The 144,179-nt window shown below is 31.7% G+C and overlaps 13 protein-coding genes and 2 pseudogenes across 15 annotated transcripts in view; 5 read left to right on the forward strand and 10 right to left on the reverse strand.

The window, feature by feature from the left end:
- Positions 1 to 301: 301 nt before the first annotated feature.
- LOC132950977 (medium-chain acyl-CoA ligase ACSF2, mitochondrial-like) lies at positions 302 to 16,407 on the forward strand. 2 transcript variants are annotated; one of them, XM_061022625.1, is made up of 14 exons: positions 329 to 419; positions 487 to 578; positions 3,776 to 3,941; positions 4,045 to 4,173; positions 4,276 to 4,499; positions 4,564 to 4,681; positions 4,834 to 4,929; positions 5,685 to 5,833; positions 6,268 to 6,445; positions 12,443 to 12,550; positions 15,272 to 15,417; positions 15,493 to 15,634; positions 15,699 to 15,809; positions 15,921 to 16,407. In XM_061022625.1, the coding sequence occupies exons 2-14, from the start codon at positions 538 to 540 to the stop codon at positions 16,053 to 16,055; spliced, it is 1,743 nt and encodes a 580-aa protein (XP_060878608.1). In that variant the 5' UTR covers positions 329 to 419; positions 487 to 537; the 3' UTR covers positions 16,056 to 16,407. The 2 variants fall into 2 exon arrangements, with proteins under 2 accessions (XP_060878607.1, XP_060878608.1); XM_061022624.1 differs by having other exon boundaries at positions 302 to 578.
- A 4,262-nt stretch (positions 16,408 to 20,669) lies between these two features.
- On the reverse strand, positions 20,670 to 36,310 carry LOC132950353 (elongation of very long chain fatty acids protein AAEL008004-like). Its single transcript, XM_061021770.1, has 8 exons — positions 35,904 to 36,310; positions 29,608 to 29,687; positions 29,259 to 29,449; positions 24,623 to 24,703; positions 23,215 to 23,271; positions 23,025 to 23,130; positions 22,177 to 22,313; positions 20,670 to 21,931 (listed from the first exon to the last, which is right to left on the reverse strand). The coding sequence occupies exons 2-8, from the start codon at positions 29,669 to 29,671 to the stop codon at positions 21,755 to 21,757; spliced, it is 813 nt and encodes a 270-aa protein (XP_060877753.1). The 5' UTR covers positions 29,672 to 29,687; positions 35,904 to 36,310; the 3' UTR covers positions 20,670 to 21,754.
- Positions 36,311 to 69,498: 33,188 nt separating this feature from the next.
- Positions 69,499 to 77,522, reverse strand: LOC132950032 (uncharacterized). Its single transcript, XM_061021221.1, is given in 3 exon segments — positions 69,499 to 69,696; positions 69,699 to 72,591; positions 77,439 to 77,522. Coding segments are annotated over 3 exon segments (3,135 nt in total). The 3' UTR covers positions 69,499 to 69,538.
- A 5,535-nt stretch (positions 77,523 to 83,057) lies between these two features.
- On the reverse strand, positions 83,058 to 84,089 carry LOC132949948 (uncharacterized). Its single transcript, XM_061021075.1, has 2 exons — positions 84,039 to 84,089; positions 83,058 to 83,963 (listed from the first exon to the last, which is right to left on the reverse strand). Exons 1-2 carry the CDS (start codon positions 84,087 to 84,089, stop codon positions 83,058 to 83,060), a joined length of 957 nt encoding a protein of 318 aa, XP_060877058.1.
- A 1,438-nt stretch (positions 84,090 to 85,527) lies between these two features.
- LOC132950668 (uncharacterized) lies at positions 85,528 to 85,955 on the forward strand. The gene is made up of 2 exons (XM_061022190.1): positions 85,528 to 85,603; positions 85,686 to 85,955. The coding sequence occupies exons 1-2, from the start codon at positions 85,553 to 85,555 to the stop codon at positions 85,953 to 85,955; spliced, it is 321 nt and encodes a 106-aa protein (XP_060878173.1). The 5' UTR covers positions 85,528 to 85,552.
- A 2,978-nt stretch (positions 85,956 to 88,933) lies between these two features.
- Positions 88,934 to 90,131, forward strand: LOC132950185 (uncharacterized). Its single transcript, XM_061021460.1, has 2 exons — positions 88,934 to 89,011; positions 89,238 to 90,131. Exons 1-2 carry the CDS (start codon positions 88,958 to 88,960, stop codon positions 90,129 to 90,131), a joined length of 948 nt encoding a protein of 315 aa, XP_060877443.1. The 5' UTR covers positions 88,934 to 88,957.
- A 2,597-nt stretch (positions 90,132 to 92,728) lies between these two features.
- Positions 92,729 to 98,088, reverse strand: LOC132951493 (uncharacterized; annotated as a pseudogene).
- Positions 97,186 to 98,135, forward strand: LOC132951494 (uncharacterized). Its single transcript, XM_061023324.1, has 2 exons — positions 97,186 to 97,236; positions 97,317 to 98,135. The coding sequence occupies exons 1-2, from the start codon at positions 97,186 to 97,188 to the stop codon at positions 98,133 to 98,135; spliced, it is 870 nt and encodes a 289-aa protein (XP_060879307.1).
- Positions 98,136 to 101,801: 3,666 nt separating this feature from the next.
- Positions 101,802 to 104,783, reverse strand: LOC132949914 (leucine-rich repeat-containing protein 51-like). The gene is made up of 3 exons (XM_061021034.1): positions 104,666 to 104,783; positions 104,130 to 104,341; positions 101,802 to 102,068 (listed from the first exon to the last, which is right to left on the reverse strand). The coding sequence occupies exons 1-3, from the start codon at positions 104,781 to 104,783 to the stop codon at positions 101,802 to 101,804; spliced, it is 597 nt and encodes a 198-aa protein (XP_060877017.1).
- A 1,528-nt stretch (positions 104,784 to 106,311) lies between these two features.
- On the reverse strand, positions 106,312 to 111,372 carry LOC132950000 (radial spoke head 1 homolog). Its single transcript, XM_061021168.1, has 5 exons — positions 111,256 to 111,372; positions 108,301 to 108,520; positions 107,888 to 108,132; positions 107,128 to 107,245; positions 106,312 to 106,598 (listed from the first exon to the last, which is right to left on the reverse strand). Exons 1-5 carry the CDS (start codon positions 111,370 to 111,372, stop codon positions 106,312 to 106,314), a joined length of 987 nt encoding a protein of 328 aa, XP_060877151.1.
- Positions 111,373 to 114,502: 3,130 nt separating this feature from the next.
- On the reverse strand, positions 114,503 to 115,605 carry LOC132950016 (uncharacterized; annotated as a pseudogene).
- Positions 115,606 to 118,355: 2,750 nt separating this feature from the next.
- Positions 118,356 to 119,223, forward strand: LOC132950671 (uncharacterized). Its single transcript, XM_061022199.1, has 2 exons — positions 118,356 to 118,406; positions 118,474 to 119,223. Exons 1-2 carry the CDS (start codon positions 118,356 to 118,358, stop codon positions 119,221 to 119,223), a joined length of 801 nt encoding a protein of 266 aa, XP_060878182.1.
- Positions 119,224 to 121,420: 2,197 nt separating this feature from the next.
- Positions 121,421 to 123,899, reverse strand: LOC132950937 (uncharacterized). 2 transcript variants are annotated; one of them, XM_061022568.1, is made up of 3 exons: positions 123,679 to 123,899; positions 123,449 to 123,603; positions 121,421 to 122,422 (listed from the first exon to the last, which is right to left on the reverse strand). In XM_061022568.1, the coding sequence occupies exons 2-3, from the start codon at positions 123,515 to 123,517 to the stop codon at positions 121,877 to 121,879; spliced, it is 615 nt and encodes a 204-aa protein (XP_060878551.1). In that variant the 5' UTR covers positions 123,518 to 123,603; positions 123,679 to 123,899; the 3' UTR covers positions 121,421 to 121,876. The 2 variants fall into 2 exon arrangements, with proteins under 2 accessions (XP_060878551.1, XP_060878550.1); XM_061022567.1 differs by having other exon boundaries at positions 121,421 to 122,425; positions 123,679 to 123,887.
- A 1,905-nt stretch (positions 123,900 to 125,804) lies between these two features.
- Positions 125,805 to 127,870, reverse strand: LOC132950935 (helicase SRCAP-like). Its single transcript, XM_061022566.1, has 2 exons — positions 127,717 to 127,870; positions 125,805 to 127,574 (listed from the first exon to the last, which is right to left on the reverse strand). The coding sequence occupies exons 1-2, from the start codon at positions 127,771 to 127,773 to the stop codon at positions 126,129 to 126,131; spliced, it is 1,503 nt and encodes a 500-aa protein (XP_060878549.1). The 5' UTR covers positions 127,774 to 127,870; the 3' UTR covers positions 125,805 to 126,128.
- A 15,593-nt stretch (positions 127,871 to 143,463) lies between these two features.
- The window catches only part of LOC132950316 (uncharacterized), a 1,069-nt gene continuing 353 nt past the window's right edge, over positions 143,464 to 144,179 (reverse strand). Inside the window, exons 2-3 of the mRNA XM_061021720.1 lie at positions 143,930 to 144,179; positions 143,464 to 143,704 (exon numbers count right to left, since the gene is read on the reverse strand). The exon at positions 143,930 to 144,179 is cut by the window's right edge and continues 235 nt beyond it. Coding sequence (XP_060877703.1) covers positions 143,464 to 143,704; positions 143,930 to 144,179 — 491 coding nt within the window. The remainder of the gene's footprint in view (positions 143,705 to 143,929) is intronic.

Below are 144,179 nucleotides of genomic sequence, written 5' to 3' on the forward strand. Positions count from 1 at the left end.
ACTTAAAGTGACAATGTTATGTTCAAGGTTTGGCGAAAATATAAACTAGAAAAAATTCATAGATTGACACGTGTGTCAAGTTAATTCTAAAAATCAACCTTTATAATGTTGTATTGACTATTCATAGAACTATTAAAAAAATGTTGAATATAATAGGGGACTGTGGAAAATATCATTATAAAACGAATTATTTGAATCATAAGGAGAAGGAAAAAATTTTAAATTATAATTTCAAATAGGTACTATGCAAATACAATAATTAATGATTTAAATTTCAATGGAGCGTTATTGTTTTGGTTATTCATTTTTTTACGGGTCTTCACTTTGTTGTAACGTGTTTGATGAGTGTTTCATTCGCGTGTAAGTTTAGTCGACGAACGAAATCCGAATAATTGATTTAACTATATTATAGACATTTTGTAAGTCAGGTACAAAATCGTCAGATTTATTAGTTTATACGGTGCGTGTTTTATTTAACTGTTATAGTAGTTTGACAACAGGTGTAAGTACCCAAATAATAATCGTAACTTCTATAAAATGATTGAAGATTATTTCATACAAAACGGCCAAGGAAATAAGTAAGCATATAAATTGCAATTTTATTTATAAGGAGTTATAGTTTTGCCAATAAATGATTAATATCATAACCTCGACAAAAGTGTGTAAACACGTACAATAATATGGGTAGAGAAATATTTTTGAATGTATAATTTATAATGATATTATAATTACTGGTTACAATAATTATTCTATTCAGCCATCAAGTCTTAGTTTTGGTTATAACTTATAATATAACGATAAATTTGTTGTTTAAAGTGAACTTCTTACATTTACATAGTATCAAACGTACCTACCCGATGTATAATGGCGGAGATACAGATTGAAATGTAAATCAGTTATACAATGAAAATGATTACGAATTTATGAGCTTCATAATATTTAAATATCATATCTGTAAACGTATAATGTATCTTATATAAAATAATTTTTATAAAACAGTTTACTTATAATATACATTTGAGTGTTAGAAACGATTAACTGCACGTTTTATTATAACCCACAATTAATGTAAAATCAACAGCAAATTTCGTATTAAATTGGTGAGTTGTGTTTGAACATGTTTGAATATCATTATAATATAATATGTATATATTATTTCCCAAGAAAAACCTTCGATTGATCAATATGTAAAATCATGTAATTAAAATACTGAGGTATAAAACAAATGACATTCCATAATAATATTATTATAGTAGGTATTGGCATATATTGAGCGAGTTTCCTAAATAGTAAAAAACATCATTATCTCTACGTTGTGCGCATGTCTATTACGTTACAGACGACGAATGAATATAAACGGAGAAACCAATACAACAGGTGTCCCAAACTACGATGTTTAGGGAAACAAATATAATATAATATAATAATAATACGGACTTGATGTTAAAATATGTAATAGGTACTTATTATTACTCTTATTCGCGTAATAATAAAGGCAATATCAATATTTTTAAAGTACCTAGGTATGACAATTGAATTGCATTATAATATATCATATTTTTACTGATTACGAACATAATATGCATTATACTATGTATGTATTTCTTATGTATAATTTATATGTTTATACAGTCGAGTCTTGATAACACGGAAATCTCGATGACTCGACATTGTATCTTGCCCCTTAAAGTGTTTTTGAGTTGGGTCTGGGGTTACTATACAACTCGTAAAATACACAAGTCGAAACTATTTTTATTCTCCTGAGGATTCGAGTAATCCAGACTCGACCGTATTTTAATGATAAACAATAATACGACACGTAATGTGCATTGGTCTAGTTTATTTAAAATTTACAGTTATATTTAGTAAAAAAGAGCCAATTTATTAAACGCGTATCGTCTATAATAGTTAAGCATTGGTAATCTTTTAAAACGAATTTCACTATTTGTCTTGACATTTTAGTGAAAGTCTAGAGGCGTATCATAAATTACCTACTAATAAGTAACACTAACAGTAGGTACCCGCTAACGATAAACAAACGGTGTATTTGATTTTATTTATTAAAATATTAATGTTAATTGAGGTAGATAGGTAGACACATGATAGTTGCATCGTTAAATTTAAAATTATCTTATAAAGACTCAAAGAGTACTAGGTATGTAAACATTAAGTAATAGAATAAGATTTTAAAATATATAATTATCTATTGCAAGACTATAAGAATACCCGAACGAATACATAATCAATTTAAAATAATATTAAACTATCCTATTGCTTTTACCGATTCAGAAACAAAATCCTAGATGTATATTCGTGTTTTAGTAATCACGACAATCACGACAATTCTGTCATGTAGGTACCCAAACAAACATGGGGATTTGATTAAGATTTCCGTAAACCATTGTCCATTATATTGTTATGTTTAAACGTTTTACATATTATTATTATAGTGATGTAGTATACCGCTGCAACCACATGTTATATGGGTATATGGGTATACGTATACCTAAGTCAAGCATGATTTATGCTTACCCACAAAACGACTTCCTCATAACCATTCAGCCAAAAACAAGACAAATATGGCTCTATGTAAATCTACTACGGTATGATTTATGCTTAATGGTCTTATGTCACGTATCATTGTTGTATGTGAATACTACGATATTAATTTAGTTTGATAAAACGTTGCAAGTAATTATTTGCGAGTTGTAATGTTATAATTGGTATACAGGAAGGTCTGAAGGAGCCTACTCTAAGGTCTAAACGACATTTTTAGGATTCATTGTGACCGCTAACAAAATATTATTATTATTGTAACATTATTATAATACCTCAGTGTTATTTTAAATCCTTGAAAACACAAACTATGTCATCGATCATATTTATTTTTTAGTTTAATTTAGTTTAAAACGTTTACGAAGGTTATAATATATAGTACGCTTTACTGAGATTGTAATATTATGTGTTATCTCTATAAAATGATCGGATGATACATTAAAATATAATATGTGTTATATCCTAATGTATGATATTTACCGTAGTATGTTGTATAGTTGTATGAACATTTTACAACGTTTCGTACGATTTAATTCATTACGTGCTTAATTTTATTATTATTATTATTTTTTTTTTTTATCTCCAAATAATATTATACAGTCCCAACAGTCCTTGTTTTGAAGGACGATTTTTAAAGTCAATCTTATATAATATTAGGTAGTATAAAGTACAACTATATGTATACTATTCATTAATAAATATTCAAAACAATGAAAAACAAATTTACTTATAATAATATTATACGTAAGTACCTACCTACTTTTATATTTGTTTATACCTATATATAATAATATTATGTTTTCATAGTTCAATATTTTAAATTGTCAATTTTAAAACTATATTGGTCCAAAAAATGTTAGGTTGTATAATTATTTTTGGCCGTCGTATATTTAATAATATAGTTTTTTGGATTATGAATTTATGGCACTTTTATTACTGCACAGTGCACATGTCCTATACCATATTATATAGTATACCTGTCAAACGGGTGGGAGGATGAGGAGGGATAGAGCCCCACATGACCCTTTTTTACAATGTTTAAACTTTAAGATTTGATAACCATAAGACATAAATTATATGTTATTAAATAGTGCAAGTAAAAAAATAAGACCCCTCCCCCCTTTGACAAAACCATTTGACTGCCACTGATAATATTATTGTTAAACGTTCAATAATCTCAGAATATTTTATATTTTAAAAATTGAATGATTATCCTCAGGTCGACTGCCAAACCGAGTTACTATAAAGGGCCTAAACATGAATCGCTGAAATATATGACCGTTGGACATTTGATCGACGAAGCAGCAGAAAAATACCCGAACAGAGAAGCTATAGTTTCTGTACATCAAAACCGAAAAATTACATTCTCGGATCTTAAGCATGAGGTTGTAAAAATGAAAGGACCGTATTTTTTTCGGCAATAAGAGATCAACATAATAATAATCTAATATATAATATGATAAAATGTGTGTTTATATAACAAACAAGGTAGACGAATTAGCTGCCGGCCTTTTGGAAATCGGCATGAAACCTGGTGATCGGTTATGTTTAATGGGTTCGAATTCGGTAGAATGGGAAATCACACTATTAGCGTCGATTAAAGCCGGAATGATTGTGGTGAGTTTGATTTCCAACCTTTGTATATCTATGCTTGAATAGGGTGATAACTTACTTTAGAGCGATGATGAGATTAGTAGGTATTTCATTTTTGACTCGCAGGTAAACATAAATCCATTGTACATGAAAAACGAACTCCACCATTGTCTTAGCAAAGTCGACGCGAAAATGCTGATCGCCCTCGAGTTTCACCCGAACCAAAACTATTACGAGCTGCTGAAAAGTATTGTTCCGGAAATCGCCCAGCAACCTTATGGTAAACCGGTTACCACCAGACACTTGCCGAATTTGGAGTTCATAGTGATGAACACAGAAAAAAACTTACCGTAAGTTGTCGACGAAACGATGTCTGTTAAATTAAATCACCGTACCGCCTATCGTATATTCTAGCGGAGTCATTAAATACTGGGACGTGTGCCAATCGGGCACGATAAAATCAACGTCATACTTGAAAATAATTAACCGCGAACTGAATCCTCATGCGATTTGCAACATACAATTTACTTCGGTGAGAAAATCTTTTTTTCGCGGAATGTTATTTTTTTGTTTTCACAAAATATTATAGCATTAAATTTTTATGCCAACAACGACGACTGCAGCTGTAGTTGTAGCAATCTGCAGACACTGGTTTCCATAATTTAATAGTAATGAATATTACAGGGGACAACTGGTGCGCCGAAGGGAGCGTGTCTGACTCATAACAATATAGTGAACAACTCGTATTTCTTTAGCAAGAGGATGCTGCTGATGGAAAAGGTAACTAATATAATAATTATTGTCGGACAACGCTGATTTCAGAGGGTTATTATCGTGATACTCGTAACATTTCAAATATTGGATTTTTTTTTATGGACTACGATAGTCTCATCACGTACTCAAATCGAAATTCGAACGAATAGTTGCTAAGCCATCAAACTTTGTGAACCAACGATATGATATGACTCCTATTAATAATGGTTAAACATAAAAAATAAAATATAATATGTAATATTTAGGCTAGTGCTTATTCTACTCTAATGATTTTTATACGAATGATAAAATGTTTGTAAGTGAATATTAGTTAACTATAACATTTCAACTCATTAAAGCTCCTCCCCCTTCATATCTTCCAAATCTATGTTATCATTATCCTTATAGGATACAAATTTCAATTACTCAGAAATTACTCGTTCGGATTTCAATTTATACATATTAACATTTTCAAAAAAATCATGTTCTGAACCATTATGGCATTATTACAGTAAAAAAGGGCCGTTCCTGTTCGTTAAAAGATCACCGAGCACTCCTTATATTGTTATATATGGCATATAAAATATGTAACTATTAAAAAAATCGGAAATTGAAAATAAAATAAAAAAAACGGTGGTGAACACGCTTGGTGAATCACCCTGTTTGATAGTGATGAATATTGAATGTTATAATATTATGTACATTGGAATTAGGTACTTTTTAAATAACCACTTGCCTACATATAGTATTGGTAATAATATTATAATGTTAATTTGAAATAGGAACACCGAATATTGTTGCAAGTTCCGTTCTTTCACACTTTTGGAACTGTAATCGGTATTATGGCGAGTTTAAATAGTGGCAGCGCACTGATACTGCCAGCCTTTGGTTACAAACCTATCGAGTCTGCTAAGGCCATCATCGCCGAAAAGTAAGTATTGCTAAACGAACATAATATTATTATTATGAGCTATAGATTTGTTGTTAAAATTATAATTATTTATTATTATTAAAAAAAAAACAAAAAACATATACACATTATAATTACAATGTAAGTATACTTACATGTGCCTAATTAATTATTATTCATGAAAAAAATGAACTTTATAATACGCGTATGTTAATTATCTGTTAGAAGAAATATCATCACGAAGTGTACAACGTACATAGGTACATTAATTCCATTGATTATAAGTATAGGTAACCGATATTTTTTTCAGTCATCTGATAACCATTTAGGTTAGTAAATAATATTTTAATACAAGTGCGAATCCGCTTTATCGTAAACTACTTGTTGTAACAATTATACATAATGTCGGTAAACAAAATATATATTTTATAGTGTATCATAATATGTTGATTTAGGTGTACAATCTTGTACGGGACACCAACAATGTACATTGATTTGATAAACGCTTCCAAGGAACTGTTGGATCAAGGGCATACGTTTACTACTCCTGAAATTGGGTTATGCGCAGGAGCACTGTGTTCACCCAATTTATTCAAACAAATCAAAACCACGTTCAATCTCAAAAGACTCGCGGTAATATATTATTTTATTAGATAAACAAAGATCTGCGCTCGCATTTAAGTGCACTGCGGCGTAGGTACCTAGGTGTATACCATTTGAATGGCGTTTGGTCTGATGTATGATCTTTTGCAACGATTTCGTCACGAATATCCGATTAAATAATAATCGTAGTGTGAAAATCGATAGGCCCCACAGCACTCGTTAAGGAGACTAAAACCATAAATAACAATATTATAGGTCACGCGAAAAATTAAATTTGCAGTTATTATTCAATCTCGCATACCTATACGCTACGAAAACGAAGATGTGAAATATAATACGATAATAATATAATAACCGATCTGCAGAAAGGGAAAATATTGTATCACGTATTCTCTAATAGGCGTATTCTAGCGCCTCACGTGCGGTGTTGTAAAATAATATTATATTATAGTTTAAAGATTTGGAATTTGGAAATATTGAATTTTCGCAACACCGTCTGTCTGGACTCAAATGATCCATCTCACAGCCGCGTCCACTGCAGCAGCATGTCTATGTACGAATATAATATTAGGTACTTATATCATAATAATAATAATATCGCGCATAGCCAATAATTAAATTCACCTGAAATAGACCTGTGTAAACTCGTGGTTGAACTATGCAGCGGTTAGAGGTTACATAATTGCAACTTGGTAGGTACGTTTGTCATAGTTGTTTACTATTATACGCATACGAACACAGATAGTAAACACACGTGTATTATATATATATTATATTATTATCATAACATAATATACCATAATATTGAATTACGCAATAGGTATAATATTATTATAATGTCATAATACAATTTATATATTTTTCAATTGGATAAACTATAAATAGGTAGTTGTAAATAATGTAAATATTTTTCCTTTTGTGTTACCTACTCGTAGGTTAGGTATATACCACCTAAGCAGTGTAATAACCCTTGACGTTGAAGCCTAACCGGCTAATTAGAAAAAAAATGTCGTAATAACATGATTTTATTCACGCAAAATGCGTAGGTAGGTACCTATTATTCCGTCAGATTATAGCCGTGCGCACAGGGGGTGCCCTGGCACTCATGCCATATTGTAATGATTGGGGCCCTAAAGTTTAAGTACCATATAATAGGGCCCGTATTTTAATTGAGGTTAGGTACTAGAATTAAATGTAATTTTTTCTAATACACCTATGTGGTAAAAAATAAATCGCGTTTCGTGATAAAATAAACAATGAAACGTAGAATATTTTAAATTTGAGCGGGATACCTAACTACATAATATGATTATAGCAGCTGTAGATGACTACAAAAGTACAATTAATAATAAATAAACATTGCGATTATCTTAGAAATATAGGTATGTTGGATCCAAGGAAATATATTACTATGATAACCACGTCTTGTTCAGAGAGCGCCCAATAATATATTGTAGGCACCCCCCGAAATTCAGGTCCGAGCACCTCTATGGTCAGATAAATGTACAACATACAGGTATTTTATATCGTACAATTCACAATCGTATATTTTTCTATTGGTGATGTATCATAGATGTATAATATAGGTACAATCTACAACTAGAGATAAAAATCTAAACAATTACACAGATAACGCGTATATCTTTTGTTGTTGACAATATTTTCATTAAGCATCAGTACCTATAAGTAAAAATCAACAACCTGTCACTTTGTTGATAGGCATTGTTTGTTATAATATTGGGTATATAGTTGCATGGACATAGTAATCAACGGACATGTGTACCTAAATAATAATAAACTCTGCCCGGGATCAGTAGTTATGAGGTACTGAAAAGGTCGATTAGAAATTCCGATCCGATAATATTATTTTTACACCGATAAAGTTATTACGTATAATAAGAAAATAGTAAACAAGTTAGGAAAGCTCACCGTGCGGGCGTGCTATAAATTCTCAGTTTCTAAACGTATTTGAATACAACGCAATAAACTGTAGTACTCCGTGTACAATTTAAAAAGAATTTTGTAACATTTATAATATTTTGATACCTACCTTGCCTATGTTTTAATGTTGGCTAATATGAGTCTACATTAAACATATTTTTATGTTTTTTAATACATGGCTGGTATGTATTTTCTTTGAACAGAACCGTTTTATAATTATATAATTATTTTTCATACCGTAGTGTTAAAATTTTTTATATAATATGTGTATCATGGTAACTCAGAACTCTACACCGGTAACCAACGGACGAACATAAAGCGGATATATGATATTTATCTACTCATATTCAGAAACCTAAAACGAACCGATTTAATGCGTAGGCACTAAATATTGTACTTATACTTCTCTTTATCGAGTAAAAACTAAAAAGTCGAAAGTTTCTGACAATAATTACGGTTACAAAGTACAAAAATAGCGAAATTTAAATTATTATAATATTATGATATACATCATGGCTTATAATATTTAAAAATAAATAATTTTATGATTAGATAATATTTACAAATTTGAAATAAAATACAAAATCAATATTACGCACTAAAATTTTTTTTATGGACAATAATTAGAATTACCCTCACGTTGTGGTGTCCTCAGAACGGAATTAAACGATTTTCAAATCCTAATAATCATATCTTAATTACATAATATGTCTACCTACAATTTAAAAATTGGAGACCAACTACTTAAGGCACCGGGTGACGTCCACAAAAATACGCTCTACGGGAATAACGATCCTGTTCTCTAGAATCAACCAAATTTAATACTTTTTTAAACTAATAGTGAGTGATATTCTACAGCCCACATTGAACTCCCTTTTTCAATATTTTAATCTCAAACATTATAATATGTCTTCAAAAATAATATAATTTAAAATTTTTTTTTACAAATTATACAATAGGTATTGTTATTTTAAATTAAATACAAAGTCGGAGTTCAATGCGGCGTTTTTTCCTTAAAAATAATTATCAAAATCCGACAATTCTACAAGGCCTGAGAATTAACTAAGTCATTGTTAACCCCCTAAATAGGTATCGGGCAGTAGATTAGTGAACAAGTATTATGATTAACACTTTCCGGCCAAATTATAACTTTTAGAATTGTTTAAATATTTTGGAGGCAACTAAAATATAAAATATAATTTTAAAATTTTATAGAATTGCTAAAAATTCAAAAACCTGCACCGGACCCCATAAATATCAAAATTTACAGACTGAGTTTACAAAAAATGGCAGCTCATTTTACAACTTCCTATTACTGTCGGGCCGAGTTTAAAATCTTCATTATTAATACTGAGCGTGTATCGAGCAATATCGGAATTGATAATCAAACATAAGCAACGAGCATTTAAATTGTAATTAAACCAATAATTAAAAATATATAATATAATTAGTTTAAAAAAATATTTTATGATGTACTTTGTAAGTACATAAACTACGAAAATTGTTCATTTGTGTTAATTAAACTGTTATCGATAAACGCGCAGCGTGCGTTAATAAATTAACTAGGTTACTTATAAAATATAATTAAATATAAGAAGTTATGTTTAATTAATCAATCATTTCGATAGTAGGTACTTTTATTTTTTCTCTGTTTACAAAATAAAATATTTCTGTCTGGTTCAGCTTTTTTTATTTATATTTTTAATACATGGCGTACTATATGATAGCATAGTGATACACGCGTTAGGCGACTGGTAAAGGTTTTCACAGGATTATTTTTACAGGTTCGATTGTCGTCAAAAGATCGTCCTTAAGCACATTTAAGCACATTTTTTAAACAAAATCTTTTTAAACCACCAGGAAATTCAACGTTAAGAATGGTATGTACAGTTAATACAATATTGCAATAAACCAATTTGTTTATCAGCATGAAATGGTCGGTCAATGACCTGTTGTCAGTCCTTATCCGGAATTTATGTAACAAGCACTAATAGTAGTCATTAGCAGGATTATCGAATTCGATAAAAACTATATTAATTCCCTTAGCTTCGGTAAGATAAGACGATCTTTATTTTGCAGTTGATTAATCAGCTCAACAGCATATTAACCAATACGGGACTTTAAATAGTATTATTAGGTACCTACTACATTTTTTTGAGTATAATTATTAATTAGTTATTACTAGGGAAGAGGACTTGTAGCATTTGCATATTTTTTAGTACACAGTCACAAAAATAGCAGAGTACGAAACAAATACGTTTCATGCTTTCACAAAGCTAGTTTTGAAATTTTATTTTGCATATCAATGCATATTTTGCATTTTTTTTGTTTATAGGGCATATTTCTTCCATTTTATACTTTTAGATACATATTTCAAATAGTTTACCATTTTATCAATAATTTTTGGTCGAAGTTTTTATTTATTTATTTATACAACCAAAATAATGTTGAATTTAAAATTATTTTAAATTTTGATCATAATATTAATATGGCTGTTGACTGTTCCCAGACATTTTCCTAGAAACACGCCTCGTGAGTTAAACATTTGAAACTAAAACATTTTGTCAATTATATTTTAGAAGTTGAAGAAATTGAAACATTAATTTGAAGAAGTATCTGAAAACCTATAAATTATAATAATTCAATACTTATTGTAACTTGTAAGTTGTACTTAAAATTTAAATAAAATATATTCATTCAAATATTAGGTATTTACAGAAAAAATGCTTATTTTGTATCAAAAATATTCATTTTAAAATGAATTTTTTATATATGTAAGTGCACATTTGGTAATTTTTAGAGCTACAAGTCCTAGTTATTACGTATTAAGCAAGATTTCTCCGGGAAGAGAACCTTTGACACACATCGTCAAAAATTCCGAAAATAAAAATAGCCAAGGCTATTAATAGGTTAAACAATACATAGGTACTGAAACAGGTGTGTGCAATTTTGACTTTCATAAATTGTCTTTCGTCAACTGTGAAGAATTAAAAAACATATGGCAATCGATAATAACATTTTAACTATCATAGATAGGTATGTTGTAATATTTGCAATTTTTTTTATTTTTAGTACCTAGGTATAATTTTTTTTTGCTACCACAGTAATACAAATTTATTGCGATTGCTTATATTTATACTATTTGAAATAAATTTTGTATGATAAAAATGTCAAAGAAGAATAGGTACTTAAACGTTCACAATAAAATTAAATATTATGGACAGTTGTGTTGGGAAATTTCTTATATGTAATAAACATTCGATGAATTTTTTTGTTGATACGACTATTTTCCAACATAGGTAGGTATAATGTATATGATTGTTAATCTGATGATTAATATTATGTTATTGCTTAACTAATTTATACAAGAATAAAATAACTGCACGGGATAAATAATTGGACTAATCAATGAGGCCAATGAGGGTAATCTATAATTATACGTATGTAACACGAGTATGTTAAATAAATGCCACAATATTATATTTTATTCCATAGTGTTATGTTTTACGTTTAAATTTAAAAATAAACATTATTTTCATTCACGGCAAATTGTGATAGAACATTATTTTCAAAATTAAAACCACGTGTAATAAAAAAAAATCGCAGCAGTTACAAGATAAATCGCGATGGTTTCGATTTCAGCGTAATATACGCGGATCCGCCCGCAAAAAAATTATAATAACAGTGATTAAAAAACCAAGCACTTTACACGGTGAGCCGTGAAAATATTGCGTTCGCATTAAAATTTCCTTGGAATTAAAATATAATCAGACATATTTTCAATTTTGCAATATCGCGGGTCGCTTTAGGTATACCTATACCTACGCGTGTACCCGTAAAGTGGTTAAAAATATACTTGGAGATTTGTTTCAGCTCGATGGTTTAAGAACAGGTTTACCTACACGGTATGGGCTTGTATACAATAATTAATATAATAATATTATAACAGTATAACGCTATAGGTATATAATTATTTATCGAGGAAGTGGAATTTGTATTTTATTACGACAACAAGGGTAAAACGTTTTCATTTTGGTTTGAATTTTAAAACTCGAATGTCATTAACGGACGGCGTTTTGATTTCAGTCGATCTACGGCATGACAGAAGCTAGTCCCATAGTGTTCCTTTCGAATGCCGACGAGTCTGAGCACAAGTCGTTCACTACAGTTGGTCAAGTGCTCGATCACTCCGAAGTAAGTTGTACACGAAAAATACATTTAGATAATAATATTACGTGATATTTATCAGCGGTCGCGGATTTCCAGATGTTTGTTGTTCACCTTGAGACGGGTGTTCACATAGGGAAAATGTATATTATATTCAACTAATGAACGGTATTTATATATTAATTTGTTTTAATGATTTTCGCAGTTTTTTTCTTCTCATAATAAAATATGTACTTAAAAATCGTCGTTTCACAACTGCAGTAAGAGATCAATAAATGAGTTCGGTTTTACAAAATATAATATGTATAAGCTAATAATAATATGATATTGTAATAAACAGAGCTGTGCATTTAATGACGTAAAAATCCTTAAGATACGGTCAGTGATAATATTATGCTGAACTTTTGATTTTGCCAATATAAATAAATAAGAACCATAATATAATATATAGGCAGATAAAAAAATTATGTAATTCAAACAATATTGTTTTACAGGTAGGTACCTATATTTTAATGGTTGTAGGAACCTATAATTAGTAGTAAATTGTAGGTAATTATAATACCTAAATTATGTCGTGGAATTTTCGTTTGCATATAATATACCCACAAACAATATTATTTGAGTAGATTTTTTATTTTAATGTAGAGTGTAGACATTTAAAAATCGGATAATTTTAGCAAACATTCGATTACTATCCAATACGACGGTACCTAACCTAACCTAACCTAACCGCGGTGGTCTCTATTCACAATCAATATTATGATCTAGTATAAAATTTAAAAAATGTACAGTAGAACCTCCTTACAACGGAATCGCTCGGTACAAACTGATTTTCCGTAACAAAGGAGTTTCCGTTATAAGGAGAATAATTCCGTCTTATAAGGGGTCCGTTATAAGGAGGTTTTACTGTATTCCCAACATGTTTTAATATTACAAGCTTCCGTTATCTTGCGTCGATCGCGGGTCAACATTGACAAGTCACGGGAGACAGGTACGAATGAATTTTTTACATTTAATTTTTTAAACGCGATGCATTTCTGGTCTGATTTTCCGAATTCACCCCTTGCTCAATATATACGATTGTAAGACCCATCATATGAATGGAATGAAGCTGCTGTATTATTCTTTTTATTTATGTTATTAACTAAAAATTGTTATACGACGCGTTTCGTGCTGTTACATCAATTCATCAAGGTTTTACTCGGATTTCTCCAACTTTTATACACCCCGTATACTTACTATAGATTATAGTATAGTAATAAATGCAATGTTTTTGTGTGGGTGTGTGTTATAAGCGATCCACAACCAAGTCTATCGCACTCGTGGTTCTGCAATCTGGTTCACATAGGCAACCCTATATAAGATATAACCGAATATGTCCACCTCGATGCCATTTTTTTTTACAATTTTGCAATTTTTAACGAGAGGCTTGGATTAGGGATTTTACGGCTCGCGAAAAACGATTTTTTCTCATCCGTGTACGATCGCCATCGGCTACATCGGAATTAAAATACCTAGTTTATAGTTATCACAATATCATTTTAGACCTGTATTTTATGTTTGGTCAAAACCGCTCAAATTACTGTGTTAAAAATTCGTGTGTGGTTTACACTTAACGGAACTCAAGACGGGGTAAATCTACTGGCATTATTTCATTTCAATCCTTGCATGATCATATCTATAGACGCATTTGATATTGTTTGATTAAAATTTATATACAAACAGTTCTGTACAAATGTCGTGGCGAAGGGATTGTATAATATCTATGCACTTAACCAATCAAAATCTAGCTGCACACAAGTAACAAAATATTATATTATAATATGCCACTACAAAATAGAAATACAAAACAGCCATGGACATGCGCATTATCGTCTAAAATATTATGCAAACGAAAAGAATATGTGCCAAGTAGATATTAAATGTTGCATAGGTGTCTTGTATGATGGTTTTGCCTGGAATGAGATTTGTATCTCATCACTGCTTATCACAATTTATTTACGAATTTAAATCGATTTTTGTGCAATGTCATTAGATACGCGTACAACCCCGGACCAATGGATGACTATTATTAATAAACCATAATTATTATACAGTGCAGTCGAGTTCGATTTTGGTACATTTTTACATTTTATATTATACTCCTTAAATGTCATGACTGCAGTAGACAAATCACACATAGGTATGGTGGTGGTGAACGATTGACTAATCAAAGCGCCGTCCAATTCATTTTTTCGTTTTATAACCACACGTATACAAAAAAAAAAAACCATATTATTAACAGACATGTTATCGCCGCGAAACCTTAAAAATAATATTAAAACTTAAAAGCGCTAGAATTGTGGAAGTCACAAAACTTTTCGGGAAATATAATATTGATTTTTGAAACGTTTTAATGTATACCTACGATTCATTTGATCTCTATAATATAATATACTTATAATCGAACGTATCCTGGCTAACTGATCGACCAAGTGTCTAGACTTGACATTTAGACAGTACCTTCGTACCACCTTATATTGTAGTGGTGCACTTACAAAGGGATTTTCCAAAATTAGAAATATATACAAAGAGCTATAATATCTGAACTGAGGTAGGTACACTAATATCGAGATACTCCGATATAAAGCCGCATTTTATATTTGTTCAATTTTTCCCGGGCGAAGTCGGGTAGTTATACGTCAGCCTCTATTATAGTCGTAATATAATATTGCAGTGTAGCTATGCATTACCATACTTTACTTTCAGGTTAAAGTCGTGGACAAAAATGGGATCACTGTGCCGATGGGCAGACCAGGGGAGGTTTGGTTTAAGGGCTACAACGTCATGCCCGGCTACTGGAACGACGAGGAAATGACGAAGAAGGCAATAGACGACGGTTGGCTTAGATCTGGGTACCTAAATCCATTATAGACATTTTAAACATTTCGCTGTACGACAGAAAAAAAAGCAATTTTTTCCGTGTCTAGTGATATTTTAATTTTGAACGAAGATGGTTACGGCGTGGTCACTGGCAGGATTAAAGACATCATAATCAGAGGCGGCGAAAACATACAACCGCAGTCCATCGAGTACTTCTTGGAGTCTCATCCGGAAATTATCCAAGCACAGGTTCGTATCGAAAGCCCGAGTAGTTTTATTTTTTAATAATCTTGTTGTACCTACTCGTAAAAAGGTGTTTGGAATACCAGACGAGAGACTCGGCGAAGTGGTATGCGCCGCTATAACGATTACAAAAGGGTCCACTGTTGACGAAGAAACCGTAAAAAATTATTGCAATGGCAACGTGAGTGCGATGTTATTGTTATCTATTATTACGACGTGCAAGCTTATGATTTAACACGTCGGACGAATTAATTATGAAAAGAATTTGTATATTTTTTTGACACCGTTACAGATCGCAAGATTTAAAGTTCCGAACCACGTTTTGATCATGGACGACTTTCCGAAAACTGTCTCTGGCAAAATTCAAAAGTTTATACTTCGGGACATCATGCAGGATTATATAAGAAATATGAAAAATCTCCAATGATATTTTCGTTAGTTATATTTTCGGCTCGGCCGCGCTTATTCGAGTGAACATTATTAATATTAGTCTTATAGCAATTTTTTATCGGAAACACCTATAGCTGCAAATTATGCGTTTTTTTTTTTTGAGTTCATAGAGAGTAGTGGGTACGGTCGTTGATTGACGATGATGGTCATTGTTAAAACATCAAAAAGATAGTTGCATAATATTATGAACACGCGAAGTATAATTATTTAGTTTTACATATATTATTACGTTATATACCTACCACAAATGATGTGTATTTAAATTCAGTTAAATATTGTATTGTAATATAACAATAATATAATAAAATATAATATACGTATGAGATGTATTGTGTGCCTATGTGCGTTTTATAAATTACCGGGATAATGTATGGTGCTTAATTGGACACGACGAGTACGTACGTGACGTTAGCTGAAGCTTGCACGACCGAAACATTATATTTTGTAATTTCTACGACTAAGGTTTGAAGATGAGCCATAACCTTGTGTAAGACGTATTCTTACGATATTTCCATGGGCTTCAAAGCAACAACGCATTTTCGTAGAGACCTTCAACGAATGAGATATAGAAAATAAAGTAAAAAATACGAAACTATATACCTATATACCTATAATATACCTATATAACCTACGCGTGTTCAAAAACGTTGGCTTGTCGTTATTTTGAGAAATGTGTTTACATCCGAGAAAATCGTTCCAAAAATTGTACTTGGTCTATATTATCACGTGGGGCGGGATACACAGTACAATATTGTATAAAAATCTCGTTACGCGGTGTTTGTGGTCGCACTCTTCCGAAACGGTCCGACCGTTTTTGGTGATTTTTTTTTTGTATATTCGGTATAGGTATGACAATAGATCGTAAAGTATTTTTCACCCTCCTAGGTCCAACCCGGGAAGGGGCTCAAACGGTGATTTTGAAAATTTTCGGCGGATAATTTTGTTTATAAATGGTATTGGTTATAGGAGAAATAATATTAGTAGAAATTAGTATTTTGTTATTTGGTTACCATTGGTTAATCGGGCAGAGCATCAGGTGTAAGCATGCATCAAATCAAATTTCCACACATACTTGATGTGCTGTCGCACATTGTCCGCGATTCGCCGTAGTCGGATTGCCTACCAGGCAGGCTGAGTTGCATCCAAAAGGAGTTGAACAATAACAATTTTTTTTTAAAGTTGTAATTTTTTACGGTCAACGAATTGAGCGGGATCAGCTATAGTATGGTATGATATTGAGTTGTTATACCACTTGTATTTTTTTTGTCACAAATTGAATTCTGGAAATATATAATATATTGTTCCCAAACAGTATTGGAACGTAATATATTACGCAACAAATATGAATTAATATAGGTATAAGTAGTCACACAAGTGAAGTGTGAAACTGATTTTGAAATTCTAATACCTGTTATTGTATTATTGATTGTTTGTTTCATGATAAAGTACCTCCACTGAGAGGTCCTTTATCATTATGTCATTTCACGTAACCGATATAGTATTATTATTTTATCGATATTGCGTGGTGTAGTTCTAGACTTAAACGTTCAAGTATCATCTAACGGATGGTGTAAATAATAAAAGTTATATTAAAGAAAATAAGACATGTACAAGCTAGAAATCGTTTTTTTTTCTTTTAAAATTTTTTTATTGATTTTAGACTAATTATTTTGTATTACTATACTGCACGTGCTTAAGTCTTACAGTTTTCGATTAGATTTAATTGGATGGTATAGTTTTTGATTGAACGAAACAGAATTGTAAAGTTTGTTTTTTTTTTTAGAAAATTAATCACGTTGCCGGTTAGTTTACCAGTCAAATTTATTTATTTATTTATATCGTGTTAAGCTGAAGTACATTGGAATACAATAGATTGACATAGAATATAACTTACAGTAAAAATTAAAAAATTAGGTAAAATACAATAAATAAAATTATAATATTATTATAGATAATATATACGGACTATAGTTTAATAAATAGACCGTTTATTGGTAACTTCTTTGGTGGTTTGAGGTTCCACTATCAAAATGTTGTCATGCATCGTTTGACCAGTACTTGGCCATGTCTATTGCCTTCTGGTTTGCCACCGTGAGGTCCTTTTCACTGCAGGTAACTGGGCATTCACAGCCAACAAATTATATAATTTATGAACTATTAAAGTCATCCCTCTGGGAGTCTAGAGGTTCGCATTCCAGGCGGAGTGTGTAACCCAAGAAGATTTTTTCACAACGTCACTTTTTAAGGTTTAACGTACCAATAGGTATTATACATATTAGGCAAGTGCGAATATAGCAAATATAATATAAGTCGACGTAGTATTACAAAATTCTGTAAGTAGTTAGACTATATTTATTATAATAATATAACTTTGGTTAAAATATGTACCTAGGTGGGTATGCGTATTTTCGCAACGTTACTCCGTCGAATTTAGACGCTAAGATAATCATAAACTTGTAATAATTAACCATAATATTATTCATATTTATGTAAATTATTATACAGAATCAACTTAGAGTAGATACACATGCAGCTACTAATGACGCAGGCGTCGTGTATAACATAATATATAAAATTGATAATTATATTAGATTTTCGTTGATAATTACATGTTACTAATTATTATTAATTTCATTTGATAATATTTAGTAATTATACCTACCTAATTTAATGATTTTGTCCACGAACTACATAAAATATTATTATAATGATATATTTTCGATATATATTATGATAAATATACGAATGTGCACTTTCTTTATCGTACCTACGCCCTGAAAAACACTAAAAACATTATCGTGTAAGAGGTAAAAATTACAAAATTACAAAACCACTTCAATCAGAAATTGCATATTGGTATAAAAATTAAAAGCGCAAACCTTTATACACCTTATAATACGTATATGTTTATTTATTTATTTCATCATAAATTATGATTACGCCCGTGAGGCAAACAGTACAGATAAAAAAAAAATATCAATAACACATAGTGTAAAATAGAACACAGTTTACGTCTTAAAATAATTCAACATATTTTTTCGTACCGAAGGAAATAACAACGTTTTGCGTAGGACTCTATAAAAAACAAGTGCCCAAATTGTTGTAACATAAAGGTACCCATATATGTTATAATGTTTTTTTTCTTCACATACAGCACATAATTATAGTATAAAGGTGAGAATAAAGAAGTGAGGATAAAATTATTGAAAATTGTTTTAATTATATTTTGTAATAATAATGAAAGAAACGCAGTCTTCATCACAACCATCTGCGCTAAATAGGTGTCTTCGATTTCATAAATTAAGTTCTTTCCACCTTTTGAAATTAATCATTATAATATTTTTTCAAATTAAATGTAAATGAGAATAATTTATTACAAAAATAATTGATAATTTATATGATTAAAATGGAATGATATAAAATGATATAAGTACCTACCTAATAACTCAGCAAGTAATAATATAGTTCGGATACGTAAATCTGCATACTTTTCGAAATGGATATTAGCAAGGTATTTTAATTATTGTTTTCGTTTTCACTACAATATAATACCTAATAAGAAAAAAATGTTTTTATTTCTATTGATCCGCAGCATTCGATGATTCACAATAACCGGTTAGTTATTTATATAATGTATTATACAATAAAACATTTTTCGTTGTAAGTTTATCAACTTTATTATTAGATTACTTATGCATATTATATATTATATATAAAACATACTTGGTACAAAATTGATTATTATAATTATGAGATAGGGGATGGGTGGGTAAAGCGGCCACTCCCAGGTTAGGTTTGTTAATTGTTGATTTTTTTGCAATTTGTTTGGTTTTAATAATATTATATATGAATATAATAAATGTTCTGTGTAAAAAAAAAAAATACAAAGTGGCCACTTTACCCACAGTGGTCGGGTACTGGCCAGACCCCATAAAGATATTATTAGGCCTATTGCATGACTCAAATTACAATATTTTAATATCCAATTGATTACTAAAAATGATTTGAATAACATTTATACTCTACGTACAGTGAATAAAACATATCTGTCATAAAAAAAACTGTAGTCTAGGATCTACGAGGCTTAGCATATCCAAACAAACATCGTTTGAAAGCTTAGAAGTTTCTGATCAAACGACATTAAATCGAATAAATAAAACCACAATAATTATTTATCTATAATTATAGTCAAAAGTATTCATCAATTCCCCAAAATCGGCGAGTCAAAAAATCGAAAAAAATAATGTTAGAACGTGAACGCACTTAACTTTCTATTCAATAATAATGTGACTGATAACAGTGATAACTTGAGTTGCATCAACAACTACGCCCGCATGATTTCAGAGCTACACAACGAAGAAAACTCAAATGGTAACTTTAACCGCACGGCCATACTGGCCACTTAATCCTCTTAGTTATTTTCCCAAATTATTATAATATTATCGATGGATAATATTTTGAAACGTTCATCTTGTTCATCACAAAAAATGTGTTAAAACATTTCTAAATGTTTCGGAACAGTCAAATTCATATTTAGCAACTAATTGCTATATTTTTATAATCCATTGAAATAAACAACTTTTAAACTTAATTGAATGAGTATTACAATTTTTTTTTAATAATTTACCGTTTTACATTTTCTAAAAATACTATACATTTATTCAACATCATCTTTGGTAACGTCATAATATAGTACGATACTTCGATTTGCTTATATTATATTATGTTTATTAATATACGCCTTAGTATATCGAGCGTTCCATGTACATAGAAGTATTATGTTTTGCATACATTCGTTGAAATAACAGTCATATTTCCATGATCTAAGTAGACGATAGACGTTGATATAAACATTTTGAGATTTTAGAAACGTGCAGTATACAGTCTTAAATGGTTTTGATTACATGTCATTATAATATAGCAGCTATATTAAACAAATTTTTCTCTCTGAAATTGAATGATTTTTCAGAAACATTAATTCGAAATAAAATATTATGATTATTCTTCATTACAGAAACGATATTATGGACATCTAGTAATATAGGTACCTGTTTTAGACGTATCATTTATTTGTTAAAAATAATATTGTCATTGAATATAAACATGAAGTCTCATTTAATCATTTGTAAATGTCAAGCTATAATATTATAACGTCTATTGGCTCGCATTATTATATAATATAGTAAATTTATAATTGCATGATATTATCTATATAATATATAGTATAATATAATTATTATAGTAGTATTATAACTCTTAATTTATAGTTTAATGAGCGTACATCAATTTATAGTTGAAAAAAATTATCACTAGTTTTTGATTATTATAATTATATTTAACTTAACATATTATCAATGCACACGTTTGATTGCCGCAATCGATCGACGAACCAAAGTGTACATTGTTTACTTATATCTTACTTTTTGGGAACAACTTAAATAGGTCAAATAATATTTTACAAGTACAAAAATATATATAATACAAAATATTAGCTGCAGTTGGACACAGCGCATAATAATTAAAATGATCCATCAGTTACAGCTGCAGCCTTGCAGTGCAGTTGATACAAGACGATTATTTTCTTAAAAATTACTTTTGTAATAATTTGATGATATTTTGTATTGCCATTATTGGATTTTAGTCGTTTCATTGTAATGCTCCGATGCGGCTGCACGTTTACTGCGATTTGGCTTGGAGCAGCTTGTTCTTTTTGTACGCTTGTTGATAGAAGTCGAAAAATAGAACGAAGAAAATGGTCGAGTGGACCAAAAGTAGGGCGGCCACTAGTTTTGGATATCCGCAGTCGAAGAACAGCACTTGGGCTGAATGGAAAAACACTAGCGTGAACTGGAGCTGTGGAAATAAATAAAACAATTTCGTCGTTAGTGACTAGAGAAAAAAAGAGTTATTTTATTATTTAGAATTTATTGCTATATTATAACAGACACGGATCCAGAGCAATTATCCAGGGGGGGGGGGGGTAGTATCCAGTAGTAAGCACACATAGGCCCCTAGTCCCTCCCCCCTTCTCCTCCTGGATCCGTCCCTGTTGAATGAATTATTATTATGAAGTGATATATCGTAGTGTCAATACAGACCAATTGGATGGTGGTCAAATGCTTCTTCCACCAGAGGTACTTTTGATATTGAGGTCCCATCGCGGACATCATGTAGTAAAAGTACATGATCACGTGGACCATATTATTCACCAAGTTCGAAAATGTTCCGTGGCCGCCTAAACAATGATATAAAAACCATTATTTATTAAACACATACATAATATTACTGCTGTTAGATTATTAATATAGTGTTACATGAACTATTCGCAACTCAGGTTTTAAATATATATGACCTAGGCATCATTATTATTTGTATATATTACCACGTTGTATTTTGTTCGATAAAAAAATAAGAATAAAATAGGTCGTCGAAATTAAAACGGTATAACAAGTCTTGCCGTTTAAAAAAAAAAAATAAAATACGGTTTTATTACGAAATGGCGTGTAAAACGTTTAAAAAATATAAAAAAATACTTTTTAAGTAGCTTAAATCATGTATTATAAGCGCACGGCGACGCTATAAATTAATTAGAAAAACTAATGACTATCGCGCGCTAATGACGTAGGTACTTTATATGCTGTAACACTAATTCAGATTTTATAATTGAATTAAATTCATCATGTATTCACGTATACGCGTATAGTGAAGCTATATATTATATTATAATTCCGTGACTGGAATATTTGTCGGAGACCGAGATCGTACGAAACCTACACGCGCGCGATTCCTTGGGGTATTTAAAACGAATACGCATTTCGAGATTTCCCACTAGCCCTGCAGGGTTCAAACTGGGTCAGAGTCATTTTCTGGGCGGGTGGTACCCGGCACACGAAATTATATGACTTTCGAACGCGCGAACAAATTCTGAATAACGTTGCGCGTTTACCGGCAATGAATTTAACGCAAATCCACGTCTCGATGGGTGTGAGCGAATGGTGGTACAGATGGAGTAAGCTGATCTGGTTGTCCTTTTTCCTCAATACGAAAAATGCCTGAAACAATACACCACGAGCATTAGAGTAATAAGAGTATATGTTATACAACTACGGCGAACAATGGTCGTTTCGAATATTTACCGTGTCGACGAACTCCGTCAATTTGGATATGTAGTACCACCAACACAAGTTAGCCATCTGAAACACGACCGGGTCGATAAATATATTATTATACTAAGTACACCATCACATAGGCCCACAATGCTTTTTTTTTTGGAGGGGGGGGGGAGAGGGCTCGTGATTTTTTCAAAAGATCATATACGTTTAGTGCTGCAAAGTACTAACATCTCAACTGGTGGGACATGGCAGAAATTTTGAGGGACTAAGTCCCCTATGTACATTATGCTTAGATGAAATTGATTTCATCCAAAATCAGCATTTATGAAAAAATTATGAAATCGGTGTATATTATTATGTATAATTATTATAGTGTGGACTGCATAATAATTTAAAACATCGATGAAATCATTCAAATTTGTCCGATATCGTATAGTGATGTCGTAGTAGACAATAATATTGACTTGATTTGCCATAACAACATTTCGTATTTCGAGTACTCAATGAAAGCTGAATCTATTACCGATTAAATGTATTGTAGCTCGGTCTGCATCATCACTGGTCACTTTGGGGATTATTTCCAGAACTCGTTTCGAATAGTTAAATTAAATTAATTTTCAAAACCAAAAGTATGCGTTATCGGATGAAATTTTAACACCAGAAACCTCCTAGGGTATTGAAATGTAGCCACCTTTGATGAAGCTGGGTATGCCCATGACAACTCAAAAAGAAAATGTCTAATTGTGGAGGTATTAAATTTTGGAAATGAGAATAGAATTTTAGAAATACTCATCATCACACTTAACGACATTGCGTAAATGGATATCAGTGCCACAGATTTACCGGTGTATTATTGGTACGTGCTCGTTATAATTACATAAACAAATATGAATATTCTGCATGGCTATACCTACATCACGAACAAATCCTACTTTACAACTTATATAGAATAATCCTAAAACAATTTACAATATCGGTATCGAATCATTTGCAATGATTTCGTGTTGTTAGCCGCTGTCCATCATCATAATAATATACAATTGAATCGCACGTGTTGACTGTACAAAGTGATTCACTGAGCAAGCTGGAATTTTTAAACATACGTACTAAAAGTCACATATTCAAATTCTTGACATTTTTTTTTTATCTACTAATATTTAAGGAGTGTTGTGTGGCGATACAAACTTCAGTTTTTCAAATGAATACCACTTTTTTAGCAATATTTATGGGATAATTTTTTTGAAAATGTTGATGTACCTAACTAGGTAATTCAAAATTTGAACGATCAGTTTATAATTCGATATTGTGGTCTTTACGTACATTTAAAAATTCCAAAAATCAGATTTTGAGTATCTGCATTTCCGAAGAAAAAAAAGGGGTGACCATACTTGGGGAATCGCACTGTATAATCGTATATATAATATATACATACCCTCAGTGCAGTAGGGTTGTGCGAATAGTCGACCGGTTGACATTTGTAGCTGTAGTCCAACAACCATCCACTCATCAAGTGCTGAAAAAATAATATTAGTTTTTTATTGATTTTTAACATCTCTATTAATTAAATAATCGACGGGTTTGCACGACAGACTACGGCATCTACACGGCTGTCAAATGCAATTGCTCGTATAGTATATTATTATTATATCTTCTGACTGCACACGGAAATAATTATTTTTCTCGAATTCTTATTTCATAATACGTATGTATTTTTCGACGAAAACTCGAAAGCACTATATTATAATATTATATTATACGCATATGTAACTAACAATATTATACATATTACACGATAGCCCCGGGGCGTGTACAAAATATACGTATACGTTCCAGTGGTCGACTGGGTGGCACAATAATTATTTTATTCATTTCATTTCTTTCTTTCTTTTTTTTTATCATTATTATTATAATTAACGGGTTCTCTGCAATTTTTAACGTTTCGTAACACTAAACACTGGCAAAGTAGGCACAGTCACTGCGGTTTGTCATCGGTAGATTAATGAAACGTATCTATACAAAGCCCATCGAATAAACGATGGAAGGGTTATGTTTTCGTTTCCCTATATGCACCTATGGTGCACGGTGTATGGGTCGCAAAGGTTACAAAATTCCTCAAAACTCACCGTAGCGTCAACAATGTTGCGCAAATGTTATAGTGTACAATACGACTGACCTACATTTGGGAATTTTTAAATGAAAAACTAATATTATATACAATTATTATATTATAATCACACAAAATAAATTAATTGGCACATATTATTATATAAAACAAAGATTATTTTAACACAACACAATTATAAACAAATAGCTAGCTTAACTATCTATTATATTTTAATTAATTTTGTTGGACATACTATGTTTTTGAATGTATACGAGTAGGAGGTACTTGTGTATAATTTCCAAGTGATGTATATCTACTTATAGATTTTTGGAAAATGTGCAATTATATTATGTTTTTTTTTGTAAGAAAACTGTTAGTCGTACAATTTGGAGCCAATTAATATGATATTAATGTTTGTAAATTTTAGTCTTGATTGTCCATGGAAGAAGTAAGGAAATAAAATAATAAGTGACCTTTATTAAGACGAGTATTAAAATAATGACAGGTATATCGTCATGAAATTGTTTTTTATCTGTTACTGAGCTAATACATCTCGAATGATTTAGGTGAATAGTACGGGTAATCAAAAATAAAATCATAGTTATTGAATTATATAATTATCGTCTATAGTTAAAAGATTAGCTGATACTTGATAATAGTTATACCAATTTAATGTGGAGATGTTACACGTTTTTTTGACACTGATTTTGTGTGGATCATATCTATTGACAAGGCCATGCAATTATACAGGCTAACGGACGATAACCAACTGCACCAACAAGGACGAACAGAGACAAATTACGGGCTAAGTACTACTATAAACGATCTATATTATAACATTATCCTTAAATTACTAATTAACGAGACAAATAAATTAAATGATACGGTTAGAATTATTTTCTAGTCGCGGTCTCTAAATCTGTCTGGTAAATCTAATAGGTAGGTACATATTAGGAAAATCGAAGGAAAATATAAAAATGTATTGTGTGTAGCACTTGCATTTAATGATAAGATTGACGAACAGCTACCAAAATTAAGGAAAATGGATAGATGTGTACTTTTGCTGTTATACAAAAATAAAATATGTTATTCATTTTCTTATACATGATTTGTATTTTATTTGAACGCCAAACTGTTAAAAATATGTTGACACCATTAGGCCTAAGTATAAACAAATGAAAAATAAATATTGTTTTTGGAATTACAATAGTTTTAACCTCGTATAAGTGAATTCTAACAAAACGTGGATTTTATGTCTATAAATAGAATAGGTCTACTATTTAAATGTCGTAACACCTTTCTGTCTTGATTATGTTATTAAATTTAACGCCAGTGAAGGCGTATCTGACGTGGATTTACTTATGGGTTACTATGTAAAAAAAGAATTAGATAACACATCTTGATTTCACCCATCCTCCGCGATAGTTAAAATACTCAACAATATAACATAATATTATTACGATTTGTATTAAATAAATATACTTAAGACAACAATATTTGCATCATCTGAGATTAATTCGAACCAAATAAGGAGTGTGGTGTGGCCCCAAAACCATCCCCCGCGTGGGTGCCGACGCGACATACCATTAGAAACCTTAGGGTCGTCCCGCCCGGCGGGTAAGTCTGTTGTGATGTTTGTGCGCAGTCTTTGCGGTACCGCTAGTTACACAAACGACAAACGCGGTGCACAAATGAATGTGATAAACGCGATTGGTCCGAAAATTATTTATAGTCCATTCGGCCGACGTCGACGACGGAGGAACAACACGTGGCGAGCGTGTGATCATGACCTCGATGCGAGTGACCCGGTGCCGTCAAGCTGCGGCTCGAGTGAAAGTGTGAGCAACGGCAGCAGCAGAAGAAGAAAAAGAAGACGACGACGAAGAAGGAAAAAGGAACGTGAGCTGGCCGGGCCGGGGTTGGGTCGGCGTGGATATTACATCACAAGGACGGCAGCAGGGCGGGCGGGCTGGAAAAGAGGGGCGTTTGTTGTCGGACCGCGTGTTACATCATACCCCGGCACACTCGCATTGCCTATGTGTTCCTTAAATTATATTATATATTATTACTATTATTATTATTATTATTATTTAATAATATAATATTTGAGTGCGCGTGACGTCACCGAGTCTGCTGTAGATATTATACTAATATTATCATGATAAAATATATTAAATCCGTTTACCTTTTCACATACATTTTTTTTTTTTTTGAGAGTTAATTTGGTTATATAATATTGAATTTTTCTACGCATCTACATTGAAAAAAAAAACATTTTCCGAACGAAATTTGAGTTAAACAAATTCTGAATTCGATATATTTTATAATATTATTAAGAAATGTCACGAATCAACCCACGTTAGGATAATTTAGGCTAGTCTGCGATATTCCTATGCGTGGTCACATAATATTATGTAAAAAATTAATTATGGTCATAGGAGGTGACCAAATTTATATCATGTTAAATGTTATTGAAAAAAAATGTTATCGTTTGACTGAAAAAATATATTATTATTATTAATATTATAAAATATAAAAAGCGAAAAGTCATCACTGTGTAGTGGACGTTCTGATTTTATGAACTGTATATAAATAATAATATTTGGTACCCACTTCGGTTGCCGACAACTTACTATCGATCAACGTCTCATCAATATTCGATGACCAAACTCTACATGGGAACGCTAATGATTGTAGTACATAAATCCTAAGGCAACATCTAGAACGCCACTGAATTTATAATAATACTCCACGCACATAAAACATGTAAGTACGCTCGGAGCGCAACAAGTTTGGCCGCGAGTGCCGAAACCGCACGGGGCTGATGGTTTTCAGGTTTTTTACGTCTTATTATTCCATAACATTGCGTCGCGGCGTGACCAACTTTTGAGCGGCTGAAAAGCCTGCAGGAACAAAGGACGAAGTCGTATAATAATACGCAGCAGCGTATCCTTTTTCGGTATCTCCGACGCGTGGTTGTGTAATGATATTATATATTATTATCGTAACAATTTCGCGGATTTCAATGTCGAAGTTTGGTTTCCGTCGAAACGACGAGAAAAAAAACTATCTGGATAGAAATGGGTCAAGGTCAGATACGTCTACAAACTCCCCGCAAGCGAAGAAATCGCAACGTAGAGCTTCCGCGACAATCCGTGTTCGTCCTTTCGTCACGTCCACTCTTGCGGTTGTCTGCAGCCATATAATATTATTACGTGAAAAGGTGTCTTTGAAAAATAATATAAATTATACCGTACGAACTTAAACGACTGTCTCTGTGATAACTGATAAGACACAACAGTCAGAGTCGAGTCTTGTCCCAGATAACGTTCTTCCTAATTGTCGCTTATATAATGGATTAGTGAATATAATACCCAAATTACACCTATTTTAATATTATAATATATTAATATAGGAACAAATTTCAAAATTCATAAGAACTGAACATTTTTTTTTTATTAAATCGCTAACAAAGTACTTCAGACTATACGTCATTAATTCCGGTTCTCTGTATATTATAACTGTGATGAAACGCAACTCGGTATTTGTGAGTACCTAACCTAACCTAACCTGTTAGATTATTATTATTATTATTGTACATACCTACCTATATATTGTTTATTTTTTTTCAGAAGTTCTGATAGATTTCACCTATACGGAATAGGTTAGCTCGCATTATATAACTGAATAAACTATTATTATTTACTATTTTATACCTATGGAAATATTATTATACATAATATATACCCGTCGTCCGAAGAAGATTCTGACCCACTGACACTCAAAACCATTTATTTCATTCCATCACACACCTCTCTGACTTTCGTTCTTTGGTGTTAAGACGTGTTTTTATTATGCAACGGTTTAATATTATGATTGATAACAGAATTTAGAATCTTGTGAGAAATGACGTTTGAAAGTCGAGGTGATCGTTATTATTTTTAATTTTTGCAATAGGTCCTACCTCCCACAGCATGACGAGACTGAAGATGACTTGGCCAGCATTGTACCACACTAGTATATTGTTCAGTTTGAAGGGTTTTCGGTTGGCCATTACTTTAGGCCCCAGGTATGTGACGATATATAAGTATGTGATGACCATGATAAGTGTTGGGAACGGGCTGTCCATCAATGGCCAGTCGTTCACTCGGGGGTCTGTATTAAAAACGAAAAACATTTTTTTTTTGTAACTAAAAATTATTATTGGGATTGTAAAATGACATGGTTAAGTTATATATTTTGTAAGTTTTGTGTAATATAATTAACTATATTACATATTATATATTATGAAAAAAAAATGAAGGAAAATGTACCGCTTATGGAGTCCACAAGGTTTATATATCTGTCGATGGCCATGTTCACCAGAACCGACGCCATGTTTCATTCGTGTTATCTAAAACAAAACAAAAAAACAGATTATGTCAAAAATATTACATTTATTTTCACGGTGGAGGATCTGATATTTTGTCTGGGTCGTTTCAAGGAAATTATTGCAAGGTCTTGGTCAGTTCTGTGGTGAGAAGTACGTCTTACACAATTAATGTTCTCACTATTATTTTTCAAATTAACGTTTGAAAGTTGTTATACCTACCAGCTTCCCTAAATTCACAATAAATAAAAATATGTTAATTAACGTCTAAACATACTATTTTAACTGTTATACTTCCTACACTGGTAATAATATCGAGAATAAAATATATATTAAACATTGTCAACTACATATTTATAAAAGTATTATTTTTGTTAGCTCGACAATTGAGTGTGAAACAATATTAGGGATATCTACGGATTTAATAATAATATCGTCTAAAATATTTGTATGATTTGAGTTTTAAATAAGTAATAAAACTAAGTGAAAATTAAATTTAAAAGGGTGTCGCAGTTTGGACGGCGAACGAGATTTTAATTCTGTTGTTTAAGAAACATTTACCTGGACGCTGTAAGTAGGCATATTATGATATTATTAAAATATATGGTTTGTTATGATAATATGATTAGATAGGATGAAAAACCCGGTGACGTACGGTTTTGTTTACGACGGATGGCGTTTAATCGCACACATTAAGACACAATGACAACGATTTAGGTAAATTTTTAATTTGTCTGCCGTGAAATTGCAGTAGGACAATAACTCACGGCGTGAATAAAAAAGCGGACAAAACGCGGTCAAAAAAAAAAAAAAAAATGTAAAAAATAAATGATAAAATTGCTGAAGAAAACCCATCGCATTAATAGCTGCACCGTGTGTTGGGCGTTGCTCTAAGGTCATATTGTTATTATTATTATTATTATTATCATTCATCACAGAAACGACAGCAAGTGATATTGCGAGTACATAAGGTCACTTGCCGAAGACGATTTTATTTTGTAGGTAGGTATCCGATGTCCTGCAGTGCACTACGATCGCGTACAAATCACATTATTATCATGGATCCACTAATAATAATGTAACATTTGTAAATCGTAATGATTATTATTTCTCATATACCTACTGCTCGCATGTAGGTCGAGGTATCGCGTATCGATCGCGTAATTACATTATTGATGGTCAATTTATTAATACAACAGCAAGAATAGTGAAACCTGTAGACATATTACAGTAGCGCGTTGATTATACATAGGTACGCACACATGATGTATAGGTACCTAAGTCAGTACCATATAATATAGCGATAATAATAATTATAGTAGGTTATGTAAACCCTCGGGTGGATTTGTACTCTACAGTCTAGAGAATAGATATATTATTATTATGGAGACTAGGTACATAATAGGTATACTATATGGATTAAGGGTTTTACAAAATAGGTACCTTAAAGATGTCAAAATATTATTCTATAGGTATATTATCATTGTTGTGCGGGTGTTGCTGACCAAAATTCAAAATAAACTTCGTGAACTGCCGATAAAAAAAAAATCTTATGATTAGGTCGCACACGAACTACTAAGTAGTCCAGACGAAATAATATTGAAAATATTGTATTATATAATATAGCTAGGTGTAAGTGGTGTAACATGAATGTATTAAACGTCCGCTGAAAAAGATAACGATAATGCGGCAATGAGATTTATTGGCTACAACCACGGTTATCAACTGGTTATAAATTACCTGATAACCGTGGTTACAAATGAGTTAATAACCGTGGTTACAACCGAACGCGAAACTATGGTAAAAGCCAAATTATTATTATGAACGATATCATGCGGAATTCGACCGTAATGTTGTTCGGTACAATCGAGTCCAATGGAAAAGTAATTACATTTTCCTAAAATACTTAACACACACCATCGATACGAGAAAAAACTATACTTATATATTCGTCGTATGCTGTTAACATTACGGTACTTCCTGGAGCCAAAGCAGAAATACGCAAATCCAAGTAAACAAGAATAGGAAATCTGTCTCGGTGGATTGCACGCGGCACCCCGCTTTAAACTATTTAGGTCTTTCACGAATATACAAAATAATTGTGAGTTGCTTTTTGATATTTCTTCGCAATTTGTCAAGTAAACAAATATGATCCACTTTTAAACACTTTCAACGGTTCATCATTAATAACAATATTGTTGTAAACGTTTCAAGTGGGCAGTCCACAAGTTACAACGATAGCCCTAAACGCTATTGCTCGGTTGGTAATACGAAATCATGTAGCTATAATAACATAATATATTATGATGTGATTTGGATTTGATAAAAATAGCTGTACGGACGCTTAATCGTTTTTGCAACTCAATATAAGTACACATAATGACTCTAGCATTATGATTATACTTTCACAATTAGGCAACCGATACCGATTGAGTCAAAGAAATGAAACGATCATAAGTACCTATAAGTATAGTACCCGAAAATAGTTTTAATCGTATTCAAAATTGTAAAAAAGAAAACAGTCAATAGTGTATAAAAATTGTTGACAAAACAAAAAATTCTTCTCGAAAGCCTAAAACTGCAAAGCTATTTTTTATTTAAGTGAACGTCGTACTCGCGTGTATTGCTCCGCCCTACTGATGCATAACATACCAACTTTTACGTTTAGCAGTAAATAGTTTGTGTTGCTAACTTAAATATACTAGTGATTTATCAAACTTAAAGGTAAGAAAATTATTGTCTCTCTCGTTGATTTTGACAATATTTTAATTTTTAGTCGAGTTACGACCATTTTTAAATACTTATATATTTTTATATATTATATTATTCTTAATTGAGAGAGAACACAGATAATGTTTTTACCTTTGTGTTAGATAATAGGTAAATTCACTCTAACAAAGTAATATCTAAGCTAACAACGCAAAATTGGAACTGTTTAATGAAAATTTGCTAAGTCGTCCAGTTGTAAGACGGAGGCAGCACTGTGCGGGTGTGACCTCTTAACATTTTACATAATGAGAAAAATTGAAAAATTACAAAAATTGTTCGCGTTAAATTAATATGCTACGGATAGATTTTCGACGAAAAATGTATTTCATGTTATGTGATCACATATGCCATTTTTAAATAAAATAGTATTTTAGACAATATTTTTTTTTTGATGAAGTTTTATTTCATTCATTCGTACGAAGACAATTTATAATTATTGGCACCCGCTTAATGTTTTAATCAATTCGAATTGATTTTAAAATCATGCAAAATGTGAGGTTACAAAAAACCCTGTAAGATTACCAAGACAAAAATACTGTATTTTTAAAATCATAACGCTCAAATCGGTTAACTAGACGTAAATTAAATCACATATTAATTTTAATTAAATGTCCAATAATTACATGAACAGTTATTATAATACTTATATTCACTGGCTAATTTACAATACGATGTAAGTATTTTGTTTTTAATTATCTACCTACTTTTTATTGAATAGTTGTAAAATTGACTTAATATAGAAATAGAAAGTAAGTTAACTGCAGTATTTACCTTGGGACGTAATAATATTATAAATAAGTTTGAACTATGTAGAACATGTATTTAATTGTATATATTTTTTATCATTAAACCGTTATTTTATGCTAAAACCCGTACAAGAAGTATAGAAAAAAAATATAAGTATATGCTATGCAATATTTTTTAAATTATACTAATAATAATAATAATTATTATTGTTTATCAAAATATTATATTAAACACATATTATTATGTAGTATGTTGAGAACATGAAAATCGTCCTTTGAAGTAATTATTGTTTCCAATCTGACCAACCTCAGTCGAAGAGGAATTTGCCAATAATGCGTACAATAATGTTTGAAGACCTTGTACATTTTATTGGTCATAAAAATCTAATAATTGGACTTTTACCCGGAGAACCTTTGTTTAAGTCTTCGGATATTATTCAAGCCCCCCCCCCCCGTACCTAGCCAGTACATAATATTATATTATTATTCGTATTATTTGGTACTTATAAAATTTAAATTTTTGTTGTACATCGTTGGAAACATCATACGTAATGCGCATACGAAGTAAGCAACCTATTTCCTGCGTGATCCTTTCACTCTCGAGCCTGTCCGACTATCAAATAGGTACGCTTGAATCATAGAGTTTACGTGATATTATTTCATCATTGTAGGGTTCTGCTCGTCAGCTATTCAAAACAAACCTCTAAAATAAACATCGGATGGCAGTAAATTGTGAACAGTTAAAATTGTCTACAAGAGGGACGTCCGCAATTGTAGAGAAATAAATCAAAAATCTTTATAATATGTAGATACCTACATATCATAAGTATTCTGGATTCCCCCAGTAAATAAGATTATAAAAGTATTATTATTGATTTTTTTTTAATATTGTGTCACTTTTACTCAATTTACAAAACAAATATTATGATATACTATTAATATGATTAGATTTTATTTGTCCTAAATATTAATTCAGTTAATTTTTTTTATTAGGTAAATTTAATTGTTTGCGATTGTTGAACACTCCACTGTTGTGTGTCTTATACGTTAAGTGCAACGCTATTTTTTAAACTGAAAATTTCAGCTGTCGAACATAAAAACATTTAAAATAAATAAATTTTTATTAGTTATATGAAGGCATACTTATTTTTAAATCTATATAACATGTAGTTGTTAAATGAATCTTTACTTCCCACTTTTGATAATTTTTAATATTATATTTTAATGTAAATACAAATACTATTATAATATAAATACATATGTGTATATTAATGTCCGACGGAAAGCAAAATATCATCAAGGTGGGACCGGTTTATGGCGTTTAGTGTTCACTGTATCAGACGTTACAACAGCCATTGATTAAATTTGCAGTATTTATAATCAATGTAACAGCAGCTACATAACTTTTTGCCGGGCAATTTCAAATTGCCCGTTATTATGAATGTGCCCACAGCAACCAGTTAATGAAGATTTCACTGTTGATATACTTATTAAAGTCTATAGAACCTTTACGTGTAATTAGTGTAAAAATTATTTAAAAAAATATATTTACATAAGAATTTTTCGCTAAAATCAAACCGATTTTTATAGTATTTAATATTATCAAACGTGTTAGTAATACCTATACATAATATTATATAATTTTATCGATATTTAATTTTGTTTATTTTGACCGAATTATTATGAATTTATTTATTTTCTTCTCTAGTAGGTAATAGGTATCGACAGTTATGCTACCTACACATTATTATACATTTTGGGGCTTAAAACACTTTTATACACACTGCAACTTTGACAACCACTGCAAAAATCCTACAACCATTTATATAATTTGTTACATAAATACACACGTCCAAATAATATGTACCTATATAAATGTATTATGTAAAATAAAATTGTTCGTTTTTCTCTGGCAACGTGTAGTTATATAGTGTGTAAAATACTACAATATACACAAAATAATATATTATATTCGGTGTATTTAACACGGATATGAGCAGTTAAATGATACGCGATTCCTAAACTAGTTTAAAGCATATTGACCTAGTGTGGCGATTTCTATAAAAATACATACACGGGGTTATGTAATTTTTAATAACTTGCTGTGTACTTTTTAACGCAACATTCACTTACACTATAAGAGTATCAACTTGTTATATTATTATTATCATAACTACGTAAATGAAAATAAAAGTAAAATAATAACATTACATTTTACTGACTTTTAGCTTTTCTGATATTTTTAATAATATACGTAAGCATATTCAATATAATAATTAGACTACACTAGTTGCTTAAGTGACAAACTACCACATATTTTTTTGGTTACAAAACTACACAGCAAAATATACCTATATGTAAACCCACACGCCAACTCATAATATATTATAGTTTGTAAAACTCGGTTAAACAAAAAATGAAGTATTCCGTATTTTATATGGTTGTTTAGCAGGTATATACCCAGTAACTTAATGAGGATTACGAGGCTGAACCAGAAAATATTTATACCTACCGCGTAGCAAAAAGTTATTTTAACAATAATTTGACGACATAATAATAACACGAGTTTTCAAAGATTGAATAATCAATAAAACAATATTTTTCTGCCTCGTGCAGGATGGAATAGATAATAGGAAACGACCGTTTTGATTGATTTATATACCTATATATACCTATAACGGTGGACTACAAGCATATTGTTTACAAAAAATGTATAGGTAGGTACCTGAGTTTCGTTTGTGCAGTCACAGTAGTCAAATCGAAGTTCTCCTGACGATTTTTCGCTGCACTCCTGCCCAAAATACTGTGATAAAAATGGATGACGTTCGCATCAGGTGAACCACTGGAATTCGTCACCATTCACAATAATTGCGGTGAAAAAACGTTTTGTCACAAGCATAATATTTGAAGTTAAACACTCGTATGAATTAAAACAATATATTGAGAAAACAACAGTGAATATAATATTTTTGTGAAAAATAATGAGCTAAATGCAGACGAAAATGAAAGAGGTACGACGACGAGCCTGCAGCGCCAGACTGGTTCGGGTTTAGGTTCGAGCTCGCGGACTCTCGACAGAAATGAAAGTGAAAAAAAATGTAAAATAAATATATACGGTTATTACAACATAGGAGGCATATGTCTGCCCGTTCGCTGGTTATATACTCGCGTAATCCGCATTAACTTCCCCACTCAGGCACATGTATATTATATTATGTACCTATATAGGCTTGCTGGCGTAATTATTTGTTTTGAGGGTCAGAACTGGGATGAGTCGAAATCGACTCCTTCTTTCTTTCTCTCTCTCTCTCTCTCACTCCCTCCCTTACCCTTTCCCCGAGTTCATAGCACGCATTTCTATACACCTACCTATCTACGCACAATTCATAATTATTGACCTTTACAGCGCACTTGACTTCTTTTTTGTCTATATAAGCACTTTGTCCGATTGCCTTGACTTGTGGAAATATATATATATATATTATAGCACTGTAGTTTCCCGGACAAAATATAATTATTTCAAAAATTAATATTGTAAAACAACTCTAAAAAACATTAATAATAATAGTCAAATTGTATTATATAAATGTACTTATTACATTTGTAATAGAGTTACGCGTTTGATTATTAATTTTATAACCTACATTTAACTTACATTTGACGTACGTACGTAAGTTTTTTGTTAGGTCAGAGCTGTTAAAATAGGTCATTATTAATGAGTTTATAATATACAGTAAATATTGTAACGCGTATGATCCGTACATTTTTTAGTATGAGAAGGTATTAAAGATATATTTTTTAAACAAATAATAGATGGTTATTTGATTAATAATAATCGTTAAATTAAAGAGGTAATATAAGATAAAAAAAAATATTTTAATATGTATCATATTATGTAATTATTAATATTAGGTAATAAGTTTTGAAATTGTTTACCCAAAATAAAAAATGTGTATATTTATTACATCTTGTTATAGAAAATAAATGGTTTGGAAATAAATATACTTAAAATTGTTGATAATATTAGGTAGGTATTGGTTTTTGTGTTGAATGTAAAACCACAGAATAGAATAATAAAATACTCAAAACATTAAATGAAATAATATGTTTGCACCTAAATGAATTGTAGTCTTGCATTAAAGGTGTCAAACAGACTAATTTTTAATACAAAACTTACTTTCAACTTTAAAGGTACATGAACAATTTTCACACCTCGTGAACTAGTCAAATTTTTAAGTAAGTAAATTTAAAGTTAACCTCTTTCAAAAAAAAAAAAAAAAATGATGAAACATGTCTGTTCTATGAGGTATGATGAATCATATTAAGTAGGTTTTGATCGTTGACATTTTTCCGTAAAGCTTATTGTATGGCCGCCGTACCAAGTAACTAGAAAGTGCCCATATACATTCTTGCAAATTCAACCCCACAGCAAATTCCATTACCAATAGCCTTGATCGTGTTATATTTTTATGTCTGAAATTGAAAGACTCACTTTAAGTGGTTTTAGTTTTATAATTTACAAGCCATATACAGGGGCCTGCATAAATTATAGTGAATTCGCACCCCTAACAATTATTGGCTTAAAGATGCTGTTTAAAGTATGGCTATAATCATTGTTTTTCGTCAATATAATAACGGTTAGGTCGTTGTGCTGTGTTAAAACTTAAAATCGGGGACAATATTACCCTAGATGACAATTTTTGAAAGCCAAGGAAAAAGAAAGTATTGTAGTTTTCTAATTTACATTTGTTTTTTGGATGGCTAGCTAATTATTATTGAAAACTATGCATAATGTTATTTAAATATTGTTTGGCGTTGGGAATACCTCTGTCCAGTATAACCGAGCCCGATTGACCGAAAAACAGAAAATCTCATATGATGTCTAAGCCTTCTTAAAACATTTATGGTATCTTTATATTTTACAACACTGTTTTTTGTTACTATAAGTGAAAAGTGAACCAAATTTTGTGGTGTTGAATTTATATAATTATGTGTGTACAAGTGATTTAGAATATTTTTATCGTTTATTTATAGAATTGCCATTGGTTACATGTAGTATAACTATTATAATTTATAGTAGAAAAATGGCATATAGGTACATTTTTTACAAATATATTTATAAAAAAAAAACCATAAATCTTTGGTTCGGGCTGCGCCTTGTGGGACAGCTAGTATGATATAAAGCTGAAGAGTGTGTATATTTGAACGCGCTAATCTCAGAAATTACTCGACCGATTTCGATTATATTTAACTTGAGTCTCAATGGGGGGAGGTCTTTTTTAACTCCTATAACTTGGTACAGGGTGGCTCACACATGAATTTCATTTTGGCTCACAGAAAGCAAATAGTTTTTTATTTATATATTATACAGTGTTATCATTAGTTACAGAAATAAAATTTAAAAATAAAATGTCTATAGATTAATAACACTTATTGACATATGTGGCCATGGGATTGTTTTTTAAATAAAAGAAAATATTTAATTTGTATTGTTCGTTTCTCAAACGTACAACTAAACGTTATGTCCTTTGATTGTAGCTAAAATAACTCGACCGATTTCTTCGAAAGTTTCAGAGATTGTTCTTTAAAAGTTAACATGAAAATATGGAGAAGATAGTTTCAACCACTTTTGAAGACATACCAAGTACTACATCTAATCCACCACAGAAGTATTGACCATATCAGTCGAATTAGTTCACAAAGCAAGGTACACCGATTCTGATTTGCACTTGAACATCGATATACAGTGTATATTATACACCGATAAAGAACCATATTTTATAATAATTAATTATATAAATATATTTGTTAATAATTATTAATTAGGTATTGTTCATTTTTTCTGAGGTGAAGTCGGTTTATAATATATATTATAGCTTATACACACTATTCAGAATAAAATTGCCTACTTTCGAGCTTTCAACTGAGCCGCTGGAAGGGTCTGACCCCCCTGGCGAAAGTCAGCGACGGGTAACGGCAACGGTTGACCACTGACAACCAATCACAGTGCATCTGACTCTCGTCAGGGGGGGGGGTCAGACCCTTCCAGCGGCTCAGTTGAAAGCACGAAAGTGGGCAAGCTTATTCTGAATAGAGTATAGCATATTATATAAAAATAAATTAATTAAAATATTGTTACAATGTGGTTATAATTATTTATATGTTTTTGATGGAAAGTAAATGGTTACATTTTAAAAATTTGAACCCTGCTCACAGGTTGCAAAATATTTATCAATACGGCATTTTTGTAATATGACGTAAAAACTAAATAACTTCGATAATATAGACACGATTCGTTGTAATATTAATTTATTATATTATATACATTTATCAATTGGAATAAGTTTGTTATGGAACCAAAATACATTATAAATAATTAGAATAAAAATATACAATTAAATAAATAATGAGTATATTATCAGTAGCCCGATTATGGGTAAAACAAATAAAGGTGGTCATAAAAAGATTAAGAAAACAATAACGGATTATAATAAATTGCAGAGCGTTTTTGTTTATCAATCGTTTCAATTTGTCCGGATTGAATACCTTTCTATTATCTGCGAGATCTACCACCTGCTACTCCAGTTGGATTCTATAACACGTTCCTTTAGAAATTCTAAAACAGATTTTATCTTTACACGGATGGTGACTTCTGTTGTTATTATTTCAAGTCTACAGGCGTGCTTGACTCTAGTCTCAGATGCATTATTACTGCCAAATATTTTTAACTACCAGATAAATATTTTTGAAGAGATTGGAAGCGTTGTATTTTTTTCTCTGTCTAACACACACATAACATAAGAATAAATTTAAATATTTATTTTTTCATTCCAACGTACCACGATTTGATCTAGTAAAGTAATAAGAATTAAGAACTCACAAAAGAGGTTACATTATTGGGAGAATTTAAATTTCAAAAATCAAAACTGGACAATTCGTTCATAAAAAATTACCACTTACAATTACCTCAATGGATATTATATTAGGTTATTATATCGATGTATTGGTTACCAAAGCCCGTGAAATGATATAATCGTAATCATATATGTTATGTACTTATATAAAGATAAAATAAAGGATTTTAATTATTATTTAAAATTTAATTTTCGAATTTTGTTTTTCCGACAGCAGAAAACTAATAACATTTTAATCTAAGGAAAACAACTAGTTCGATTTTTTGTCTTCAGATTCCTCTTAACTTTTTATGATTATTATTACTAATGTGTGTAATGGGTGTAAACATTGATATATTAAAAAATAAAAAGTTCCTTTCAATATTATATCCAGGCAATAATACAATATTTAATTGTACAATATTTTTATTTCGCATTCACAATATTTTTGATTCAACTGTAATCCTAATTGAGTTATAAACAATGAGGATCAATTCATTTTATTATAAAAAAATTTTTTTATTTAAGAGTTATTATGACACAAAAATCTTAAATAAATATTTAGCTTTATCATAAATATTTGACAATATAATATGGTATGTATTATGTTATATGCATCTATGTATTAATCATACACAGAATATCTACTTCACGGTGTTAATTTAAATTTTTTAAAGGAACTGTACGCAAAATTACTTTGACCAAAATGTATATAAATAGTTACTGCAATTATGTTGTTCTATTGATAAATATTTTGTCATTGAAGTATAATAAGTTATAACAAATAATTGTTTTTGTATAGGTACTCACACCTATAATGGAATACAGATTCCAATACGATCAATAACCAATTATTTAAAGTAATTTTGATGAATTGGAGAAGATCATCACATCAAGCTGTTTCACTACCAGTAGGTGAGCCGATAGAATCTCAATGTTGTGTTGATTGGCCAACTTCTGTCATGGTCAACTTGTTAACGAAATTTGGTGGTAAAACACAATATTGCCGGTGGAACAATAGAAAGTCTGGGTAAAATAACCCAACCTAATAAATGCTAAAATACAACTTTGAGTTATTTCCTCCAAATTGAGTACTCAAAATAAATGTACAATATACCAAATCAACCCTAATTCTCACCCCCATTTTGCCCTTGAATACTGAATTTATTCAAATTTTGATTTTAGGAGTTTTTAAATATATCGAAAAACCATTTTTTCAAAATATTGAATTTTTTTATAATACTTGTCCTGGGGTGATATAAACTTCTATTCTTCAAATTTTTCAAATGAGAATCCCACTTTTATACTGTAAATTATTTAAAGAATAATTTTTTTTTAACATTTTGCTGTACTTATACCTAATACAGAATTGAAACGAGTAGTTTTGCGTTATTAAAATATTTGTACAAAGAATAATAGTCCATTAAAATGGTTTTACAAAAATGTTATATACTTTAGGTATAGTGTAGCTACACAATTTTATGTAGTTATCTGACGTCCAGTGTTTTCCAATGTATAAACATTAAAAAAGTTGTTTTCCTATAAATGTCTAATAATACCTATTACATTTATTATAAATTTTTTAGTATGCGGTGTTTCTCTGATTTATCCAAGTAAGAACTTATTTGAAAAAATTATATTTATACAGTCAAATAAAAATAATATTCAGATGTTTATCAAATTGCATGAAAACAAAATAAGTTTAAAACAACCATTTAATATTAAACTAACATTTTAACTCAAAATTCTATATAAATATTTATCTATTGTATAAATATGTACATAGTTATTATTATAAATCTACAATTTTCGGATAAGGACGCTGATAGACACAAAATTTGTACCTCTTTTTTGGGGGTTATGGTGAATAAAAATCAATATATTTAAAAAAATATATATTAGTATACCAATATTTTATTACCTAACCTGTAGTAATGGATTAATTTTCATATGGATACGTAATATTAAATTAATATATAAATATATGACTACAAAAACAAAAAAACTGTCGAGTAGGTAACCGCTCTTCTGTACAGTAGGAAGGCGAATCTAGTATAGGTGTCGAATGTATCTCGTCATCGAATAGCCATTGTTGTAATGGATGTGTTAAATTTTTAATTTAATGATAAACCATTGTATACGATGAGCAAAGACGTCTAACTTTTTGGTAACCAAGGTTACCAAACAATTATTTTAATTTTAATATTAACATTTTAATTTTTAATAATTGTTTGTATTTTTTTTTCCTGATTATTTTAAAAAGTACTTAGAACTATCAATTTTTACCTCCAAAAAGTACTACCTAAAACCAATGTAAAAACTTTGCTTGAAATCGATGACCAGAAAAAGTGAAACACAAAAATTAAAAATTTAATAAAAATAACACTCACGATCATCATTGTAAAAAAATCAACACATTTTTCGCTCAGCTCAAACGATTTTGTAAATATGGACTTGTCCCGTATTTCAGTATTTAGCAGACTTACCTACATAATACATATAATTATTATTTATTATGCCCTGTGTAATTTAAAATGTTTAAAATTACAATATAATATAACGGTCAGGGCCGGCACTAGGTTCTAAGGTGCCTAGAGCAAGTCATAATCCTATATTATGTTGAGTCCATATAAATTGTAACTATGAGTTTAAATTATATTATTATTTTCTTAATAATAACAACTAACAAGTGATATAATGATTTGATCAGTTCCAAAATCTTTTTTAAGAGCTCGAAACGGGGGGTGGGGGGGGGGGGGGAATATGAGTATGCGTATAATCAATCTGGGGATTGGGAGTAGAAAATATTTGTAGGACCAGTAGAAATGTTGTGGTTCTTTCCCACTGGTTAGTGGTTACGACATTTATCGTCTATACTTACCTTAATGCAATAATTAATTGAGAGCACAAAAAGAAAATAATAAAAGTGTGGGTATTAAAATCCTTACGCAGTTCGCGTAGTGTGCCAACAGTCAAAATTTATCTGGTATAATAACTATCAACATAAATACCTATTAGACAGCGTACTCGGTATATGGTATACAACCATCGTATAACGATTTGATACTACAACTATGTATTATAGTGTGTCTCGTGCATTATGATTATTAAAAAAAAACAAGTGTTATGGCGTGTAGGTACCTACTACACGAAGGTTTAACTGTATATATGCACTGTGTAGTTGGATTTCAAAATTAATGAACTAGACGTTGTGATTAATTTCATAAGGACCAAGTTCAACTGAAATATTCTACAGTTGTATTGGATAACACGGGTAATATGACTGTATAGTCTGTTTCAAGGCAAGTTTTCCAAAATAATAGCAATATAAAATTATTTACGAAGGTCACGGAAAAATAATAAGACAATAATAATTGAGTCATATAATATTGTAAGTTAACCATTCGAGAATATTGATTAGGTACATTGATATTTAAATACCATTGAGTACTTTTATTTTCATTTTTAAACCTTAGAATTGTTTTGGTTTGTAAATTAATTATATAATAGTTGAAAATCGTAAGATATAAATAATTAATCAATATACTACGAAGTACAAGTTAATACAATAAATATTATAGGTACCTAAACTTATACTGTTTTAGTTACAATATAGGTAGTCAAATATTATAACATTAATAATTAAAGACGTTAAACTACGAGTTACGACACTATTAGTAAATTTTAGTATTATTATTATTTGATCCAATTATACATAATTTATTAGCCCAATCCAAGACAACACCAACAAAATCATAACATTTCTAAAACTTATTGATATGTACAACTTAATCTCAGGAAACTATTGTATATTATGTACTGCAATTGCATGTATTGCAATTTAATAACTTGGTTAGCTATACCATAAATAAAAATAAAATTAATTATATAATGCAAAGAAGCTACATTTGGATTAACTTTTTAAATCGCATATTTTATGAAATTTCAAATTATTGATCGGTCATCTTTCAGTGAGTAGGTGTATATACAATAGTTATAGTTACCTTTATTTTACAAACCACAAACGCGTTTATATATACCTACATTTCATTGTCAATGATTGGATGTTCGTATAATTACATTGTTTTGATTTGATTAATTGAGTATTTGAGTGATTACAATATATTAGTCGTCTACTAGTGTCTAATATTATAAATTATAACAATAACAAAATATGACTGTTAAACATATTATAAACTTCCTTGATATCCTTAAAAAACTGCATATTCAGCGAAAAATTACATAAAAAATAAAATAAGTTGATATTTTAAAAAGAGTATGTTGTGTATAACTTATAAGTACCTATTACAATCGAAAATTCCAAAAATTATAACCTAAATAAATCTAATATTATAGGGGAAAAAATGAAAGGGAGCAACGGATCAGGACTGCGGAATCACCCTATATATTATACACATATTTTATTGGTTGTTAACTATCGACGACATAAATTACATCCACGACGTGTTTATCGAAATAATTAAATTTGTTTACAGCACATTTACCATAAATTGTCGATCCAGAAATCGTTTGTTCCAATCGAGCGAGTCGTGGTCAAACATGACTTTAGATACGACGTCAGTTCAATTCACCGTGAAGATTTATCCTATTTAATTAAAGTAAATTAGGGAAATTGATTTGGATACCAATCAGTCCAGTTACCCACATGTTACATATATATTATGTTCAATGTTGCCGGGTTAGTTGTTTTTTCAACGACCAAACTAAGCTCACATAGCCAAAATATGTTACTGTCGCGCCACTGTCATATACCTATCTCTCGATGGTACACAAAATAATCGATGACAATATTCACACTATTGAAGAACTTTATTAAACATAAACAAACACACACAATACGAGTATCGACGGATCGCTTACAAACATACGGGCCTCGCTCGAGGACCCGCGCTGTCCCTCTACCGTGGCGCATACGTTCTTAAATATTATTTTACAAAGTGCTGCCTCGGCTCATTTGCTTCGTTGGCCTATTATTGCGAATATGAAACATTAAACTATTCAAGCAGAAAGTAATATTGGCACATACAACAGATATCACTTCAGCAGGATCGTATGGAAATTTCATTATAGTTTGAGTATTATGTTTTATTTGTATGACTTGACATGAAGCAGTGGCACATAGAAATCAAAGATTTTTTTGCTATAAAAATAAAAACTACTAATACGAGTGAACTAAACATTAGAGCCTGTAATTACAGGCTCTATAAATGTTTAGTTAATTAGCTCACCCACTATACCAAGTAAATTAATTGTCAAATAATTACTCTTTGGAATTAGTTTGTCTATATTAAAATAAGTTATTGAGCGATAGAAAAATGTCCTAGAGCTCTAGGTAGTCATTTTCGAGAGGCTGTATATTAAACGAAAAATATTTCAGTCTACAGTATGTAATAACAATTTTCTTAAAAACTAAAATGTATCCAAAAATGTTTACGTTTAAAATATAACAAATATCAAATAATATTGAACAAATAATTAATTTTAATGAGCATAATATTTTCCTGGTTGGATAAGCGGAGCAGTGTGGACTATTATTATATAAGTATGGTTGGTTGATTATCCATTGGTAAATCATCTTGTACCTACCTATAACAATAATATTGTTGATAGGTTTGGTGTGGTGGTTAGCCTCAATCACTAATGAGTTCTGAGGTCAAACTTTAGCCAGTATCGCTAGATGCCGGATGGGTAACCACCCGGGTTTTAGTGACAAATCCTCTCCAAACATACACGTGTTCCCCTATACAGTAAAAACAGTCTAATAACTAAGGCTCGGATTTAAATACCCTAAAAAATATCAAAAATGCATTATTTATAATATTAATTCAAATTATTATTAAGAAAATGAGTGAAAAATGAAATTATATTTGCATTGCACTGTAAAATAAGAATTTCGACAGCTGTCTGCCAATAAGTTTTATATACTGAAAATATAAAAATATACTCCGATAAAAGTTGTTTAGTTGTATGCAATGAAATCGGCTAATTAGATGGTGTGACATAGATAAGATGTGTGACAAGATAAATTTCAGCCTTGTCTAATTTAAAACAGGATTACCTGATGATAAATATTTTAAAAATAGTTCAAAATGAAAATAATTTATATTACGTAGTACTATACTACTATGTGGTACTTATATTTCAATGAGGTCAATTTATTTAGTCATAATACGAGAAATAAGTTAAAAATGTCCTAAAATATGCATTAAAAACGTCAAAAAAATGTTTGTGGTTAGAACACGGAGTACTTGAAACATGTTTGTAGCTTGGAAAGCACCGCGTAAGACACCTCAAAAAAAGATGCAAATGCATTGAAATCCAAGCCCTGCTAATAACCATACAATCGATGCCTAAAAAAAAAAAAAAATAATAATATCATACCATTGTGAGATTTTTAATGTGGCCTACCTAGGTAAACATACGCAGTTGTTGTTGTTATCAAATCAAATATTTTGGTTTGAAATTGCGTCTTGAGTTGTGTACGCGGGTGAATGCTTGGTTGATGATATGAAAACGTATAGTAATAATAATAATATAATATTATATATTATTTCCTAATTATAACAATACATTTAAGAACTCATTAGCACACTCACACACATCACATGAAAATCATATTATTATTATAAAGTCCTTGTCAAATCATCACTGGCCGCTGCAGCCGGCACACACGGACGTCATAATAGTATAATATAATATAATTTTATTATAGCGCAAACGCAATGTCCTTACCTGCCGTATTGTCTAATCATCACGTCTGTCACATTGCACAAATTCTAGCTAGGATGTTGTGCCAGGCGACTCTCGTTGTCTCCAAACGAAAACAATATTATTATTATTCGAATGGATTGTTCTACGGACGGCTGCTTGTTACCGGTCGTCAATCAACAGGCGGTCTAATCTCCGGCGATTCTATAAGAGGTAAACAACAATATAAATCGCTGACATGGTACGCCAATTATTATTACAATCTCGCATTATTGTTATTTCAGGATGATACTAATATATTATTCGAATAAAAAACAACAACAACTATTTAAAAACGTAAGCGTGCTTATTAGGTATATTAGCCGCGGTTAATAACACCGACAATACAACAACAACAATAATAATAATTTTGTGTTTAGTTGTTACATTATTAAATATACCTATATAATATTATATTGATGTCCTAATGGTTACCTAAAGTGTAGGCGATGGGGTCGAGCCGCAGTGCCATATTTGAAAGGTGCCATGTTTATCGAAACGTATTTCCAATATTAAGTGAGGTCGAAAATGTGTTTTATTTTGGTATTAGTTTAACGATAATTACAACTTTTATCACACGTTAAATTTGGCAGTCTAATAAAAAGTACAATTTATAAGTAAGTAAGCATAAATAATATAAAATTAATAAATTTAATAGATTATGTTAGATTATATTACTTTGTGCTATTAATAATCAATATCATATTATATTAATAAATGATCATTGATCATATTATGCGCAAATATTGGGGGGGGGGGCTTAGGGGTTACATATCTATAACAACTTTGTAACTTGTTTTATTGATGAGGATTTGCTTTACTGGTTTAAACTTTTAAATAGCTTTATTAATTTGTGAAGACTTGCAACTGCTGCAGGCTTACAAAATCTATGAAATAATTTATACATTTCTAAATAATATATGAATATAAATACTTAGTTGTATAAAATTATACTGATTACCTACTGATATTTTTTCCTTGGGTAGGTAATTTAAAAATAAATAAAAATTCTATCAGCTTATTTCTCTGCAAATTATAAACAATTTTACTTGTTTGGATATAATATTTACAAATTATTTGTTTGTATTAATCTAAATTAGTTTTAAAATAAGCTACCTGCATAATGTAGTTAATTCAAATGAGTGCGGTAAGTAAGTGAGCATAATAAGTAATAACTAATAACAAATAACTAAATGACTAATAAGATATAATAGAAGTTATAGTACAGTTGATCAAGTTGTATAAACTAACCAATAAACATTGTTAATTTAATTATTAGTATAAGAAAAAAACACTAAATTTTTTTTTTGTTTATAGGAAAAGTAATTTGTGATGTATAATAATGATGTTACACTTTTGGGCGTATTTTGTAATTAATTTGTGACAAAATTAAATTAAATACAAAAACCTCGTTCAAAAATATACTAATTAGTGCTGTATTCAATCCGTCACAGGCAGATTGTTCATATCGGTCGAATTTATACACAAAGCGAAGTACAGGACGCTGATTCGCTCGTGAACTGAGCCACAGACCCACATTAAAAACAGAATATACCTACATCTATATTGCACTATTTTGGTGCCATATTTTGTTTTGTGCAATTTTTCCTTGGCAAGTTCTGGTTGTACAAATTACCAAAGTAAAAATAATATTATTTTATAATATACAATATGATTACGAATTAAAAAAAATACTTAGTAATAAAATGTCAGGTATTTATATTGGTAGTTTGGTTATTGGTTATCAAAATATTACATTTTTTTGTAATCACGTCCTGATATTTGCTAGCAATAGTACCATCTGAGAGTTGATAATTGCAAATAATTATATAATATTTTGTCTACGTTTCTTAAAATGCTAGGGCACGGGCTCGGAATACAGTAGATTTCCGGCCTGATATTCAAGTTCATTGTTCATGACTACGACTGCCTCTAAAAAACTCATATTTTTTTTGGTAAATCTTCCTGGCTTGCCTAATCATTTGTTTGGCCTAAAATATTGTCCCAGTCCCCGCCTTGCGTGGCATGGTTGTATGGCTATTTAGTAAGTATACGCTAAAATAAAACCTATACAAGTAACGATATATTAAAAGCATATACATACTGAACATTTCAAAAAAATTTTTTTTTAGTTTTTAGTTAATAATCATTAAGTTATAACATAAAAAAGTCATTAAAAATGTCGATTAATCCAAATCTGGTGCTAAAACTACATGCGGTTATAAAATAAATGCAAATTGTTCTGTTAAAGGTTATACGCGTGATACCTATGGTTAAATCATTTCAAATGTCTCAAACCTATGGTTTTCAATACTCCCTTAGGTCAGTCCCCCCATAATCCCCATTCAATACAAGGTCATCCGACTAAAATATTTAGTAGTACTTTGGAGCGGAACACACGGTTAATTAATTCAACAATAAAACAAGTGTTCCATATAATCCATAATTGCTAGTGTAATTTTACAAAGTTTTAGCAGAATGACATCGACAATAATAAAGGTACGTATAAGTCGCTCTTTAATGAGGACTTTAATTATAGCGTAATTTCGATGCATTACATTTTAATTGTGTAGTTTAAAAAATCGTATCAATAACATTTTTTTTTAGAATATATACGCATTTTGTGACGAGTCATATTAAACCATCACTGCAACTTATAAAATAGTTTATAAAACTCATTTTATCGTTTGCAATTGCCTAGGAAGTCACAAAGCATTTAGCGATGAATCGACTTTGTTTCGTTTGTATGAATGTATGATAATATTAATTCGTCTAATGAACTCAGAAAAATTTGACTGCTGAATTAATGTAACAATATCGTTTGACGTCAATATAGGTGTAGCTCGTTTGTCTCGTGTCGTATGAGTTTTTTTACGTCAAAAAATAAAAAGGCTTATTGGTCTTTTTTTCTGAGCTTTAAGTTTTAAAAATTGTTCAATTTTGTTTAAAATATGAAATATTTAACACAAGCACGTGCTGTTGTAATAATTTTGAATAAGATATGAACTGCGCTTGTCTGATGAATCATAATTAATTTAACTTTGCATATTTTTGCATTTTTATCCATAATATTTGTTATAATAAATGCATTTTTTTTAAAGAAAATTTGTTTCTATAATAGACCTTTTTTGTAAATTTTATACATTGCAGGTAATTTTTCTTAAATTTTAGTTTTCAATAAACATTTTAAATTTAAGTAAAAAAATTAAAATCTTATATAATATTATATTAATTTAGATGATTATTAAAATGGTAAATGGTAATACTATCATTATAAATTATAAGTTGTTTCTGATAACTAATTATTAGTATTGTTATTAACAATTTATAATATGTACATATTTTTAATGAATAATAGGTATACAAAAAAGTTAACACACTGTATTATGTCATAATTTATTGTTTAAGGACAATATTTGATATTTTTGGAGTAAATAAATACTTTTTTTTGGAGTTTTTAATATGATAATGTTATTATTAAGTGTAAACAATTGTGAAAAAGAATTGCTAATCGTGATTTATGTAAATCGTGGAAAATTTAAATGAGACAAAAAAAAAATAATATTAACTATATAATATTATATTGTATTTAATAGTGTTAGAACAAAATACATAGGTAAAAAAAAATATTGTTTAAAAACATGTCAATGCATTTATATTGTCATATTTTATTGTTTGAAGGACAAACTATGATTTTTAGGGGAAACTAGCATACTTTATCTTAGAGATTTTAATATTATAACGATATTATTGAATGCGAAATTGAAAAAAAAATGCTAATCATTAATATTTATGTAAATGTTTAAACGAGACGAACATAATACAACATAGTTGTACCTACTGAAAATACAGATATTTTAGATGTACCTATGCGTATCAAGGTAATGCTATTAAGGTGTACACTATTGTGGTATGAATAAGAATTATTAATATTACGTTAACTCGACTATTCGCTTGAATACTGCTCGATCTATTATACATCTATACAATTGTAAAACGATCGATCAAAAATAATAATAACGCTTATCAACATAGACGTGTGCCACTGCCGATGACAGATATAATAAGGTATTATTATAATAACATAATGTAGTGTTACTGTTACACTGTGATTGAAACCAGAGAATTTTCCTATAGTCACAATATCGAATTCGAGAAAATGACCGACATTTCTTATCAAAAAATACCATCTTTACATTATGATCATTGATTAAAACCGAACGAGAAATTTCGAAACATTGTAAAAAAACATTATAGATACATCATACATGTAGCTATGGTGCTAAAGTATGAGACATAAACACGTGGTCGGGCATATTGTATACAAATGATAGTAGAGTCAGCTATTATCCCGACTTGAATAAATCGTGACGACGACCCGTTAGTATTATTCCGCAGTTGTTACTTGTAACAACATATTATATTATGTATATGTATAGGCACAAAACGTATAATATTGTGTTGCGGCGGAGATAAAAAAATTGCACACACCGTTCTGGTGGGTTTAGCAATAAACATAATATTATATACATAGTGATTGACCAGACGTGTTCGCCTTCGGTGTTTCTTTGATAGTGAATTTATTCGATTTACGACTTTTGGAATTTTTAAATATAGGTACTCAAAGACCATAATATATTTGAATTTCTTGAGATTTTCTGGCTTCTGTACTTGAAATTTTGAATTTTTATCGTACTAAACTTAAGGAGTGTACTGTGGCGGGCGATCCAAACTTCTATTTTCTAAATGAGAAACAAACTTTTTTATTGTAAATTATTTAGTGGATAATTTTTTTTTTGAAAATGTTAATGTACTTAATTCAAAATTGAAACTAGTATAGTTACTAGTTTTTCAGTTATTAAAATGCTTGTACTAAGGATAATTATAGTCCTTAAAATTAGTTTTACAAAAATATAAAATGCATATAATATTTGATCCAGTATTTACTATAATATACTTGTACCATTTTCAAAAATTACTAATGTTCATAGAATAATATTGATAACCAACATTTTCAAATCACCATAGCCCCCATATTACAAACCCATATATATAATTATTTTTGGTACATAAAGTAAAATAACTCAAAAACAACTCGTAGGAATTTTAGTTCTGATACGTAAATTTTTTTATCGACTAAATAATTTACGGTTGACAAGGGGGATTCTCATTTGAAAAACACAAGTTTGTATCTCCACAGGATACTCCTTAGGTAGTAAACAAAATCTCGAGAATTTTAAAATATGATCATTATTAAATATCAAATTCCAAAAATCAGATTTTGAATGACTGCATTATTTTTTGAAAAAAGGGTTAGCATGCTTGGTGAATCACCCTGTATAATATGTTACTTACTTATCTATATATGCCTTACTTATAGATATTTAATTACGCTTTTAAAATATAACGGACTGTATAATTAATAATATATTATTATAATAGTGCTAAGCAATTTAAACTCGTTTTTGTTGGAAATTAATAAGTATTACAAATATTAAAGGTCACTTGATTTAAAACGGACAATAATAATATTAAAGTAGAGTCACAATAGTAATTATCATACTGTTTACATAATTTGTTATTAAAAATCAATAGATTGAGAAATTTCCAACGCGCCGCGCTGAAAAAATGCTGACGAGTTTTTTTTTTTTATTATTATCATTCCGTCGGACTTATAGCATAATATGTATATTGTAATAGAGCGTAATGTTTACACTTCGGAGACATTCCGTGACCTTTGATGGTACTGTACGTTTGCAAACAGAAATAATCACGTGCGGTAAAATCGTTTGCCTCGGAACGTTATCCGAGTAACAAAAGCGAGAGTGGCGTAGTGCCACCAATGAACGGCCACTGCACGATCTATTATACGTGGCGTATATTGCCCATAATAATATAATATAGTAATATTATTATTATTAAATGTATGTTATTGTACGTCGAAACCGAATAAAACAATAATTATAACATTCAATAGCAACCGTTGACCTATACCCGCTAGTGACGAGTAGGTAAAATTCGTATTTGACATCTTTTCGACCGCACGTACTTACGTCTATTATGCCGTATACGAACAGGCATATAGTATACGCATACCATTCCGTGCGCACGAAATGTACCTATATGCATATTATAATGCTATGAGTACGGTTATATTATTGTCATTCACTATATTATAGGCGTACTGCAGATGGGGCAAAGTTTGGGCGAATCGACCCAAAATGTGGTATTCCGCCGAAAGTACCGTTTGGCCGAATAAGTATATTATGCGAATAGGTTTATATTGTACTGTACAGTATAGTAATGTACTGAACCCGTCCAGTTCATCTTGGAACTCGACAACCGTTAGCATTTAAAAATGAGGTGGTCCGGAGGCTTTATTATATTGTTAACAAATATATCTGGCATCATAATCCCACAGACTAATAGATACGGATTGCGGGATTACGATATTTTTTAATATAAAATAGTTTTTGGACAACTGTTTTTTTATAATCTTAACGGTTGTCGAGAGTCAAGATTAACTGGATGGTTTAAATTATATACAATTTCAATCGAAAAAATAAAAGTCATATACAATACGACATATTATGTAATTAATATAATGGAGTTGAACTTTGAAAAAAAAACACACATCTTTTAAAATACAATACGTTCTTTCGCTCCGCTCAGAATATAAAATATTATATTAGTATATTATAATAATATCGCAATTTAATTGTCTGTACAGTGAACAATTTATGAAATGAAATCTATATAGAAGTACCGGTGTATCGCTCACGTGGGTCAAACTAATTTCACTCGCCCAAACAGACTTTTAATTTTTTGGTCAAAATAATTGTACTCGTCCGAACGACCACCACCCGGTAGACCGCTGTACCGGTTTATCACTGATCCAACTTTAGGTGGACTGCGGTAATAATAATTAATAATAATATATAACATCAATTTTACCATAAGGTACCACCTGCAATGTACCTATCTGGGAAATCGGCGTTTTAAAATGAAATTGTATACAACATTATAATATTTATAATTTACAAGCGTCGTTACCTCTGACCCAAATCCAGGCAGCTCGGCGTACAATACAACAATGTATATTGTGCGTCTGAACTGTTACCGCAGGCCAATCACAGTCGAATAAGCCAAATATATTGTTATGGTCAGACGATTCGTCAATTATTATTGTACTACATGTCAATTCGTAAATAATAAGGGTTGGATTATTGATTCGTTCTCATAATATTATTATTCGTCGTGGCAAGAAATCAATAAGCCTCGACTGCTGTGGCAGAAAGCAAGACGTATACTTGGCTTGGTTTAGGTCAAATCGTGCAGTTCGTCTACGGAGGACCCCCCCATTGGACGAAAATCCTGTATGCCGACCTGGCCCGGTCCAAGAGCACCTGATGTACCCGTTCGTCTTCACGGGTCTCCGATTTCAATTTGTTTCATTATTATCGTTAAAACATTGGGCACCTATGCGTTTTTAGTGGCGTTCGTCCGCACTCGAAACGTCAGTTAAACTTTCATTCCTCTTGTGCTATAGGCATGGTAAAAATTTAACATTTTATAACAATGCGTATATACCCAACAATATGATATCCTCACGCGCGAACCGACGAATCCGGGGCTGCTATGTACGGTCGCGTCTGCGGTGTCCAAGATAATATGCGTTACTATACAATGTGCACACACTCACACGAAGATTGTAAACAATCTCGGCGGGTTATGTAAGTTGGACGCGCACACCGTCGTCTGGAGTCGCCGCCTGCAGAGTTGCATCACACTCGCTCGCACCCGGCAACAACCCAGTAGCACACTTAGAAGCTGTGTTTGTGTGTGTGTGTGTGTTTGTGTTTGTGTGCGCGCGCGTGTGTGTGTGTGTGTGTGTGTGTGTGTGTGTGTGTGTGTGTGTGTGAGTGTGTGAGTGTGTGTGCGAGCGTTCTTCCTAGTTTTTGACCTCATTCCGCGCGCGTAAAACGTCGGTTTTTTTTCTCTTCTTCTCCCCGCCGCGCCGCCGCGGTTACCTATACCTAGGTATTATGTTTTATTTTCGCGTATACAACATACGCATAATATCATTATTATAATAATTACTATCATCATCGCCACTGCTAGAGCTGCTATAAGAGTAATAAATGCCACGCCTGGTGGTTGCAGCGATCGCGTATACGTCATAATATAATGTAGTAGGTAGGTAATAAAAAATTAGGTAGGTATGTCGTCCACGTATCGGCACCAGCCGCGGATACGCGGTAGAGAGATGATGTATATACTAGTGATATTGTGATGATTGGACGTGACTAAGTTATGTACGCACGAGAGAAGAGACCCTAAGGATAACGAACACATTTTATAATATTATACTATAATACTCGAATCGTATACAACTCTCGCGATTATGCGCATATATTATATGTGTACACCTATTACAGTTTTGGTTGATATTATTCATCCAAATATAAATGATATATAATAATATGCAAAAACTCTTGTTTTGGTCGTGCATTTTATATTATATACCAGATAAATATTACCCGTATTTTGCGTAATACCAAAAATAATTGATGCGACATAATTAATGGTGTAATAATTGAGTTTGCGTGTCTTAGTTCTAGTAAATATGACTAAAATATGACTCTAATATGAGCCAAGTCCGCACTTTTAAATTCTCTCTCGAAAAAAAATACAACAAAACTATGCAATATATTTTAACAACTTGACGTGTTAAATCTTTTCGCGAAAAACGTGAGATTGAATTTGTAAGACTAAAATACGCACAAAAAATTTCATCGGAAAGTGCAATTTGTAAAAACGTTAAAAAAATAATTACAAGTAGCATATTATTATCATAATATAATGTACGGTAGTAGTACAATATTTCACCGAAAATTTGATATACGAGTGGGTAATAAGTAGGTTACCATAAGTAGGTAAACATCAAAAGCAAACAGACTTAACATTATACTTGATTTACAAAAAAAAAAATCGATTTCAGCGCTGTTATATAGTATTTATACTAATACATTATATTATAATATACTATAAAACTTACAAAATATATAGGTCATTGTTAGTACTCATTACACAGTTATATCCAAGATTTATCGGTTCTTTATACATGTATAGGTACTTAATAATTAAATATATTAAAATTATAAATGGTTTTATAGTTGTTTATTATTATTGACACTCCCCCCTCGAATGTTATGTATTAAAATCACATTTTAATGATAAGCATAGAATATAATATGGTATCTATATACATATAGGTACCTAAAATTCCACATAACCATTGCCCATAATAATATATTATAATATGTTTGGCGAGGCATATTATTTGGCAACACTAAATCGAATAAGGTGATCATTATGACACGCGTTGTATCGGCGAAATGAAATATGTTCTGTAAACTGTTTAATCATACTTGAAATGACACGCCCTTTAGACCTGAAAATAACGGATAATTAATTATTATAATAATTTTAAACTGCCGTCCAGCCGTATATTATAATATTATGCTATACCTACCTATGTGTTTTGTTCTTAATTTTAAGAAATAATAATTTTAATTTCTTACGATCTATTCAATAATGTGATATAAAAGACTAAAAAGAGTTCATGCATAACCAAAAACAATAATATACGTACACCTCTATTTCTGCTGTCACGTTTCTATTGTATAAGGTAAATAAATATTGATAATACCTGCCTTACTTAGTTATTTATTGTTGATATATGCATAATATACGTCATAGTGTACACTTTACATTTACGGGGGGCTTATAGCACTGCGCAAAAGTCAATTAATCATTAATTAAATCGAAATGACATTCTATGGACCTAATCTGCCAACCGTAGGTACGTGTCTACCACGAAAAATATATCTAGACCGAAACAAGCGGGTCAGACTACGGAGGATATTGTGCAATAATTATTATATTGTGTCTTCTATAACGAAAGTGATTTGTAATTTGTCATTATGTTACTTACTCTGTGTGTTTACTTAGAGTATTTTAAGTCTTGTGAAAGAAATATTTTCTTTTTTTTTTCTCTTAAACTCTATTTCGTAATAAAATAATAACGAATAACATAATCATCGTAGGTAGCTAAATAAAAAAAAATCCCATACAGCGTACAGGGTACAGCTGAGCGCGGCTTGTCTTGACGCAAGCTATATAGCATTTTGTGTTATTAAATAATAATTGAAAACTATGCGTATAAATCTCTGCGTTTTAAAAACAACTAGCTTACAACTACCTTCGTTTAATGCTTGTCAGTTGTCTTGAAAGTTTATCAAAATTAAGACTTTTGTAAGCAAATTATTTTAAAAAATTTTAGTATATTTAACATTATATTGGTATCTACCTCTAGGCGCGGATCCAGAAGATTTTAACAGGGAGTGCTCAAAAAAATGGTTACACCTTCCTATTTTAGATTACGTAATTTTGAATACAAATGTATTTTATTAGGGCTTAGACGACGGGGGGTGCCCGAGCACCCATAGCCACACTCCCTCCCGCCCTGAATCTGTGCCTGTCTACCTCGTTGGAATTTGGAATAACTTAATTGTTTAAAATATATTATATAAATGAATAAATACTCTATACGAGGTTGAGCTATATAAAATGTTAGAACCAAACAATAACCAGAAAAAAATTGTTATTGAAGTAATAAGTTCGCTGTAAAACAAAATATATAGGTATATTATACTACAACCTATTATTATGTACCTATAAAATAACCACCTGTCAGTGACAGATTTCCCAACTTGGCAACTACGCCAGTGCATAGGGTGGCCAATTTTAGTGATGTTTTTAAAAAAAATCGTTACCCATGAAAGCTTATGGAATATAATATATTATCAGACGGCATACTGAATAGTGGTAGAGGAAAGTCGATCACTCAATGTGAACTTGCTGGACTAAGCCGACGAATAAGCAACTTTCAGTCCATTTTTATAGGTGTATTTTGGAACACAGCATTTTTAGAATGCTCTATTACAACAAGTTAAGTTGTCCCAACTCCAAAGTGTAAACGTAGATATGCAGGTTGTTGTAAACTGTATAATTATTTGATAAGCTGATGAAAAAATTAATGAGCGACATGATTTTGTAGCAATCACAATATTCGAAAACGTAACGATGACGAAACACCTGAAGAAGAAATTACAGTTACAAAATAAACATAATATGTAATAAAAGGAATAATAAAAGGAACGATTTAAAATTGAAAAATATTTGTCGAGTTATGAAACGTATCGAGACTTATTTCAAAAGTAATTGACACATGATAGAGTTGGAACGATTAAGTAATTGGCTGTGATAGAAGCGCGCTATTCAAAAATCTAGATATAAACCAATGGAGTCTTAGCGATTTATTGAATTTATTTTAGTTTCTATTTTGTATTTGATTTCAATATTATATTAACGTTTATAATTTTGGTATTCGACACTGGTATTATTTAAAATACAATTTATTGAACGTGATCAGTTTTATATTTATACAATTTTTTTTTTTGATTTATGAGAAGGTGAAATAGTCAGTAGTAAAATAGTCAGTATCTTGAAAAAAGGTAGCAACTTATTTCTGTACGTAGGAAGACGACGATGAGATTAAATCCGTCACTGCCACCTGTTCTACACGCATGCGTGTGATTTACAGACGTTGATATGTATAATAAAGCAATAATTATTATGTCATCGAACCTGTGTTGAAAGTATAATAAAATATAATATGTTGATACAAATATCGATGTTGCGTTATTTAGGTACCTAACTGTTATTCGTAATCATATTATATTTGGAACTTTGAAGGGATTTTGTGTTCAGCCTATAGGGTCGATATAATTTCTGTGCTAATTTCTCATCGTTATTATTATTATTATTATTATTGTTATTCTAAATTATTGATATTTTATTTTATTTATATAAAAAAAAATACATTGTTGTGCATTGAAAAATAATTACAAATAATTACAAATATTTAAGAATGAACAGACAATAATTATTACATTGTATATACTAAGGGATTGTGGGTCCTCGTTGGCCAGTTTCATCAAACTGACCATAGGGCGATTCGTTAAATAATTACAGCGGCTTATAGGAATATACGGAATGGGAAAGAGGATCTGGAACAATCCGTAGTACTCATATAATACGTGGACCGTTGATAGGAATAGTTGTAGATACCTACGTCGAGCAGTAGTGTTTTTTACTCATATTTTTTTTTCGGTTGTCGCCTCTCTATAAAATATTATACTGTATACACGTCAATGTATGACGTCAACCCGCGTATTACGCCAAGTAAAAAACGTATACTAAGTCGAGTCAATCATAATGATTTGCCATTTGCGGATAGAGTCTGCATGTCTGCATAGGTAATATACATTCTACTCGTACATATTACATATGTCATGTGTATAGGTACTATTATTATACTGTATACATACTACCGAATGAAAGTTATGTGATTATCGATTTCTCATATTGAATATTTGAATATATAATTAAATATTGCAAATGTTCGTACTGAATAAATATACCTATAATATTATGCATACTTACGTGAAAATAAATTGAAAATGCGTATGACTAAGTTATTGTCATTTTAAAGTGAACAACTGGGGAAGTCGCTCCGCTGTATAGCTGGTGTCCAGTGTGCTTTCATTGAGAAGGTCACTGTAGTAGTGTAATGGATGTGTTAAATTTGAGTTCAATGACAAATCGCTGTATACGAAAATACTTATTTACTGGCAGTAACAATAATAAAAAAAAATCAATGGCAGTGTTTTGAATCCCGAAAACACCTCTGGCTAAGAGTTATTAATTGTTTTACACAAGATTTGTATTTGTATAAAACAATGGGATTGTATAATAGTTTGTAAACAAAAAAATATAAAATATAATGTTTTCATTCGGTTATAATATAATATAATATAATATATAATATTAAATGCTTATCAGTGGCTTTCTCGGGGTGAGAGGAGGGGAGGTGGTATTTGATTGTACGTGGGTATGATGAATTCGCTCGCCCTCCGACCCCCATCAATTAGTCTGGGGATGGTTTCTGCAGGCGTTTGATCCCTCCAATATTTACGTTTAGGTATGTGCTAAGAGTTTGAAGATAAAATATTGTTTTATGAATTTATAACGAGAATAATAATTATTAATCAACTTAATTAATTTTTTTATGTATCATATATTTATATATGACTAGCTAAGCAAATGATTAAACTTTGACAAATTGTTATAATGTAACGAGAAAACTTAATATTTTGGGCATTTCTACAGGTTAGCATATTAATCTATACTGCATCTATATCTAGCATAATGTCTACATTATGGTGTACGGTGACCGGTCAAAATATCTTCGCAAAAATATCTCCGGTCAGAATATCTCCGATTCTGTATGATGGTTGCATATTATACAAACATGTGTATGTCATTTTACCGGGCGCTCATGTAAAATGACATACATATACCTAGTTCATAAATTTTTAAAAAAGTGAACTCAATTTTTTGTAACATAATAAATTTATTATTTGATTACAGAAATGTGTGCACAGTATTAGTACAAATATACAGATATATTTTCAGGTTCTAACAAATACCTCTTCTCTACAATACCAATTACAAAATGGTATGTCAGATTATGCCAGTCTCCCCCACCGAGTACAACACAATATATAAATGTACTTCATGCTATACAACCACCTCGAGAAGAAATAGGTAGTTATTAAAAATTACCTTTGACGTTTCTATAGAGTTCGATATAGTATCTGTTTAAAAAAAGGTCAGTATAAAATAAATATTGAAATATGTTAATGGAAGATATTTCCATCAGAGATATTTTAAACAGGAGATATTTTCATATTTGTGCTGGAGATATTTTAAATCGAAGATATTTTTACCTGTAACCATGGTGTACACCTATAGGAACTGCAACTAGTAATTAGGATCTGTATTATCAAGTATATCAACCACGTGGGAATTCCAAAAAATATTTATTTTTTTCGTTAGATTACAACAGTATCGTTGACGTTCAAAAATGTTATACATATTATAAACACGCTTAGGTACTATGGCGGTTCTTTGCGCTGTTTGTCTCCAGTTGTTGTGCTGATGACGCAAACACTGACTGCGCGTCGAGAATAACAACGAATTATTGTTACACCTGTTGCAATATAAAACGGTGGTTTTTTGAGACATATTTTGTCATCAAAATTTGCAAAATTGTCGGCGCACCAACAACAACTTACAACGAAACATTGAAACGTGTACGAAAACGGAAAATAAAATAAAATATAGATGCCCAGAGCGCGGTCGTGGTAATATAATAATGGTGCACGGCCTTGAGGAGGGCCGTACCCATAACACGCGACTACATCAGAAGCTATACAATAAACGCGCGCGAGAGAGGAAAAAACAACAAAATGCAGTTTAGAATATTATTATTGTTGCCGAACACTTTCAACTCGTTTGTGTACGGAAACGTCTTTCGCCGTAAAAACATCAAAGTATTATCATATAGGTATTATTATTATTGTTGTTATACCGTGTTTGGTAGTACGAGTGGTAGTCGTATGGTACCTATATTTATGTACCCAATCAGTGCTTGGAACGTTCCTTTGAAAAAGTAATTAGGTCACGTTCATCTTGTCAAAAAGGAACACAAGTTCCTTTTCTCGTTACTAGATAATGTAAACATTTTTCGTTCCTCGATAATTTTAAAACCGTTTTAGTATAATTTGTAGGTACTAATAAATCGTTTAATTATGTACCTAGTTATTTTGTTTTTGAAATGTTTTATTTGTGTATTTCATAAAAGCTAAGGCCGACAAGACCACCGTGGCTGACTTGACATTTTGTAAACATTGTCAATATTATCGTTTATTATCGTATATAGGTTAGTTATATAGCTCATTATAATATAGACCAAATTTGTAAAATAAAAACTATGAAAACTTTTGTTCTAAAAATTATTTAAATTCCCTGTATTTAAGAATAAATGAACGGAAAAAAAGAACAAATAAAATCGTTCATTTTCCTCTAAAAAATGAACGAAATTAGGCAGATTACTCCTTCTTAAGTAATAAAAAAAAAAAATACCAGGAATTTTAAAATATGGTCTTTAGGTTAGGTAGGTTTACTTAAAAATTCTAAAAACAGAATTTTACTAAAATTATTGTTAAAGGAAAAAAGGGGAGTTAGCATGTCTAAAAGATCACGCGTTATATTTGACCTATTATATAGCTGGTACATGACGTGCATTGCTTTGACTTTCGATGTACCTACACCGAATTTCGCCCGTAATTTTGACCTATTAATCTATATTAATAATATACGTGTTTTGGCGATGTCAACAGTGTAGAATATTACAGTGGTAAACTTAATGCTTACATAATATAAATTATAATGATTTTAAAACTGGTACCGAACTGCCAAAATATAATAATATGCAAAATTCGTCTGTATACTGAAATGTTTGATAGCACAGCAGAGATTACAAACAAGGAGACCAATCCATTGCCACCGCCACAATTACTGAAAAGTGACCTGAGAAAAACACCAAGGTCAAGCTGTCACCACTTACCAATATCGCTTAGGTCGTTTGTGCATCATAATATTGAAATTAATTTTATATTTTTAAATAAATATTCAATATTTTTTTTTATCCTGAACTTTCACATATTATCTTATACTTAAGTGATAAAATTTCAAATTTATGTAAAGTATAATTGGAATTTTGCATAATTTGTATTATCATACTGGTATATCTCTCTCCCGCCCGAATATGTCCGTGGCAAATATTTGTTTTTTTTTTTATATAATAAATATATTTTATATAATAGGTATATTTAATATACACATTTGAAAAAATATATAATTATTAAATGAAATAAACATGGCGGTAATCAAAAACAAAATATTCAACTTTTTTAATAAAAAATATTTTTCATTTTAAAAGCGCGTTAGATGTTTCGCGCGCTTTGTGTGCATTCCACAGCAATCTTCAGCAATCGTCAGCGTCAGACAAGAACGGACAAATTAAAATTTTTTCAAAAATTTAAATCGGACTTCTGGAAGTATAATTTTTGTTCTTTCGCTTATTGGTCTAAATCAATCCGGTTCCTCCAACTCAACTTTAGGCATGTACCACCATTGTACATTTTCCACTAACTGATTCTACTCTACCCCATCCTCACCATTTATTTCCTTATACCTTATTTATATTTTATAATACAACAAAAGCAAAATATTTTACCCAACAAAATCAGCAATACAGTAAAATATGCTCTGGAAAAATATTTTAATTTATTTGTTTAAAAAAAAATAATACAAGTTTAGGGTTAGGTCATTGGTTAGGAACTCAATCAAATAGTGTGACTTGATGTGAGATGTGAGATGATTTCACAGGCCACTTGAGTTGGAACCGCGGACCACCGGTCCGAAAATCCCACCTGCAAAACACGAGCTGCTTTCCGATCGGAGCTCACAGCGATAGGATGTAACAGATAGTCACCGGTACCAGGACCGCAGCAGCAAACGTGACGGCCACCGGCCGATCGCGGCTGGTCCCGATGATACTGCGGCGACTACTGCAACGGCCTACAACCACGGTGGTGCTCCGACGATCGACGGTCGCATACGCTCCTAGTAGTAATATAGATCAGCAGACGACGAGAAACGTGTTCCGTCACGTCAGTCACGTCGGTCACGCCGTCGGGTGGGTAATATTTGTTTGTTCCCACGTAGGCGCACGTAGGCCGAGTGCTGTGGTTGAACCGAAATGAGAATAATCAACACGTCAAAAACGTGTTTATTTATTAACTAATTAAAAACGCCCATCGGCATAACTAATTAGTAATTTATTACAGTTAATAAATAATAATTATTAGAATGACAGACAATAATAACAGTAAGGGTACCCATATGAATAGAGAAGACTAGTTATTATTGTAGTCATAGGTACGAAATCGTGGGTTGTTGACTGTTGTTGGCAGTAATTGACACCATTAGTGGCGCATTTTTAGCAGAGTTAGTTCGGCAAGCTACGGTGGTATGTAAAAAAAAAGTCTCGGAGTCTAGACTCTGCTGTTATTACCAGGGACACAGTCATGAGATCTTCTATGACAGAAGAGACGGGCTAAATGGGTTAGCAGTACTAGTAATGGTTGATATTCATAAATAAATATCCATCGACATCGATGAAGTCATAAACAGATTGCAAGCAGAGGTAAATGAAAATCGAAGACTGGCAAACTTATTAATTTTTCATATTTTAACGTTTTAACGTATTTATATAGATATAATCACAAATAAAGCGACAAATAGAGCTGATGCGTTACGATTTAAACCTGAGTAATGAACTAATTGGCGTGTAATCATGAGGTCGGTGTCCATTATTGAAGCTCGCAAAGCTTAGAAAACGATTTCTGACCCTTTCGAGACACCGCGGTATAATTATTATGATTGAAAATCAGCTTCCCTTCGTGGGACAGGGGCAGGGGCTGTCTAGATTTATTTAATTATTAATAAAACATTCAAGTATAGTTGATTAATTCATTATTGTATTGGTATTATCAGTCGATAAAAAAAGATATTATATCGTTACAATTCGGGAAATGTGTTTTTGATTGTATTTGATTAGAGGGGCCACGCAACATTTTTCGGGGTAAAAAATAATTTATCGATAAAAAAAAATGGTAACATTTACGATGAATCACTTTACAGGTAAAAATGTACCTGGACATCTGGTAAATGTACAACATTCACGACTCTACGACATTATATGGACAAACTAATTTATGATGGCAATAATTTAAAAAAAAAAAAAAACGTTCGTTTTCAAACCAATGTTATTTTTTAACCGCAGTTTATCAAGACGACAGTGGAAATTTCGAATATTGAAATGAATACGAACCTTATATAGTTACTTGCCGTTTGTTATACCTAGCCGAACCCGTGTGAAGACTGGTAGTGAGGAAACAATCATAATTATTATACCAATATAGTTACGTCGCAACATTTGTAATGATTACATTCGCATCAATCACACCGTATATAAGGCGATATACCACGTTCACGGGCGCAGACATTTAACGCGAATATTATATTGCATACTTACTATCGAAGTGTTGTGGGCACGTTTGCTTACACTGTCATACATATTTTATATTAATTTCAAACGAGTGATTGGTGAAATAGAATATTAGGGCTATTGCTTCTGAAAATAATATTATAACCGTCATCGCGTAAATGGCTAAGGACAAGGTTATACAATGCCGGAATCGAATTGTACCTACGACATGTATAAAAATGAAAAATAACAATAATAATAATGCTTGTTTTTCAACAAAATTGAATGATAGTCATAATTAATAAGCGGTACCTGCCTATAGTGTGCTTAAAAATTAATGAGTTTCGTGTACACTTTTAATTACACATTACACGACACGAATTTTATAGGGTTTTGGTTTTTTGTTTAACTCTTCGTCCACTGTTATAATATTGTTTGAATACGATACTGTAATGCTTATCCTGGCTACACCGCGATTGTTCACTAGTCGTCGTAGTGTTATATCTCATAGTTTTTTTCACTATAGTCTTCAAATCGTTCAAGGTAATTCTTATAATAATACAGTTCATATAAAATTGATAAAAAAAAAAAACAACAAACAGCGATAACAGTGGAAAATCAGTACAATATTATTATATATTGTTTTCTAAAAGATTCATAATACCTAAAAATGTAATCGAATTATACATACCCACTTTAATTTAAACACCGATAAACTTTCAATAATTGCAGCACAAAACTATACTTTCGCATGCTAGGTATTATATTTTATTATAATTTATATTAATTATTAAGGTATAATCATGAATATTTAGTCACGGCTATAATAATATTAATACTATTAATACCTACCATAGCAATAAAATTATGATATTTAAACAATAAAATATATATTATAGATAGAATAAGACTATTTTACCTTACTCGATGAACAACAATTACTGCACTTTAAACACAAAAGAACTACCTAATTGGATTTTTAGATTTTTTTTTTATTAATTAACCCGTGGCAACTTAGGCCATTGCAAGCCCCGGATTAAGGGGGAGGGGGCATTGATTTTTGGGGCCCATATTTATCCCCAAAATATATTTTTTAACGCGTCCAATACAGTTAAAAAAAAAAAGCAGGTAAGTGGATGTCGCTCTACTGTACAGTAGATTACAAGGGTCTCTGTATAATGGAATGTATTAAATTTGAATTCAATGATATCATATCATTGTATACGAAAAACGATTCTGAGCGGGGGCGGTTCATCGGTCTGGATATTTTATATTGCTATTATATTTTATTATAGCCTATATGTTAATTTAATATTATAAATTACAACAAAATAACTAAAATCGTTATTTTTATTTTTATTTTATTTTTATGGTTTTACAATGGTGTTTATTTTTTATTTTTTTTTACGTTCTGTATACAAAATTTCTACCAGATGGAGTGCTTTGATTTCAATATAGTAGCTTATCTTTTAGCGAATTGGATCAAAATGGTACTTTAGACTTTAGAGAGGTCATTTTTCGATTTTCTCAATAGTTATTTATTGCCACGCAAAAAAACTACTGACAAATTACGAAAAATCGGTTGAAATGGGATTTTAATTTCTAACGATTTGCTTATCACCATAGCAACGAATAAAAAATTACAATATTATAAAATTTAACTTATAGGCTATAATAATAAATAATAAAAATTTAAAAAATACAGACTGATAAATCGTTTCTGCTCAGAATCGTTTTTCTTCTATAATGATATTATATCATTGAATTCAAGTTTAATACAATTCATTATATATTGTCCCACTTGTAACCTACTGTGCAGCAGAGCGGCATCCACTTACCCGCTTTTTTTATTCGTTTCTATGGTGATAGACAAAACGTTGGAAATTAAAATCCTATTTTTAGCGGTTTTTTGTAATTTGACAGTGGTTTTATCCGTGGCATTAAAATGACCTCTTTAAAGTACCATCTTGAAGCCGCGTACAATGACATGAGATATATCCTGTATTTTTGTATAGTAAAAAAATATACAATAATATAAAGTCGTTAATATGACGTAATGATACAATTATTTTGAAGTTAAAGTTGAAAGGGTGCCCACTAATAGTATCATATATAATATAAGAATGGATAGGACATAAGAACTTATCACATGAAACTTTAGTGATACTATTTTTAAGGTTATATGGGGCAAATATTGATATGATAATTGATAAATAATAATAAATATTTTAAATATTTTAAGTATTTAACAAATTTTAGAGTTATTTTCCAGGCACAAGTGGCACAACAATCAAAGTACAAACTGACAAATATCTAAATATAACTGACTATCATGTTATCATTATTATTTAATAAAATAGTTTTGCACATAACCTTAAAAAGCCCCATATCGTATTTCCCTCTTTACGTTCTCTCTTCCCCAAAAAAGCACACAGCCCCATATGGAACTGGTATAGGCATGTCCTATGCATTCTTATATTATCTATGAATAGTATGGTGTCCCAGGGCTCAATTGTTCCTTAATCCGGGCTTGGGCCATTGGGTGGTTTTTACTGCGGGGGAGAGTACTGTAAGTTTAAACACGTGTGTTTTGGACTTGCCCGAAGAAAAATGCTACCCGTGGCCGGCATCGAAACGGCACAATCGACGCAATCGACGCCTTAATCCGCTTGGCCACTTCGTCCACCATTTTAGATTTATATAAGGAGTGAAATGAATGAATGAATGACTATAATGTAATTTATTTGTGATGCTCAGCTTATAATCATAGTCCATATAGCAAGGTACCAATATTTGTTTAAAAAAAGTAACTTCTCATGATAAACTTTCAAATAAAAAATATAATAATTATAAATTTAATAAACACTAATATATACATTACATATAAAATTACAGCAATAACTAATTAATTAAATACTAATAGCTAAATCTAATAATGTATTGGCTAGTTTTTAAATAGCATTATTCATTAGTTACCTATCTATTCAAGAAATTATTCATTTAAAATGATTCACAACATTTCCATATTACAAATAATTTAAATGTGATAATTCATATCATATTAATTTTAAGTTAGGTAAGTGGTATTATTATTGTTATTGATAGCTACAATTGTACTGTTGAACCGTTTTAAATATGATTAGTGATTGATTACCTTAAAAATATGTCGAACAACCAATTTTATGTTGTGATAAAAATGTCAAACTGTTGTCATTTTATTGAAATTGTTTTATTTTATTTGTTTGTCAGTATTTCATTGATCATTAATTGCCATTAAAACTAAAGTGTAGAAAATAAATAATAATTACAAAACTATTAATATAAGTAGGTATATCATAAGCGTTACAAAATTTATTTTTATTGTTAAAGTAATGGTTTTTATGTAAAACGAATTCAACTATAATAATATATAACTATATCAATAGGTTCGTTTATCAAAAACTAATTATGGACTGTCAAAAATACAAAAAAGTGATATGAATAAAAATAAAATTGACTATCAGTTACATTGTTACATTCTAATAACAAAATATTATTAACAAGAAATTAATTAAACATAAAATTAGTAGGTTCGTATAATTACATTTTTCAATATCACATGTTAGTTATATTCGTGTTTTTGTTATATAAACTTTCCACTGTCCAGTTCTACTACAACATTGTTGATAGGTAAGATACACACGCCGATGTAGTGTTTATTTGGTCGAATTTATTTTTCGTTTGACGGAAATTATTTATGGTTTTTTTGGGAAACACCATACCGTAGATGTTCCGTTTGTGTTTCCCGGATGAATTATTATCGGATTTGGATGGACATTAGAACTTTCGGTAGTGTTTCCGGCTGGGAGGATTTGCATTTCACCCGAACAGCAACTGCTGTTGCTGTTGGCTAAGACATCACCAAAATGATCGATCGCGACGCACGGGAGACAGCATCCGACCGGGAAGACAACCGGAGGAATGGATCCGGGAGATTGGACGTTACGGACGAAGGCGAGCAGCGCAGGCCTCGGCGTGTCACTCAACAGGCACGGGTTATTGGCCAGGTATGCCAGGAACGCCGTCAGCAAGGGCGCGGGTAGGATGGGGATCAGACATGGTGACGTGTCGAACACGGACACCAGCGAGGCGACAGTGGAGGGCGTGAGCGCAGCTAGCGCGGACCCAGCGGCGACGGCGTCAAACAGCGCCGTGACGACTGGGGCTGGGAAGGCACACAGGAACTTTGGTGACACTGTGCACAGTTCCTCTATGAATGCGGTGAGCGTAGAGGGCGGCAGCGCCCGGAGTAGAGGTGGCATCGAGGACAGCGTGGCCAGGAACTTGAGCAGCGTGCACGACAAAACGGAACCTAGAACGGCGGGGGCTGACGCGAAGAACAGGAGCAGGTCGTTCAAGACAGAAATCGGCAGGGCGTTTAACAGGTTGGAGAACTTGACTAGCAATCCTATGAGATAGTCGAGGGCGGGCGGTGGCAGAGAGGCGAACGCATGCTGTGAATTGAACGCTCCCAGAAGGGCCGTGGCCGTGGCCGGGGACATGGTGGACAGGACGCGAGGCCGCCCCTCATCGATCGACGTGAGTAGGTGGGCGATGGTGGTCGGTCGGAGAGATTCAAGTGCGGGCTGCGAATATGCGACCGCCGCCACAAAGGACTGTAAAATATCGGGTTGCAAATGCTGGATCAGGAGCGGTGACGATGCGAGCTTGATCACGATCGTGTTGAGAGTGGGGCCGGATAAGACTTCGAGGACGCATGGTGACGAGGTGGCCAGGCACAGCAATGAAGCGGTCGTTGTGACCCCGAGCTCGTAAACAATTTGAGCGTCGCCCAGAGGCTTCAGCAGAGTGCTCAAGGCCATGGCCGGTATGTCGCAAACTGACTTAGGGCAGACCGAAGACAGAAGCAAAATTATGGTGGACACGTTGACGTTTTGCGATGGCGTCAGGGCCAGGATCGTGCAGAGATCGGCAAGCGTATGAGGTGGCACGACTTCGGCCGTTAGCGCTGGCTGCGATAAAAGCAGGCCCATTAAGGTTTCGAGCCCACTGGCCGACATGGCGTCCATCAGGCATGGTGATGTGGACAGGACGGCCACGAACACAGCCAGGTATTCGGATGGGAGGCTGCCAACCACCGACTGGGTGCAGATCAACTTGAGTAGATCGGCCAGCACGTCTTCCGGTACGGTGCACAGCATACTCGGTGACGCTAAGTGCGTTGCCGCCAACAGGTGGACGATACTCTCGCGTGGCATCCCGGCAAACCGGGTCGTCATCGCCGTCATCAGGTTGGCCAATATCGGCGATGACGCAGCTAGCAGTGCGTGGTCTGCGACTAACAGGTCTGTGAGGTTGGCTGCTTCCATCGAAGTCAGACCGTCCATCATGACTTCCATGGACGTCAAGGACTCCAACAGCGCTACCGTGGCGGTCGTTGGTATCGAGCATGGCATGACCACGTTCACTGACCGCAAAAACCGCACAAAGCTACCCACCGGTATATCCGTTTTGAGATGTGCGTCGGCTGATATCGAAATCACTAGGTTGGTCACGTCACAGGGTTCCAGGTCGTTTAGCATGCCCTGTGACGTCGACAGATATTCCAAAAAGTCTTGTATCATCGGGGGATCGAAGGCAGACAGCAGACACGGATACGTTGAGATAGCGGTCAACAATTCACCCAGATATGCGGTGCTCAGGCCACCCTGCAGCACATCGAACGAACCGAACGATTTACATATGTTGCCGATGGATGCCGGTGGCAGCGAATACATTACGGACGGTGGCAGCCGAAGAATGGCGAAGATCATTTTGATCCTTACATCCAACGGTATCATAAACGACGACGCATAGATCGCTTCCAACAGGGAGCTCAAGGTTTCCACGGGCAGCTGAGCTAAGAAGCAATGGACATCGGTCAGGAAGCCCACCAAACCTTTCAAGTCGGTGGGTGGCAAGGAAGTGATTATCGAGGCGTTGTTCGCTCCCAGAAACTCGATGAACTTGTCTATCACACATGGTGGCATAGCGCAGAACACGGAGCCCGACGTATGGCTTTCGATTTGTTTCATAAAGTTCAAAAGCGTCGCAAACGGGATATCGGACATCAAGTAGGGCGTTGTCATCAACTGCGTCATCATGTTCACGTAACCGCTGTTTGGTATTGCCTGTAACGCGCTGGAAACCGATGTTATCGTTTCGAGTACGTTTACCAGCTGAGTTCCGGACATCGCGGATGTCAGGTACGGGGAACGACTGAAACACGACAGCAGTTTCGAAAGGTAAGCGGTGTCCAACGCCCTTAGCGAGAACATTGAATCGAGGAAAGACAGAAGTGTCTGAATGATTTCGTGCGGAATCTCTTGCAGTGCACACCCGGTGCCGACTAAGGCATGAACGAGATCGACGATGTCCGATGGTTGAATAGCGTTGAAAAGTGTATTGTTGGACACCACGAAGGCCACTGTCAGGTTTACGGAACTCGCCGTCAGTTCGGTCATAAAGCACTGGTTTTTGCTCAAGACGCCGATCAACTTGACGATCACCTCAATCGACAGCGTGGAGGTAATTTCGGGGGAAGTGAACCGGATCACGTACGCTGACCGGACGCACGTGGGCACGTCACACATCAACCTGGGCGACGCGCACGTGACGCCATAGAGCAGCCCGATGATCGCGTCCACGGAGACGGTGGTCGCCTGAGACAGGACGACCAACAGCCGGACGAGCACGTCGGGCGGGCAGGTGGACAGCACGCCGACCGGCGACCACGCGGCCAGCAGCAGAGCGACCGTGGCGGGGTCCATCGAGTTCATCGAGTACGGCGAACTTGTCAAGATGGCCATCAAGCGGGCGAGAGTCGCGGGCGGCAACCGGTGGGCGGACGGGGCGAAGGATGCCAGCAGAGCGTCGACGAGGTTCTTCGGGACCATGGCCGACTTGGACAACAGGCACAGTAAGTCGACGGCTCGCGTGGCGGATATGTTGTTGGCGAAGGACGGCGACTGCACTGTGACGCTCAGCAGTTCGAGGATGTCGGCAGTGGCCGTTGATCTGGCCAACGCGCGATCTGTGCACATTAACGCGTCGACGAAGTTCGATATTTCCACCGGCGTCAGCCTGCCGAGCGCCGTCGGCGACAGCGCGCAGTGGATCAGCGACGCCCTGACGGCGGGCGACAACGCGCACAGCGCGGTCGGCGGCGCCTTGCTCAACAGACCGACCACCGTGGACGGCCGCATCGCGTCCACGATCTTCGGGCTCAGAATGGCGGCGGTGATCAGATCGCGGATCGTTAGGTCGGGCGCGACTCTCATCAGAGACGGCAGTGCGCACAGGGTGTCGAGCAGACACACCACGTTCGGCGGTTCGATGGCGTTCATCAGCGACGGCCTGCGGGCCAGCTCTTTTAAAATGCAGCATAACGTCTGGGGCGGTAGACGGGACAGCGAATACGGTGCCGTCGGCAGAGCGTTTATCAGAAACACGATGTCGTTCACGCGCTCGGGTGGTGCCGGATCATCCGTGGCCGACAACAGGGCCAGTTGTGACGACGTCATGCCACCGTACGGACAACAATCGGAAAAAGTCGACGGCGGATACTTGGAGGGTGGTAATATCAACGTGGGCGCAGGGGTCGTAGTGTTGTCCACGCAGTCAAAACCCTGAAACACACGACAAAATAATTTTTTATTTGTTATTATTATTATTCATTTATCAACACTCATTCGGCCAAAAAACGTGCATAATTAAAAGAAAAAAACCATTAATTATAGAATATCAAAAAAAGCATTTATAAAGTATTAAAATTAAATTGTACACGGCAGTTATTTAACTAAAACCTAGGCACAAACAACAGCGTTTAAACAAGTTATCAAAATGTATTAAAGTCATAAGCAACACAGTTGCATTCTCTCAACACACGACTTAAACTCTCATTAAAACTATATATGATTGCGATTGACAAGGTATGTAAAAAGTAGTCGTGGAACGAGAAGGTATTAAAAGTGGGAATATGCCAGCTTACTTCAGTACAACTTATTTTGTTGTTTAATAATTTATTTCTTATCGTTAAATTAATATAATATTATAAAAATTATTGACATTTAAAATTCATTATTTATATTGTGTACCATGACGTCTTCCGGTTCATCGCGACACTATCCGCGTGACGCATATGTCGAGTTGCACTAAACATATTTTAATGAATCAATAGTGACCTAGTATGGTCCCTTAAACAAGATTTAGTGGCCCATGATAGGTCTGTTAAATTTAACATTAATTAAATCAGTTTTTATGTAACATGGAGCATTCGACCTATAATTCAATGGACTGATTAACGCTAAAATCATATAATTACAAAAAATAACTGTATTAGTTTATAGGTTTATAGCCACACGCAAATATACCTGAACACCTGTATGAAGCATTTGGACCTGTCCAAGAAAACATCAACAAAATCATAAAATTTTTTAAAAAAAACCTAAATTATATAAGTACCTAATTTTATATAATTTTTTCTTTGTTTATTATTTTCTTTTTTCTTTCTTCTTGTATACACTCTAACATGTTTATTGTAAAATTCACAGGGTTATATTTCATCTCATTATGTAAATGTATATATTTAGGATGTAAATATTGTAAAACAATAATTCCTTAATAAGTAAGTTAGTCATTTAATAGGGCGAGCCCCTTTTCGGTCGACTCAATCGGCCAAAACGAAAAGTTTAATATTTACTTAGACAATGATGTTAATATGTATTCTTTATTTTTAATAATTATTGTTAAAAATTATATATTATTATTAATTATTTATATATTATCGATATACATTTTATACAACTTACCTATATTTGTAATAATAATTATTGTCGATATTATGTATAACGCATAATATATATATTTAACTTTTTGTTTTGGCTAAAAAGTGAATTGGCCGAAAAAGGAATGGTAAAATTTTGATTAAAAAGCCAATCGATGTTATTTAAATTTGGTCAAAAAGAGAATCAGTTGAATGTGAACGGTACGATTTTGAGTACGTTTCAGAAATATTTTTTCTCAATTAAATTTGGTTTTCTATAACAATAGGTTTTTGAAATAGATAAGTTATAATTATTATTATGATATAAATAAATAAACACATAAAATAAGTAAATCATTTAGATTTGAACTTAAATTTTTCAATTATTGACGAGGTCTAATAATATTGTACAAGAATATTATTTTATTCAATTTTACTTTAAAATTTAAGATCTATTATAATTAACGTATCAAACTGAATATTTTGAAAATGAGACATAATGTTTAATAACGTTTTAATACTACATTACTACCTATAGAGTAGCTATAAGTACGTCATCTACTAAAAAATATTGAAATTAAAAGACATTGACGTGAAAACAATATTATGTAATTAATTCTACTGAACACTACCTATATACACTTTTAGACCGATCATTATGATTTGCCCTTCATTAGATCTCGAGTGTTTAAGATACACGCATAATAATGACAGCTTAAAACATATTATATCCATGTCCACCCATTGATCAACTCCGATGCTGTCTGCAGGTTATCATTATAATCGAACATTGTTAATCTATTATGACAACCGTCAATTGCTGTTTGGCGTTGATGAAAATAACATTTTGTTATTTTATATTCTTAAAAATAAAAATGACATGCAATATAATAATATGTGAGCACACCCGTTTTCAGGTATCGTTTTAGATTTTACCACAGCGTATAAAATAAAATAAATATTAAATAGTGCGTGGCCTCATAGGAAACTGGTCAAACAGATATTATCACAGTAGAAATACGAATTCATAAGTTTTAAATACATAAAATGGTAGGAAAAATGTATACATAGTGAACTAAGGAACCGTACAAAATAATATAAATTTTAAATAAATGGTACATGGTGTTTTAAAATTAAAAAGTAATATAAAATCATTTAAAGTTAATATTTTATTTACCTACCTACGAGATTTCGTGGAATTTTCCATTATTTCGAATGACCTTGGATGACCTAAGTCTTTGGTATACAATAATTTATTGCTAACTATCCAAACAAAAAGGCTATATGGCAAGATATTTATGAATAATAGGTAGGTACTCTTCGAAATGTAGTATTCGTGAAAACGTGAAGTTATCCATTACGAAGGACAAATAAGTCATTACACATATATTTGCCTACGTCTGTTTCCTTGTAATAGTTTTTATTTTCTTTACAATATTTAATAAGCATTTAAAAAAATATATTACTTAATTATTATACCTAAATAATGTTCATACCAATATTTTCCTTATCATCGGTAAGAACAATTAAGTATTATATTAATGCGCAACGAATTTTTAACTATGATACTACCGCCAAATCGACACTTTATAGCCACTAGGTCGACATAATATTAGTGTATTACCAGAACATCAAAATTTAATTTAATATTGACCTACAGTCCATAGTAGGTATACACTGATGTAACTCGAGAGGCGTTCAACTCTCCGCCGAAATTATCCAAGTTTTGGCGTTTTAATATAATATGTAATACCCACTCAATTTGTTCTACGAGAAAAGTGTTTGACAAAAATGAAAAAAAAAATTCCTTCGAAAAAATTCAAGAAACACATTGTTCCCGATCCAACAAGCGTTGATTGGCAAAACTGCCTAATCAGATATGAAAATCGACTGTAAAATAATATACCACCACTGCACCACGCCACCGTTCACTTATCATGGGTTCGACTAACCTAACCCACGCGCTTATATAATAATATTTTTTTTATAGTCACGCTCATTAATTCATTACAAATCGGTTGTACTGCATTATTGTGGAATTTTTTCAGTAGGTACATATCATGTTGATGCAATATTATAACTAGATATTCAAAATATTTTATGGTTTTCTTGTTCATTTTCTGACTAGACCACCAATTGAAAGTACATAATATATTTTGGTTACCGATTGATATGAAGGGAAATTCGGATTTTACTTTAGGAGTATACTCTTTTTTTTATGTTACTACACGATATTATATTAGAAGCAAAACAAACAATACAGTACCTACCTATCGTGATATAATCTAATTTATGATAAATGTGTATAGAATTTATTTAGTATTTTATTGAATTCACATTATAATACAAGACATACAAGACATTATAATACATTTATAAGCTCAATATTTAAGGTACATAAAACATTTTTAAAAACGCGGAAGGCATATTATTTTGGTTACCGATTGATTTGAAGGGAAATTCGAATTTTATTTAAATAAAATATTTTTTTTTATGTAACAACTAACAACACAATATATTAGATTAGATACATAACAGACAACAGTATCGTACTATCCTGATATTATCTAATTTATGATAAAATATGTATATAGAATTTATTTAGTATCTTATTGATTATTGAATACAGATTATATAATATAATATATACGTTTATAACCGAAATATTGAACGTAGGTATATAAAACAGTTTTAAAAAACACATTGATAGACATTATTTTTTTTTTTATTTGTTAATTTAAACAGTCCTACGAATGAGTAACCTAAAATTTTTAGGAGTCTATTTATTCCACGACGCAATATATTGTTTTAAGCGACCGGTTCCACATATTATAAGTAACATAATATTAGTTACCATACAGTAAACACTTCAGAACCGGAAATTAAACGCGTAAGACCACACGTCGTACTCGATCACGTGTAATAATATTTCGATTACAATAATTATCAGTATTAAATGCCAATGAGCAACACGATCGAGATAAATGAACATTATCTAAATCCATAACGTTGTGCGATCGCTGATAAAAAAAAAACCTAAATATTATAGATAAGTGGGTAACCTATCAGTTTGGAGCTTTATTTTTAGTAGTCGGGTGGTACTAGTTTAAAATAAACTAAAAAATAGTAATTTATGGGACGTTAACACTATTATAAGGACTGGAACGAACTATTATCAAAATATGGCTGATATTGGCAAAGCTTATATTTTCCAAGTCGGTACCTAATATCGATATGTAAAGTATGTACAAGTGTAAAAAAATAATTATTAAGCAATGAACTATGTTGGGCAAACTAAAATATTTATTCATAAGACAGAATATAAAATGTATATAGGTTTAGGCTATGAACGCGTAATATTTACTTAGAATAACGAAGTGCTTGTATGCAAGTACAAATAACACGTCACTCTACACGTTTAGGTAGGTACCAGGTACCTGGTACCTAATATGAATAATTATAATAATATTATACACTTTTAACCGTCTCCCGGGCACGAGTTATAAAATCTTAAACAATAATATTGTTGGAACCCAATTGGCTCGGCTTCACGAGCTGTATGCCTATAACTGTAATTGAATATTATTATATTTTGGCTGTTAAAACTCGTTTATATTATTTTAGAGCCGATAATAATTGGTGGGCGCTCTCGCGAGGTTTTAGTCAAAACATTATTCTAAAGTCGATTTTAATAATAAGATCATCACTCACCTTTAGCTCCAACAGCAATAATATTGCCGCGCACGTGATTGCCGTTAATCTCTTCATTTTTATTGTACGCAATCGTTGGACCATTCATACATGAATGTCCAAGTCCGAGATTTGACATGTACTTATAAATAAAATATTCGAGCAGTTTGCGAATCTATAACGATAATGGCGCTTATATTGTCCGATAATGGTGAACAATTGTTGACGTAACCATGAAAAGTGTGTACAGCAATGATTTTTATCGTCAGTACGTCTATATAAACATCATATCTTCTTCGATAATACATTACTATGGTAAAATTAGAGCAGAGCTTTTTTATATATTTGAATACCGGTTAAAACCGTTAAAAACCGAAAACAAGATCGAAAAAAACCAATACCGGTAATCAAAACCAAAATCGAAATCAAAATCAGAAAAAAATAAATACCGATATCCGAAACCAAAATCGAAATTGGGAAATATATTTTCGGTTTCAAGCCCTGGATCAGAGAAAACCGCAAAATATTTATCGGTGAGCAATAAAAATAAATAAATAATAATATGATCTACTAAGGCTGTAGCTGAATTTTATTGCCGTGGCCTCTCGCGCGAGAGTGAACGTTTGGTTGACAAATATTTTAAAATGTCGAAATAAACAAATAAACGTCAGACAGGCATCGTAGGTATTGTTAGTTGCCTTCGTGTTGGTGTATCGAAAGAATGACGTCTGTTTTACAAGGTATTTAAACTATTGGCATAGTGTCGAAACTTGACACTACCCGTATAGGTAGTTGATATTATCAGAACAGCAATTTGTTGCGTTTTTTTTTTTTTTAATTTTAATTAATACATATTATATTATTATGTATAGGTAATAATAATATTATTTATCACTAAAGTTACGTCTCGTCTAGTTTTTAGTAAAAACTCGGTCGTATATAAATACTAAATTTTGTTAATGCCACCGACTGGACATTTTATTTTTATTTTTTAGTAATTCAAACGAGTGAGTTTTTCAAACGTGAAATCTATAGTCATTACATCAAATTTTATTTTATGAGTATACTATGTATTTATATCGTAGGTACACGTGTAAATGTATCTACTACTGCAGCAATAGCACACGTCGTGCCTATACTCGTGTACAAATCGGGCGAAATCTGATGTCTTTTTATATTATACCAAAATTATCCTCGTGTCTATTTATCGATTAAAATTTACAAATCCTTAAAGTCTGCCGATTACACCGCACAAACACATAATATGTTCGGGTCAGTCTTTAATGTTGAGCGATTTTTGGTATTTTTTTTTCTCAACTCATAGTATAAATTTTAAACTTTAAAATATAATCATAAAGTAAAAAAATACAATCGATGAACCGCAAATCAAATGTAATACTACTACTACACATCTGAGGCGAGACACGTCCTGCTGTCATTGACAATTGTAAAAGTTCTATAATAAATTAATCATTTTCAGATTTTTATTGAAAACAGCCCATCCCGGACCGAAAGACTAATTTATTAAAGTCTATGTCATTTTGTACGTTATGTGCTTGAGACACCGAATCCCAATCCTTAATGTGGACATCCAATGTGGATTTGTTTTTAAAAGAACTGTTTATAGAAATCTGATTTCTAAAGCGTTAAATAAAATTGCCTCTCTATTACTTATGATAAAAAAAAATCATTTAAGGTTAGTAATCACTCGAATCAAATTCCAGGCAATCCGCTGGACGACCGTAAAGGAATTACAGAGAGCTATAATACTCTCTCCCTACAAACCACTCATCTAGGGGCGATGCCGATATTCGGCAACTTCCCCTCTCCCGATTTCAATCAGATTTTATCATTATATCACATATTTTGTAATTTTGTAATGCTTATTATACTAATTATATAGATAATAATATATATAAAAATATTATTTACAAATTGACGATTTACTAGATATGTTATTACAAATAAAAAAAAAAAACGAAGGAGGTTTCCGTTACGATAACCCTAATATCGAATGGGATAGGTGTTAATGCTGTTTATACCGGGAATTTTAAAATGTATTATATTTTATTTAGTTGCTATATTTGGTGTATACGAATGCCATTATGTTTGTATAGTATATTTCGTCATTACACTCATAATAACTCATAATATGCCTGGAAAAAGAAAATCTCCTCTATCCATTCCGGGCCGTCGTCAGCAAATAGATAAATAAATGGAAGATAACATGAACAAAATAATAGTCTGTGAGCTGTGATGGAATGAAGTAAAATTAAAAAGACAAAGCTGTCAAATGGGTTGAAATATTTCCTCTAACGGCTATAAGTTTGTTTTGTTGTAGGAAACAGTAGAGGTTTTTTCTTTAACGAAATATTAAATCATATTATTTATTGTAAATTAAAGCTATCTAATGGTTATAAAATTAAAAATTATAATTTTTCTACGCGGTATTATAATAATTTTATGATTGGAATTTTTAATATGTGATTTTGTGGGCCTTTCTAAATAATATGGTGACGAGCGTCGGCTGACTTGAGTTTCGACGTTCTTATTCAGCTGAATATGGTTTTAGTGGTGATATTATACTACGTTTGTCTTTATTATGTCATGTCTGTTATAACAAAAAAAATAAATTATAATTTATTAGACTTAAATTCCAAACAATGCACTGCCCCATCGAGTAACTACAACAATGGTTTTAGCATATTATATTATATGTATAATTATTTTGATCATATTTTGATAACCTATAATCTGCGCCACGTTTGAGAATTAACAATTATTAGGTATCATTTACGCCTTATTTTACTTTAAAAGTTAATTTTTCAACTTGTAAACATACAAAAATAATAAGTTTAAATAACATTATCTGTGACTATTGTCACTAGTGAGTGAACCACGTACACAACAAATTTGAACAAAGAGAAACATAACTATTATTTCATATAACTATGTTTTCTTAATAATAAAATAAAACATTAATTTGCTTATAAATGAATAAGAATAAATGTTTTTATTAAAAAATAGGCACGTCAATTTACATTATGAAATGAAATGTAATTAAAATTAATTTTCCTACTGTATGGTTTTTAAAAATATTTGATGTACCTATTATTATACACATTAATTTGTCACTTGACATTTTTTTTTGAATTTATATTTAAAAATTTTTTTGAGAATGATTATACTAAATGTTTGTCATCGCCATATACAAGTGAAACAATTTTCCTACCTACATAGATTACACTATTCAATAATAATCTTATATATAAAAATTCCGTGTCACGTCTTTGTCCGGAATAAACTCCGAAACTACTGGACCGATCTTGATGAAATTTTTACAATGTGTGTAATTTGGCCGAACTTAAAAGATAGGTTAATTTTAAAAGGGATTAATCCCGAGAGATGCTAAAACGGGAATTTTAAGATTTCAGATTGAAATTTTTGTTTATAAATGGTTTCCATGGGTTTTTAAGCTATTATTATAATAATAATAATAATAATAATAATAAAAAAAAATAATATTTGCTTTACTTTTTAAATATAACTAAGATATTAAAAATGTGAAACGAAAATCTCTGTACAGGCCAAACTCTGGAACTACTTATCAGATCTTCTTGATTTTTTTTTAATGAAAGAGTATTTCACGGAGAAGGTTTATATGAAAGAAAAATTTAGGAAAATCCACTGGTGTATAATATATTGCCATATTGGTTGCTATTAGTTAGTTAGTTTTGTTTGTTGATTTGTATTATTATCTTTTGTCAATATACATATTATATATAATATAATATATACAAGAAGATCTGATAAGTAGTCTGTATAGTTATAGTCTGTGTATTTATATATTTAGATATATATATAAATTAATGTTTGTGGGTAGATTAAATCTCTGGGAAGAAGATAGGTTAATTTACGAAGGGTTAAATTTGTTTTTTTTTTTATCCATCGGATTTCAGTATGGTTAGGTTAGTATATGATTTTGTATATAAATTGATTATATTAATCCACTGTAGGTGGAATTAAGTAAAAACGACAAACTTGGTATTACTTTGATAATATTTAGAGTTAATCATACATTTACGTACAAACAGCACGGGGTACGCGATCTACCGCAGGTAGATTGCCTACCTGATAATGTACTGCTGCGAATCAGATTTTTTATTCCGGGCAACGGAAAAGTTAAGATAAATGTTGAACACCATACACCGAATATAAAATAATGAATTGAACAAAGTTTGAGTCATACAGAGTTGATGCATTTGACGGGCAACGAAGTGCACGGGATCAGCTAGTATTACTATAAAAAAAAAACGCAATACGAGCTATTAAATTATCTATAAGGTATTTAAAAATATGGATGTTCAAAGTTATTATGTAAATTTCAGCATTTCACATATATGTTTTAAAAAGTTAGGTGTACAGATGTAATTGATTCTGATAAATCGCATTGGTTTGAAAATTTCAAAAGCATTATAAAATTGTATGGGAGTAAAAAGTTTCATACTCGAGAGGATACATACCTAACGTTTAAAACAAAATATCTAATTTTAACACACCTACACTGTAAAACATATTTGGTCGAAGTAGTAAAATATAAAAAGAAATACATAAAATGCGTGGTAACAAACAACCAATCAACTTGAAGTGTAAATATTTCAACATACTAGTATATTTACGAGTCGTAACCACGTAATGTGTAAATTTAGGAATCTACTGTTTTTTAAACGTTGCAATTTGCGAACCTATAGGCTATAGGGTATTTGTGAATCAAAAAAATTCACATCGATATTCTGTACGTAAATTAACATACCGTGATCCGAATAATGGGTAGTATAATAATTATCAATGTCTAAATTGTTTAAAAATTACCTATCAATGATAAACGCTAATAAAAACACAATAAACCCAAGTCACAAAATGGTTTAGCTCCAGTTCGGACGAAGATCTAACGTTCAAAAACAGAAAAGTCGCGGGACATATATAATTTAAAATTTTACAAAAAGTGATTTTCGTTAGGCGTAGGGCCATTTTGAAATAATGTTTAATGCGTTGACTGATGACTAATCATATCTGACAACATTTCCTTACGTTAATACACCGACAGAGAAATAGATCCTTACGTACTTTAATTTAAGTCTATATTCTAAATATTTTCGATTGTATTCGTTCACTATGTTATATATTATTTTCAACGGACTATTATTAGTCAATTTATTATATTATCATAATGCCCAAAGAGATTTTCCATGAGGTATGGTATAATAAATTGGTACCTATAGGTTGAGTATAGATATAAAAAGGATTTTAAAGCCTTTCGTATCATTAAATCAAATATAATTTTATATTAGTAACCTAGTAACACTAGACATATAATATTATAATAGCTTATAGCTGAAATATAAATAACAATATATTTTACTAACTGTAGTTGAGATGTGAATAATAAAATAAAACCAATTTAATAGGCAACGGAGTCATTACTAATGACGATGATTTATATTTTACATATGTTATAATAACTTTTGTGTCTTAACAAAATAAATTCGTAATCTGTTATAAATAACATTTTTTTGACGTGTAAATGTTAACAATATTGATTGCGCAGACACGTAAGTCGGTAGTTATGTTAGTGACAAACTAACAACAGCAAGCAGGGACCTTAGCGAGGACTGGTGGCAAGTTGCATGGACCGGGTGGTGGGTAGCACGGTGCTGGACATCCGCAAGGTGATGGAATCAAAAACAATTGTGGTAGACCAACTGGGGTTTGGTAAACGATATCAGGTTTTTGGACGTACAGACCGGGGTTGAAGAATACTTTTGGTAATGGCGCTGGTGGCAAAACGACCGGTGGAGTCGGTAATGGGGCTGGCAATGCGAAGAATATTTTGTTCGACTGTGGAGCTGGTGCGCACGTGATAGACTGTTCCTTAACTACGTTTCCGTCGTTGATGACGATAGGTCCGGGTGCCGCACCTGGAAGTATTATTGGGGCGGGTGCTGGACATTGAGTCAGCTTGACGAGCAGATTAGGGGCTGGACCGGCGGGAACGACGATTGGTGCGCACTTTCCGGCTACTGAAGGTATTTGGATTATCAATGGTCCCGGTGCTGGTCCTGGAGCGATGACCTGAGGTGCGGGTGCGGGTACTGACAGGGTTGTAGCTACGGTCGGAGCGGGTCCATAGGCCGGTGTCATGGGTGGGGCGACAGGGAGTGGAGTAAGGGGCGAGTAAGGTGCCGCAGCTTTAAGAGTAGCCAATAAAGATGCTAATGCCGCTGGACTAATAGGTGGAGATGGAATGCATGGTGGGCACGGTGGGGCTGGAAGACATGTGGGTGGTAAGCATGGTGGGGCTGGAAGACATGCGGGTGGTAAGCATGGGGGGGCTGGAAGACATGGGAGTGGTAGGCATGGTGGGGCTGGAAGACATGGGAGTGGTAGGCATGGTGGGGCTGGAAGACATGGGAGTGGAAGGCATGGAGGAGCTAATGGTGGTGCGTAGCAAGGTAATGGACATCCAACACATGGTACTGCTTCGACCTTATTATGATTGAAAAACAAGTTTATTAGTTCGCTGTCGAATAAGATGTACTCAATAACAATTTAATTGCTTACCTTAGCCAAACAAACTACCGCCAAAGCGGCTACAAATCCAAAACTATTCATATTTTATGATATTACTGAATGACAATAACTATTAATGATTCTCATTAAACATTAGTACCTAGATATTGGCTTTTATATACATGAAAAATGTTTGTGTTTTCCACACTTCCACGTTTCTTTAAACTGATTGCCAGTGTTTATTAATTGATACGGTCGATAAAACTGACGGTATATTATTGTTCGTTACAAAAAACATGGCCAGTCTTTATCCAATAGATTGCAACGTTTTAAAAACCATTTTAGAACTATGATGCATTTATTATTTTATAATCGTATAAATAGCAATACGGGATTATTACGTTTATAAATGACATACTATGGCACATTAATTGCAATAGTTGGTTTTTGAATTCAGTGTTTTTCCGATCTTTATTCGATATTTTTTTTAGAGATCATAATTATATATAAATAAATGAATTAGTAGCAACAATGTATAGGTCAGTTGTAGGTATTAAATACATTTTAATTAACGCTTTATTTTGCTAATATAGTATCATATTCTATTTTATGACATACCTACCTATCTAGTATCTACATGAAATTTATAATTTATTCGGTATAGTGTAGTATTAATAATAATATTACATGTAAATTAACATTTATTTTCGTGGGATACTTTTGAGTTTTGACTAAAAATATGCCGAGTACAATTATTTTCACACGGTCGGTACGGTGAGGGTAATATCATAATAAATTGCTATTAAAAAAATTAACATTATTGTTTATAATTTCAACTCGAAAAATATATGCGCTCAAGAAAAATGAAGTTCAGGTCTTATCAAAACGAAAAATGTATGTATAAAAACAAATGCTTCCTACTAGTACTTATAGGTACGTATCAATTTTTTTTAATGATTTTATCGAAAACTACTAAGAAATCAAAAAATGACTCGGTACCCTCCTTAATGTAATCGTCTCTCAATTTAAAAATTAAATGAATGAAAGAGTGACGCATACAATATTTGTCGAATTGTTAAACGGCGGACAAAAATGTCTCATGAAAAACCAGCCACAAATTGTTGCTCAACCATGTTGTTTAAAATTTGGTTCGACTGTTTTTAGTAGGTACCTAATATCGTGTTTTTTTTTTGTTTACCCAACAGTTAGAGCTAAATTATTTTTTTATTTTAGTTTCCGTTTTGTGAGTTTAGATTTGCCATCGAAAATCATTGTAGGCGATAATAATTAATTAATACATTTATCATTAAAATATGGAAATATGCAACTAACAATATTATCATCGGACAACAGTACAGAATAAGTCTTATCTTATCAATGACTAATCTATAGGTTCCGAAACAAACAAAATAGTTAAACAACAGTCGATAGCACTTATCCAATCGGTTATAGGAAACGTGCTGGTGTGGATAACAAAACGTGAATGTTTTCGGTATAAAAGGCTAACCGGATAAATGGTTTGCACGCATTATTCGCCGTCGTTTTAACGGTCCACTCGTTACAAAATGATCTCGTTAAGAGCCGCCGCAGCTTTGGCGGTTATTTGTTTGGCCATGGTAAGGAATAGTATAATATTATATTTAATGTGGTAGAAAAAAACAATAACAAAACTATATCATTTTATTTTATGTTAATAAGGTCTTGGCTGACTGTACAATCATCCAAGAAACACTATCGTCGTTCCCAGAAAATCCATTCACGGGTCCATTTACAGAAGCTTGCAAAAACATGAACTTTCCGCAATCATTCCCTTTACCCAATCTCAAGGACTTTCCGTGCTCAATTGTACCTCCCGTCATATCTCCCCTTTTACCTTTTCCTTTTTCTCAACTAAATAACTGCTTTTCGTCGGAACCACTTCCTGCAGGCGCACCAGAAACACCTCCTGCCGAAGAGCCGACTTACTAAACTCGTCTCCAACAGACATACCTCGACATAATAATGAGCGCTACACCAATTTTGACCATCAAGTTCATAATATAATAATATTAACTTAAGCATTGATGACAATTACATATTTTAACCGATTCTTAATTATACTTTACGTAGCTATATAAGTGCATATTTTTTTATTAGCTCAATAAATTACATTCTAGAACACATATTGTATTGAATTTATTTTAAATATGTGCATTATTGTTATTTCATACAATTCATTTTGATAAAGAATGAAAATACCAGTATACTAATTAAACAAACCAATATTTATTAAACTTTCGTAAACTCTCGAAATTTGACAATATTTTTTATCATAAGACATTATACAGGTCGTAAATTATTGTAATATGCTAGGGGTATCATCAGTTCTACGACATATCAATTATTTGTGACTGTTTTGAATTCAAAATTCCATCGCTAAATTACACTCACTTGTCGTAACTCATAAAATGTGTATCTATAGAGCTTACAATATTATACTAACTCCTAACAAAATTAAACCATACATTAAATATTTAAATTTAAAAAAAAAAATCCATAAAGTAGTTAACTGTTCTGCTGTACAGTTCTTACAGTTTTACTCGTAATTTAGTAGGCAAACGTTATGAGTCACATTTTAATTCAATGATAAATCACTGAATTCGATGAAAAACGATTCTGAGCGAGGATGGTCTATATTTTTGGTGACCAAGGTTACCAAACAATTATATTTTAATAATAATATAAACATTTTGACAAAGTATGCTCGGATCCCTCATTCCCGATTATTTTAAGAAGTAGACAATCTAAAATTGTGACATCTTAAGAGTAACAAATAGATCCAACTAGCTACCAGAAACACCGCCTAAAGTTGATGATCAGAGTATTTAATCTATTAGGAAAAAGTCTTCAGACAAAAAAAAATAAAACCATTATTGTAAAATATAATGAATCAATCGACTATCGTAACAATCAAAATCTAAAAAAAAAAATTATGATATTTAAGTTATGTATACACTATACAATATAAGTACATTAGTGTCTATAGAGATCGGCCAATTTCTATATCTTTATATAATAGTTTAAAAGAAAAAAATTAACGAATATAAGATACACCGGAAAAATATGTTATGAAAATTTCATTAGTAAATATTATACAAGCATTATATAAATGTACGTAATACATACATGGAAAACTATTATCATACATAATTATATTATGTGCCTACCTAAATTATAATTATATTAGAAATAACGATTTCAATTAAGTGTTTAAGTATTAGGTCTTGATGGATGTAAACGTGGTACACATATTATATAATTTTTAAAATCTAATAAATTCGATGGGTGGGTAGTGGGTACCATATTATTTGGTTTTATTATGTTTGAAATGTTTACTTCTAAGACTTATGCAGTATTACAACGTATGTACACAACCACAGTGTCAATGACCGTTAAAATATTAAAAAAAAATCACAATCGTTTCGGAGTTTACCAGCAGCTATGTTTTCGTATAAATGTTATTGGATGTATAAAGAAACACAAAACAATTGCTTAAAACAGCAATAGGAACTACAGAGCTCTTATAAACAGACTGCTGTACCAGACGAATAGTACCTATAGAGTGACACGGGAAATAACATTGTTATGACTTAAAAATAGGATTAAAATAGTAGTCATAACAATACTTTTCAAAGGTAGAAAAATAAAATAATATAGATAGTAAATTTAAATTTAAGAGATTTGATAACCTAACCTCGGAGGATTTTTAAATTTATTGAATCTCTATATTTTCATTATTATATATTATTATTGATTGAAATAAAATTAGATTTGTAATATTATACATTACTATCCATATACTACTCCTGCAGTACAGTATAGGTATGCATTTGAATATTTAATGTAACAATTTAAGATAATTTATAAATTATATTTATATTACCTATATATTAATATAATATGATGGTATATTATTTGTAGATAAACATATTATATTGTCTACAATTTATACTCAATATTTTTTCTTAAGCTTAATATTTTCTTTAAAAATGGCTACTGACTACTTGTAATAAAAAAATTGTCCATTGAAAATCAAAAAAGGTATTTGATTGAACAAAATTAGTTTATGTTGTAGTTTAATTATGATTCTCAAATCTAACATACATTGTCAGCACAGTTGGGAGATAACTGAAGACATATCCTTGAAAAATATATGTCATAAAATAGTCTCTGATTTTGTTTTTACATTAGGTCTTAAAAGTGAAATTTATGATGTATAGTTAACTACCTACTCAGGGTATTATAATATAGTGTAGGTACCAATAGTACAAATTCGATATAATGTAAAGTTATTAAACACTGCCAAGCAAAATATTGTCAGTCATTCGTTTTTGGAAAATTTGTAATTACAGTATACAATTTATTTCTTGGCAAATATAGAAGTATTATAACGAGTGAATAATATATTTAGACATTTAGTATTTATATATATTATATATTTATTTATATAGGTTAGGTATATGTTTATAAGCAGCTATTTGATTGTATTAATCCTTGAAATCGTAAGAATGCCACGAAGATTCGTTTATTATTATTTTTCAAATGCAAACTGTTGTTAATTTGTTTTTGTTTTTTTTATTAGGTTTATTATTATAAAAGTCGACTTAATATATTTTCGTATCATTACAAGAATCAAATCAATTGTTAATAATAAACATAAAAAGATTAATACACAATTTTTCAAAACAATATTATTGCTATCTTATCTATATTATGTTGGGTCAGTCGTTCAAAGATATACTCAACGATGTTCCAGTTATTGATATATTGTCGCACTCGTTTACGGTTGCATCACGTACAACGGTCTTGCACTCGTGAAATCTTCTTCAATTATCACCTCATTATATTCAATGAATTCCAAATTACATATATAAGGAAGTGTGAATCCTATTAAGAGTGCATTAAGATTCGTTATCCAGTCAAGTCTTGGAATGAAGTGGTCGACTTTAGTTGCCTGCTTGATTGTGTGCCTCTTGGATCTTAAGGTAATTATATCACTATGGCATTTTGAGCTATCTAAACATAAACAATAAATGTATTTCAATTTGCATTTATTATAGGTACATATTTTTTTGGTAAATACTATAAAATAAACAACAGTTGATAAAAAATTAATTATTAATTAATATATGTCAACCATTAATATTATATATACAATTATTTCTCAGATTAGAATTGAATATTTGAATTAAATATTATTTTTATCTTTAGGGTACCAATGGGATTTCCGTGGTTCCTTGTTCCCAAGCAGGCTCAGATCTACAAGGCAGCTTCCTAAACGTGAATCAGTCTCCAGTCTGCTCCTCGCAATTAGTTCCACTGTTAACAAATCTGTGTTCGACGTCAACACTCAACGCTCTACCCTCTTCAGCGCTCTTATCAATCGTCAACACGCTGACAGCAACACCCGAGCTCTTCAAAACATTGCCACATCCTACGCTCATAGCCCTGTTGAGTGCTGTCTCGTCGTCGCCGACGGTGCTGAGTGAACTGTCACCAATTTCTGTTCTTGTCTTGCTCGCCGCTGTCTCTTCCGCCAGCCCCACGTCAATTTCCTGTGTACCACGAGACGTGCTGTTTCCGTTGTTGAGGACGTTGTCATCTTCCGGTCTACTGCCGCCGATTGGTTCTGTGAAATCGGACACAGTTTTCACTCAACTACCGCCCTTGCCAGCACCGGCGCCACAAGTCATAGTTCCCGGCCCGGCCCTTGGACCCATGTACATAAATCTACCAAAAAAATCGCCCAGACCCCCGCCCATCATCGTACCGACTGGACCCCCACCATCCATCGTCGTGTCCATCCCACAACCGTACCCAGCACCGCCACCTTTAATCATGCCTTATGGTACCCCTGGACCAATAGTGATTAATGAAGGACTTAACACTGATCCTCCATCCACTCCAACCGAAGTATTACCCGCCCCCGAATCGCAAAAAATATTTTTTACCACACATCCGTCAAAAGCATGTCTCAACTCGATCAACAGAAGACTAACCCCACAAGACTATTATCAATCACAATTTGAAATTCCAAAAGTGTATGCATTGCCACCCGGTGTTTTGCCTAACCAATATTTCCAGATGGCTAGAAAAGGCGCATAAAAAATGAATATGTTTTTAATATTTAAAATCATTTGTAAATTGTAACTAAATTAATAAATCATGAAAAATGTTTATTAAAAATGTTTATTTATTACTAATTAGCTGTACAACTTAATTTTTCCCAGGAAACAATGAACAACTATAAAATATCTCAGTTATCAAGCATATCGGTGTAGCTTTGTGAATTAATTCGACCGAGATGAGTATCAACTTGTGGCGGACTTGATATAGTACTTGGTATCTTTTAAAACGTCGCTAGAACTACTCTCTAGTCTCTACATTTTTATGATTTTTCTTAGAACGATATTTGAAATTGTTGTCAAAATTGGTCAAGTAGTTTTGGAGTATATAAGCTACAAACATGAATTTATTTTTTAATTTATACGTGATGTAAAAGTCTCTTTTATTCGTGTAACCAATGCCAACCATAAAAATAAACAAAAAATTTCAATTTTCGTAAGGCAAAACAAAAATCCTATGAACCCATAGAAACCTATATAGATCGAAAAACGTAGCTATAACTATTAAACACTCCTCGAGTCTCAAGGAATATGTATGCTGAATGTGGTGACAATCGGTTCAGTAGTTTCCAAGTCAAACAGTTTCATTCAAATGTACATTAATATATATATAAATATATTGATTACCTTTTGAAAGGAGTATAATATAGAGTGTATTTTAGCTGTATTCATAGAGAAGGGGAGAGGGACGAAACAAATTTTTTTCTGTAATGTGCCTATTGAGTATAAATTGTTTTCTTTGCATAAAGTCTTCAGCAGTCTTACATAATCAATATGATTTTGAGACTACAAATCTCCATCTTTCCTCCACAATATTACATTCAGGTTCACACAAATACGAGTTACGCCATCTTGCCCCCTCTAACGAGTTTGGAGTCTAACCAGGCTCCCATTACCACCCTGGAATTATGCCATTGAGTATAATATGATAAGGGCATAATATTACTGTCAAAGTAAAACTTGTTTGGAGTACGTTATTGAACGACAAATAATTTAATAGATAATTATATAGATAATATATTTAAAAAAAAACAGTAATAACTAATAATTAATTAGGTACTATAGTGAGTTACTTATTAGTTATTGTTTGGTAAATAAACATAAATAATCGATTTATTAGTATTTAATTGCAATACGGATATTTAAATTTAATGACGAATATGAATAAGTATCCAACGGATAAATCGCAATAAATTCCCGATAGTCACAAAACGACTATTAATATATAGATATTTAAATTAATAATAAAATGTACGACTGGTAAATATTTTCTATTTCATTGGTTTTGTTTGAGATAATTGGTAAAAAATTATTAATAAAAATTGTATAATTAATTTATATAATAAATATAATGATATAGGTAATATAATATTAATTATAATTAATCTAGCCAATATAAAATATTATATATGTAAATCATAATGCAGGATGTAATTCTAAGGCAGGGTTACAAAATATTACGTGATTTTCAAAACTTTATTTAAATTCTAAATTTTAATTTAATCTTGTATAAATAAATATATTAGATTATTTAATTTGGAGCTTCATGTAGTCACATGGGTTAGCACTCTTTAAATACAATGATAACAAATATTACATAAGTGTAAAGTTTTCTTAAGCCACTGATCCAAAACGTATTGCTGGTAGTCCAGCAGTGGACGTGATGTGACATAACACTATAACTGCAGTAATATAATATTATGTAAATTCAAATAAATAAAAGTAACCATGGACATTGGACATAATATATTAACAAATAATAACAAGGATTCTATTAAACGTTTGAAGTTAATAGAAAACCTAATATTACTGAAAATTAATAATATTTAATTAGGTACTGCATTTTATAGACAACTACATAGCTATTAATTTTAGTTATTACTTATTAGTACTATTATGTATTTATGGTACGTAAAATAACTTTTAGTAATCAAGCAACTCATACTAAATATTTTTAAAAAATTTAATCATTTTTTTAATAATTTATTTTAAAATAAAAACGCAAATAAATATATATAGTATTGTTTTATTTTACTATCAACAATGGATTTAGTAATATCACATTAAATTATAAAATAAATGATATTATAAATTCTGGGTGCATATTATAATAAATACAAAAGCATTATTTTAAGATACATTTTTAATATAGATTGACGAAGCGAACAATATTGTACAAGCACATTTATAATAATTGTTTTTATACTTTGATTTTCTACTCATGAATAATGATTTGTTCAGTATACATTCAAAATAACGGTCGTATTATACTTACAATTTAAATTTTTAAGAGCATAATATACAAAATTAAGGATTATCGATTATAAGTAAAATAGTTTTATATAATATAATATATTGAGTCTTGAAATGCATGATAATTTAAATAACATAAAAGTGATGTTCACACTTTTAAACTTCCATTGAGTCGGTGGGATAAAGTTTATAACATGGTTTTACAAAAGCGAGAATGTTGGTAGAGCGAAATATGAACGTGGTAGGTGAGTAGGTGACGTGGTGGTCATATTGAAGTGAAATAAATCCAATTGTTTTTGTGGAACAGTATCCAATTAATCATAATTAACAATATGGGCCTAATCCGCATCCTGGATAGCATGGAGAGCATGAAGAAGAAGGAGGACATGCGCATGGTGGTGCACTAGGTAAACATGGTAAAGGAGTAATTGGAACTGGTATTAAATTTTGTGGTAGGAAGCATGGTGGTTGGCATGGTGGTGGGCATGGTGGTGGGCATGGTGGTGGGCATGGTGGTGGGCATGGTGGTAAGCAAGGAAGTGGGCATGGTGGTGGGCAAGGTGGTAAGCAAGGGAGTGGGCAAGGTGGTGGGCATGGTGGTAAGCAAGGGAGTGGGCAAGGTGGTGGGCATGGTGGTAAGCAAGGAAGTGGGCATGGTGGTGGGCACGGTGGTAAGCAAGGGGGTGGGCATGGTGGTGGGCATGGTAGGAAGCATGGGGGTGGACATGGTGGAGGACATGGAGGAGGACATGGTGGTAAGAATGGTGGTAAGCAAGGGAGTGGGCAAGGTGGTGGGCATGGTAGGAAGCATGGTGGAGGACATGGTGGAGGACATGGAGGAGGACATGGTGGTAAGCATGGTGGTAAGCATGGTGGGGGGCATGGTGGCGGGCATGGTAGGAAGCATGGGGGTGGGCATGGGGGTGGGCATGGGGGTGGGCAAGGTGGTGGGCATGGTAGGAAGCATGGCGGAGGACATGGTGGAGGACATGGTGGTAAGCATGGTGGTGGGCATGGTAGGAAGCATGGGGGTGGGCATAGGGGTGGGCAAGGTGGTGGGCATGGTGGTGGGCATGGTAGGAAGCATGGTGGTGGAGGTGGTGGTAGGAAATAAGGGTTTAGTTGGCAAGGAGGAGGGTATGGACAATTTCCACATGGAACCGCTTTAGCCTTTAAAATAAAAAAATAAATATATTGTTAGATATTTAGTTAAATTAAATTTCAAAATAACATTCTTACCTTGGTAAGACAAGCCAACGCCAAAATCAAAACAACTCTTGAGGTAATCATTTTTTTTTTTTTTTAACAAATGAATGTTACGAAGAGTTGATGAATGTAAGATGATGAAGTTACATTAATGTAACAAATGATGATCAGACATTAATGTAATATAGCTTTTATATACGAAAAACAGAAAAGCATTGTTTTTTATTCGTTCACGTTCTTCAAAACTGATAAGGAATATAACCACAATTATTAATGATAACTTATCATCCTTCCTTTTGAGATATCAATAAGTTGATAGTTGCAGATATCAAACAAAAAAAAAAACACGTTAATAGTTACTAGTTAATAAATACATATTAATTGATGGTTAAATTGAAAATTTAATGAAATTTTTAACAAATTAAAATATAATATGCATTAAATAAATTTTAAAACTTAGTACCTATAACTATATAAGAATATATTATATTCCTTGTCCTTCTCACAATCTAAACAAGTAAAATCAAGACTAAAATATAGTATTGCGAATAGAATATCACAATTATTAATACGAATTTGAAATCAAAATTACATCGATTTTTTTTTTTTTGGTAGTTTTGTATTAAGGCTACATTTTTATACAGCCTATTATAATATACCGTGGTGCCTACCTATATACTTTATAGCATATAGATGATAATAAAATTCATGCTTATATTTTATTTTGTTTTGTAATAATACAAATATATATTATATATAGGATGATTTTTTAAGCATACTCACCCCCATTTTTCCCTTAGAACAATTATTCAAATTGTTTATAAATTAAAAAGGGGGGTTCCTATTTGAAAACGGAAGTTTGTATTGTCACAGGATCATTCTTAAATTGTACGGAATATCTCAAGAATTCACAAATACGTTCTTCAAGTGTATTTAAAAATTCCAAAAATCAGAATTCAAATATATGCATACTTAAAACAAAAAATAGGGTAGGCATGCTTCAAAAATCATTCTGTATGTTATATTATGTCTGAATAAATCGAATGAAGTATAATATCAAAATTCATGTTTTACGCATCAGAACATAAGGTACGTAAAATAAAAAATATATCAATAAAACTGAGAAAAAATTGTTATGATCATTTCTTCGACAGTTTCATAAATTTTAATGATGTTATGTATTTTAGTATTTTCCAAGAATAATTTACAGAAAAACATATAGTTCTAAATATAAAAAATGTAAATACATTGTACGATTAAACGTAATATTGTAAGTATATTATGCCATAAAATAAATTTGAGTTTTTTTAAATACTAGAAATGTAATATTTTCTCTTCTGGTGCCAATTGGTGTTTTTTAAATTTACAATACTTCCTTTTCCCAATATTCAACGATTCTTATAATTTCGTTCGCGATTTCCGTCAGTCCAATGTAGTTTTTTTTTTTAAAATGATTTAACATAAATTAAAACTTGGTTCCAAGTACACATATTACAATTTTACGATATTATTATTAACCCTAATTTATATTTCTGGCATAATTTAAACCAACACGACAACATTTTAATGGGAAATTCAATAAACAAAAACGTGGACAAGTGGGTGTCGCTCTGCTGTATAGTAGGTTATAGGTGGATCACTGTAATGTGTGGTATTAAATTTGAATTCAATGATATAATATCATTGTAAATGAAAAACAATTCTGATCGAAGACGATCAGACAGCCTATGATACTTCTAGGTACCTATATTTGATGATATAATTTTGAATAAAGTAATTTATATATAACCTATTTACGTGGAACCTTGTTTTAAGTTTTCAATCCTTAGCTATACAAGTTGAACGTTTTATAAATGTTTAACTACAAAATAATTATTAAATTTTAAATTTGATTTGTGAAAAATCCTACATTAAATACTTTTAAAAAAAAATCCTGTGTGCCTATGTATTTTTCAACTGCTAAAGTAACAATATATCACGAGCCTTGTATTAAATTTTCAAACTTTTTGACCCAAAAAATACAATTATATTGACATTTATGGAAAAAAAACGAAAAAAATTTAAAACTAAAAATGTCCGTAAGCAGCTAAAAACGAGTCAAGTATAGAAATTGAGAAAATAAACATATGATATAAATTTCAAGTGTCTATGGTTTTTTGTTTTTAATTTACAACAAAATAAGAACATCGCTGCAAAAGAAATTGAGTGAGTATCCAATATTTTAAAAATATGAACTTCAAACGCTCGTAAAAATTTAATTTGACTTCTTGTAGACATTGTTTTTGATAATGGTAGACAAACTTATGAGCAATCTTGTACTACATTTTGAAATCTTAGATTTAAAAAGAAAAATTGTTCTGAATTTCTAACTCAAAATAATTTGCGCATTTTCGTAATTTTTACGTGTTTGTCAACATTTGAACTTAAATGCTTATAAAAAAAAAATTGTGACTATGAATTTTTAATAATTTTTAAATGCCTTGCCGTTGTTACAGTATATTAAGATCCTTGTATTAAATTTTCAAGATTTTTTATCCAACAAGTACAATTTTTTTGACAATCATAGAAAAAAAAAAACTAAAAAAATTGGAGACTGAAAATGTCCGTAAACAGTTCAAAACATTTTGAAAATTTTATCGTGTATAGAAACAACCAGTGAAAATGTCATGTATACGGTCAATCGTTTTAGAGTTACACCAAAAACCAAAATCGATTTTAGCAAACACCGATTTAGCATAAAAATTCCCGGTAATTCCTTCATTTCGTTTTTTTCTTTTTCTCGGTGCTTTGGAACACCAATGGCGTTATGGGATTTTTACCACCTCAATGTACCAACAAGATTCACTTTTCTATCGAACAATATACTGAAGTTGAAAATCGAAGTATTATTTCAAATACTTATCGTATACAAGACACAAAAAAAAAAAATAAAAAACACACGTCATTGTAAAATCAATACATTCATCGCTCAGAATCTAAAACAATTTTTTTGTTTAAACTTCAATACTTTCGCTTTTTATTGACAGATTGTAAAGCATAAATAATAAGCGTATTCAACGTGAATCATTTAAATCATTCAAGGAGGAATTGTATTCACATCATATTGTACACTATTGATTCAGTACCTATTTAGAAAAGTCATAATGCGTTTCATGTTTAATGTCAAGTACTGTGTGTCCGTCGTATATATTTAACACAAAATATTTAAATCACGAGTAAGCCAAACAATAATTAGTTATATAAAAATATAATTTACGTTCTCAAAACAAATGCATACCAACAATGACCTCTATTCTAAATTATCATTGAAATAAACTATCTATATGTAATACATATAGATATTACATCTATATCAGTTGATAAGCACAAATAAGCCACGAAGATTTTTTATAAAAAAACGTTGATTGATCGCATATCCGTTATCAAATTAAAGGAACGTGGACGTATGTAAAACAAAATACAAATCGTTCGGAGTATAAAAGTCGAACTGTCCTGTGGCATCACAGACAACATTCAAAGTATTCCAATCCTCACATTCGTACTGTGCATTAAAAAAAAAAAAAAATAATAAAAAAATGAATAATTTTGGAATTATTGCCATCTTGGCGTTGGCTTGCTTAGCCAAGGTAAGAAATTATTTTTATTTTAAATATTATAACACTGTATTGAACGGGCCAACTAAATTGTCGTTTATTTTGATAATTAGGTCAATGCCACTCCATGTGGTGGATGTGGATGTCAAGCCCCGTGCCTTCCTCTCCCATGTCTTCCAGCCCCACCATGCTGTCCACCCCCATGTCTTCCAGCCTCACCATGCTGTGCACCCGCATGTCTTCCAGCCCCCCCGTGCCCACCGTGCATTCCATCTCCACCAATTAGTCCAGCGGCACTAGCCTCTTTATTGGCTACTCTTAAAGCTGCGGCACCTTACTCGCCCCTTACCCCACTCCCTGTCGCCCCGCCATGTAAACCAGCTTGTGGACCCGCCCCAACCGTAGCTACAACCCTGTCGGTTCCCGCACCGGCACCTCAGGTCATCGCTCCAGGACCAGCACCAGGACCATTGATAGTCCAATTGCCATCAGTAGCCGGAAAGTGCGCACCGATCGTCGTTCCCGCCGGTCCAGCCCCTAATCTGCTCGTCAAGCTGAACCAATGTCCAGCACCCGCTCCAATCATACTTCCAGGTGCGGCACCTGGACCTATCGTCATCAACGACGGAAACGTAGTTAAGGAACAGTCTGTCACTTGCGCCCCAGCTCCACAGTCGAACAAAATATTCTTCGCATTGCCAGCCCCATTACCGACTCCACCGGTCGTTTTGCCACCAGCGCCATTACCAAAAGTATTCTTCAACCCCGGTCTGTACGTCCAAAAACCTGATATCGTATACCAAACCCCAGTTGGTCTACCACAATTGTTTTTGATTCCGTCACCTTGCGGATGTCCAGCACCGTGCTACCCACCACCAGGTCCATGCAACTTACCACCAGTCCTCGCTAAGGTCCCGGCTTGCTGTTGTTAGATGACTTTGTCAACATAACATTTTTAATTTACAATACATTGTAAACAATTACAAAACATTATTGAAATATTATTGAACAATTTTGAATACAAAAATTATCTTGTTTTTAATGAATATATTTGGGAATTTAATAAATGCAATTGCTTAAATTGAATTGAACAGCGTATTATTTTCAATACCTATGAATTTTAGTACTTACTCCAATGAAATAATCAAATTTTATTTTGTTATGAGTTCAAGAATTTATGACCAAATTATCTTTTAAATGAAACATTTAAATAAATATCTAACCAATGACCAAACTATTATAAAGTATAAAGTATATACTCAAAATTTAAGTCCAACTGTTTCTTTTGATATTTTGTTGTCACTCGTGTTGCATTAAACGAAATATTATGATGGTCAAAGTGCTTAAATATTTGCCACTCGCCAAACCTCGTAATTTACAGTCTGAAAGTAGTTGAATCATCACAACACAATTTTCTGGTCACTAACCTCGATCATTGTTGGTCGGTAAGGTAATAAGATTAACAGAACATATTAATGATCACCACTATTATTATATTATTAATATTTTAAGGCCAGCGTGGTAGCGTGTAATTTCAACCAGTCCTGGTTTGACTGATTTGACACGAGTCAACTTTAATTTTCGTTTTTTTAATCAATCACTATTAAAAACATTTTTGGTTTTTTTATTTTACACGTCTTCCGAAGATTTAATATAATAAACTGTGTATAATAAGTAATAACTTTAATACTATTGTGATATTTGCCTAGGGTGCCCGCAGGAGGTAGGGGGGAAGGGCCATTGCCCCCTCGGGAATTTTTAAATGGATATACCTATTGTACCAACTTGAATATCAATATCACTATGTATACAGGGTGTAATAGGAAAATCTGACAGATGAAATAACTTTTGTTCTAATCAATACTTTTAATTTTTTTTATATGTGTATATGACGTATATTGTAGTCACTTGCACTATACGTAAAATATAAAAAATATTATTTTTATTTTTTAACACTAAAAATAAAAAATTTTAAATTTGATTTTAATTTTTTTGGAAAAATTCAAAAAAGCCAATTTGTCAATCTGATTATAAGAACAATTTTAATGGTAAAAACATTTATCTAAGTTAAGTAGTTTGTTTTTCAGAATTGTTTTAATATCAATATTTTTTTGAGTCAATTAATTTAGAACGTAATAACTTTTTTCAAAATATTTTTTTTGAAAATTTCTTGACAAGAGTACATTTTTTAAATAATTTATTAACTGTATAGTTTTCACAATAATTGTTGTCATAAGTTTAAGTAGCATCATTTTTTTTCAGGTTTTCCTGTTAAACCTTGTATTGTATAGGTACTTAACTAATTTTAGATTATAATTTATTAATTTATAAGTAACGTTCATCTTACCTGCGGGTGTGCTTATTTACTATTTGGATATAAATACACATTTTGAAAATTAATATATTCTATGGTCTAGTGAATTAATTATTATAAGTAGATCTACTGTATGTCTGTATAATATATAGTATTACAAAATGTATTTGTTATTTAATGTTTTTTTTTTTTTTTAATATTGTTCTGAAGACATTGTTGCTGTTGCAGTTCATATTAACATCAGTAGGTAGTTAAAAAAAAGTATTTACAGATAAACTTCGATCTTGGTTCATATTTATTTTTTATTTATTAGTATATAAACGCTGAATGGCTATTAAAAAATACAACATGGCTAAGATAATATGATAAACTTATTACAGAAATAGTGAAACAATGATAAATAGGTCGACGCCCCAGTTTAGAACTGCAACAACTCGAAATATAACAAATCCGAGTTATGTACACCATCTTATAGACCATCTTATGACGATTTCAGTTCAAGAACGCAATAAAATAAAGTTAAATTATTGACCACGAGAGAGCATTTTCAATATTATAATTTACATTACGTTACACAGAGAAACAATATAGAAAACACAATGGTAGGTACCCAATAAACCAATATTCTGAGTTGTTGCAGTTCTGAACTGGGGCGTCAAAGTATAACAATAAAATGTAAGTAAATGTAAAATTCTATAATTGTAGTTGGGCGCAGCTAACGTGAGTTATGTAATGAACGGTAAACGTTAGGTATATAATGAAATATTATTGCACAATTTACAGTATCTACCTAAGTACCTCTACTCTGATTTAAATAAATATATTTTTAAATTTAATAAAATATGTAAATCTGTAAATGTAATTAAACAACTTATTATTTTCAATAACAAATATATTATGCATTTAAGTACTCAAATAAAATGTACTTATTATACAATATAATCACGAAAATACGCAATTTATTTGCAATTTTATATTTTTAGATTCTGAGCGGAGCAAGGAAGCTAGTGGTTTTACAATGGTGTTTATTTTTTTATTTTTTTTTTATATCCTGTATACAAAATTTCTACCAGATGGAATGCTTCGATTTCAACACATAGTACGTTATCTTTTAGCAAATTGGATCAAGATGATGGCACTTAAGAGAGGTAATTTTTCGATTTTCTCAATAGTTATTTAATGCCACGGGAAAAACTACTGACAAATTACGAAAAACCGCTTAAAATGGGATTTTAATTTCTAACGATTTGCTTATCACCGTAGCAACGAATAAAAAATTATAATATTATAATATTAATTCTACTTAAGGCTATGATGGATAGTAAAAATTTTAAAAATCCAGACTAAAAAATCGTCTCCGTTCAGAATCGTTTTTCTTATACAATGATATTACATCATTGAATTCAAGTTTAATACGATCCATTATACATTGACTCACTTGTAACCTACTGTACAGCAGAGCGACATCCACTTGCCCGCTTTATTTTTAACATCGTTCTGAAGAAATTGATGTTACTGACAACTCATATTAGTATCGGTGTAGCTAGTTAAAAAAAGTATTTTCAAATAAAAATGATCTTTGTTAATCAAATAAACTTGTATCGTATATTATATTATGTCCTCGAAAATAAGTTGTTTAATGTTTCAATTAGTTTTATAAAATAATTCATTGTACAATAACTATTATAATACTATTGTTGTATTTGGATGTAAATATACATTTTGCAAATTAATATACTATATACACCTAATGTACAATATTGCACAATTTATTTTTATTTAATATTTTTTTAACATCGTTATGGACATTGTTATCGCATTGTTGTTACACTTCTCTTGTATTTGTTTTATCTTCCATAAATTAAAAGTTTAAATTTGCCGTTGATTTTTCTCCAGAAATAATATGTACTGTACATGGTCGGAAATTAAATAAATGATAATTTGGAAGTTTTGAAACGAAAATCACTTTTAAAATTACAAACATTAACTCTATACGGAAATTCATTATCGCGACTAGTTAATCATCGTTGTATTGTATTGTTTTATCTTCCACAGATTAAAAGTAAACATTGTTCGGTAATCAATCGTCTAGATAGAATTGTTGTCCCGTCGATAATCTGCACAATGGACAATAATAAATTAACAGATAATAACAATATATTATTGCAAATAAAACAGGAATTATTGTAATGGAAATAAATAAAAAATTATTAATAAAAATAAAAATTATAAATTATTTATTTAATTGTGATTAAAAAATGTTTTATTTGCAATATTATCGTACCTAATTTATTTTATTCACTGTGCTACAGGCTATTGGTGAAGCAACACTTCTCTCTTGACGAGTGATTAACGAAAAGTCCAAACTTTTAATCTGCGGAAGGTAAAACAATACAAGAGAACGATAATTAACTAGCCGGGATATCGGATTTCCGTGTAGAGTTAATGTTCGTAGTTTTAAAAGTGATTTTAGTTTTATAACGTCCAAAATGTCATTTATATGATTTCCGTGCATGTACAGTATCCTCAAATTTTTAAAATGAAGAAATTCCTGAAAAATAAATTTAATAATAATTTCAATAAAAATTGTAGTCGTATAATAAATTATGTATACACATCTTATATATTATAATATTCTCTAATCATTAATAAATCAACATTGGCGATACATAAATAAACAGTTTAAGCATTTCAGTAGATTAACTAAGTAGGACGATGAAGCTATCTGACCGATGAAAAATTTGTTGTAACAGATTTTTGTTCCTTCTTCCTACGCTAACACAAAGAAATTGTAAATTTTTACAGATGTCAGAATTCTTACTATAATAGTGATAATATGAATAATAATTTTATCCGTATACTTACAATATTATGCTGAAATATTAGACTGCCATAAAAAAAAAAAATGTACAACCTAAAATGGTGGAGTTGAATATTTTCCAAAATCGGTGCATTAAAATATATTAATGTATTAATGACTATAATAATGATAAAAAAAAATAGCACTTAATTTCCTTTTATAATAACGTAGATAAAAAATCAAAAAAATCATAAAACGTTACACTTTCGAATGCAGAATAATTAATTGAATCCAATACTTTTGGTTTGTTTCGTTTTAGAAGAAAATTATTAAATTGATCGCATTACTAATGTCTGAAATAATTATTTACAAAACAAAGTGGGTTTAAAAAAAACACACATCATTGTAAAATTATTACATTCATCACTCCGCTCAGAATCTAAAAGTGGGTTTAAACAAGCACTGATAAAATATAGGTCCTGTTCATTTTTAATCGAGACAACAGGACGCCAATTTGACCTGCAACAGCCAACAGGACTGTAATCCTTATAATATCGCACCCAACTCAAATAGATGTACCCTTATAATATTGTGTTGTGTATAAAGGGTAATTTTTGTTCGATATTTAAAACAGATCCGTTCACAATGTGTACATAAAACAATTATATTGGTAAGTACTAAGTAGTATATTAATATTGTTCCTACAGCCCATTTTTACAGGGAGATATTAAAAGTTCAAGCGGGAATGTTGCGCTCACAGTGGCGTAGCCAGGGTGGTTGGGTGTTTAAAATTTTATACGAAAACTGTAAAAAACTTGGTTTTATTTATGCTTAACCCCTCCCCATTTCATAACAATGGCTACGCCGCAGTCCCCTCAAACACACATTTTTACCGTGTAAAACAGGATCGTAGTTATTGTTTTCAAAAGTGAAATGTTTGTTCACAGTCGATAAAGTGATTACACGCAGTCTTTGAACCGTCAATTATTGGTCACTCACACAACAATATTTACTGTAAAGGTATTATTATTATTGTCACGCGCCATGTTGTGAAAATATTTGAAAAACGTCTCGTGTAAATTTTTGATTTTTATTGTAATCTTTTCATAAACCCGAAATATTTATTTCGAGTAATAAAAGAGCACAAATCGTTTAAATACCTCTAGTAATCTTGTAAAAAAATACTATGGTTTTGTGTTATACGTTAAAAAATAAGTGTTCGAGTGGTAGATTGAACTTTTAAAATATCCCTGTAACAATGGGCTGTGAATAAACAATAAGTATATACCTACATGGATAGGTGTTATATGCTACTTAATAAAATAGGCTACCATACGCATAACGGCTACAAAAAATTACAAAGTTCATTAAGTATTTTTTATTTATTCTTTGAGAATATGAATATGACGGGTTCCGCTGAACATGGTTCGTGGGGGGGACTCGTGAATATATATTATTATTACAATGTTTGCGTATTTTTAGTAACATAATAACGTAAAAATCGAGAATTTTTCTAGGTTTTCGTGATTCTCGACCTAAAATCGATACTTAAAATGGACATTTTGATATAGTAGATAATACGAACGTAGATATACTTACACCGAAAAAACGCGTAGACGTGTTGGATAAAATATATGCAAAAAAAAAATGATTTAAACACGTGAATGTTTCAATAGGACGTCGACGATAAACACGGGATTACTTTTTTAATAATAATAATAGAAGAACAGTAACTAATCGTAATATTATTGTCCGTGCTGGCCTTGAATTTTATCGAACAATTATAACGCGCTCAGGTGCAGTTTTTTTTACCTGTCCAATGCTTTTAAATTCATTATAAGAAATGTCAATCCAAGTCAAGTATGCTGGCAACTCGAGCAGCTCTTCCACCGATTTGCTCAAGCCTTGCAAGCTCGTCAAATAATTATTATTCAACCAAATGGCACCACAGATGAATCTCTTGTTGATGCCTCTGACGGGAACTCCGTGGACTCTGGCCGACAACGGTGTCTCGTTTATTAGTTCTAAAAAATCGTAATAAACAAATAAATCATCTCGTTAGCGTGGTAGCTGAAAAACTGCATTTGCAAACGATTTTTCCATGGTAAAAAAGACGTTATTGACGTTGCGCTCGTGCAGTATTTTCATATACCTATACCTATCTACCTAGGCAATGTGTCAAATGGTAAAAATAATGGACGCAATAGTGTTCGAGTTGTGGGCGCTTAACGTTGAGCATATTATTTTTATTGTTTGAATTCGATCATATCAAAACACAGTTTTCAGAGTCACTACACCGATGGCGTGAACAGTGTTCGATTGATAGTCTCATTCAAGTATTTTCTTACTGTCAAGCGTCCTGAGGTTTTTGGACGAATAATCCAAAGGTTTCCCTAATTTAATGTCTTGTACAAACTTAGGATCAGTGTGTTGAATTTTTGGCACGTTTTGACTTGAATCGTTCATAGTTGAAGATGTTCACTTAGCGTAGGCACCTATATAATTGAGTAACGTGCGCCTAAATTTTAAGTCTTATTTTAAAAAATAAGTGTTTTATTATTATTATAAGTAAAAATAAATAAAAGGTTTTAATAGCGTAGTACGACTAGCGTGTATCCAAGACAATGACCGTAATGTGATATTATTGTTTATTTTTTTTTTTTTTAAACGGATGTTCTAACTCGTAAATTGTAACCAACAAAATCCTTGATGATTTAAAAAAATGTATTTCACACAATTATATTAAAATGTTCAATCAAATATTAATATGTAATTTAATTTTTATGCTTATTTTAAGTTGTGTTACTTATATAGGTATAGCTTTTGTTTCAATCAACATAACAGTATTTTAATATATTCTAAAAAATTGAGCAACACACAAAATTAATAATCAATATTATAAACAAATATTGTTAGTCGACTTGTGTACTTTTCAATTATAACTAGATATATGTAATTTTCATTATTAGTTAACTCTCTAGGTATATAATTCTTATATCTTATTCTTAAACTGTTATTTTGATTACAATATATTGTGTCATTTAAATTATATATGCCATTAGGCGTTAATTCATAAAAATATAAAAATAAATAAAACATACTTAGAGCAATGGCATTAGTAAAAGTTATAGTAAAATTATTGACAATAAGTAAATACATAAAATTAAACTTTTATAGAATTTCTCACTGTAATACCTTTTTTCCTCCATCGAATCTTGAAATATTATAAATATTCCATTTTTGTCAAATGAGTATGAACCTAACTTATTAATGATGATAATATTTTCCATAATATAAGTAAATGAGGCCTATGTATTTTTATGTTACTCGGCGTTTTATTCATTAAAACATATTTTTTCTCTTAATATAAAAGGTAGATAATATTTGTTTATTGTGCATCAGTCGTCGAAATTACCACTAACTAACGACTTAAAACAAAAAGTGTCAATATGATGAACCGTTAAGATATTAAGATCTTTAGTCATGAGATAGTATTTTTATTAATCCCCATACTTCCACTGCACTGGTTACACTTTGAAAACGTCTGAAAACCTTTGCTACAGTCCAACATACTACAATACGTACAGACTTATGTCAAGTTTTGCCTTGATTGCTGTATGTGAGGTTAAGACTTATAATATTGTGTTTAACGAATTATGTGAGCAACGTCTATAATTTTTTACTATAATTTTATTTCTTAACGCTTATTATTATTTGCTAGGTCAGGGGTATCGTTTTTTATTTCGAAAGTCGAATACATAATAATATTATCGCTTACATATAATATTAAAACATCGTGAATGTAAGAATATAATTTTTTTTAATTTTTAGTTATCGATGGTAAGGTATATACAATAGTAGTTATATGTATATATATAATATATATATATTATACATAACGATAGATCTCGAATACCGACAAAACAGACACATTTTGAACGTGTTGATGTGGGTACCTAATAGGTAATTAATTCGTTGTAGGTCATTGTTGATCTCATTCGTTGTGATCGTTAGAATCCGACAACTTTGCGTCGACTCCCTGCATATTGAGTCTCGACTCGGTTTCTATATCTTCCATTTCAGCCCAAAGGTCGTCTCTGTGTTCGTACATCTCCATGCCACTCATCGTCGATGCCGTGACGTCGACCGCAGACATTTTGTCAGCCAACAGAAAACTCGTGTCGCACGAAGACCTCGCTTTGGCCACTGACCGCGTTTTTGGCAGACGCGGCAACATGCCACTTATGATCGGCAGTATTTCATTTGACAACCACACAGACTCTAAGCGAAAATCATTGAATATGAGGCACATGAGAAAAAAATATCAACACGGTATCTAATAGGTATAATATAATATATTTAGCAACATAATTTAGTGTAAAATCAAAATTTGTTAATTTGAAAAAATAAAAAATTTCACACACATATAATATGGTTTATTAGATAGTTTTTCTTTACGCTCAAGAAAATTACTGGGGACATTCAAAATGATACCTACATCAAAGTCAAAACCCATTCAAAAATTTGCATTATTCTTCGGACGATAATTAACTCAATTTAGATACTTTTGAAATAAAATTAACTTGGAGTTAACTCGTTAATCTCGAAAAAAAGGAACTTAACGTTTTAACTTAATTTTAACTTTTAACTCGTTAATGCCCAGCCTTGTCAATACTAAACTATAATATACCTACAGCTGCATAATTTGAATGTATATAATTTGTGATAAATATTAAATACCATACAAATTTAATAGGTAATCGTCGGACGGACTTGTAAACGGTTTTCACTGGTGTATGATATAACTTACTGCATATCTTGTTTAGTAGTTGAATAGATTCCGCATTTTCGTAAAACGGGTTTTCGACGTATACGCCACTTTGCATGCACTTTAGATGTTCGAACACAAAATATCCTTTCCCGGCAACCTTAAACGGCATTATAATATTATTAGGTATGGTACTGATGGTTAGATTTTTAGATTTTTAGTATTGATATTGACCTTACCATGACATATAATTCATAATAATATGTATTACCATTGAGTATACCTATATTACTAAACGGTATTACGAATCAACATATAAAACCGTTCAAGACTATATTAATGCTAGAAACAATTAATGCTGGTTAAAATCAAAATAAGTGAAAATATGTTTATTTAGAAATATTTATAATATAATTTTACTTTTCATATTTTAAGGTAATTACCTACCTATATAATCGTTTGTTGTAAAAATGCTTATCATTTTTATTTATTTGTTTGTATCAATGAGCTATTAAATGAATATTAGTTAATTTTTTCTTTTACAAATTTCTGACGCATCATTTTAGAAGCCCTATTTGTATATTATTGGTTTGATATTTTAGATTAAAAACGTTTTTCATTTGATTTTTACAACAGTTTTAATAAACATTCGGTATTTCAGTGCGTAGATATTTTGATTTCTTAGCACAAATTATAGTATTTTATAGTGCATACTGTCGTGTTAACATTTTGTCGAGCATACCTAATAATATATCAGATATTTTAGTGCATTGAATGGCACCCTATTATACTCATCACTCACCAACTCGTTGTCATCCCAAGTGCCGTGATACGTGAAACCAGTACCTTCACCAATCGGATAGAAAACTTGAAAGTTTTTCACTCTTTTGTCATTCTGCCATATTCCCTTCAAAACAGCTCCGGTCTTACAAAACGTATAGGTTCCCGAACCGTGTTTCATATCAGACTTCCACGTTCCGGAAAATTTGTCGCTGTTTTTGAACTTGAAAATCCCTTCGCCGTCTTTTTTATTGTCTATCCAATAACCTTTTCGATGGCGGTGATGGTCGTGAAACAGAAATCATCGTTCCGTTATAAAAGTTTATTATAGATTAAATGTAAATAATATTATATATATTTATTGAATCTGTGCCAATTACAATGTCCAAGGACATCAGGATTATTACTTATACGTATTATAGTACTGAGGGTCACCTTCATATTTGCTCTTGTCATTATAGACCATCACTCCTTTGCCGTTCCTCAGACCTTCCCTGTAACAACCCTGGTAAATGGCGCCGTTCACAAATCTGTACTGCCCGCGGCCGTGCCTCTTTCCGTTTTTATACGTCCCCACGTAGGCGTCGCCGTTCGGTAAGATGGCTTTTCCGAATCCGTGACGCTCGTCTTCGCTATTACGTTGGCCTTTGTACGCCTGAAAAGCGAAACGGAAAACCCGGACAGGGTATTGGAAAATCATATTGTTTCGTGGCCATGACCTAACTAAGGTGCAGTGAGTTGTCATAGTAAATTAGAAACATCATTTGTTGAAAACTTCGCATTGGAAAAACGATTCCAAGAGAGGGTGGAAAAAAATCGAGAACATGCTCTTCCAAAGGTAAGCCATACTTTTCTGCAAAAAATCTGTTTCCAGACTTACGTTTAGCTCGTTTCTGCCAACACGAAAAAGGTTCGATTCCCGCTCTCACCATAACTAATGCATTTTTTTTTTGCAGAAAAGATGTTTCGTTAAATATTGTTTGGGAACCGGGATATTAAATAGCGCAAAAATGTAACAATCACGTGTGTATAGAAAACAATTAGAAAAATTCTAATTATTATATATTTATTTATAATTGCGTGTAATTAAACATCAAGACATTTGTTTTATTATAAATATTATAAGAAAATAATTGTCGAATTAAAATAAAAAAAAATCGTAGTGTCACAGTAAATTATAAAGTTAACAGTATACCTAAAAATATTAAAATTCTACAAGTAGTTTAAATTTATATAAATATAAATTGTACAAGTTTATTTTTAAAAAAAATCTCATACTACCATAATAAAATACGATCCAATATAATGATAAAAATATACACATGTACATTGTACAATAAGCTTGAAGATTTTAAAAATCGCGTAATTAAAAGAAACTGTTTACTTATATTGCCATTATCGACGGTTATCGCTGTATATTATATTGTATGGTATTCGTGATTATTTACAAATTTCAAAGCTCCATTTTATATGAATAAAATACATTGTTTAAAAATAATAAAATTTGTTTTTAAATTTTTTTGGTGAAAACGGAAATGGAAATCAATCTTTTCAAACGGATATCACCCTTTTTAAGTACCTACAACGGTACTCCTATAAATTAGTCACTATCCGATATATAACGGCCAAAAACACTCGGATTTTCTAATCTGCAGAATCCTCGAACAATACGTTATTGTTGCTTATTATTTGGGATGGGATTTCCACGCACTCAGCATTGTTTTACGAAGCTACGTGGTGCGCGATTTATAATTTATAACACATTCATTTCATATATTTTTGAATTATAATAAGAAGTTTTATTTTAATTTATAAGGTAGTTTTTTTTTATTTTTTTTTTTGAACATTTCAGTATTTTAATGGCATCTTATACTAAAATCTGTTTTTTTTTTTGTTGTATTAAGATTTTACATTTTTAGGACAAAACCATTTTTTGATGGCATTACATATTTACATTTCCAGCTCTACTTATAATTTATTGTTATCAGCAGATTTTTGCAATAACCTATTTTCCTGAATTTTAGATAAAATTTTTACCAGCCATACGTAGGGAATTACAAATGCTAGGTCTGTCTCAGTTGCAAACTGTAAATACGTGTCACGTGAAATGCAGTGAAATGAGTCCTAAGCTAAACAGCTAGTTTATAATATAATACTCGGGGAAAGCTTAGTGTTGACTTAAAACATTGGTCGAAGAGTAAAGTCTATGACTGTCTGAATAAAACGGTAAGTTGAAAAGTGAGAACCTATGCGTCGATCAGTTGTACAGTAAACTCCTATCTATGTACTATTATGTAGGTGCATCCGTATCCGATCTAACGACAAGTAAAACTACAACGAACGACACAACGTAAAATGCATTAGATGATAGGCCTAGGACTAGTGACTACAGTACACTATGATACACTGTGGTCTGTGACATATTAATGATTTTAAAGCTAAGAACAATTTTATTAAAATACATAAACGTTTTGCCTTCGGCCCCTTCTGTCCCCGCCACCCTCAAATGCAATTTTTTATTTTATTAGCTACTAGTATAAAACTATTATAACTCAACAATTATAATATAAAAAAGAGTAGTTATATAAAGTATTATAGTGACTAGTTTTTGTGTTAATGGAGTACAGATAAAATGTTTTTGAACAATGCTTTAATTGGAAGACAACTTTACCGTTATAAAAAATCAATATAATAATACGTAGTGTACGGTCAACCATGAATGTTCCTGTGTTTGATTTGTATACTATAATATAATTAGTATTTACTTATTTATTAATTTATTATTATGAAACGAGACGAGCAAAATACAAATTTAGATCTTTTGATTTAATAATTAAAATATCTTAAAGCTTAAGATTATAACAACAATATAGTGAAAAACGTTACATAAATAGAAACTGGTTTTGTTCCTCATATATCGTTCTCTAATCTCATCATTCCTGATATAGAACTGTTTCGAAAATAATTCACCGAACAAAAGGGGGATAAGAAAGGAGAAGACACTTCGAGAATTAAAAACTGTGATTCCAAAACTAAGCTTATTGAGTAGAACAGCGAGTCGTCGATACGACCATCAATGAGTTTTGACAAAAACGATAGGTTTGTTTGAACTCAACTATCAGCCAGCGTGGTCGGGCCCAAGTGGCAAAGTAATGGATCAGAGCCATGAGGTGGACAATCAATTGATAACCTGAAAGCACATTTCAGAAACTTGCGTTGTACTCTTTTGAGTTTGTTGTTGGGCACCAAATTACAGCTCAAGTATAGAACAAATAATTAATGAACAAAAAAGAACTTTTAAGGTGCTATAGACAGCTTGAAGTCCATAGAAATTCTGAGCAAGAACCCTAGCATTTGCATGGGTTTATTATGATGATTGACGGATATTACCCCTATTACAGACAGTGCATCGTGCGCAAAATCGTTTTCGCCACCGTATTCGTCTTCTGGCACGTATTCGCCAAAATTATCTTCATCCTCGACGTCAGAATAATTTCCTCTATTCATGTTATTTTATTTAAAAAAAAAAAAAAATATTTTATTTTATCCAACAGAACGCTTTCAACAGTTTCGCTGTAGAACTATTATACACACAACATAATATTATTATGATGGACAAATAATGAGGTTCTAAGGCATAGTTTTGGAGTATATAAATAGTATACAGTATTACTAGGTAACTACTGTATTATTATATTATAAACTTATATCATAATATATTATATACTTATACTGTTCGCATAATCACAAGCGCGTCTCACGGGCAACGCCTGGCGGAATGGCTATAATATAATATAATCGAACGTGTGTGCGACCCACTGCAGACTGCAACGTAACAGCCTATAACTAATGATAGATTGAGGCTTGCAATTTTTACGGTACCTACCTATTATATTATATTAATCTCATAAGTCTTAGATATTTTTCGGCAAGATATTATAGACGGGAATGGGGAAGAAGTGTAGATACAAAAATATTTTACACTCGAGCGAAGCCTGGTAATTCAGCTAGTTATATTATAAACGTTTGTGCTACACAAAAGTGTCATAAAATCAAACTATTTTTCTGTATTATTCATGATATATGTGCAGCGTCTGTGGAAATCGCTTAATACAATATGTGCATGTAAATGTAATAAAATAAATAGTATGATGCCAGTGGGTGGGCATCAGTGACGGATCCGGGGAGGGGGGGGGGGGCAAAGAGTCTTTTCCCCCAATTGCCGTAGATTCCCTATGTTTTACACTGTGTTTAGCCAATTTTTGTTTTTTTCATACTTTTGCTCTCCCCCCGTGCCCCCCTCAAAATTAAGCCACGGATCCGCCACTGGTGGGCGCGTACCTGTAGTTGCCCTTAGAAGTAACTTTTTTACCAATTTTTCTCAAACTACACAGAGCAAAATGCACCAGTTGTGCTCAACCAAATGTACCAATTTTATTGCCCTCACATATTATATAGGCACATGGTTAACGATTACAATACCAACGCGTCAAACAGGGGAAGTAATTATGTATATGTATAATTATAATTGGCATACAATGTAATTGGTCATAAAATAGTAAACAATTTATATATTTTCAATAAATTATATACTTATAAAATATGTTTAAATTTTTTACTATCATTTTATACTACTTTTCAACAAATTACTTTGTATGCCACTTGTAATTATAAATACATATTATGTATATTCTATTATTATATGCATTTTTTATATATACATTATTTATTATATACATATTTACCTTCCCTATATTTTACGGGTGGGTATTTGAATCGGGTATATAATTTTATGTGGGGGAAATTGGTACGTTCGGTTTTAGGGTAACTGGTATATTATTTTAATGGCAAAAAACAGCCGCTGAGGGCAATTGATCAATATCCATAAAATTATCCAACGACATTCCGCATCAGGATAATAAATCAGGATGATACAGTGCAAACAACCCGATACGTTTTTTTGGCCTCATGACACGAGTGCCAAAGGTACAAAATTGATATATCATTTGCGTCTAATGTTAGATTATACAGGTATTATATACCTGTTATTCTTTCGCTTTCGTACGATACAACTTTTTTTTTCTTATCTCATTTTGGCACTTATGTCTTTTACCGGTTTTTTTTTTCATATTGGTTTGAGTGAGTGAATTTTTAGTATGGCACGCTAAGTCTTGTATTCTTCCTGACCATCCTCCTCCCCCCCCCCCCCCCCCCCATTCCCAGCAGTAACATTACAATGTTTGATGTTAAGATCGAAACAGTCGGACGGTAGTTTTTTTCTGAATCAACGACTTCGCTGCATAATATTATTTGTCAGTAATAACGTTTATAATATAATATAATAATCCTTTTTTTTATTGATCTTTTTAAGCCCGGCGACTAAGGCCATTAGCTTGTTTGTAGGATTATGTAGTTTGGTAGTGATAGGAGTTGGAACGGTAGGTTTTTAACACGTGTGTGTTTGTTTAGCAGAATTTCGATTGGGCACCCGTAGGTTTCTGCCATACCCGGTTAGGGGATGGCGATGACCTCTCTCTCCAGACAGATGTCTGCCCGGATAGAAGTGCCACCCGTGACCGGAATTCGAACCGGCAACGGTGCGCGTCGCAATCGACGCCTTAGTCCTCTCGGCCACTCCATCCCCCTATAATATTATTATATTGCGTAGAAACGTACAATAATGATAAAAAAAAAAAAATACGATACATTTATTAATTCATTATTTCTATGAATCGTTTTTTAATAGACTATAATTTATTAGTAGCTATTATAGCTATATTTATAGTGTTTTTTTTATGCGGAGACGCAGTTTCAAATAGTCTTCTGACGGGCCATCAAAGTCAGTAGGTGTCATGAATGTTGAAAAGTTTGAAAGCCTATACAGTGATAGGTTTGTAAATTATAAAAAGTCAGCATATAAGTGACAATAATAATGTACCTATAGGTAGAGACAAAACTGGCGAGAGTAAATATGTATCAAAACACGCGAAAAAATCAAACCGGAATAATATCAAGAAGTAAACAAACCATGCGTTCACGTTTAACATTCATAAGACATAACATTTTTGTCCCCATTGTAAATAATAAAGATTGACAATTGTTTATGAATTAAAAAAATTATAATGCCCGTTGTCAAGTAAAATAAATGTTTCAACTGTTTTTTTTTTTTTTGAAGCTGCTTTGAATTCAAATAATAGTACCATTTTCTATGAAATAGTATTTATATAATGTTGTACATTATTACGCCTCCGCAGATGTACCTGTAGCTCAAAGCTTGATGGTAATAATAATAATATAATAAATCGTGTTACCCAAAAGTAAGTAAGCAATTATATAGAAAATAAATTTAAAAAGCAAATTGAAATAGTGTATTAATAAGATAATACGACAATTAATTGTGTAGTACCTATTATAAATGAATTGTGCATAATTGCAATAATATTATGGTAAAGAAAAGAATGTGTGGTTAAAAAAAATTATAAAAAAAAAAGGATTTGTAAATCGGGACTAAACCAACTTATGGTAGTTGCGATTGCTCAGACCGCGTGGTAAAAGGCATGGTGCCGGAAACAGCAAAAAACATTTTTTGATGTGTAAATGTTGGAAAAATTGATTGCGTAGTTATGTTATTGATATACTAACAACAGCAAGCAGGGACCTTAGCGAGAACTGGTGGCAGGTTGCACGGGCCGGGTGGTGGGTAGCACGGTGCTGGACAACCGTACGGCGATGGAATCATATACAGTTGTGGTAAACCAACTGGTGACTGATAAACGACATCAGGTTTTTGGACGTACAGACCGGGGTTGAAGAATACTTTTGGTAATGGCGCTGGTGGCAAAACGACCGGTGGAGTCGGTAATGGGGCTGGAAATGCGAAGAATATTTTGTTCGAAGCGGGAGCTGGTGCGCACGTGATAGATTGTTCCTTAACTACGTTTCCATCGTTGATGATGATAGGTCCGGGTGCCGCACCTGGAAGTACGATTGGGGCGGGTGCTGGACATTGGTTCAGCTTGACGAGCAGATTGGGGGCTGGCCCGGCGGGAACGACGATTGGGGCGCATTTTCCGGCTACTGATGGTAATTGGACCAAAAGTGGTCCTGGTGCTGGTCCTGGAGCGATGACCTGAGGTGCCGGTGCGGGAACCGACATGGTAGCAGCAAAGGTTGGGGCGGGCCCACAGGCCGGTCTACATGGAGGTGCACCGCAAGCGAGTGGGGCAAGAGTCGAGTAAGGTGCCGATGTTTTAAGGGAAGCTAATAAGGAGGCTAGTGTAGCAGGACTAAGAGGTGGAGCTGGTATGCACGCTGGACAACACGGTGCGGCTGGACAACACGGTGCGGCTGGACAACACGGTGGGGCTGGACAACACGGTGGGGCTGGACAGCACGGTGGGGCTGGACAACACGGTGGGGCCGGACAACATGGTGGGGCCGGACCACATGGAGGGGCTGGACAGCATGGTGGAGCTGGAAGACATGCAGGGGCGGGAAGACATGCAGGGGTGGGAAGACATGCAGGGGGTGGATAAGAACATGCAGGTGGTGGTGTCGGGTAACAAGGTGTCCCTAGTCCATAGCAAGACGGTGGATATCCATTACAATATGTTGCTTGGGCCTTTGTAATGAAAAAAAAAATATTTAATTCGTCCGTTTGATACATAATAGTTTATCATTATTCCTTACCGTGGTAATTTAAGCCACCACTAAAACTGTTACGATTCCAAAAGTATTCATTTTTGTGAAATATTCTCATATGGCTACAAGATAAAATAAAGCATTACAATTGTTTGTGTTTTATACTCAATCAATTCGTATCTTGTTTTCGAAATGTTCACGTTTTTCTAATCTGATCACGGAAATACTAGCAAACATGTGTTTGTTTAATATAAAAACTGTTGTACATTTGACTATTGATAATTTTTTTTTTAAAAAGATAATCATCATTTTGTTAATCTATTAAAAGTGAATAAAGCAATTTTCGTAGTAATGTGTCCGATTACTTACCTTAAGTGTTAAGTTATTGTGAGTGACAACCGTTTGTCTACATATAACTGTTAAATTACGGATATTATAGTATTCGTAATTTTTCGTAATCATATCAAAATTGAATTATTTATTTAATAATACAAATAACAAGATTACAAGTACGTGTGAAATCAAAGCATAACATATTTTGGAAAAATTTATAATTGATTAGTTATATATAGGAACCAATATATTTATAATTGTATGTCTTTTAATATTATATAACAAATAATAATTATAATAAAAAAACGTATGCATGATTGTTTTTGAAAGGTGGTTAGGACGAAATTAACCCTAACGTTTATAATAATATAAAAAAAGTTTAAATTTAAATTTAAAACCAAGGATTCAATTTAAGGTCAATCATTATTAACTATTGTTACATAACTGCACAAACTTACATTTTTCGATATCTGTGGTGAAATGGTTGACAGCCAATACGATAATTGTGGTGATAAAGATAGTTTCAATTCATTTTAACACTTTGAGATATACGTATCAATGTGAATTGGTTTTTTTAATAATTTTATCTTATTTTTATTAAATCAAAACACAATATTGTATAATCAATTTTTGTTTTGAAATACAATAAAGTACACTGTACTCGTACATAGTAAGTAATCCTATATCAGCATAATCGTATTCTATGCACTTTGATATTCAGTGTTGTAACTTGTTACTTGTATAATATTATTATTCGGTACTATATTTTCAGGAAAAGTTAAATACCACTATTGTTAATATTAATGAGAAAATCATTTTCGAAATATGTTGAATATAGTACTGGATAAACTTATTTTTTATAAATTATTTTACATCAAAACAAACGAAATGATAAGTCTCAATTATTAAAGCTAAATTAAGAAACCTCAACACAAATCACCGTTTAAAATTTTAATATTTTTAGATTTTTAGCGAAGCGGTGAATTTTTTTATTTTACATTGATGGTTTTTTGATTTACATTATCATGACATGTCTGTCTTCAACTTTTGTTTTTTTGGTGTAATCAAAATGCTTCAATCTTGAACTTTGTGAGTGGTTTCTGGTAGTAATTTGAATCTAGTTGGTACTTGGAAGGGTGAATAATATAAATTTAATCAAGAATTCAAGACTATTCAACAAATAATCGAGAAAACAAAAATAAAATTATGGAAAACGAGAATCTTTAGTTCAAAACCAGCTACGAAATCGATTTATTTTTTAGATAATACTCTTCACTAAATATTTATAGCAGCATTTTCTAGACATTAATAGAATTTTAAAAGTATTTAGGCTAATTTTAAGCTACCATTGAGGCATTTGAAATATCCGAATTGATTTAGTTTTTTTCAGTTATAGTTGATTAAATATGTTAAACTCGGTCAAAAAGATGAACATTTATATTAGGTTTAAGTAACTCTATGTACACTCGGGCGTAAATAATTAAATATAAATTCTAAGCTAAAATTGTTTCTCAAAATTGGATATTTATATCTCCATTGGACATTTATTACAACCCAATTCTATAATAATACAAACATTTCTTTTATTTTTATGATAAAATAATTTTGTATATAGATATATTTTAGTAGATTAGAGAGGCTTAATATTAAATGATCTTAAATTGCTATTTATATAAAAAAAAGTAATATTTTTTAATTTATTGATATTGAGATAGATGGGTATAGTTAAAATATTAATGATCATAATATAAAGTAAAATAGGTATAAACATTGTATATTAAGAATAAAGGTCATTACAATTGTTTATTATAATTTAGAAAATCAGAAAGAATGCAGTCACTTTTTATGTGATCCACATATTAATTTTAAAAAGTAGAATAACTGAGTTAAGTAAATATTATTTTCCATATTAACTTTTAACTTTTATAGTTAAACTATTATTTGTTGACTGTCAACTTCTAACTTACCGAACTTATATTATCTTAACTTAATTTTAGTTAATTATTTTCATTAACTTGCCCGAATTTGCATACCAACGCATTTTCACATCGTTCTATTTCACCGAATTATTTCCCGTACCTATTCAATGACTTTTTGTTGAATTAAAATTAAGTACATCCATTTCAGTGACCTCCACCCAATGATGCACAGTCCACGCCTACAATTGAGTAGAGTAACTTCTTTGGGGGTTTTTTTTATTCAAACTTATACTCCCTGTACAATAATGTTGACAGTCAACAGTTGATTTATGATTTTTCAGATTAAAGTTGAGTAGGTACTACTCCGTGATTACTTGCAGCAGAATCTACATCTGATAGTTTAAACATAATAATATATCTCTATTGCGATATGTACGTATAAATCATATTATAGATTAATGAAATCAGTAAAAAAAAAAACGCGAATAAATACGTGGAGTTTTGAAAAACAAAATATTTACGATTCGAGTATAAAAGCTAATTGCACTGCTAATTTATATGTATTATTCATCAGTTCATCAAACAATAACATACAACATGATGACTTTAAGAATTGTATTTGCTTTGGCGTTGGCTTGTTTGGCTAAGGTAAGACATATTTTTCAATTTTAACGTACCTGAATATTATCTGATAATACATTATTTTATTATCTAGGTTGAAGCTAATCCTTGTGGCACATGCGGTGGATTTCCATATCCTAGCCTAGATCTTTGTTTACCACCACCATGCCCACTACCATGCTTACCACCATGCCCACCACCATGCCCACCACCATGCTTCCTACCATGTCCACCACCATGTCCACCACCATGCCTCCCTTGCTTGCCACCATGTCCACCACCATGCTTCCTGCCAGCACCACCATGTCCTCTTCCTCTCCCTCTTCCTCTTCCTTGCTTACCACCATGTCCACCACCATGCTTCCTGCCAGCACCACCATGTCCTCTTCCTCTCCCTCTTCCTCTTCCTTGCTTACCACCATGTCCACCACCATGCTTCCTGCCAGCACCGCCATGTCCTCTTCCTCTCCCTCTTCCTCTTCCTTGCTTACCACCATGCCCACCCCCATGCTTCTTACCATGCCCACCACCATGCCCACCACCCTGCCTTCCTTGCTTACCACCATGTCCACCACCATGCCTTCCTTGCTTACCACCATGTCCACCACCATGCCTTCCTTGCTTACCACCATGTCCACCACCATGCCTCCCTTGCTTACCACCATGTCCACCACCATGCCTTCCTTGTGCTCCATGTGCTCCATGTGTTCCACCACCAGCATTGATACCAGTACCATTATGTCCTCTACCTTGTTTCTCTATTCCACCACCATGTGCACCTTGTGCACCTTGTGCTCCACTGTGTCCACCTTGCGCACCATTGTGTCCACCATGCTACTGTTAATACGGATTGATTCCCGTTATCCCTGTACTGTTCTATATGGCCATTTCAAATAGTTCCGCTTCATCAAAACTGCATGATACACGCTAAAAATATTATATCTAACCCAAAAACCATTTTGTACCTACCAATTTATCAAAATAAATATCTCATCTCATATATTGTATTATTTTTGTTATGACATTAATACCTCATCATAAATATTTAATATTGAATTGATAATGACTATTTTATGTTATTGATTGATAGAATTGTTATGTCCAATGTCCATATAATATCTCTGGTATATATTACACTACATAGAATTAAACGTTATAAAAAATTGTGTAGTTCAAGGTTCAAATATGTAAGTATATTTAATGTGAGCAAGTGAGTACCGATCTATTGTACATTAAGCGTGCTGTGTGTCGCATCATAATGGATGTGTTAAATTTGAATTCAATGATATAGGTATTACATAATTGTAAGTACCTATATGAAAAACGATTCTGAGCGAAAACTGACTATCATCCTTTATTACTTAAGTATATTTTATGATGTTCTAGCTGTATTAAGTTTATTTAATTTACTAAGTGTATAATATATTAGGTACTTATAATACAACCGGTTGAATTAATTATTGACGAAAACATTGCATTTGAAAATGTCATTGTTTGTATAAAATAAAATAATATATACTTTCAAGTTATTCACGAATAATACGTTTAAATTACGACAAAATAACTAAAATCGTTATTCTTAGTATATATCTAATTTGGTCCAAATCGGAACTTAAAATATCTATAAAACAAAACTATATTATCTGTACTTTTGAAAAAACTTGAATTAAATACAAACCTCAGGAATAAAAATTGAACATTTTGTAAACTTTTAACCACAAAATTAGTTGTAAATTTTTTTAAAATTAATGAATTTTATCAACATTTTAACTTAAATTAAGTTTTATTAAAATTAAATTTAAAAATTAAATATTAAAAAAAATCGTGTCTATGTATATTAAATATTTTTAAATTGCTATAATAACAATTAATGAGAAACCTTATATTAAATGTTCAAGCATTTTTATTCGACAAAAACATTTTTATCTACATTTATAGAAAAAAACTAAAATAATTTTGAGTATTTGAATACATAAATAACTCAAAAAGAGTGTACACATTTTGTAAACCGTATCATATATAGAAAATGATAAAATAAACATTCGATGACAATTATTTGAAGTATCTATAATTATTAGTTTTTGAGCTATGTGCACTAAAAAAATTTTGTAAACTGGTTTTGTATAAACCCTTTTGAAAACTATTTAGATTTTTTTTTATTTAACCTCAAAGTATACCTAGAATCACTTTCCCACCAGAAAATATGGTGAAGTAGAAAATTGAACCATATTTAAAGCTCCAAAAGGTGATGATAGACATGAAAAAATATGAAAAGAAAAACACACATAGTTGAAAAATCAATACATTGATCGCTCCGCTCAGAATCTCATAACCTACTTGTAGGTTCTCCAGATCAAATCCCTAAGATTATACATTTGAACCAAGCCTGGGCAAGTTAATGGTAATTTTGTATTGATAGTTGATAGTTAACATTTAAAAAAGTTTAAAGCTAATAGTTATTCTAATTTTATTTAACCTAGTTAAGTTAAAAGTTATATTGAAACTTACAATTAACTTATTAACTTAAGTTAAGTTATTTTTTTTATATATACAGTATAACTTTTATTATATTATAATTTATTAATTAATAAGTAATTTTCATCGTGCCTGCGGGTGCACTTACTTAATATTTGGATATAAATACACATTTTGCAAATTAATATATTCTGGTCTAGTGAATTAATTATTAATTAGGTCTACTGTATGTCTGTATAATATATAGTATTAAAAAATCTGTTCCACCTTGTATATATAAATAACCAGTAATATGGTTTAAAATAATTAAAAGCATAATTATTGTTTCATGCAATTTATGCATCATCAATAATAATTGTATTATATTTATTATTTAATTACTTATAAATCAATAAAATTTGGATTTGATTAAAAGTAACTCGGTATTAATTATTAAGTTTATATCAATAAAAATCAGTTAAGCTAAAAATTAAGTTACTGAAGATTAAACTTTCACTTTTTAACTCGCTTATGCTCAGGTTTGGATATGAACAGAACAGATAATAAATGTATTAAAATGCCATAAATCTACCAATTTAAATATTTAATGCATAAATTAATGTCCGACTATTATATGTGCGTGTTGTGAACGTAGATGTCGATCAAGACGTCTTCCGACGAATCGTTCAAAACGTTTTTGTGTTCCTACACGAAAGTGCTATGCAATTAAATCATACCAAAACGTTTTAATAAACGATCGCATTAAACAGACGAAAATAATAAAACGGATGAATTATGTTGAATGAGTCCAAAGCGTGTCTTCGATCAAACTAAATCCGGACAAACACGAATTTTGGCATGAGTAAGCGAACACCAGAATAGCGTGGGGCACTGTATTAGGTACATAACAATACACAATATTATTTAACTAAAACAATTCAGTATTCGTTTGTATGTAATGTATAAATATAACAGTATAATATTATAATAATATATAATAATAATTATTTGAATAAGAAGACTATTAGCGTTTTTTTTTTCTTTTATCGATTCGCAATATACGAATCTGCCTTTCGGAACAGTTTTGGTAGCGTGCCGGTCGACGGTGGCGATGCGGTCGGTGGTGATGACGGGACGGCCGACATCGGGACGAACAGGGCCATCAGCTTTTTTCTGGACGATCCCTTGTCAGTCGGTGGACATGTGACCGTCTGGGGGGAGGACGCGGTCGTCGGAGCTGTCGTCGTCGTCGGAGCTTTCGTCGTCGTCGTCGTGGTCGTCGTGGTCGTCGTGGTCGTAGTTTTGTCGTCTTCGATTTTCTGAGGCATAGGTGGAACGATTCCGACGGCCCGGAAGAGAGGGCGCAGAACGGTCAGTAAATGCTGCAGGGCGGTCGAACCTTCCCGAAACTCGTTGGATGACACGATGGTCCTCAGGAGATCGGCTAACGCTGTGGCGTAAGCTTTCGTCTGCTGTGTCGGGAACCTAACTGCAACACCTGTTGAGTGGCTGGTCGGCCTGGTCGATCTGGGCGCCGAGAACCGTGCAGGAGTCACTGCAGTTAGTGGTGCCCGGTGGATGTCGGAGCACTGCTGTGATAACGAATGGATTATTAGTTAGGTTAAACAATTAAAATAAAGCTAAACAAAATCGTTTATGGTCGACGGATTTAATTATTGACTGCCGAGTTTCTTATAGCTAAATAATTTTTGTATGGGCCTTATTTTAATATATTATCTACCTAGTTGATCCGTTGATATTGAAAAATGCAATAAATTAATAATATTTGATTTATAGATATAATCAAGTCAAAGAGGAGTTTTGCTCAACATTGCTCACATGTGCTCACCAAAAGTGAGACATCGAAATATGTATAACTATTCGACGGTTAGCCTGGCCAATAATTGTTTCGTGATTCCAACCTCATCGGACAATATATATTATTACTGTTAGTTTTTAATGGTACAGTAAATTGCGACCTATTATACAAGTTTTAAGTTATCTCGTTGGTTTTTTTCGTTATTTTAATGTTGAAGCGACTTAAGAGTATTTTTAAATTTAATTATTTCACATACTTATAACTAGGTAGGTAGATAAATAAAGGATAAGAATATATAAATTGAATAATAGATCAATTTACTGTAATATTTAAACTAACAACACAAAATGGATTCATCTGAGCGAAAATATGCTACGTTTATGTTTATTGTTAGACGGAGACAACACGTGTGTACCTATTGTGGGCAGCTCTGTTAAATAGGTACTGAATCCCCCCTACTAAATTTCAAATTGACTGTACAAATATTTATTTAAATAACCAATATTGATAACTTCTTCACTCACTTGCGCTATGTCATCTATTAAATAAACATATCAATTTTGTTAGTTAAAAATATGTTTGTCTTACATTTAATTATAAACATTATATAAATACAAAATATAACTCGTATCAGTATTCTGAATAGTTTAACCTAACGCGATTTATGAAAAAAAATGTCACACGCGTGAGTGCCTACTAGGTCGATGCCTCTAAAATAATTCTAACTCTCGGTATAACTAATTAGGTATACCTACTTGCTGTTCAGAAAATAAATTATAATTTATAATACACATACCGTAAAGTGCAACTGACTGACGAGTAGCAGTGTGCACGCTGCAGTCGAGATGACTTTGAAATTGTTCATGTCTTATTATTAGTATTCGATAATATGGTTCACTTTTATTGCTACTTGATAATATGTAAGCACCACGTTTAGACTGCGTCTGTTACCTATGTGAATAATAATTATATAATATTATAATCACTTGGTTTCCATAAATTATTATAATACTGTATAAAGTGTACCTGCATTCCAACCGTGTAGGTATTGCGCAATTCCGGACACAATAATATCAGCTGAAGATAAGTCAATCTGAACGCGCCAGTGGTCGCACAAGTGGTCGCGCACGTGTCTGAGTATATATATTATATGAAAATGGTATTTTATCCGGTCAGTGTGTATAGATAACAATAATTCAAACGTCTACAGACATCGCTGCCAATTTTCGGGGAGTTTTTCCACGTCCAGGTGTACTACCTACAACTATATACTGCTTATAGTATGCCGTAACTGTGAGATAAGCAAATCACATGGTTAATACATAATATGATGCGAGTTTTAAAACATGACTTATTCAAATAATTAATTAAAATTATCATAATTACTAATAATTTTCCAAAATTTACAATAATTTAGCTGAACGATTGTGTACCCATGTATAATATTATGTCTATAAACAAATTTCGCAATTATTCAACAAGAACAGTTTTTTTTTTTTCAATTGTTTTCCGTAAACAATTTTTTATGACACCAGAAGTACTCGAAATGTTTCACGTCACATTTATTTACATCGGAGATCGTGTCTGAAATGTAGATAATTGAACGTTTTTCGTACGTGATGAGAAATGTTTACCCTAAATAATAATTACGAAGAATAAACACGAATTAATTGTATTGTGTTACTTACAGCATGGTTTAAATCGGGGAGGGGGAGGGGTGCAAAGAGTTAGCTGAAACATTTATACTTCAATAATCAATATACGTACGTTGGAACGCTTAAATGTACATTTTACAACCAACAAATTCATCTTTATTAAAAAGGTTTATTTAATTTCTAAGATGCATTATTAATACTGCTTTACCAAAATATATGTTTATTATATTATAGTTACCTATGTTCTGTCAAAAGTATTAAGTTTGGTTCAGAAAATTACTTGTGATAAGAGGCAAGAGCATTGGTATTTCGGTTTCTTTATCATTGCCTAAGACACCTTGACTGTGTTTAAACGATCAATAATAATTATTGACAAACGATGTTATCTATATTGAACCATAATCGTTATCGAATATAAATTTCAAAAAGTGCCTTATTTTTTATTCGTATACTTTTTTTATAATTTGTACGTACTACGTATAGGTACGTCATAACGCCCAATGTATTGTATAGACGTCACAGTCCTCTGTAATTGTTTGATACTTTGAGCTCATATTATCAGCGACTAAATTTAATTTAATTGTGACGAATTAATCCGTTCATGCGATGAATTAAAACTAAATACCGGTAATAAATGTTAAGTACTTACACATCCCTGTACCGCACTTATTCTGTGAAACGAGATAAATATTCAAATAGATTTTTTGCCTGAATATTATTTTTACATGACCGAAGCAGGCAGTTGTCGATTGTTTAACCCTTTGACTAATCCCATTGAAATATGACTATACCTGCAGACTGTACTGCATTAAATTCACTTTATCGGTAAATACTTTATTGATTGACTTTATGGGCTGTAAATAAGAAGAAAGCGCATATACGCTACAGCTGCAGTCAGAGGGTCAACATATAATATTAAAACTATTAAATACCTATTACTCTCCATATTTGAAACTTGAGCACTTTCTTGAAGAAAAAGTGTTCCTGCTAAATTCCGATCTTTATATAATATGTAGAGCTAGGTATCTAAAAGCAGAGATAGGTATTTATTTATTTTATTATCGATATAAACTTATCAACAAATATTATGAGCCGTACGGTAAAATTGTTAAATCGATTATTTATTGTGTTTTACCCATTTTCCGTGCATATAGGTAGGTACTGCACTTTACTTCGGTACCTATGCAGTTGTCCTCTCGCGAGATCGATATGTCATTTAACATAAACATTACGAATTCACATAATATATTATAGTGACGTATTGTCTCGTGTTAGGTGTGTGTGTGTCGTTTACTTTCCCAAGTTCCGTAAAACTGTTTCAAACAGCACAGGTATTTCACATCGCCGAACGATATGCCTTGGCGCGTGACAATCAAATAGTTCAACAGACAACAGATAGCCCATGACTAGGACAGAAGATAAGACTTAAGGTATTTAATACTTATACCTAAACGAGACGTTTAATGAAATAATTCAACATTGTTTTTTTTTTTAATTTTTTTTTTTTATTGTAACAAAACTTCTGATTATTATAGACACATATTAATAACTGGTATTTATTCGTTTTATAATGTATATACCTACCTACTTATATATATATATATATACGTATGTATAATATTATTATCACAACGGTCTAAATTATAAGTACATAATATAAACGATGCAAAATAAATAAATAAATAGCAATAATAATTAATTTGTAAATAAATTATAAGTACAATAATATAATTATACAGTACAAAAAATTAGTAAATACAATAAAAATGGAGATGTGTGTTTTCGGGAAAATAACCGGGCTATTTTATATTACACAATTTATTAACAAGGAACTTTGGAGAAGATGGGTAGACATTTGATAGGGCTGGACTGCGCGGACACCGCCGGGAATTGAAGAGTTGGCTTTGGTAAGCTAAGTTTTTGTAAGTTAAGTTTTGGCAAGTTAATTTTTGGCAAGGCGAGTTTTTGAGGAGTCGTGAATAGACGTTGATGAATAAAATCAAGGATCTGGTTTACTGATCCTGGTTTATAATATAGTTTGGTCGCCAGTGCGGATGACATTTCCGGTTTACCTAGCTGCGGGGCGGGTAAAAGGATAAACACCTGGGAAGGATGTGGCTTAACAGGTATTATCGGTTTCTTGGATACTTTACTACCTACTTCAGGTAAATGCAGTTGTGGTAACTTTAAGTTTAAGTTGCCACTCGCAAAAAGTTTAAGTATAGCTTCTATCTTCGCTTCTAACAGGCTATTACCTGATCCTTTATTAAACAGCGATGACAGGATTGACAGCGGTGACAATGAAGGAGTTGGCATCGGCGGTAACCCTGGTAGTGATCCAATGGTCCCCGATCCAATGGCGGGCACTTCTATACATGGTACCGATGGTTCGCCTGGCACTAAAGGCACTGCAGGCGGATATGCGTTTGGCGGTATTCCGTCGGTCGTGGGTAAATCTGCCGGTAAGACAGGGGCTGCGGGTGGAGGTGAAATAGAAGCGGCAACGTCTTTCGTGACTGAGATAACCGGCAAGTTAGGTGCTGGACCCGACGACGGAACAGCCGGCGATATAGATGCGGCAACGTCTTTCGTAACTGAGATACCCGGCAAGTTAGGTGCTGGTCCTGACGACGGAACAGCCGGCGATATAGAAGCGGCAACGTCTTTCGTGACTGAGATACCCGGCAAGTTAGGTGCTGGTCCCGACGACGGAACAGCCGGCGATATAGAAGCGGCAACGTCTTTCGTGACTGAGATATCCGGCACGGTCGGTACTGGTCCCGAAGATGGGGCGGACGGCGTCAGGACGGCGGTAACTTCAGCACTTACCGATGTGCCTGGCAAAGTAGTCGGGATGAGTTCAGGTCTTGGCGATTCGGCCGGTCCCGTGGCGGTAGTACCGGACGTCCCAATCGATAGTGAGTCGCTGATCGATACAAACACCGATGGAGGTATGGAATTTGTGAGTGTCGGGACGGTCGTCAACGAAGTCATGAATCCCGTTAACATGTTGTGCGGTATGGCGTTAAGTATCGCCGGGTTGCAAGACAGTTGTGTGAGAAAGTCGACTATTAAAAACGGCGGGACAACACATAGTAACTTCGGGTGTGACGACAGAATTGTCATAAAAGCTATTGTTTTTTGTATTGCTAGAGAAGTCTTTAAGTCGGTCTGACCGATTGTTGATAGAGCGGACATTTGCTGGAATCCTAACGGCGATGACAACGATGTGTCCATGTGTCTAGGTTTGAAATGTGCTTCTGTGTGCTGTAAAAAAAATTGATAAAAACAAATTAGTTAGTGTCGAACATAATCGATTAATCAAAATGGTTGTACGATGTAAGTATACAGACGACTTAATACAATATTAACCGATTTTTATTGATAAATAAACAAATAGACAACGTACCAGTATTTTCAGAAGTGTAGCTACCATGAAGACAAATAACACCGATGATTGTTTCATTTTTATGTTCGAATATTTATTTAATTTTAAAATTTTTTTTGATATAATTATTAAAATGATAGACCGTGTCAGAATGCGTCGATTTTTTTGATTTCTCTCCCTTTTATAGTATTTGCCACGTTCTTCCGAACATACCTGGCTTTGACGTAAGATAATCGGTCACAATTATTATCTCAATTATGCAATTAATTTTTTTTCTGTAGAACGACCCGACATTATGAACTAGGAACAAAATATTTTATCACATTATACTGTGTGTGGTTTATAATTAACACGTGCATTTAAGAGCAATGCCGAGATACTAACATTTTTTTGTTGGTTTTATTTCGGTGCAATTGAGCAAATAATTTTGAATACCAAACGTGAATGCGAATGACCGTTGTTAAATTTGTTAGATTTTTTTAGGTAGGTTAAACCGTATGTTAACGTTATTTGCAACACGAGGATAGACCCACGTAAAGTGCGTTTAATAATACAGTTTATAATATTGATTTACGGAAAAATCGAAGTTTATTTTTTTGTCCATCAAGTACTAAAAACCGTTGTAGGTATACATTACAATATTTTAAACGTGCCCTCAACTGCATCCGATTTAAGATTGATGGATGAATTGGAACTATATAATAGTATATTCAAAATAACCTTTTTTAGATTAATTTATATTTTAATTGAGGTAAACCAAAGAATATATTTTTAAACTAAAACAATTTTGGTGCTTTTATAATATGAGGTAATATTTGTTCATCATTTTTGTATTTTAAAAATAATGTTATTGACTTAGAGATATACATATGAGATCTCTGAGTTAGCTCCATGTCTCCCCCCCCCCCCCACCACCCACTTTGGAATTTCAAAACAAAATTAACTCCATTCGTTTGTGCTGGTTTGTGCTTTTAATCCCGTCGTTTGTAAGTGAGTTGAAATAAAGTCTATGATTTTGGAGAAGGCTAAAAGGCGACACCAGGCACTCTCTCAAAGTCGACATAAGTACGTCGTTCTGAGGAATCTTTCTATTTTTACTTTATTATTAAGAGGACGTGATACCCGCATGTGTTGTATCCGTCTTACAAGTGCGTAACATAACAAATTTTACGCTCAACAGTACACGTGTAGCTCCGTTAATTTAAAAATTATAATGAATTGACCTCTTATAAAATCTAAAGGTAAGATTATTATCTAAGCAACATCATGGGGTTTTTATTATATTTTAATTTTAACGTGAGTTATGAATATTTTAAAATTGTAAATTTTTTATACATCTTAAAATATTCATAACTCACGTTAAAATTAAAATATAATAAAAAACCCATGATGTTGCTTAGATAATAATCTTACCTTTAGATTTTATAAGAGGTCAATTCACTATAATTTGTAAATTAACGGAGCTACACGTGTACTGTTGAGCGTAAAATTTGTTATGTTACGCACTTTGGAATTTCGGAACAAAATTCACTCTATTCGTTTGTGCTTCGTTTGTGCTGGTTTGTGCTTTTAACCCCGTCGTTTGTCTTAACCACTTCCAAAGTTATCCAACTTTGATGGTTGGGGGTTAAAGTGTAATCCTAGGTACTGTCTTGCGAATCTGATCAAAACTGTCCATATAATCATTTTTACATCTATGGTGTTTAGACGTAAAACATTTGGTTTACCAGAAAAAAATCTAAAATTAAAAAATCAAAATTGATAAAGAAATGAAGTTTAAAAACCTAAATTGATAAAAAATTGACTACGAATAAAAATCTAAATCGACTTATATTGATCTATCTATACACGATTGATGTATTTAATATATATTTTTCATTTTTATTTTATCCTGGTGAGTCACTTTTTTATATTTTACCTAGTTATAAACTTTTTGAAACATGCTCTTCAAATAATAATAAGCGTAATGGGAAAAGTTACCCACTAATAGATTTTGAATCGTAGTTATACAAATTTGAACTTTGTCTAAAAAAAAGTGCTCAAACGGTATTTGCAGACTCGTACACAAGTTTTTAAAATAGAAAAAAATGTAAGAAATTTGTTTTTATATTACAAATGGTTACAATTGATTTAGAAAGAAAATATAGATAATATTATGTACTTTGAAGATGATACGAAAAATTTAGGGTGCCAACTTAACGCACGTCAATGTTATATCGAAAAAATAAATTTATCAGGTAGTCATTAATTATTTTAAGACGAATAATTCTTATCATTTGTAGTTAACATTTCTATTCGATTAGTACCTACTATAGTTAGACACTTATACGAACACATTCTGTATGGTGTTTTTTTACCATACCTAATAATTAATGTATATAATGCATTCGATTATTCAAATAAAATGATTAATAACTACCTGATAAATTTATTTTTTCGATATAACATTGATGTGCGTTAAGTTGGCACCCTAAATGTTTTGTATCATCTTCAAAGTCCATAATATTATCTATATTTTCTTTCTAAATCAATTGCAACCATGTGTAACATACAAACAAAATTTTTTACATTTTTTTTATTCTAAAACTTGTGTACGAGTCTGCAAATACTGTTTGAGCATTTTTTTTTTAGACAAAGTTCAAATTTGTATAACTGTAATTCAAAATCTATGAGTGGGTAACTTCTCCCCATTATGCTTATTATTATTTGAATAGCATATTTCAAAAAGTTTATAACTAGGTAAAATATAAAAAGTGACTCACCAGGATAAAATAAAAATAAAAAATATATATTAAATACATCAATCGTGTATAGATCAATATAAATCGATTTAGATTTTTAAACTTCATGTCTTTATCAATTTTGATTTTTTAATTTTAGATTTTTTTCTGGTAAACCAAATATTTTACGTCTAAACACCATAGATGTAAAAATGATTATGTGGACAGTATCGATCAGATTCGCAAGACAGAAGGGAGTACCTGGGATTACACTTTAACCCCCAACCCTCAAAGTTGGATAACTTTGGAAGTGGTTGAGCACAAACGACGGTGTTAAAAACACAAACCAGCACAAACGAAGCACAAACGAATGGAGTTCATTTTGTTTTGAAATTCCAAAGGGGGGGGGGGGACATGGAGCTAACTCAGAGATCACTTATGTATATCTCTAAGTCAATAACACTATTTTTAAAATACAAAAATTATCAATCCATCCTCCAATCTTAAATCGGATGCAGTTGAGGGCACGTTTAAAATATTGTAAGGTATACCTACAACGGTTTTTAGTAATTGATGGACAAAAAAATAAACTTCGATTTTTCCGTAAATCAATATTATAAACTGTATTATTAAACGCACTTTACGTGTGTTTATCGTCGTGTTGCAAATAACGTTAACATAAGGTTTAGCCTACCTACAAAAATCGATATGTCGACTTTGAGGGAGTGCCTGGTGTCGCCTTTTAGCCTTCTCCAAAATCATAGACTTTGTTTCAAGTATCTTGGTTCATCTGAAAAAAATATAACAGTCGAATAAAATATTTTAATGGAATATTTATTACATATATAAGTTTTATCTTGAAAATAATTTAATGTATTTGAACAAAACAACATTTCAGAAAATGAATACATTTTTAATTATTGCACAAAGTTTTATTTTCTGTGTAAGCCCAATATTTTTTGTTTGTCTTAAATTTAAATAAACCCACAGCACGATTAATTTTTTTTGCCGATGACAAAATTAGGTACTGATTTAAAGAAATTTAAATAAGGAGCGTATCATGATAAGGTAACATTATCCAACATTATCCAACGTTCTTTTAAATATACCACAAAACATGGGTTTTTCTTGTTTGTATTTAAAATATACCACATGTGTACCAATAGGCCATATCAATTGATTCTTTGAAATTATTGACCAAATTTGTAAAAAGACGCTACAAAAAACAGTAGCGTGCATATAAATCCTAATCCATAAATTTTTATGAGCGGAGTGGTGGACCAACATTTTGCAGGGCACCTAACCTGGAATGACATTCTGATTATATAAACTTAAAAGTTTAAATACTTATTTTGACTCATAAATTATGAATTATAAGTTTTAACTAATTAATCTATCGTTCAAAATTGGAATTTTCCTAGAATTAAATGAAAAATGCACGTTACACCAAAAAAAAAAGTTTCAACAAATATTTATCATGGTTAATTCTTTTGAAAACGGTAAAATTAATCACCCTGTATAATATAATTCGTGTTTGCCATTAAAATCGGTGAGATTACATTTAAGACTTAAAATATTGTATTTATTTTATTGTTACCAAAACTAAATAAATTAGATAATATGTAGGTGGGTATTTCATATACACTTTTAAACAATAGGTACAATTAGTCATCGTGATACCTATATATCTATTAATACACTAAATCATTTTTTACTAAATAATAATAATGATAATAATGAATACCAACTAATAACTAATTAATAACGGTATATTAATAAACTTTGCATAAAATCCAAGAAAAATAGTTAGTTAATTGTTCATTGATACATTTTAGAGTATATCTGTAACAATATAACGGATAATGGGCGCCGTATAACTCACAATAATATTAGATATTATATTAATATGCTTTATCATATTTATTATGTGTTTCAATGAATTGACAATAATAATGTTTTAAATTAAAATTCTATCAGCAGCTATAATGTGATTTGCGTAGATCGTGCAAACCAATTTAATACTATTATAATATTACCTACCTACCTTAATTTTTTTTGTCAGTGCACACTTTTTTTTTGTGTTTGAGAAGTATGACACGATTTCCGTTATATTATACATTGATAAATCGGGTATGATAAAATCCATCACGTTAGCCTTGTTTCGCTTTCAATGACTTACCTATAAGCAAAATAAGAAATCGATGATATATTATCATGGTTTGTACTATTATTACGAATGAAACTTTTGTGTCATATTTTAATAGGTAGAAAGTAAAATATTAAGATATGTTTTAACCTCATACGACGATTTTGATTCAATTTTTCGGTTGGTTATTTTATTTCTATGTATTCACAATATTTGAAGGTTTTTCTATTCCCAATAATTTTCTTCTGTACACATTTCTGTCCACGATTACATTCGATTGTATAGCATTTGATATTTGTACGCTTATTTGTTATTAATTTATGTATTGCATAACCAAATAAATATTCGAATATGTCTATAGGCACATAAATTATATTTTTTGAACATTTGAAACAACAAGTTTTAAATGAATATGATTATAGGTAGGTTATGTTACACAATAAATCGTCGGACGGTCTTGGACGAACAAGTAGGTATAAAATTATTCAAATATTTTAAATCGTCCAAAATAAAAATGAAATATTTCTCAGCGGCAAAGCAGTATAATATTATAATAATTTAAACACATGTAAAGAAGATAATCAGTTAACGTAAAATTATAAATACATAGTATTGTACTATGTCGCATAACGGCATTATTACACTCAACTCGACACAATATTATGCTTACAAAGTTTTATGAGAACATAATTTATAGTTATAATACCTAACTGTACAATATACAATAACAATAACAATTTAGGTATACAATTTTATTATAAAAATATACAATATGCATGACATAAGATGAATGAAGTTGATGACAAAATATTTAACATAATATCATTTAAATAATAACTATAATTCGTCATAACCCTGATAAAAACACAATTTGTAACAAAAAAAGGATAATACACAGGATATACATAGGGGAACACAGGATGAAAATAATGGTTATGATAATGAACAAAGTTTTATGAGAACATAATTTATAGTATTATAATACCTAACTATACAATATACAACGTGCATGAAAATAAGATGAATGAAATTGATGACAAAATATTTAACATAATATCTTTTAAATAATAACTATAACACGTCATAACCCTGATAAATAACACAATTTGTAACAAAAAAGGATAATACACAGGATATACATAGGGGAACACAGGATGAAAATAATGGTTATGATAATGAACATTTGAAAAATATGAACAAAGTTTTATGAGAACATAATTTATAGTTAATAGTTATAATACCTAACTATACAATATACAACATGCATGAATAAGATGAATGAAGTTGATGACAAAATATTTAACATAATATCTTTTAAATAATAACTATAACACGTCATAACCCTGATAAATAACACAATTTGTAACAAAAAAAGGATAATACACAAGATATACATAGGGGAACACAGGATAAAAATAATGGTTATGATAATGAACATTTGAAAAATATGAAAAAATAATAAAAAGAAAAATATGACTTATATCTCGTCGTCTCATAGCTATTCCATATCCTCAGGTGGTACTGTGCCGCACCAGCAACATAAAATTTTACCGACTTTAAGGATTCTTCTCCTTAAAGCCGATAGAATTGACTTTCGTCGTGGACGACAAACCACTGCAGGCGAAACTTCAGGTGGAATTTCCAGCTGCAGAACTGGCTGAATTTCCGTCGTTTCAATAACTGCCTGAACACAGTCCGCGGAAATGTGTTCTAAGTCCAGTGCAACATCTGCAGCAATCGAATGCCGGAAACTTCCATTCGCCATCACAACGTTTCCCAATGGCCTTTTTTCGATTAAATCGAGGAAACGTCGATGAATACGCATGGGTATGACCAAGTTCAATGATTTTCTGATAGCCGCTGCACACAGAGCTTTAGAAAGCGCTTTAGATAATTTAAGTGTGGCAGCAAGCTTCGATCTATGGCGCTTTGGAACTTTCAGCTGCGAAATAAGTTGCTTTTCTGGCGTTACTGCAACAGTCCGAACACAGTCCGTGTTCCTTTGTCTCGGTACTACATTTAAATTGTTGTACATAGCCGCAGACTGTGAATTAGCTATAACTCCAAGAAACTCCAATTGGTCCGTCGTTAACTTGTATGCGTATCGTGTTTCTTCATCAACCTCGGAGTAAGAATCTGAAGTCGGAGTTTTTTGTTCACGATCCATAACTAAGTTATAATTAGTCAACTTTACACAAGAATAAGAGAAATACAAATGACAATTAATCGGAGATAAACTGTTTGAATAATAATATGATAAATAACATGTGAATATTGCATAGCAACAAAATATAATAATATAGACAGCCAAAACATTAATTTCACAATGTCATTTATTTATTAATTTTTTTTTTTTCATATAAAGAAAACTAAATTTATTTTCATTAAATACCTCTAATAATAAAAAATAAATGATAACAAACCTTTATTGGGAATAGATAGGTATAATAATAATTATATTTAAATTTAAATAGAGAAATGTTAAGTTCCAGCATGGAACCTTATTCTATTAAATTTTTAAATGTAAGGTATCTACATGAATATTAAAAAAGTGGGTAAGTGGATGTCACTCAGCCGAACAGTAGGTTAGGTTAGGTCACAATGTAAAATTTATCTTGGATTCAATGTTATAATATCATTGTATAAGAAAAACGAACCTAAACTTGTATTACATTTTCAAGGATTTTGACTTTTCATCACATTTTTAACCGAATTGTATAGCAAAAAAAAACTAAAAATAATCTAAAATGTCAAATGTTGCTCAAAACGCACAAAATATATTAGAAAATTTTTGTTTTAATTTATTTTAGCTAGGTAAATTAGTTATTAGCTATTATTATTGCTATGTACTCTGTCAAATCAAAATTTTTAAATTTTAATAACATTCTTCAAAATTGAAATATCAAAAAATAATCTTTTGAGATTAACTAGATAATATTTCTACCTTTCGTTCATTTTAATAATAAAAATAACTAAGAAAACCGGGTTCTGCTTGACGTACAAATGGCCATGTTATGCGTTACCTAGGAAAATATATAGGGACATGCGGGTGAAACATCCTCTATTCCTCTTAAAAAACGTCCTCCAAAAAAAAATGTTTGTCATCAATCTTCAAAGGTGATGATGTTAAAATTATTTACTTTGCACTAGCTCAATTGATAATTAACTACACATGTGTTTGGGCCGTAGGTATAGATTTCAAAACCACACCTTTCCCCACGGATATGTTAATCTGTTAAAAATAATTTTAAACAAACCTAGACTTTATTCAATCAATTTACTCTATTCTGAACTTTCTGTTGACGATTTAAATTCTATTTTACACGACTACGTAGGTACTCTATTTACTTTGAAGACATTATGTTTTATCATAAGTATAATGCTATGAGTAAGGAAAAATCTAATATTAAATCTATTATACGTCAATCTACTATAGCTTTATACAGCCATGGTAAGATAAAACCGGTATAATAAGATACTATATGTTTTAAGTACTAATAATAATATATCATTTTATTATTATTAGGAGGTATCTATTTATATTTATTTTTATTAATTTACTACCCAGTTTATTCTCTTTGCATTTTCTTGATTTTTTTAAATTACTTTAATGTAATAATTTATAACGAACTCTCTCTTTTTAGCACAATATGTGCTTAAAACGAGAACCAAAGCTCAATTTATTTCATCTTATAATTGATTGTATCTATAAGTTATGATTACAATTATCGTATTAATAAAAACACACTAATATAGGTGATATTGAAATCGAACATTATCTACCCGTAGTATAATATTAGAAAGAAATTTGCCATTGTACTTTGAATAATTGTGCTGTTAAAATTAAAAGGTACGAACGAACATACACAATTACATGGCACCTGCCAAGTGCCAATATTATAATACTTAGGTAGGTACAAATTAAAAAAATGTCCATAGCAGCTGTACCTATACGCATAGCTACATTATATAGGTAACGGTTAATTAATTCCTAATAATTTTAAGACACACTATAGGCAGAGACTTAATAATATTAAATCATATTCACTATGGGTACTGCAGCTTATGATTACAATCATGCATTATCATAATATAGTAAAAATACAATAATATTAAAATTGAATTATATTATATTATTATTATATTTGAAAGAAATTGAACATTGCACTTTGAATAATAATTGTGCGGTTGAAAATTATAAAGTATTCGAACGGACATGCACAAAAATTGTTACATAAAATATGAATATTGCACATTAATATTGCACCTACCAATTAATATTACAATTAAGCGTATAGTTATACGTTATAATATATAGGTAACGGGTAATCAATTTCTAATAATAATTATACAACACAATATTTTATAGAACTATGTAGACTTAACGATATTATATCATATTATATTCTCTATTACAATCCGATCGCTCGTCGGATTCGACTAAAACATGATGTTTTAAATATTTTAAATATTCATAGGTATAACATATATTATTCATAAATATTATGTGTGTAAAAGTAAAACCGACGAAAATGCGCACGTAACATAAACGTGTCGTCATTCAACGCTGTGAAGTATAATTATTAATTTATAATCCGATTCGGTCGTTATTACTATGCCGAGTAAATTGTTAACCTTAAAACGTGGGCCGGTCGTACCTCCTAAGTCGTGTATCAAGTTCGGTTTAAAATACAGTAATATTATTATCGAGTGGATAATAACATCACACGACGGATTAATATTAATATAATAAATGTACCCAATCGTAAACACAATATAATGATATACGTTGAGCAAAAATACCGTTCAACACATGCACAAGCGACTGCAATTTTTTATTTTTTGACTTTGAAACGGATATTGAAATCTGAACGGTTGTAATAACAGTGTGGAATTACACTGTGTTTTATCTGACGTACATAATATTTTGAAACGAAATGTAGGTTACGCGTAGTAGTTATATCCACAAGAATCGCGTTTAACACCCATTAAAATGGTTAGATTGCTGCCGGGTCGGCCTTCGTTTACGGCGTTTTCAGCTGCGATATTGTACTAGACGTCCTTAGATTCGTCTCTAACGTTTGCAAACTACCGTCGACGTTTAAACCCTAAAATTAAATAATAAAATATTAAATTATGGCAGGTATCACACAAACAGACTCCGGCGAGGTTGGTTTGACTCCAATCTCAACGTTAATAAACAATTAATAAAATAATACGATTGCGGTATATACATACATTTTAATTGCAAGACAATAACGTGTTATTACCCACACTATAATAGGTCTATGACGTGTGTTGTATAGAAAGTATTTAATATCGTTCTTTCAGTATAATAGTTCTTCAGTCGCTATCACAATGGTTTCTTAGATTAAACAGCACATTTTTTTCTAAAACCGAGTCGAACATTTTTGTGTTATTAATGGAGTACAATAATTTAACAATCAGTATATAATCACATATATTATAGTCACATGTTATATACCAATTATGTTTCCATATAATATAATTATAATAACATTATAGTGTTATATATACTGATGACATTCAGTCCTCAATGCGTATAGGAGGTACCAAACCGTCGTTGAAGCTTGTTTAATACTTGAGTCATTATTACGTCAGCATTCACGTCTAATAGGTTTCTGCTATTGCCATAGAACATATTATCATCTATAACTACTACGAATTACCTATGCCGGCTTGCAAACTCGGACCCAATAAGGACGATAGAGTTTCCGTCGTCCTGCAGGGAAATTCATTTTCCGAGCATTGCTGACTTATTCACGGGTCAACACTAACCTGGACCCAGGGTCAGTGGTGAGCCTAGGGGTGGGAGGAGGTTAGTAGTTATGTCTACCTCCCACATTGTCCTATGAATCCCATTATTTATGTCTTTGGGTATTACGACAACAATTAATATAAATTTACTATTAGTTGTAAAACACCCCCCCCCCCCCCACTACAAATTGAAAATTCCTGGGCACGCTACTGCCCAGGATCGCCTCCAAATTTGCACTTACGTCGAGTGACATGCCGTTCAATACTGTCCGTAGATCGTCGCTTACACGATACACATAATCGTACGACAAATCGTACACCAGTTGTATGAACTAGTCGTGCGAACTTTCAGTGCGCGATATACCGCACACGAATACAGATAATAGTACAACAAGTTGTACAACTCATCGTTCCTATAACCTAATCAAATACGTGTTACGTTTTGTCGTATTGTGAACTTGTCGAACGACGATATGGGAAAATAGATAATTTCACTAGGACAAGCCAAACGATAAATGTGAAAAAAAATTCTTATTACAAAATCAGTTTTAATTCAAAATTGAAATTGTATTAAGTCAGTTTATGTCATCCAGTCAGTATTAGGTAAGGCCATGACCTGACTGGCCTAACTCGTAGTTTCGCCTATGCGTAAGGTAGATTTCATTCACGTTCTAACTTCATCTCGTCGTACTACACGTTGTACGCCAATACCATACGCGTTACGATAATCGATTGTATGAAATCGTATCAAACAAAGTCGTACAATCAAATTCATTGTATCGTGTAACTTCAAAAGTGGGCATTAACTTGTTAAAAATTTAAAGTTAAGTAAATAAGTTAATTTCTTTTAACTTTTTAACTTTACTAGTTAATTATTTTTGTTTTACTTTTTAACTTATTCAGTTAAAATTGTTATTTTTGTAACTTAACTTTTTATAGTTAATTATCATTGTCGTGCAGTTAAGTTAATTTTATTTTCGTGTCATGCGTGAACAACTAGACAATACTGATTCGTTGACATTTTTTCGATTTATTTATTTCCGAATTATATATTATAATAATCTAATTTTTTACACAGTGTTAAACGTCTCGGTAAATGTTTGTGTATAACAAAATACTAGAGCAGTTTATGACTTAAAAATATTGTAACTTAAAAATGTACTTTTTTTACCGAGTTAAGTTAATTTTATTTTCTATCTTAAATTTAAACTTATCTAGTTAATTTTTTTTTTTGTTAACTTTTTAACTGAACTGAAGGCAATTTAATTGACTTAACTTAACTTGCCACAGTTAATTATTTTCACTAACTTTCCCACTTTTGTGTAATTTTGAATCGACAAGTGGGTACCGGCACTACCTCTTGAACACGAAATTTGTATTTTTGTAAACAATCGTTGGCCAAGTGGTATCGAGGTGTTGCATGTTTTAGTATACCTAACTTATTCAATCGTCATCAGTGATAATAATTAGCAAAATCCCGCGGGTACAAGAAAGGAGCATAAAGCGCGGCGTGGTGTCAGTTCCACGTGATCGCTCAACCGGGATTTGGCTGCGGCACAACGCGGTGGTGAAAATTGATTTACGACGTTTTCAAAATAATATGTATAATTATCATAATGTATTATTCTCACCTCGAGTATAATTAAACGGTTCAGAAAACAGAACGAGTGAATATAGTGTTAGACAATAGACGTACATGCATACAGTTATTGTCTTAAGACTAAGCTGTGATTATATTATATTATAGTGTAAAAACAAATGATTTAATGTTAATAATTATTGTACAACTACACGTGCATACCAAAATTATATAAATACAAAATTACATACCAAAATGTATAAACAGGAGTACCTATAGATGTTACCCATCTATAACGTATAGGTGTGGTCTTTTTTCAAATAAAAAAAATAACGGCCACGATAAAATCAATTTTATCAGTTATATAAAGTTATGACATTATAATAAATATGTAAAATAATACACCTGTAGAATTAAAAATTACAATCTTATTTTATTCAACTTAAATTTACAAGGTCATTGATATACGTGGAACTTGGTAGGTATGTAGGTATATGAAAGATAGAATTTAAGTATTTATGAATCATAGTAGTATAATTAGCTATTAATGCTTTGAATGAATGATTCGATTGTAACAACCCACAGCTTCGTAAAGCGGCGCCTCGATAGGTACACATACTTGATACAGTTTTTCGAAAAGTATACATTTTACTAATATTCTGTGGCTATAGTATAGATTTTTAGTGTTTTTAATATCAATAGTTATTTACAATATTGCACTAAAAATGTTATTTTCAACTTTATTATAAGGCTATAGTAAAGTTATTGTTTAAAAAAAAAAAAAATGTTTTATACATTCTTTGTAATCTATCGAGTATCTAATAATATATTTTACAAATTATAAAAACACGAGTAGAGGTACCTATAATATTATGACTGATGTGGTTGAAAATTAAAATTCACTTAATAATTGTCAATAATTCCCTAGACCTTATGAATACTATGATTTCATTCATCTTTCGAACAAAGATTACGGATTATGATGAGACTATGTTACACTGACATTTAATTTGTCGTATTTGTCTCTCAGGTATTGACGGTGTTAAATGTGTTTAAACAAAAAAAGTTTTGTTTTCACAAACAATTTCTCTCTTTAAGCATGTGAACGAAACGTTTTCGCTGTCAACGCCTCGAATCATCAACAAAATTGCATTCTTTCATAACAACTAATGTAAAAAAACTCTGTATTGTTCGTGTTGTAATAAATTTCATTGTTTTTTTTAAATGTAATTGTACTATCCATTTGGTAAAAAATCATTCTATTTATTCTCAATTTTATTGATTTTTCCGAATGATTACTGTTTTATTTTTCATTGTTTTTTTTTAGGAACATTAAGGGGAAGGTCTTTTAAATGTTCCAAAATGTTCATTATACGGACCCTCAATCAATTGTTATTACATTTTTCAAATAAGTAATTTTTTAAATAAATATGCTACCCCCAAACACATAGCCTCTGCATTAGGTACTTTGTACATTATTATTATCATTATCATAATCACTATTTTTTTTTAGCAATTTTTGTTGCATATTATACTTGTATTTACAAAATAATAAAAAATCATGATCATAACACTGCATTTCAAAACAAAAACTGTCAGTAGAAAAGAAAATTAATTGTTTTTTTAGTTACGTAACAACATACAAATATTTATTTCGCTATACGCTCTGGTTATGGATGGTAATTAAATCCCAAGTGGTATATATATTATGTATGTGTGGTGATATATCGTATTATATGGCATAGTTATAGTAGTTATCAGCTATCAGTTGTTGTTTTGTGTTTGATAATGAATTTTTTCTTGCGCTGTGGCCGTTACCTACTTTTCGGACGGATAACCATCAGTGACATTCGCCAAGGCAGTAGCCAATATTTAGGTGAATCATGCAACAACAATGTTTATTCCCCTCTACGCCAATGAATTAAAAAAAGTCCACGTACAACTATTTACCGAAATACGTGTTACGGATGATTATAACATTGTAACTTCGAAATGTAGTAATCATCGGCAGACATCGTCGGAATGAACGATAATACCTACCACAACTCACAAGTATACCTACTGATTCGAATCACGATATGGTTCGATGTAATTACTTATTGTACTAGACATATTATTGTACCAAGAAATAATATATGATACGTCTATACATGTGTATAACATGTACCTGTATAGGCGCAACTAGACCTCTAAAACGTGGTATGCTATGATATTTCATGTTTTAAAAACATAAAATTTATGGTATTTCAATATAATTAATTTTAACCAAACGTTTTATCTATCGACCGTTTTTGTTTTAACATGGTGTCGGAATATGATGTTGATACTACAGATATAGGTATTCAATTAAAATATAAATACACATTATAGTGATACGTCATCTGGTCATTAGGTATATTATTATTATCTTGTAAAGTAACAAGACGGACAAAATTATAGACGTTTTACATTTAATAGGCTGTACATATACATCACACACACACACACACACACACACACACATACGACAAATATTTCGTACTTATAGTACGCTAAAAACAAAAATGGTTTTACTAGTGGAAATTTAAGAAAAAACTTTTGCAGTGTTGTAAAGTATTTGAGTAAATGTATACAAATACTTTTTATTTTAAAGAATTGAATGGTATTTTAAATACTTTTTTTTCTATTGATTACCATTTATTGAATACTTTTTTTTATTCTTTAATTCTTAATTTGTTTCTATTTATAATCATTGTTAAATAAAAATACCGTGCCGTTGTGGTTATCCTATGTTTTTTCCCCCAGGAACCAGTTTATCGTCGACGACGGTACCATTCGGTACCAGAATTACCTTATTAAGTCAATAACAAAATATATATTATGAAATAAGCTTTTGCTTAACAGCTTTTATACTTTATAATTTAACAATACGCAAAATATAATTTAAAAATGCAATAAATACATTTTTAATCATAAAAAATTATATCAGAACTAAATAGAATTTTTTTTTTGAATTTGAAGATTACTTCAAATACTTTTTAGAAGTATTTGAATATTACTCAAGAACTTAACTATTTATAATATTTGGGTGGTATTTTAAATAATTTTTAAAAGTATTTTTTACAGCACTGCCAGTATATACTGCGTGTACTCCGCGTATATAGTAGGTATATGACTCCAAAAGTAAACCATTATTACAGACATTTTAGACATACCAACATAATATAATAAATGATAGTAGTATTACAATCTTAACTGAATGATTATCAACAAGTCATGTAGAGTATCATTTTATACTTACAAAATTGAACAAGATTATATTAGAATATATACGATTTGTCATAAATGGTACGCAGAGAAGGAAAAATAAATATAAGATGCCCCTTATATTTTTTTTAAATTGATTACAATTTGTATACATTGCTTTATGGTTTCCAACATGAAAGGATATATAAAACGGTATTTTTGGTTTGTAATTGAATTATTATTCAGTTTGTGTAAGTGGAAATTAAACAATATTAAACAATAAATATATGACTGTAATTAACAACTAAGGTCATTCCGTATTAATAGTAGCAAGGAGGTGGTGGACAAGGTGGACATAATGGTGGACAAGGTGGACATACTGGCGGTATAGAGAAACAAGGTAGAGGTGATAGTGGTACTGGTATCAAATTTGGTGGTGGAACACATGGAGGTGCCAGACAAGGTAGTGAGCATGGTGGTGGACATGGTGGTAGGCAAGGGAGTGGGCAAGGTGGTGCTGGCAGGAAGCATGGTGGTAGTGGTGGTAAACAAGGTAGTGGGCTAGGTGGTAGGCAAGGAAGTGGGCATGTTGGACATAATGGTGGAGTAGAGAAACAAGGTAAAGGTGATAGTGGTACTGGTATCAATTTCGGAGGTGGAACACATGGAGGTGGTAGACAAGGAAGTGGACATGGTGGTAAGTAAGGAAGAGGAAGAGGGAGAGGAAGAGGACATGGTGGCGGTGGTAGGAAACATGGTGGTAGGCATGGTGGTAAGCAAGGAGGCGGGCAGGGTGGTGGGCATGGAGGTAAGAAAGGAAGTGGGCAAGGTGGTGCTGGCAGGAAACATGGTGGTAGTGGTGGTAAACAAGGTAGTGGGCTAGGTGGTAGGCAAGGAAGTGGGCATGTTGGACATAATGGTGGAATAGAGAAACAAGGTAAAGGTGATAGTGGTACTGGTATCAATTTCGGAGGTGGAACACATGGAGGTGGTAGACAAGGAAGTGGACATGGTGGTAAGCAAGGAAGAGGAAGAG

Source organism: Metopolophium dirhodum, chromosome 8 (assembly GCF_019925205.1).
Source record: "Metopolophium dirhodum isolate CAU chromosome 8, ASM1992520v1, whole genome shotgun sequence".
In the NCBI taxonomy this organism is placed as follows: Eukaryota; Metazoa; Arthropoda; class Insecta; order Hemiptera; family Aphididae; genus Metopolophium; species Metopolophium dirhodum.

Bases quoted from the DNA above. Each gene is read 5' to 3' on its own strand.
- LOC132950977 (XM_061022624.1), top strand. From the start codon at position 538: ATGATTGAAGATTATTTCATACAAAACGGCCAAGGAAATAA. The intron at 12,551-15,271 runs GTAAGTTGTACA...CTTTACTTTCAG, and splicing joins AAGTGCTCGATCACTCCGAA to GTTAAAGTCGTGGACAAAAA. The intron at 15,635-15,698 runs GTTCGTATCGAA...ACTCGTAAAAAG, and splicing joins CGGAAATTATCCAAGCACAG to GTGTTTGGAATACCAGACGA.
- LOC132950353 (XM_061021770.1), bottom strand. From the start codon at position 29,671: ATGGCGTCGGTTCTGGTGAACATGGCCATCGACAGATATATAAACCTT. The intron at 29,450-29,607 runs GTACATTTTCCT...TTTTTAATACAG, and splicing joins CCTTGTGGACTCCATAAGCG to ACCCCCGAGTGAACGACTGG. The intron at 21,932-22,176 runs GTCTGTATTGAC...TTATTTCCACAG, and splicing joins ATTTGACCACCATCCAATTG to CTCCAGTTCACGCTAGTGTT.
- LOC132949948 (XM_061021075.1), bottom strand. From the start codon at position 84,089: ATGAATAGTTTTGGATTTGTAGCCGCTTTGGCGGTAGTTTGTTTGGCT. The intron at 83,964-84,038 runs GTAAGCAATTAA...AATCATAATAAG, and splicing joins CGGTAGTTTGTTTGGCTAAG to GTCGAAGCAGTACCATGTGT.
- LOC132950668 (XM_061022190.1), top strand. From the start codon at position 85,553: ATGATCTCGTTAAGAGCCGCCGCAGCTTTGGCGGTTATTTGTTTGGCC. The intron at 85,604-85,685 runs GTAAGGAATAGT...TATGTTAATAAG, and splicing joins CGGTTATTTGTTTGGCCATG to GTCTTGGCTGACTGTACAAT.
- LOC132950185 (XM_061021460.1), top strand. From the start codon at position 88,958: ATGAAGTGGTCGACTTTAGTTGCCTGCTTGATTGTGTGCCTCTTGGAT. The intron at 89,012-89,237 runs GTAATTATATCA...TTTTATCTTTAG, and splicing joins TGTGCCTCTTGGATCTTAAG to GGTACCAATGGGATTTCCGT.
- LOC132951494 (XM_061023324.1), top strand. From the start codon at position 97,186: ATGAATAATTTTGGAATTATTGCCATCTTGGCGTTGGCTTGCTTAGCC. The intron at 97,237-97,316 runs GTAAGAAATTAT...TTTGATAATTAG, and splicing joins CGTTGGCTTGCTTAGCCAAG to GTCAATGCCACTCCATGTGG.
- LOC132949914 (XM_061021034.1), bottom strand. From the start codon at position 104,783: ATGAACGATTCAAGTCAAAACGTGCCAAAAATTCAACACACTGATCCT. The intron at 104,342-104,665 runs GTAAGAAAATAC...ACGATTTTTTAG, and splicing joins AAACCTCAGGACGCTTGACA to AACTAATAAACGAGACACCG. The intron at 102,069-104,129 runs GTAAAAAAAACT...TTTATTTTTCAG, and splicing joins AATTTAAAAGCATTGGACAG to GAATTTCTTCATTTTAAAAA.
- LOC132950000 (XM_061021168.1), bottom strand. From the start codon at position 111,372: ATGAATAGAGGAAATTATTCTGACGTCGAGGATGAAGATAATTTTGGC. The intron at 108,521-111,255 runs GTAATATCCGTC...TTCGCTTTTCAG, and splicing joins ATGCACTGTCTGTAATAGGG to GCGTACAAAGGCCAACGTAA. The intron at 106,599-107,127 runs GTAAGTTATATC...ATTTTCGCTTAG, and splicing joins ACTACTAAACAAGATATGCA to AGTCTGTGTGGTTGTCAAAT.
- LOC132950671 (XM_061022199.1), top strand. From the start codon at position 118,356: ATGATGACTTTAAGAATTGTATTTGCTTTGGCGTTGGCTTGTTTGGCT. The intron at 118,407-118,473 runs GTAAGACATATT...TTTATTATCTAG, and splicing joins CGTTGGCTTGTTTGGCTAAG to GTTGAAGCTAATCCTTGTGG.
- LOC132950937 (XM_061022567.1), bottom strand. From the start codon at position 123,517: ATGAACAATTTCAAAGTCATCTCGACTGCAGCGTGCACACTGCTACTC. The intron at 122,426-123,448 runs GTATGTGTATTA...TCGTTATCACAG, and splicing joins TCAGTCAGTTGCACTTTACG to CAGTGCTCCGACATCCACCG.
- LOC132950935 (XM_061022566.1), bottom strand. From the start codon at position 127,773: ATGAAACAATCATCGGTGTTATTTGTCTTCATGGTAGCTACACTTCTG. The intron at 127,575-127,716 runs GTACGTTGTCTA...TTTTTTTTACAG, and splicing joins CTACACTTCTGAAAATACTG to CACACAGAAGCACATTTCAA.